Raw genomic sequence first — 115811 nt, forward strand, 5'->3', positions numbered from 1 at the left:
TGGGACGGAGGGAATAATATTGAACTTTGTCGCAAATTAAACTCAAGCATTTGCACTCGTACTATTGTAGTGGGCAAAATTCGTCAACATGACCCGTATCCAATCAGCACTCCAGGCTGGCTCAGCAAGCCAAGCAACCTGGTCAATCCAACCCAATTAATCTTTCAAGTTGGACCAATGAGCTAAACAGCCCGGTCAATCCAGCCCGACAAACTTCAAGTCCAACTTGTCTCAATAGTCCGGTTGGATAAATCGCACTTGGCCCAAACCCATCAAGTTAGCTCGCCAATCTGGCACGACCCTAAGAGGCCCAGTCAGTCAAGCATATTGGTCCATCTAGCCCAAGAAGCTATAGATCAACTTGAATCGATAACCAGGCTGGAGGTATCACATCCGGCCCAAGGGTTACCGCCCACCTTGTTGACGAAGTCACATGAAATTTGAACTGTTTTACTGAAAAAATATTATAATTAATTCACAATAATAAAATTGATATTATAAATATCAATTTTACTGAAAAAATAAATAATTCACAATAATAAAATTGATATTATAAAAAGACAAAAAAAAATTATAAATAATTCACAATAATTACTCTCTCCGTCTCACTCCAATAGGCTCACTTCTTTTGGGCACGGAGATTAAGAAAACTTACTTTTTAGTAGGAAAGTAATAGTAAAGTGGTGTGATCCACACCAATTAAGTACAATTTTTTTACTCAAAAAGAAAAATGAGCCTATTGGAGTGAGACAGAGGGAGTATGATAATACTTAAAAAAAAATACTTATAGGTAATAAGTTCCTTCCATATTTTTTTTTTTTTTGCACGAGTTTTAAACTAATATCTAGACTTTTATCTAATATTGAAACTCAAAATTAATTTGGGACTTTTTACACTCATTCTCAATCATCGAATGTCCAATTATTTAGTAGTTGAGCCAGAAGAACAATCGGTATTAAGTAATTGAGCCAGAAAATAAGCCAAGTTAGAAGTTCTTGGTCGTTTCAGTTGCAAACTTACAATTCCAAACTCTCGATAATAAACTGCTCCCCCTCTCCAATTCCCTCAAGTAAAAAAAAAAACTCTCGATAATAAATTGAAATTAGAGGACAATCCAATATAATAAGTTTTGAAAGCCTCAATTAATTTTGATTTTTACTTTCAGCATCGGATAAATATCTAACTTTTAGCTCCTACCTCGTGCAAAAAAGATTATAAAAGAGAAAGAGTAAAATTTTGAAGTAGCCAAAATGAAGCATAAAACACAATTTATGGCCACACATTGAAAAAACACAAATTTTGGCCATTTTTATTGATTTGGACGTTTTTACCCTTAATGAGGCGAACCGGATAGGATCAGGCACGCGAGTCGCGTGCCGGGTCGGGTTAGGCACTTATGACACTATTAGTGCCATAAGTGCCAAGATTTTACTTTGGTTTTATTTTGGATTTTCGTTGACACTTATGGCATTATTAGTGCCATAAGTGCCAACGGAAATCCAACATCATTTAAACCTTAAATGGAACATCTAAACCCTAAATGGAACATCTAAATCTCAAATGGATAATCTAAACCCTAAATAGAATATCTAAACCCCAGGGGGAAGTGTGCACTTATGGCACTAATAGTGCCATAAATGCTATACGTGCAGCACACAGATCAGATCAGATCTGCCATGGCTGAAATCGAAGGAGGCGGAGATCAGATTTGCTGATGGAGGAGGCGGCGCAACGATCAGATCAGATTCACTGCCGCCGCCTCATCAGACCATCTGCCGTCGCCGCCTCATCCTCTACTCCGACGAATTCTGCCCAGGCGGCGCGCTGGAGAGATAGAGAGGGAGATGAGAAAGAGAGAGGAGAGAGCGGCAGCCGCTCGATAGAGAGAGAGGGAGGATCTCCTACACCACCGCCGCGAGAGCTCCGACGAATTCTCCAAGCTCGGCGCCGCTGCCGCGCAGCCGCTGGAGAGAGAGAGAGGGGGAGATGAGAAAGAGAGAGGAGCCGCTGGAGAGAGAGGGAGATGAGAAAGAGAGAGGAGATAGAGAAGGGTAGAATGGTCATGACATACAAAAAATGGCCAAAATTTATGCTTTTTCAAATGGTGGACAAAATTTGATGTTGTATGTTGAATAGGGCCATTCGGCCCTATTGTTTCAAAGGGAAATATACTGTTGTGGTGGGTTATAATCACAATAAAATTAACTTAAATATGATCCTAGAAAATATAATACTCCCTCCATCCCATAAGCTTAGGCTGATTGAGATTTTCACAAAGATTAAGAAAAATCATTGGAAATGAAAATATATAATTAAATTTCCTAATATGCCCATATTTATTATTTAATGATGTATTAAAGTGGGAGTAAATTAAAGAATTAAATAGGGATATAATAGTAAATGAGTAAAAAATATTATTTTTTATGAAAACAAGTCTATATAAATGGGACATTCAAAAAAGAAAAACAAGCCTAAGCTTATGAGACAGAGGGAGTAAAACCTTGTGAAATAAAGAAAAAACCGAGGAATAATTAAAATCTAACATGAATACCGAACGCCCAAGCTTTGTGGGAAGAATTCCGACGAAGTTCTTAAATCACGAGCAGGAAAGGGATTTGAATTAATTGAGTAGCGAAATTGCTAGAATTTTGACATGTATTTGAATCATGTGTGTTTGTACAGTGAAGCTATCAACTTTGGGGGGGAGGGCAAATTCATCATTTCATAATTTATGTTAAAGGGTAACTTCGTCATTATGGGCCTAACGTGTTTTGCATTGGATAGTAACAATTGATATTGATTTTTTTTTTTTTGTAATGGAATTCGATTAGAAGATTTTCTTGATAGCCAATATCTTTGGTGTTTCGATTGGTAGTGTTTTTTTTTTTTTTTTTTTTTTTTTTAATTTTATGATTGAGGTCTATTAATAATTTAATACTGATTTGGAACGTGACTATTATGTTATCCTTTTAAATGATACATCTCAGATCATTGAGTTGCATTTCCTTTTTCTTCATCCACAAACTCCCGTGTTTCTTTTGTGGTTTAGCTATACCGTTTGCCGCTTGAATTGAACATATAACATATTCTCTCATATTGTCCATATCTGACAACATCATTTGTTCCTATTAAAAAATATTTTCAATAATAATAATAATAATAATAATAATATCTTTTTAGGTCCATCTAAACTTAATCCTTTATCACGAGCCCTTCCTTTAAAGCGGAAACACAGTATCATCATCAAACATTTTAAAAATTCAGTCCAATTTACAACATAAATCTATATGTTGAGATTTGAATTGCCATTATCTCTTTCCAATTTGGTTTTCATATTTTAACACGACAAGGAGGTTCCAAGTCAAACCAAAAAGAATACATTATAACGAGGTTCTAAATTCAAATAAAATAGAATTAGAGAATGAATATTAAAGTCCACTAACCTCTTTAACTTATTGACATGATTCATTATGTCTATAGAGATATTGATATAAAAATATAAGATATTTGTAAGGGACAATTTCGTTGGGGCCCATAAGTAAGTATAATATACCTCGCTTTATTAACTTATATAGCAGGGAGAATAAAGCTAGGGCATTGCCTTTTCTCTCTCTTTGAAATCTACAGAGAATAATATTGATATCTTATTGTTTGAAGAATTCTTTTTCTTTGTTAAATAAAATGTTCGTGGAATAATATAAAGCTCATACTCCACAACGAGGTAAGTAATGAGGCACTGAACCAAGAGAGTAGATGACAAAACCCGTTTAGAGAGAGTAGATGGCAAACACCAGGAAAAAAACAAAGATGCAGTTTCGGACCTTTTTGGGATTCTTTATTTATTTTATTTGGATAGTAATTGACATGATTGAATATTGTTCAATTACTCCTTTGAGCCTCAATATCCTATACTAATAGAATAATATTTCTTCAGTCCATTAAAATTATGATATTTTGCTATTTATGGTGTTTATTAGAAGTACAATTCTTTTTTTTTTCAATACATGACTCTATATTTTATTTTTATTTTCTCTTATAAATACCTCTCATTTATTAAAAAATCACATTTAATTAAACTTCAATCACTCGTTTCATATAATGGTGAGATTATTTTCGCACTATATATAATTCATAAAGTATTACATCTTGTGTCAAACTAAAATGTCATAATTTTTATGGACGAATAAAGTATCAATATAGACTTCTGGTAGTTTTGATGACTAAGACATAGTTCACAGTTATGTAAAAATGAAAAGGAAAAAAAGTCATACATTTTTTGTACATCAAGTGTGTATATGTGTGTTGTGTGTTATATTCAATGAAGAGAGGAGATAATTGGTATGCATAAAATTGAATACGGATGGAACTAATTCAATTTAGTACGAAGAAAATTGGATATGGATCGAACTAATTTCAAAATTGAACAATGCGCATAAAATGATGCTATTAATTTGTGCTATTAATAAATGTCGACATTTATTAATAGGACAAACTAAGACGTCTTAATTTTTTTTAACTGTCCTATTTATAATATTTCAATCCAAATAAGTACTAAATAAATTAGGGACATCATTCGGGCTTAACCCTAATTAGGATATCACCGACTCCTTTTATTTTCACGCCACCTCATTTTCAATTCTTTTTTTTTTCTCTCTCTCTCCTTCTACAACCCAATTTTTTCCCTTCTCCCTCACCGCATCCTGTCGTTGACATGGAATCTCTCCGATTTTCACCACCCACCATTTTCCTCAAAAAATTGAGATCTATGATAAACTTTTAACCCCAAAATTCGAGATCTATAATGAATTATCACACCCATAAGAGGAGATATATGATGAATATGTATCTACAATAATTTAAAAGGTTAAAATCGCCGACGAACATATGCATTGTTAGGTATAATTTTGGAGGGAAATATTTGCTTGGCCTAGATGGTAAAACACTTAGGGTTTCTCCAAACAACCCTATATATATATGTTATTGAAGAATGAAGACTAAAGTGAACATTGCGCTTTTTTAGTCTTGTTTTTGTAGTTTTTCTCATAAGTGTCTTGTGTTTGTGAAAGTTAGATTGTGCTATTTTGTGTTCATATAATTGAGTTGTAGTAATATGTTTTGTTCAAAACTATGAGGTTTAATTACTCTGTTTAGTCATAATTAAGGTTTGGATATTTAGTGAGTATCAATACTCACGTCTAAATAATATGTGGTACATACAAATTATTTAGAGAATAATCTGGTGATTGGATTATCCATTCGGGATCGGATTATCCTTCAAAAGATATTGAATATAGTTTGCATGATATAATCACTGAAAACTCGATTAATTTGTTAGGATAATCCAATCGTTAATTTGATGATCAGATTATTTATATAAATTAAAGTACTTTTTCAGCTTCGTATAAGAGAGCGTGCGAGTTGATTATGATAATTAGGGGATAGTTTGGGTAATTTGAGTAAGTTTAACATATGATAAAGTTGGGTAGTTTTGACATCTATGTCATTCAATGTGGGTAGAATAATTTTTCCCCAATTTGAAATTATACATGTTCACTTGAAAAAGTGGGAAGTGAACTTGCAGCTCGATCGGAAAACAACGTGACAGCCTACAACTTGAGTTTAATTGGTAATTGGAGATGATGTATCATGTAGCATTATTGAATAGATACGGCCCGGGACTCTACCAAATATATAAGTGATATAAAAAATAAAAAAATATAAAAAAAATCCCGACTCTGATATCTATCTTAGAATTAAAATTCAAGTTAAAATTCCCATTAAAAAAAAAGTTTAAATCATAATATAAAGAAAAAACTTTAATTAATTCATTTGTGTCACGTACTATGATCCATAATTAATGCACATACATTAATCATGATAGGTTTCCCTAAAACAAATCATGATAGGTAAGAAAACAATTCGAAATGTGTTTGTGCGATAACTCCGAATACACACGATAGTGAAGATAATTTATGCTTTAAAACTAATGCGCCAACAAGATCAGGAAGAAATTTGTGCGAGTTAAAAAAAAAAGTTTCACAAGATAAGGCAGCTGACAAGCGTTGTTTATTTGATTTTTTTTTTTTTTAATAATATCATCCTTCTAACTCGTCTAAAACATATCACTTAATCTTATGGAGTATTAAACTTTACAACAAGAGCTTTCATAACTCCGATTTTAAACGAGCAAATGATGAGTTTTAAAGATCAAAATATATAATTTATAGATTATGTATAAATATTTTTATTTATATATTATATAAATATTTAAATAATATTTTTAATGTTAATATCAATAAATTTCCGACGGCCATTTTTTCAATGACTATTTTTCCAAAATCCTCTATATATATATCTGTACTAGTCCAATCTTACATTTTTCACGCATCCATTAAGTTTTCAATTTTAGTAATGAGAATTTTCATTTTAGTTTTGTAATTTTAATTATTAAATATAAAATTTTAAATTAAATATATAATCAAAACAGGTAAATAATAATATAAGTAAAATTATATAAAGGTAGTGTGTATTATAGTGAGACCTGACCCTCTAAAGTTTAAAAATTGATTTCATTATTGGAGAGATGTTATAGAGAAAAATAAATGAGTTCTAAAAGTTGATGTGGCATTTGGAAGCTAAAACTAGTTCCTACTTCCTACCATTAGAGGCAACCTAACAAATACTCCTTCCGTCCACGAAAATAAGTAATAAGGGAAGACGACACTGATTTTTTTAAAAAATTAATTGTTTATTTAGTGAATGGAAAATGGTCCCACAAAAAAAAAAGAGTTAGTGAAAGAAAGAGCCTCACAAATTAAAAAGTAATGGGTCGATGAATGATAAAAAATGGTTAAAATATATTTTCGTGGACGGACAGAAATAACAAAATTAGGATCTAAGTGAACATAGAGAATTATAAATTAACTTGGTAATCGGTCTATGACCATTTGTTTATCACTGAATGAAGAGAAATCCCATGAAAAGATATTCACGAAAAACATACACCCTTCATCCCTCATATTTATGCATATTTCTAATAGAGCTATAATTATTCATGTTTATACATATCTTCGTGATATCTCCTTATTTATCAGATATGTGATGGTCTTCAAGATAGCTCCAAATCTCAAAAAATCAGAACTGTTAGGCTATCAACAACGTTGTTATCGTTGAATTTCCCTTAATATTCCAATCTTTAAAGAATGCATATTCTTATCCTCGTCACCACTATTACTAATTTAAACAACTACTTATTAATGTGAAAGCATTCCCAATTCTAAGCTCTTTAATTTGGCTATATATACCACAAATGAATAAGACAGTCACAAAACCAATTACTATGGCGACAGAACTACATATAATAAATAAACTTGAGGCCGAAGGGTCCCTAAGTCACATGGTATATATGTCCTATAGTTTAATATCTTATCTCAAGAAATGTAAGTTACTCCCTAAAGATCATAATAAAAAAGGCTATCCTAGTTTTTAGGCTGAGACTGTAAGTCTATAATACAATAGGTACGTGATACTTTACGGACAGGTTACCTAATTCTGTCTATTACTATTACTTAAGTATTGTCTACAAATTACTTGGGCAATAATGTAGAGAGGCAATTATTTTTTTTTTGAATTAAATGTATAGCGGTAATTATTGGCAGGGTTGAGCATGTGCTGCATATACCATTATGAGGTTTTTGAATTATTTCTGTTTGTGCCAAAATTGGTATCGCTAATCTTTATCGATAGTATGTTGAATACTAGTTAAAATGAGTGACTGATTTTATTAATTTAGTTCTTCCTAAGTTGTAATTGGGGGTATTAGTTCAGCCAGAAATTAATTGATAGATATATGCTTACATTGAGAAAAAGTGAGTTAGAGTGTGTGTGATTGATACAGTAGTAGTGTAATTAATGCACAAGGTTAAAGGTTTTAGTTCCAACACATATTTAAGTGATGTTTAGGATTGTTTGTTCACCAATCAAAAAAAGAAGAAATAAAAAGAAGTTTAAAAAACTCTATAACCCAATAGTTTTGAGTTTCTTGGGTTTGACTTATTAAGTCGGCGGGTTTTTCGAATCAGTCCGATCGATTTACAAATTGCCCATCAAATTGAACCATACACGACACACACACCATACAATATTTTGATAATTATATATATATATATATTTTTATAAAACTTAATTCCTCAATTAATAGTCAAAGACATTGGATAATGCAATCAATATTGTAAAATCATAAAAACAACTGAAATTTAAATTTCATTTTGTGGCATGCAAAATCAGTAATTTTCTAATTAAATATTGTACAGGCTATTTCGATATTTCATTTAGCTGGTAGTCCAAAAGTAATTATTGTAAGGGTAATTTTAAACACAGCCCCCAATTTGCTCACCATAGCCCCCTATTTTAAAAAATAATAAAATAATTATGATTGTACCATTTTACCCCTACAACCCCATTTAAAATTTGTAATATAAAGATTAATTGATAAAACGTACAATTTCAAATTTTATATAGCCCCAAGCCAACTCAAATATTTCTTAATTTATTTATGTAGCCCCAACTCCAAATTTAAGAACATCATCAAACATAGAGAAGAGCATAAATATATTTTATAAATATTTACGTACAATTTTTCACAGATAAAATCATATAACCCCATCTTTATCTAATATTAAAAATACTGATAAATTTAACCCTAATAATTTCATTACTATAGCCTCCAACAAAACATAAAGAACTTGAGACCAGAAGAGGCAAGAAGAAGACGCAAGAAGAAGACTGTCAAAATAATTAAGGAAGAACAAATTTCAACATCATCTTCGATTTGTTTATCTTGTGGTTTGAAGATAATTTGCTTTCTAAGATGCAAAATCTAAATGAGAGTAATGAAAATAGGAGGGACCATTAACTACAAGAACGAAGGTCCAAGAGCTCGACGACTGAGAAACGAAGGATTTTCTTTTATGATTTTTTGGTTTGTCATTTGACTTTTATGTTTTTTTTTTACACGATTCCCAAATACTTGATTTTAGTGTTTATTCGACGAATAAAGTAGTTAATGGTCTCCCCTGTTTCTGGTATGGTCCACCTCAAGAACGATGATGAAACTTGAAGCTTTTTTTTTATGTTCATCGCAGTGTACTGTTTTTGCAAGATGAAACTTGAAACTTGAACCGATTTTTCATATTTAAAGTCACGGTCCTGTCTCTTTCCTGATCTGATAGTTTCCTTTCTTTAGACACAAGATATAAACATGCTAAGAAAATTCTCCCTTGGGTTACATCTCATTTAAGGTTCTTGACGAATCTTTTTGAAGTTGTTGTTCTGTTCTGTAGCGAAGTTAAAGGAATCAGACAACTCCATTTCTCTTCTAGTGTCGCTTCTCTTCCACCTCCTTCAACTCAGAGTCCAGTTCAGATAGTTTCTCAAATAACTCTCTCAACTTCTGTGGTCATAAATAATCTGGATGAACAATATTGTGGATTTTCAGAGTTTCAAAAATATGGAAATTTAATCTTTACGATATATGATGAGAAAATATGATGATTTAGAAAAAAGTTTCAGATCTACTAGACAGAGAGAAAGCAGAGAAAGAGAATTTGGAGTTGGGGCTACATAAATAAATTAAGAAATATTTGAGTTGGCTTGGGGCTATATAAAATTTGAAATTTGTACGTTTTATCAATTAATCTTTATATTACAAATTTTAAATGGGGTTGTAGGGGTAAAATGGTACAATCATAATTATTATTATTTTTTTTTTAAATATGGGGCTATGATAAGAAAATTGGGGGCTGCATTTAAAATTACCCTTATTGTAAAGATTATTCTCATCCCAAATTACATTTGAGCCCAAATAGCACATCTAAGCCCAAGTCTGACCCCATAAAGAAAGTTGATCAAGTTGAGAACTCTGAAGAAAATAATCAAGAAGATAACTCTAAGAAACACCAGTTTTTAAGTTGTTATAAATTGAAGTTGGGCCAGGATGATGCCTAGAACTAAGAAATAAAAGTAAAGGAAAGTTGGCGGAATTTTAAATGAGATTTGAAAAAAATTGAAAATGTTGGGCTTTTCACTTTAGGAATAGAACACTGCATAAGGTACAGTGTATCTAAACTATATTCGGATGTATCATGTATGGTATGAAGTATTTATTCTAATTAAATTAATTTTATAAAAAAATATTTGAAATTTAATCAAATTGTGTGTTTGCTTTGAGGTATAAAAAATAAATAAACTCTATTTAATTTTATAGTGTGTTTGCTTTGAGGTATAAAAAATAAATGGAAAATGTTGGGCTTTTCACTTTAGGAGTAGTATTTTTATTTGTATAGATGGTATAAAATTTGGGACAATACATTTTCTCTTGCATAATGTTATACAAGAGAGAATGTTATGATTTACACATAATTTTTTAAAAAGGAAAAATATAATATCATTCAAATAAATAATAGTATATGACAAATACGGTCCCTATTTTAAATAATAAATTTGTACCTTATTATAGTATCTACTTATTTAGAGGGATAGAAAAGAAGCTTTGTAATAGTATGAATTAGTTATTGCAGCACTGGCATTTCAAACTGGGAAAATATAAAAGAATAAACCATAAATCAAAGGAAACGATCCACCGGAATTTCCTTAAAACGCACCCTAACAAATTCACTTTCCTTCAACTTCACACAACAGATTTTCCGCAATGAATTGCACTGGATCTCGCCTTCTTCAAACACTCCTTTTCTGTTTCCGGCAGAAATCCCAACACTGCAAACTACAATCGGATTCTGCGGTAATGTATTGGTTTTATTGGAGCTTCCTACTAATCTGTTACAGTGCTCTGCTTAAATTCGAGTGAATTTGAATCAAGAAAAAAAAAAAAAAAAAAAACAATGCTAGCGCTAGTTGTTTCCCTTCGAACGGGTGCTGTTTATCATTGATTGATTCAGATTACATAAATCATTAACCTGCAGCATACACTGAAATGAACAATATAGCTTCTTATTGTTATTCTGTTAGCCACTATCTGATATTCTCCTGATTGAATACTGAACCAATTTGAAACAAGATTAGAATGGCCTGGTAGTATTTTTGGAAAAATGTTCTGTTATGATATGCTAGAATGTTGTCTGCGTATATTACTGAAATTTCTTGGACAGTTCCTTTTGTATTCTGCAGTTTTACTTTTAGGGCGCACACTTGATTGTTTGAAGCTGGGACCTTTTACCACCTCCATCTATGTTTGGAGGTCTTGAGTATACCCCTAACAAGAGTCCTCATCTACGCAAATCCGGTAGCCGACCTGTTGTGTTTGATATTGGTAAGAGAATTTTATATCCTTAATCATTCCTTTTTCTATCTGCATGGCTATCCATTTTCATTTTCCACTAAAGATTTTAGCATGTTTATGATCATTTTGATATTATCTCGTAGATTCGAGTGAGCTGGGAAACAGCTCTGAGGAAGATCTTTTACTTTCTAAAGAGTCAAATGAAATGAAGGGTGGGACAACAGCATTAAGCAGTATGGCAAATGTGCCTTCCCCTCTTCTGCTGTGGAGATTTAAGGTAATACTTCTAGTTGATCCTAGAGTGGCAGAGTAGAAATTGTTCCTTCTTCTATTTTGATGTGGAAAAGGTTATTACGAGGAATATATTTGAACTTTTAGTTTGGTCCGTCTTCGTTTTATTTTTTATTTTTGCATTTTGCAGATGATAAATGATTATTCTCGAACTGATCTGGCTTTGCTTCACTGTAATGCTGTCATAAAATCTGGCTATGGGTTGGGAATTTTTTGTATTACAAAACTTATTCCTTAATGTAAGTGTATGATGCATCTATTTGACATTTCTTGACAATGAAATACCAAATACGTATAAGGATCAATTCTGTATTATGTCATGGTACTGCTTTTTACGTGGGGACCCCCTACCAAAATGGACTGGAATCTGAAGCGACAGAAAGTTAAAGTAGTATTTTCTGTTTCACTGGTTAGTGACAAGCAATCCATCTTAAGTGAGTTTGGCTAAACTTTTTAAGTTATGTTGTAAGCTTCCTTTCTCTAAGTAGTTTTTTGGGGCTTATAAGTAGTAGATCTTATTCCTAAGTAAGTTCATAAATTTGTAGTCATAAAATGACAATGGAGCTTGTAACATGTTCACAGAGACAGTTTTGTAATTGATCTGGTCACAGTTATGTGAACTTGCTATGACTGGGAAAGTAGGTTTGACCCTCCTTTCTAGAGATAGCATTGCAAGTTTTTTAATTTTCTTGCCTCAAAGTCCTAACTTATTCTGAACTACTGTAAGAAATTTTCTTATATTTCAAACATAAAATTATGATGTTTTCGCGGAGTTCCCTAAAACCTTCGGAGCTCAATCTGTAATCTAGATTAGGTAATATATTCTTCATACCCTATATTCTTCTTATCTACTAGCATATCAAAACATGCATTGATAGGTTTACTGTATTACTAACTTGATAATATAACGGTGGCCTATTCAGATGGCTTGCACTTCCTTATGTCTCTGACTCTCTGGGATATTATTTTGGTGTCTTTGGATTATGCTTTATGGCACAGTCATTCAGCTCAATAAGACACTGATGTTTGGACTAAAACAATTCTCTTTTGTATTCTTCCTAATTAGCTTGCCATCTCTATCTACCTTTGTTTATAGGTACTACTGTTTTTCGTGTGGGGACTCTGTTGTTTCAAGGTTAGTTCAGTATCATCCTTTACTGCAAACCTGCTTATAGGTTTGCGTGTCAAAAGCTTGATTGTTGTTCGCAGATGACTAGTGTTTGTCTCTACTATGCACAGATTGAATGGGATTCAGTAATGAGAATGAGTGCAGACCTGCGAGATTTATTTTTATATGAGGCTTTCTTGTATTATAATCCTCTCCTTCTTGTGGTCAGTGATTTACATTGCTGAGTTTTTGTCAATATAGATTTAGTGATTATAGTAACCCTCTCTTAAACAATGTTTGGTTGTGCTGCAGACTATGATGGTTTGGCTTTGGGGAATCAATTTATGGGTTTTTGCCCAGTCTAATATTGGATATGGGAAAATTTTTGACCTAGATCAGAGCCATCTAACTCATAGAGAGATATGGAAGGTATCATAAGCTTTGAGCTAAATAGTATATTCCAGGTCACCTTATCACTGTTTGTTTCACTGCTGTAAATCAGTGTTCTAATTCATCCAGGATTTTCTTGTACACTTGCATTGCTCTATTGGTAACTTTTGAACCTTATTGAATCATACAGTACTGTCCATGTTGGGCTTGAATTTCTTTCTGAATCTTCTCCTTTTGTTTATTTTTAGATGTTATGTAAATTAGTTTGTTATTGTCTCTTCTCAGAACCTGATGATTGATTGTCTTTCACAGATTTACTGACAATACCTTTCATGTGTCAGTGCGCTACATGGATGACAATCATTGTCCCAACTAGCATGACAGCATATCTATATCTGTATTCTCATGGAGAAGTTCCGTTGGCTGCATCTCAACCAGTGTAATAGATGCTTCTTCTCCTAGAAATTATGTTGGTGCTTTATCATATTCAGTTTCTATGAAATGATTTCTTCACTATGCAGGATGAACAATAGTGTGCTCTCTTCTTTTAGTTTATGAATACATGCAATAATATTACAATCCCATAAATTGTTTCAACCTACATTATGCTTGTTTCCTTTATATTTAATCTGGTGAAGTGATTAACAACATCTGTTGAAAATCATATTCAGTGTTTGAGATATCTCCATTTCTTTAGATAATCTGTGGGAAAGTAATGGGATGCTGTAGATAAAAATAAGCCTCGGGTGCTACTTTAAGGGGGAAAAGCTAGATGTTACAAAGACATTAATTATGCCTTCCAGTGGTGGTGAATATCAGAGGGGCTGTATTTATCTGCTGACAAGATCTATGTGTTAATATCATCATATATCTGAGTGTAATCAGTGTCATCATTCTAGATGGTTCTTGGTTTGTTTATTATCTTTGTCTTTGGCAAGAATTCCTAATCATAAAACATCACCAGCAGCCAGCCTGCCTTAGGATACACCCTATCTGTTCTATGTGATGAAGCTACAGTAACATTGTCTTGCCAACTGCAGGTGCTCTTGTATGCTGCTGTCGTAATGACCCTCATATTTCCCTTTGATATCTTCTGTCTTTCATCTCGTTTCTTTTTCCTGAGGACAGTTTGGCGAATAGTGTTCCCATTACAGGCAAGTTTTACTGCTTTAATAACTAAGGGCTTGTATTACTAGCCACCCAAATGAAAGGTGATGAGAGTCCTTTTATATGTCTTTTCTTAAGACATGACATCAACAAATGATTTGTAACATGTGTTGAGAATGGGGAGCTAGTGTGAAAAGGCATGACATTAAAATTCAAGGTGCATGTTTATTGGTACTGGAGTTTTGGCTTTACCTCTTTGTTATGTCCTAATATTTGCAACAGTTTGTGCCAATCTCTCAAAGCCAAAAATTCTTATCAGTCCTGCTATCTTTTTCTATGCTGCTATCCTTTGCTTAAAAGATTGGTAGTATTTGAGAGCTTCAATTTGAAAACTCTGCCATTGATGTTTTCATTATTATCTCTCTTCTTTCTAAGTCAAATAAACAAACCCAGAGCTTCCAAGTGAAACCAATGTTATTCATTTTCCAGCCTTGCTTTCTTTGTATATGTGAAGTTCTCAACCCTGAACAAAATTCTCAGAAAAAATTACCTAGAAAACAGATATATAAATCTTAACCTTGAGAATAACTGTATATATTACTGATAAGATTGTACTTTCTGATACAGGCAATTACATTTGCTGATTTCTTTTTGGCTGATATATTTACCTCTATGTCAAAGGTATGCATCTCATTGTTGTAATTCTTCTGATTGTTGTTGTAGTTCTTCTGATTAGGGGTGGTAAAACGGTTCCGGTTATTCGGTTATAACCGTAACCGAACCGAAAAAACCGGTTATCGGCAGTTTTTACCGGTTCGGTTCGGTTATCGGTTATTAGATTTTAGGAAAACCGGTTATTCGGTACCGGTTAAAACCGAATTAACCGGTTTGCACTAATTAAATACTCCTATACTAATTTTATTACTTATTATTGGTAATTAATTTGTACTATTAAACGATTTCTACATCTCTGTAGACTTGTTTGTGGATTTTAATGATTGATCACTACATCTCTGTAGACTGTAGCCATGAGTATTTGATAAGCATCTATTATTCAATATTATATATATTCCATTTTCCATTAACATGCAACTGCTATTAGCCTTGCCCTGTAAAATCCGAATAACAAAAGGATAAATATTTTTCAAGAAACCTTTTTTTCAACTGCTACCTCCTTATAATCTTATTTTTTCTTTGCTAAGATCATCACAGCGTGCCTTAACAATACTAGACCATGATTTCAGTTGTGAACGCGTAAGCAACGTGCTATTGCAACCATCATCATCATCATCATCATCATCATCATCATTATTATTATTATTATTATTATTATTATTATTATTATTATTATTATTATTAATTACACTTTCTTTCAAAGGGCAAGGGTTCAAATCATACTTCTAACATTTAATTGTAATTTTTAGCATTAAATTCGAAATTGAAAATTTAGACCGGTTAATTCGGTTAACCGATTAACCGGTCCGGTTAACCGGCCCGGTTAATCGGTTAACCAAATCAAAAATCGGTTCGGTTTCGGTTATTACTTTAGCTCTTAATCGGTTTCGGTTAACCGGTAAATCGGTTCGGTTATAAACGAACCGGACCGATTACCAGCCCTACTTCTGATTGTTATTGTAACTTGGCAACCGCGATAAATTCTTCACCTTGTTTATATATTCTTCTCTCAAAATCTTTTCTCATCCAAAGTTGTTTCATTTCCCCTCGAGCAATTGTAGCTTTGATATGCAAGAGACTATACCATTAATAAGTCTGTCTATACTCTATACTTAAAGATAAGTTGAAAAAGGCTATTTTCAGAATGCACTAATTTATTTCATTTCTTATCTGTTAGTGCATTTGGTTGTAAGTTTAGATGTCCTCTTTTTTCCTTATCCTTCTCCTACAGTAGGTGAGTATGTGATGCGGGTGATGGTTGTACATAAACGACACGATGGAAAAGGAAATGTTGTATATCTCTAGGTTGACATGCCTGATGAGATACTACTGAAGATGGACAATCGATTTATGATACTTGAACTCATATTGAATAAACTTTTCCTGGTTGGATAAAATCGTTTTTTTTTTCTAAATTTGTCTTTGCAAGCTTTAGCCCAATCCATGACACAGGAAATTGATGAATCCCCAGTCAAGGGCTTCAATTTCTTGGAAGAATACCATAGTATGTGTTCCTGAGCAATAATCTAAAGTGTATCAATAGTCAAGCTGTATGCTTCGATTGACTTAATGATGGTTCTTGGTTCTTCTCGAAGTTAATATCCTTCTTTTGAAAAAAAAATCATGTTCGTAGGAAACTACTTTGAGAATGTCCATTTTCATTGTGGCTCACTCTTGCCCTAAGTTAACTGGTTGTAATCATAACTAAGCTAATTTGTTTCTTAAACTTTGTCTTCCCATGCAGGTTTTCTCTGATCTGGAGCGTTCAGTTTGTAGAATGGTCCATCGCCAGGTTAATATTTTCATAATTGTCCCAATTTCCTGTTTATGCGAGGTCGCGCTATGTCTTCAATTTCTACTTGCCTCTGGCTTACAAGAAGTTAAATTAATGTATTGCAGCCACAGTTACACACTTGATGCTACCAGAAATTAGTTGTATTTTTTTCTTCTAACTTTTTCAGCCATGTTGAGCTCTTGGTTTATAGGAATTTCACTTTAATATCTTGGACCAGAGTTTTTGTTGAAACCCTATGATCATTTTTCTTGCATATATGCAGGTAGCTACCATCGCATGGTTTGAGGCAGACTCTGTTTGTGGGAGTCACTCTGTTGCAATACCAATAGTTCTTGTTTTGCCTTATATTTTTCGTTTCTTCCAATGTCTTCGGCAGTACAAGGACACAAGAGAAAAGACATCTCTTCTAAATGGTAAGTTTTTATCATGACATTTGTTTATATGCATTTGATGTTATGGTAGAAAAGTATCTTGACTTTAGAATGTTCTTTTTGAGAGGGTTTTAAGAATGTTTTTGTTTCCGCTCCCTTATGCTCCTATTATAATGTGAGGCATTGAAGTGCATAGTGTTGGGATATGAAAGGTACTTTGATTAGATCCCAAAACCTTAATCAGGAAGCTGATCAATGTCTCAGAACCCCAATAGAGATGATGAACCAAAGGTCTTTGACTCTTTATAAATGAGTAGGTTAGTAAGCTCAGCCGGTAAGGATATATCAGAAAGAGACTGTATCTAAAGATGTTCAGTTCTTAAAGAAGGGAGAGAACTGGATAAGTGATATTGAGAACCCGAAGTCAGTATGACGACTATGACATTGTGTATCAATGTCTGATTTACTAAGCTATTCAGTATGCATTTACAAGTGAAGAATCCTAGTATCCTACATAACAAGGTTGAGACTGAATCTATGCGAACCTGACAAGGTGCATAAAGATTCATTGAGTCAGCAACTCAGGATGTACACTAAATCCTTGCAGCTGCTTTTATCTCAAAGTATTCAGTGAAATGCCAAACGAGTAAAACAACCTAACTACCACATTCCACAATCTGTCTAAGTCACTCTGATAAGCCTGAGAGTGAGACACTGACTTCATCAGAACAGTCGTTCAGCCAAAAGCCAAACTCCTAACTGACTCTCACGAAATCACGATAGGTTGAAGAAAACATCCTTGTTTCAGACGCAATTGGTTGCTAACAGTCAGGCCAAGAAGTTTTATACAGGTGTGTTCTTTGTTTCGGGACCAACAAGTAGAATCAAGTTAATATCTCTACAGATACTCAGACTTACCTGTCTCTTGATATTGCATACTTTTAGCTTAGCAGTGCAGACCATGTCAGGTACACTTCCTTTTACTAGAAGCAAAATCAAAGGTCATGTCTTCAGTATTGGAAGACAATACAATATCCAAAATGTTAGGCAAAAAAACAGGTGGGTTTCTAAAAAACAAATACTCCCTCCGTCACACTGTTGTTGTCCTAAAACTTTTGGGCACGGGAATTAAGAAGCAGGTGAAAATTGGTTAAAAACTTAAAATTGGTAGGACTCACACCTTTTGAAGGGTTAATTATTACCTTTTATGGAAATGGGACAACCCAAAATGGTAAATGGGATAACAATAGTGGGACAGAGGGAGTAGGTTTTTGTGTAGGCACAATTAGAGTTATAATTCAAGTCCAACTCAGATTTGTCTTAGTCATTATGTAGTTTGCTCAGTTATTCCCAAGGCTGTGTTATGCTTTAAGTCTTTAACCAAGGGTATTAGTAATTTGCACCAGTTTATTTTCCACACTAATCAGTATTATAGTATGCTTGAAGAAGTTACAATGATTAGAACCATTTCATATTTTGGTTTATATAATAGAACATAACTACCTATAAGAATTTGATTTTAAAGCAATAACATTTTGCAGTGCAAAATGGTTCCTAGTTCCTACCTATTGGTTAATCAATTGGGAATGTTATCAGAACTCTTAATTTAGGTACTCTTTTTTTATTAGAAAAAGGGTGATTACTATTCAAAGTGCCTTAGTAAATGTAGCTTGTGCATTATTTTCTGTCCGTGATGTTCTCAAGCAGTCATTTTAATTTGTGCTATTCTTGTTGTTCGTTGTAACTCTTCCATTATAGTGAAAGCCTATAAATACTCGGTTTACTAGCGCTAGTCAAATTTAGGCTTCGTCTGGCTGTGAAATCACGAATTGTTTGATTATGTTGTGTTATTAACTTAATCTTCCTTTTGTTTCAGCCTTAAAGTATTCAACTGCAGTACCAGTTATTTTTCTTTCAGCACTAAAGTATCATGTTTCCCCTGAAAAATGGACGAATATTTATCGCCCTCTGTGGCTATTATCGAGTGTATTGAACTCTTTGTACTCATTCTACTGGGATATTACACGGGATTGGGACTTGAGGTGTGTAATGAAAAGAAAATCCTGTATATTTTCCCAGAAACGAAATCTGATAAACACACTGTATTACTTTCAGCTGTTTTACACGGATTTTCAAGTTCAGCAAACCACATATGGTGTCGGACATGTTGCATGGGCAGAAGTGGGTAAGGGAACAGTCTGTTTAGAGCAGTTACTGTTTCTTATTTTATTTCTGCACAAGAGGTGATACAATTCGTGAGTTGCAGGTGACCATTTGGGTAATCGGGAGCAATCTTATACTGCGTTGCACATGGACATACAAGCTATCAGCCCATCTTCGCCACAACTACCTCACCGTGTTTGCAATATCAGCCCTCGAGATGCTGCGCCGTTTCCAGTGGGTCTTCTTTCGTGTCGAGAACGAGTTCAATAAAATGAACAACTCCAAATCAGCTACTCACTTATCCATGACTGATCTGCCTACTGAGGAACACAATTTGCTTGATTCCGATGCTCGCACTGTATAGATTGAGTTGAACACCAAATTTATACCAACAGCATTTTTTTTAATTATTCTTGATAGTGAGAAAGAATTATCCCGTTTTGGTACTAACGGAGTAAAAATATGACATTCTGCTTTTAGATTCTTCCTTTATTACAGCTCTATCTGTGATTGGAATCAGACAATATCATTAATGTTTCTAAGGCGCATTCAACAAAGTAGCCCTACGGAACAAACTTGGCTGAAATGATTTGATGCTTAGTCATGGAACATTTAGGAAATGTAGATTAAAGAAGTGTGACAGATTGTCTTATATAGAATCATCCAATATACTAGACTACTAGTAGGTACTACCTCTTTAAATTGAACTGACTAAATATAATTTGACTTGCCTGAATTAAACTACTAAAGTTACACCAAAGTGTTGTGCATCTCCTATTTAGATTTTAACAAGTTCATTAGATGTGCAACACGTGTCACTTAAGTTTATATATGATGGATTCAATAATGAGACTGTAAAACAAGCTTAGAGATGTTTTAATTCAATAGCTTTTGAGAGAGGTTCTGAAAGAGGAGAATCAGAGAAAGGTAAGTATGTGTGTGCATGGGAATGAGGATGATATGTATACGAAGGAATAAGGATAGATATGTGCGAGGGCATTTTGGTCTTTGCAAGAGGACACCTTACTAAGATTGAATGTGCAGTGAAATCCAATTCCCTGTGTAACTTGGCGACAAAACGATAGTTATCGCAAAGGATATCACAACATCTCACTTTCAATTTAAATAAAGTCAAATTTTGAGAAAAGAGACAATCCTGATCTGTAAAATGTCGAATCAGAGTTGTTATTTCACCTTTGTCACCCACTGCCACTGGTCCTCATCCTTCAACCAATTAAAAAACATCACAAATCCCCCTAGTAATTTTGTGTCACACAATATTATAAATCAACAAGCGCCAGGAGAAATTATTCCAAGCATGAGTCTTGAAATTATTAATTTTCTGGCATTTTGCCAAAACAAATTTGTCGTCTGCCATTCTCTTCTTATCTTCATTTTCCATTCAAAGCAAGCCGTCTTCATACCCAAATCTGTGGCCTCAGTTTCTCAACAAACATTCTCTCCATCGTCACTCTAAAACCTCATTGCATCTTCCTCTCTTTCTCTCTCCATGCACAAGGTTAATTGAATGTGTTTGACTGAAATCTGTTATCTTCTTCGCATGCTGATTCAACCTAATCCAGAAACTTGTTCATGTACATAAGAAATCCTGCAAAAAAAATAAAAAATCTGTTAATCTATTGAAGATTTTCCCGCCAAAGTTTGAAACTATTTTTAGTAAGCTCACAAATGGAGAAGTTGACGCGGAGAGAGAATGGCGGCTCCCCGAAGACGCCAGAGTCAGACGACATGGACTTCAAGGACGTGTTCGGGGGTCCCCCTCGGCGGTTCTCGATGCAGGATGTGAGAGAGAGGCACAGTTTCGGGGAGTCGTCTTCGGCCTCGTCGCCGTGGGAGAAGCCCGTCTTCGGAGAGGAGAAGAGGCGGCAGAGGGGCCCCGATTTCTTCGACGACATATTCAAAGGCTCGCCGAGGAGGAGCGATCGCGATGGCTCGAATCCGGGTTCGAGGATCATGAGCCCTTTCTCGCCTAAACCTGACGCCTTGGGCTCTTCTCTCCCTGCCCATTTCAGGTTTTTCATATTCTTTTGTTGTTTTGTAAGTGCTTTTCAATTCTGTGATTAGATATCTCTCCACGTAATCCAACATTTCTATTCCGTGTCTGCTTCTTAAGCATTCATTGCTACCAAAGACAACTTTACACCCACTTATATAAACACTTACAAAAAATACCTACACATTATCCTTCGTTACAAGAATGCACCAATGTTTGCGGCAGCAAGGGACAAGAGGGTAGTTTTTATTAGAGGTAAATTTGTCTATTCATGTGTTTTTAAGGGTTATTATTATTTGTCTTTGCTATACAAAATGTTTATTAAACTCTCAGTTATAAGAACTGATCGGGAATTTTGATTGTCATATTGTTGCGTTTTTGGTCATGAGAATGTTTCTTGTTTGTTTTAAGCTGTAGGTAGGTCACGTGATGATTCTTGAAGCATTGATAATGGAATATAATATATTAAATTCCCATTTATTTTTTCTGCTCTTTTGGGTGCTATGTTTTGATACACATTCTTGATTAGAATGATGGTCTCTGCTTGACCGAGTATGTGACCATATGCCAGTTTACCTGCAAAGTGGACGAAAAGCATGGATTTGCCGACGTTTGGATCCCAGAATCATGGGCAGCAGCACAAGGTGGATGGATTGAGTATCCCACAGTCTTGGAGTCCTTTCTCTAGATTTTCAAATGAGGCAAGTGGGAGGCTTGATGAAGTTGAGCCCGTGAGTCACCAAAGGCCGTTGTCCGATGAAGCTGAAGATTCACCAATCTCTGATCAGAAAGACAAGGATGTGAGCATTGGCAATGATCAGTTTCATTTCTCAATCTACAAATGGGAAGGAGGCAGAGGAGTTCCAATGCTGATGCCTCTCGTCATTGGGAATAACTTGAAATCAAAAGATGGTATCAAATATGATGAAATGTCTGCTAAGCCCGAGTCCTTAAGATCAGAGCTTGCAGAAGGAGATGTGAGGAGCAGACGAGACAAAAAACAAGAGCTGGATTATGTTTTTGAAGCATTTCATGAATCATCCGAGTCGAAATCTAAGATCAGCCTTAATGATAGTGTGGTTCTTGACACAAGTGTAAAGGAAGAACAAGTGAAATCAGTTGATGGAAGCAGTGTAAGAGACAAGGTTGAAAAGAAAGTCCATGTGAAGATAAGTGAAGGTCTTGATGCATTTCTTGATCGAAGTGATCAGCCTGGTGAGTTTTTATATGAATGTTTTTTTATCAACATGGATTGATCATCTATTTCAAGTTGATCATGTACTCAACTCTCATTGCAGAAATGAAAGATAAGAAAGCTAGAGCTCAACCAGTTGATGGTGACAGCAAGAAAATGAAGGAAAGGGGGAGGAAGGTAATGGAGTCGAACAATGCAAAAGTCGAGAAATCTACAAAATTGGAAGCAGCATCTGAGGTGAAAAGTGGTGCAGCCAAGGGAAAGGTGAAGGAGTTCGTTCAGATTTTCAACCAGGATGCTGCTGATTCAAGGCCCGAAGCTGATGCTCGAGGGAGCCGGAGATGGGGAAATGTGGTGATTGATCCGAAAGGGAATTCAAATCAAGCAAAGGTTGAAGAACAAGTAAATTTGCATGATGTGGTGGATAAGAAACCAGATGTTTCATACAAGGTACTTGCTTCAATCCAGTTTTTAGCATGATTCCAGTTATTTTCATGGATGCTGATTTTGTTGTCATTTTTAGGAGGTTGAAAATCTAAAGAGTAATGAAGCACAACGATTCTCTCCAAAGAGAGTGTCAACTAGTACTCGTTCTTCAAGTACACTGCGCAGATCATTTTCAACAGGTGAGTTACTGCTGAATTATTCTGAGACTACTACTAAAGAAAGATGAGAATCACAAATTAATATTTTACTTTGTTTCCTCTATTGCTAAAGTAAAATGGCATACATCAAAATAGATTTTTTTTCAAGTTTTGTGGAATATTATGAGCTAAAGCTTGGTATCTTGATATAGATGATTGAATACAAATAGCATGATCTTTCAGCTGCAAAAATGGACTTTCACATAAATGAGCTCAATTTCATCATTGGATTTAGCTAACATAACTTATTCTTATCCTTCAAGGAAGCATTTACTCTTCATGATTGATAATAATATATATACATGTGATTGAGTTTTTATTACTAAAATTTCTCAAATCCTACTCCTTCAATGAGATACGACTCAAGCAAGTTTGCTCAAATTATAGAAATTATCCCAGAGTTCCAACCCATCTTTAGTAAATAATGGATTAGCCTATACTATTTGTATCTATCTAGGCTAATCCTCAATAGTTAATAATCCCCAAGTGTTTTGTCTATTGTGAAGGCTTCTCTTTTAAACGACTAACAATATATACCTATTATAAAAGAGCCTTATTTTACAACTTCATATTTCTCTAGGGGCGCTTCCCGAGGATTTCAAGATATCAGGGGAGAAAGTAGACGATCCTTTGGAAGACACCTTCGAGGTATATGATATCTTTGTCACTTTGAGATGTTCACTTAGTAGATAACATGAAAAATCTGTTCTATAATCATTCGCCATTGGATGGTTCAACAGGTACACGAATTATCCGATGGTAATGAAAATGCTGCACACGTCGAAAGCTCTGAGGAAACCAAAGTAAGCACTGAATCATGATAAATGTTTGGAACAACATTGGAATATTAACAGCCTCCAAACTTGTATGCAGGCTATAGATGCCAAGATTCGGCAGTGGTCAGTTGGAAAGAAAGGAAACATCCGCTCTCTGCTCTCAACTTTGCAATACGTAAAGCTCTCTTCCATCCTTTAATCCTTATTCCATTATCTCTAGGACTGAGGCTGTTTAGTATAGCTCATGAACAAGCTTGTTGGTTCTTGTAGGTTCTGTGGGCTGAAAGTGGATGGAAGCCGGTGCCCCTCGTTGATCTGGTTGAAACGAATTCTGTAAAGAGAGCATATCAGAAAGCTCTACTCCGACTGCATCCAGATAAGCTGCAGCAGAAAGGAGCTGCTTTTCATCACAAGTATATTGCAGCAAAGGTTTTTGACATTCTTCAGGTACTTAAAAAAGATTTCTCATGTATTAGAATTCAGAAAGCTTTTTGTGCTAACATTGTAATTTTATTTTTTATTTGTTTATGCAGGAGGCATGGGACCATTTCAACACTTGCTCCTCCTTAGGTATATGATGAGTCGAAAACATCAGAGAATTGAGCAGAGCAGTTTCAAGAGAAGTGAGGATGTAAATATCTTTTTGACAGTGTAAAGAGGTATACATAATACCCATTGGATTTCACCCAGAGCAGTCATACTTGCCATTTTTTAGTCCTCTTATTTTTTACCCCAGACTTTCTGTCGAATACTTTTGCTTCATACAGATGGTTGTAGTCAGAGAAAAGATTAAGAAGATTTCTTGAAAATGAGCCTATTTGGAAATGCTGAATTTATTTGTCATATTTTTTATTATCATTTGAAAATGGTAACTAATTTATATTTTATCCAATATATAAATTCAAATTTAGCATGCATACAGTATTTCTCGTATATCGTTAGGAAGGAATGCTAGTATGCACAAATAAAGAATCCAATATACTTGATCAAACCACAACACACATGACACGATATACTAGTTCAGAACACAAGAGATATGATGAAACAAAATCCCTAAAGTGTGAATGAAAATATATATTGAATATCCTTTTGGCTATCTCACATCACTAAGGCGAAGAAGAGTGATGAGACCTTGAGCTATTCTGCTGGCTTCGGTTGAGCGTGTGGAAATGTTGTTTAATGAGTCAATGGCTTTGCCACGGACTACGTATATGTTGTTCAGTTCCTGAACAGATTCATAAATTTATTTTCAATCATTTTTATATCACGCTGTTAAAGATCTTGTCACAAACTTAGATTTAAATTATAAATTAAATTGCTTTTTTATAAATTAAATTTGACGATATTTAGAAAAAAATCAAAATAAAAAGAAGAAAAGAAGAGAAAGAAAAATGACAAAAAAAAGGTAGAGCAAAATGGAAGGAAAAATCCACTTTTCATAAATTATTATATAGATAGTACTCCCTCTATCTCATTACAAATGTCCTATTACTTTTTGGCACGCAGATTAAGACATGTGTACAAAATGGATAAAGTAGATTGATGAAAATTATTTAAATACTCCATTCGTCAACCAAAAGTGGAGCACGAGATTTAATAAAATTAGTGATGATTTTGATGTAGTAGAGAAAGGGTCCCACCACTTTATGACATATGTGGTTAAGATTGAATTTGGAGTGAGTTTTTTTTGTAAATAAAAAGTGTTTGTAAGGTTAAAAGATTAAAATGGATGGTGGACCATTTCCTTAAAAGAAAAGTGGCACACTCTTTGCGGACGCTCGATATAGTAATTGTGCCCCACTTTTGGCGGACGGGGGAGTATTAGGTATAGAAAGAGAATACGTTGTCAAAAAGAAAATGGGACATCCCATTATGAAAAATGAGACATTTGTAATGAGATGGATGTAGTATTTTACAATCAAATATAACCCGATAAATCTTTTTTTTTTTTTGAACGAATCCACCCGATAAATGTTGAACGGTCATGCAACTTGTACACAATTTTTTGTATTTGAAAAAAAAAAAGAATTTCTTTTATCAAAGAAAAAAAAGGAATTTCTTTTTGGCTATAATCTAGTTTTGTCTTAAATAATTAGCATTTGCACCATGGGCTTTGCCCATGAGAATTTAATACTAATTCATTTATCATATTTATAAATATAATAAAATATTAATTTTAATTGAGTATATTTGAATTGAATATTAAAAAAAAATTATGATTATAAAATTTGATATTAAGAAAAGTTAAAAAAAAGTTAAAAAAAATACAAAAATAATAAAAAAGAATTAAAAATAGATTTATTCAAAAAAGATGAGAGAGGAGATATAAATTTTTTAAATTTTAATTTTTATACTTTAAATCAAATATTTACATAAAATATATCAAATTAAAGCTCTTTAATTTGATATGCATATTAAATATTTTATAATTAACTGAATTTCACAATTTTGAAAAGAAATAAAACAAAAAATAAGAAGTTAAAGAAAAAGAAAATAAATAGAAAAAAAATAGTTTACAAATAAATCTTCAATTTTATTATAACTATAAAGTTATCATTTAATTTTCAAATTAATTTAAAGTTAATTTTAGATTGAAAATTACCTTTTTAATATTATGGATAGATTATAGATTATAAAACGCATTCCAGTACTATTCAACTAATATTATACTATTAAAAAGATTATTTTACTAATTGGACCCATTGTTTACCAATTAGTTAGAGGGGAAAGTATACAATGCTAGAGCCCCTTAGGAGCTTTATAATGAGCCACCTCTTTATAAAGTCACACCCTTTGTAATGGGAACTTTATAAGGGTCTCTATAAAATTTTTCATTCTATTTTTTACAAATTCAATTTTAAATAAAATAAGCATTAAATCTTTAAAATAAATATTTCATTAAATTTAAATTTGAAAATGCAATAATTAAATAGAAAAAAACTAGAAACTAAAATTTACATTTTTTTTAATAAAAGAAACTAAAAATTACATTAATTGCATGTACGGCCGGATAGAACCGAATCGTGCTCAAATATGCTCGATCAAATCTTATTGGAGGCGGTGGTGGACTCATTTATCACAGATGCTTCTATCTCAAGCCAAATACGCTTGGAATTTTGGTCGAGCTTATTGAGTAGCTTCATGAGTGTTGGTCGAAACCCCTTTGTTCCCTCTTCTCCTCTTCCCATTCCGTACCATTTTTCCCTTATGTTGCGTAAACAATGCACGCAAACATGACATCGTTGAGTTGCTTCTTATTTCAGAATCGAGCGGAACCTTTGATAATAGTCCAACGTGATTGAAGAACGCCAAAAGCTCGTTCTATGTCCTTCCTTGCTGCTTCTTGCATAACTTTAAACCTATTATACTTTTCGTCAATCTGAAATGTAGGACTCTTTACAAACGTTGGTCAATTTGAATAGATGTCATCGGTTAAGTAGTACCCCGTACTGTAATGAGAGCCGTTGGCCTCGAAATACACCGATGGAGTCCTTCCCGCAAGAACACCGTTAAACAATGTCAACCCATTGAACACATTGATGTTGTTGTTTGAGCTGGGGACCCCAAAATAAATATGCCAGATACACAGATCTTGGGATGCAATCACCTCGAGGATAACCATGGCTCATCGTGATCACCCGGGTGTAAACTCCTTGCCACGCCGTCGGACAATTCGTTCACCAACAACCTTACGATCGCGATGAATATATATCTTCTTGTTTTTTTTTCTTTTTGGGCTCTTCGACATTATATGACTCCGTCGGAATCAAGCTCTAGAGCCTCGCGAGTAGAAGAGTCGAAAGAAGATGACATATTTTTAAGAACTATAGAGTATGAGAAGAGAATAGAATGCATTTGGTGTGAAAAATGAATGAAATGAGTTGATACTTATAGAGAAATTTGAAGTTTAAAAAAATGAAAAAAAAGCCATTCAACAACACGAAGAATTAAAAAAAAAAATCAACCAATGATCGAAAAAAAAAAACAAATTAATATAGGCGTGTGCAAGCATGCACCTAACATTTCTTCCTTCGCGTTGCCCCTTCGAGCTCTTGATCGAGCCACGAGGCTCGACACCAAGATAGGGCTCGAGCCCATTGTAAATGCTCTAAATTAGTATTAACATAACCTTTTCTATAGGAAAGAAAGTAGTACTCCCTTTGAAACATCTTTTTCGATAGAATAGATATAAATTTTAAGAAAAATTAATTATATATTAAGTGAGTGAAGAATGATACACAAATTAGAAAAATAGTGATAGTTAGTGAGTTTATATATAATCATTAATAATAATAGTATATAAATATATGAGAATTTCAAGGATGATAATTAATGAGATTATACTTTTTCTTTTGAAGCAGTTAATGAGATTATGTTAAAAAAAATAAAAAGATATTTTACAGAGAAATGAAAATTAATAAAGTGTTTGGTGCACCGATGGAGTAATATAGTTTAGGAGCGGAATTAGCAAGAAGTGGTGCGCCCAGTAATATCTGACTCACACTGCCGCCGGTTAATGCCACGCACCTCCCGTGTTTCATTTCTCTTCATTATATCATAATTATATAAATAATAATAATAATTTCAATCTTAAATTCCTTGATAATTCCTGCAATTTGCATTTACACTTTCGTCTACACGACAATCGCCCAACTCAAAAAAACAATAATTTAATTTTGAGATTTTCATAGTTTTGTGGTTATTTTAATCGGAACTGCAGCAATGGACAGCTCCGGTAAGCGTCATTCTGCGTATATGTTTGTATTTTATTAATGTTTAATCTGTGTTTGGGTTTATTAAGTTCGTGTTATTTGGTGATTAGTTCAGTTAATTATGTGCCTGAGGATAATTGAGTTATATTCCGTCGTTTAATTTTGCGTATTCTGTTATTTGTAGAGGTTACAACACGATGAATTTGAAATTTGTTACCATTTGTGAGTTTAATTATTACGAACTATTGTACTCGGAACTCGGAAGGTTGATGAGTTGAGGTGGAAAAGGAGTTTAAAGTACTGCTTTAGGGGACAAGGACATGGATGGATTTTCCTTTTCGTTGAGATGCTTAACTGAGGTTGACTGATAAGATTCACTATGCTCCTGATATGAAACATTTATGAAGGAGAAGTAAAAAAAAAAAGGAAAAACTAGTGGCTTGATGGTTCTTACTTCTTGTAGTGACCATTGATCTGTTGTTGTTGAAGAAATGTGCTGAACTGATATGGAGAGGTGCTTGTTGTGGTGAATGCAGGGAGCCATCCGGAGGCAATGGTACCACCAGTTGAGGGTGTAGCAGGAGGTGGAACAGCATATGGATGGAGCGAAAGTGGCATACAAGATCCAAATTTGTTGAGGGGCACCATTGATCCCCTGAAAGTTCATTCATCAGATTTAGTTCATGCCTGGTGCATGCCAAGCACAGCAAATGTTGGCCCACAAGACATGCCTCGTACATTGGAGCCCGTAAGTTTGGGCATGCTTTCCCTTTTAGTGCTAAGGGTTAACTATTGTTCTCCTTTTGTAGTTTTTGCTGTTATGTCCTTTAGATTGGTTGTATCTAGTGTGAGTTTGTAGATTAAGACCATCTAATGTATGTGGGTGAATAGATTTAAAGACCATAAGATGTGCATGAAAATACTGTATTGCATCAACTATGAAGGGCAACTCTACCACTTGTCTTTTCTTGCCTGCATTTCAAATATGCATGTTCAACAAATTTATGCGTCCACTTTGTAGCTGCTACTTCTATCAAAATTGGTGCTGCTTTCATTTAGTTCCATATAAAATGCATAATTAGGTGACATTCTTACATGCAAGACTTATTCTGCACCAATCAGTATCTCCTTCTCTCTGACACTGGTTTTGTTGAAGATATCTCTTTTAGCAGCAAGAAATGAGAGGGAGAATTTCCAGATAGCTATACGTCCAAAAGTTTCTTGGGCCGGATCCAGTGTAGCTGGAATTGTGCAGATGCAGTGTACTGATCTGTGCTCCACTTCTGGTGATAGGTTTGTCTTTAACTATACAAATTTTGTTCTCTTATATTGTATATTGGCTAATGTTTTTGGGCACATGCAGATTGGTAGTTGGTGAATCATTGAAAGTGAGGCGTGTTGTACCAATCTTGGGTGTTCCAGATGCTCTCGTGCCGCTTGAAGTACCTGTGTCTCAGTTGACCCTTCTTCCTGGGTACTGAATATTACTCAATTCATTCAATCTAAAGTCTGAACTAAGTGTATGACCCTAAAAACATTATGACATCCTTGCAGAGAAACAACGGCAGTCTATGTTTTAATTGATGTCCCAGAAATCCAGCCCCCTGGTCAATATGAAGGGGAATTCATAATTACCGCTACCCGAGCTGAAACACCGTAATAATCTGATTGTTTTTCTTATTAGGGTGTAAAATTTTTACATATTAACTTTTGTTATCTTTTCTTCACGATTCTGAGTTATTACAGATCTACTGCACAGTGCCTGAATAAAGCTGAGAGGAATCAACTGTACCAAGAATTAAAATGTTGTCTTGATTTTGTGGAGCCCATTGATGGAAAACCATTGGATGAAGTGGTGAGTTCCTTGGTCATTTTGTCAGCTGAGAGGATTAATCTTGAAATTGTACAGATGTTCCTGCAGGCTGCTAATAGATCAATTTCTTATTAAATTATAGGTAGAAAGAGTGAAATGTGCATCTTCTTCTTTGAGAAAAGTGCTTGAAATGCCATCATTTTCAGATCTTTATCTAGATAATGGTTCAGGTGATATGATGGAGGAGGATGCCATTTCAAACTTTTCAATCCGTGTAAAACTAAGTTTAACAGTCTGGGATTTCATTCTTCCAGTCACGCCTTCTCTTCCAGCTGTTATTGGTGTATCCTTATAGTATGCTTCCTGCAAAGCTAAATCTTGTGTAGTTGATCTTCTGTTCCAAGTTTAGTTGAGTTCTCTATTTGACTGTTTGTCAATCTCTATAATCTCATTCCCTTGGTTTTAGTATCTGTTGAATAGATCTGATTTGTACGGTGCAAAATTTGAACTCATGTTCTGTTTTTTCTATTCCATCCTGAATTCCTAATATTATGCAATTCTCTACTTTGAGAATCTCCACCCTTTTGACCCTTTATTTCTCTGTTCTGTTGAGCAGCTTGATAGACTATATGATGCTACTAGTATTCCAGATTGCCTTGGTCAATTGCTTTAAATTAGGAGATACCAGTCTGGCAGTCATCATGACATGAGATTTCAGAAAACTGATGCAAGTTGGCTATTTTTTGTTCTTAAATATTTATTTTATAGATTCCCCCTACTATTGTTTAATAGTTTCTATATAGTTATCTCATATAAGTTGGCCACTGTTTGTACATATTGCAAAGTTAAGTGAAAATTTAGACAACAGTAAACTTCCTTAATGATGATTAGATATCCGATACAGTGATTGAGGACCGGTTTGGTATTGAGCATGGAAGTAGCCAGTGGTATGAGGCACTGGATGAGCATTTTAAGTGGCTGCTTCAATATAAAATCAGCCCATACTTTTGCAGGTGGCGTGAAGGAATGCGAGTTCTGACTTACACCTGTCCATGGCCAGGTAATACACAAGAAGATGTTTTAGGTCACCGTAATAATCTTGATAATGTAACTCTACTAGAATGAAGTTATTTATTGAGTATAATATATAGCATCTGCATTCACCGTGTATACATATTTTTTGAGGATACCAAAGTATGCATACCTCTATTGGACCCTTTATTTGGCTCAAAAGTACGACTAATCCATTACTGCATTCAAGATCTGTTTTCCGAATATCAAATTTCTCTGACTTCGGCATGCTGCATTCATGTCCTTGTTGGTGCAGCTGATCATCCGAAATCAGATGAGTATCTTTCGAACCCCAGGCTTGCAGCATATGCTGTACCAGATAGTCCAGTAGTTTCCTGGTATATATTTACTTGCTCCTTGGCTAAGTCTATCCTGCTCTTTTTGTTACTTAATTTGATTATTTCATATTTGCCTCTTAATGTGCGTTAGTGGCGATACAGCAAAGAACTTTCTGCAAAGAGAAGTGGAGATATTACGAACAAAGAATCATTGGAGGAAGGCCTACTTCTATTTGTGGGATGAGGTGAGGACATGGGATGGAAGTTTCTTCGACTAAGTATTTGCAGCTTCACTAGTGGCCTTTGATTTTCAAGCTGGTATATGGGAGTGATGTCTGAACATGCATATTTGTTGAAAATAAGGAGATTTTTGAATGATGTGCTTTGGTAGCAATAACTGAAGGAAATATAGGATAACTGACTTCTACTTATCTCTTTCTTGTAGACAAAATAGATACTTGGCAAGCTGTAAAATCTGCTGCAGTTCAATCTTTTAGACATACAAGAGCAATACATGTATATATTCAAGGAATTTTGAATCTGATGACTTCCCTACCTTTTAGAAACTATTCTTCCTTCGTAATAAATATGTCCAAGTCTCTAAAATCTCCACTATTGTAACCACTTTATCTTTTACTTATTACATGATCTTCTTCATGGAATGTTTGATGTCATCTCCAGCCACTGAACCTTGAGCATTATGAAGCTATTCGTAACATGGCAAGTGAGATCCAAGCTTACGCACCTGATGCCCGTATTATGACAACTTATTATTGTGGTGAGCATTTTCCTTATAACTTGAAAAAACTGATATTTTACCTTCATATGTCTATATCTGAACATGACGTTGAAACTTTCTGGAAAAATGAAAAGATATTTGAGCAAACTGGCATCTACTTTGATCTTGTGGTGCCTGTAAATTGCAACAGTTAATTCAACAATAATCAGTTTAAAACACTTGATTGTTCACGTATCCACCTACAAATATTTCTTGATGGGTCATAGGTAACAGAAGAAATCTCACATGTGCTGATCCAGAGATTGAATAGCTTCTTCTTGACATCCTATCATGCACCTCTATTACAACTACTTGGGCTACAATTCGAAGTTAAGTAGCTTAGGAGATGCTTGGTATGATGGAAAAGGAGGGGGGGGGGAATGAAATGGAGGTAGGAAAGGATTGACAAACCTTGGGTGATTCCTATGCTTGGTATGCACAAGGAAAGACATTCTGATTGTCCTATTATCATAGGATTAATATGTTATATTTGAAATTGATTGACAGCTTCCTATAACAATATAATTTAGTGGAATTGCACGGCAGCCTATCCACATGCCTGAGACTAGCTGCCTGGAACTGGAGAACATCTATGGCATAATATGAGAGAGAGAGAGCATAAAAACTGAACTTGAAGAACAAATTAGCCTCAATATTTATGTGTAATTATGAAAGACGTATATACAACAAATTAAGCAGAGAGAGAGAGAGAGAGAGCATAAAAACTGAACTTGATGAACGAATTAGCCTCAATATTTGTGTGTAATTATGAAAGTGGTATATGCAAATTGAGCAGAGAGAAAGAGAGCATAAAAAACTGAGCTTGAAGAACAAATTAACCTTAACTTTTGTGTGTAATTAAAAAATGTCATATATACAAATTGAGCAGAGAGAGAGAGAGGAGAAAGAGAGTGTTTGCAGAGGTATTATTCGATTTAGGAGAGACCTAAATTTTCTAAGGCTAAAATTGTCAATCTCAAATTATGTATGTGTAATTTTGTCAAAACATAATTTAGAAGGGTTAGGAATGACTAATACCATTGGTTGAGCCGTTGAGGAAGGAATGACTATTCTCAGTCTAGTAGTAATTGAATGGAGGTAGGAATATGACTGTTCTATTCCCATCCTCCATTCCATCATACCAAGCACTTCCTTTGTGATTAAGGCAGCAGAACTTCATATCATGTAACATATTGCTTATTTTACTGCATGAGAGAAACTGTTTAATTCTAGCTAGAATGTTGCAGAACAAATGTCCTCATTTGTGTTTCTTGTTAACTCAGGTCCAAGTGATGCACCCTTAGCCTCAAATAACTTTGAATCTTTTCTTAAAGTTCCTGAGTTTCTTCGTCCTCACAATCAAATATATTGCACAAGGTACTAAGTCTTTCAACTTCTGTCTTCTAGGTCTAGTTTTAATCATTTCAGCTTAAGTGTATGTATGGCTGCTACTGAATCTGAACCATTCATCAGAAGTTTCTAAATCTTCTTGTTCTTGAAATATGCATAACGTCTTCACTCAGGTTTTTTTTATCTGCTCTTTACGACTTTATGTTTACTTTTGGATTTGAAAAAATGTCATTGGGAAATATGGTAGAGTTGACTTGAGGTTACTGATTTGCCTTTTTCAAAAATAGTATAGACTAGAGATTCAGAGAACCATCAGTTTCTCTTTTCCCCTTGCAGCGAATGGGTGATCGGGAATCGCGAAGACTTGGCAAAGGATATCATAGCTGAAATACAACCTGAGAATGGCGAGGTAATGTATTTTAAACATCTATAGTCGTCTATACATAAAGTCCATTCTTATTGAAATAAATTGCTATTACAGTTTTGACTCTGTCCAGAAGCATGTTATTAGGAATATTGAGTTTCAAACCTTTTTAGATCCAAATAGAAAAAACTTCATGTTAGAAAACAGAAGCATTTTAGAGTAGAATGTGCAAAGCTAATAAATCATCCTTTGCTTTATCAAGACAGACAATTGGGTTCTAGAGTGTGTAACAGATTAGTTTAGACAGGTTTCATATGCTGAAAACACCTATATTGTATTTGCTCATGCAAAAAGAGCAAGAGTTAGAAAAGGATTATGATCTAATCAACCACGGATACTAGCGTTGTATATGAGCCAAGTTGTTCGAATCGACTTGATAAAAGCGTGGAGCACAATTTGGTGAAGCTCATCAACTAAATGAGTCAAGCTGAGCTTGGCACTTACTCGATTCATTAGGCTGTTAGTAAGCTTGAAGTAAACTGTCTTGAAAATATAACTTGGTATAAGTTTTTTTCTTAGGGGAGCATTTGCTATTGATGATTAGCCTAGGGTAGTGTTCAGTTTAGTGGATTAGTTAGGATTTAATCTCATGTTCGGTTGGGTGGACAAGACCTGATACTTAGTCTCGACTCTCGAGACAATGTCACATAGGATTAGTCTTGCCTTATGATTCTTGGCCTCTCTCTATGACAAAATTAATCTCGAGTAATCATGGTCCAATTCAATATCGGGTTAATTTATCCTCGAGTAACCGAACACCCCCTAGATAGATAAAACTAGTACAAACCAGGGGGCTTAGCCCACTGGCCACCGGGTCCTCACTTAAGTGAAGTGACCCGGGTTCGATCCCTCTTGAGAGCGAATTGGAGATTGGAGATATAAGGTGGATTTGGTGAATGGAGAGATAAGGTGGTTCTTGGAGTGGATGGGGAACTAATTACTAACATCTAACATGACTTTGCCTGATCAAAAAAAAAAAAGAAGATAAAACTAGTACAAGCTAATCCATTGTTTACTAAGATGGATTGGAACTTTGGAATTTTTAAGACCTTTGATAATTTTTACAATTTGAGCTAATATGCTTGATTCATATCCAATTGAAAGGGATAGGATTGGAGAAATCCTAATTATGGGGATTAAAATACTCATTCATGTAAATTATCAATCTTGAATAGTAAATGCCCCCTTATACTTTACTCTCCCCGTCTCATTCAGTAGGTCATCTTACGTTATTTTGACGGCCCATTTCAATAGGCCAATATCTAAAATAGAAATTCAATACATAACAAACACCCAACATAACTCATTATTTACATCATATGTTGGACCCACAAATAATTATTCCATCTCACCCACAATTAGTTCTCTCTCCTACTTGTTTGACAAATATACCTTAAAAAAAGTTACATTCTATCTGTTGCTTTATTATAAACTAATTGTATCTTAACATTCGTGCCTAGACCCAGATCTTGAGGTATATTGAATGGGTTTTATTTATTTATTAAAACGATTACATTTAATTTTAAATTTAGAAAGATCATTTAGGGTCGATTAGGCTTGAATAAGCTCACAATCCTTGAAGTGTTTGATAAATAAACTTCGAGCCCTACTTGATTACATCCCTATTGGATGCAATGTTGCGTGTGACAAAATAGAGTAATTGCTAAGACAATGAACTTCAACATTTTTGCAAAATTGGAACAACTTTTTAATTTTTAAACGCATTAACTTTTAGTATAACACCCAACGCTTAACCTTATTCCGATGAGGAGAGTGCCACCATACGACATAATGACTATGTGGCCTTAATTTCCCTTAATTATTTAGCAATAGTATTTTAGGAGATAATTAAAATTTGAAACATCCTTATTAGATTAGAAACTACTTAAAACATTCATAACAATTGACAAATATTTACGAATTCTATGAAGTCACAGTCCTAATTAGCTAATGACAGAAAGAATTAGAGAATATTTTCAAATGTACAAACACTTTTTTTGTGATTCTAATTAAGTGATATTGACATAAAAATATTGTTATCAGTCTTTTCAATTCTCTGTATCCCTAAAATGATGTCTTCTATTAAAGAAAAGGTTAATCATAGTTTGTGTTCCCAACTTTTAATATTTTCTAATGTTCCCTACTCACGTTTTCACTTCAAAACCCTCAACTTTGGAAAAAGCTTCATTTATGTTCCTTCTTACAAAATCCGACAACGGAATAATGAGTCATTAGCCAATTTACATTATTGAATATAAAATCACAGAAAAGACCCTAAACCCTAAGAATCCACCTAAAAATCCTCCGAGGTCACACACCATTCCATCTCCGGATTCTATAATGCATGACACAAATCAAACTTTTTCCAAAATTGGAAGGGCATCCCGACAATTACATACCTGCTAATCTGATGTCCACCCCGCCTTAAGTGAAAACGTAAGTTTGAGGACATTTTTTGGGAAACACTAAAAGTTGGGGACAGTGGGACACAAACTACAATTAACCCTTAAAAAAATATTGCCATGTAGTCAAAGTGTTGGACATGCTTGCACTCTTCATTGCATCAGATTGAAAGTTCATGATGCTGTTGCAAAATTGAAGAAAGGGTAAATTACCAATAATATCTTAAAATCCTTTTTGGCACCCCTACATAATGTCCCATGAGATATAGAGGGTGTTTGGCTGAGCTTATAAGCTTTTTAAAACAACTTATAAGTTGTTTAGCAGCTTATAAGTTCCTTCAAAGTGTTTGGCAATATAACTCCTAAACAGCAGTAAAAATTGAACAGCTTATAAACAATAAACAGTAAAAATAAGCTCCAGCAATTATAAGCTCCCAAAAAAATAGTTCTTCTACCTCAACTTATGTTTTAATAATTTATATGCAACAATTACAAATATTATTCAACTATGGTTTGTTGTTTTCATCATATATCTTTTCAAGTTTATCTCTTTTTAATTTTCTCTTTCTAACAGAGATTTTATCTTTATCACAAAATTCTCTTTTAGCTTATAAGCTCATTTATCCTAACACTTTGACAATTTATAACTCTTGAGAAACTACATCTTAAGTTGTATAAGCTCTTTAAAATAAGCTAAGCCAAACACCCTCATATTATAGCTTAAATGTCTTGGTGTATGTGTAATGTTTTCCAGGCATATACTCCCGAAGTATATTAGTAATGAATATGTTTTCTTTTAACTTCTGTATATTTCTTCCTACATTGGAAAATATGAATTAAAATTTATTTCACAATTTTCTTCTTCCTTTTTGGATTCACGAATAAAAGGCATAACAAGATAAAACACACATAATAGATTTGAACCAAACAAATTTTAATTTTAATACTATTAACTATGAATACAAAATAATTTATATGTTGTGATAATCTTATAGCATGTTTGGGTGCGTTCTCTTTGGTTGTAAATTTATCATGGGAAAATGAGGGATAAAGAAAATTTTACCCTATCCTTCCTTTCTTTTCCCTTATTTCCTACAAAATAGAATTTGACCCTCCTTTTCACTACAAAGGAGGGATAATATTATCATACCAAAAATGGAGGGATAATATTATCTCTCATTCGTAGTGAAAATGAGGAATGAGTAAGGATAAAATTCTACTTTGTAAGAAATGAGGGAAAAGAAAGGAATGATTTAAAAGGTGAAATTTGTTTATCCATCTTTTTCTCACGATAAATTTACAACCAAAGAGAATGCACACTTTAAGTATTAGTGTTTTAGTATATTCATGTATTAATAAATTTGTATGTATAAATTAAAATATGATTTACTCAATTGAATTAAATGAAAATAAGTTCAATAAAATTTTGAAGACATATTGTAAATGTTTAAATAGATTTAGACTAAACAAGAAACTGAAAGAGAGAATATCTATTCATATTATTCCTCAACCTTTTCATTAGCCTAGGAAAACCCCTGCTACCTGTCCTGCTCTTTGAACGCCCCAAATCGAGTGAAGCCCTGCTCCTCCGGCCCCAAATCATATTCTATGCAGTCATATTCCTCAGTATACTTATATCTACATATAAGTAAAACTAATTCCAGAAGCACATAATTATCTGATATATGGATTTACGCCTTTATACAGGAGTGGTGGACTTATGTATGCATGGGGCCATCAGATCCTCATCCTAATTGGCATTTGGGGATGCGAGGCACCCAGCATCGTGCTGTAATGTGGCGCGTATGGAAAGAAGGTGGAACTGGTTTCCTCTACTGGGGTGCTAATTGCTATGAGAAGGCGACAGTTCCTAGTGCTGAGGTAACTTGATATACTACTGGATATTAAGTTTATGTTCTTCCATGAGTTTTAATCATCTGTCACATCTTTGACACTCTTCTTCATCTTTCTTGCAGATTAAGTTTAGGCGTGGCCTCCCTCCAGGTGACGGAGTCTTGTATTACCCTGGACAAGTCTTCTCGTCTTCAGCAGAACCTGTTGCCTCTTTACGACTTGAGCGACTTTTAAGTGGTTTGCAGGTAACTTCAGTTTATTTGGTTATTTGCAGTAATGTTTTAGCAGTTCCATTGAACAAGAATTCCATATTTGTTCCTATTCAGTATTTTTTTTATTATGAGTTTTGTGGAGTTCAAAATTAATAAAATGTAAAGATTTTGTGAACCTTATGATTTCCTTTTCTTCTATGTTTTCTTCAAGTAATGCTTTGATTTTATGAAGGCAGTAATCTGTATTCAAAATCTATTTGCATCATAGTAGATGTCGAAACTCTTTGACAGCAATATGACTTGACATGCTCAATGAGACATTAAGGTGGAGTGCCCATTCTAGATTGTGCTCCTAGTGCAACCTTTTGCCAGATTGTGCACTCTATCACAAGTCTCCTAATATCTTTTGGTTTTATGACCATGCAATTTAGATGCTTCTGTTCCATCAATTCTGTCGTAGTTCACTTTCATTTATGGTTTTCGATGACACATTCCCAATAAAATCATTGTATTCTGTAATTGAATCTGTTTGGGATGGTGTGGCGTCCAGGACATTGAGTACCTGAAACTATACTCTTCAAGATTTGGCAGAGAAGAAGGGCTTCATCTGTTGGAAAAAACAGGCATGTATTTAGGTCCTGAGAGGTATACCCATGAGCACATGCCGATAGATGTTATGCGGGGTGAAGTTTTCAGGACATGCCGCTCTGAAAGTAACTTCTGATTTCTTGCTTATATGTAGCATCTTTCGGTCATAGGAGAATACTTTTTTCTTCCAGCTTATGTTTATTCAGATTCTGAATCTTACACATACTTAAGTATGGAGAGAGTATAATTTCTCTGATAGCGAATGACCTTAGTTTAGTTTTTGGACAAAGCGCTTGCATTATCTCGCCTCTCTCTCTCTCTCGCGCGTGCACACACACATCTATACTGCTCGTCTCTTGTTTCACTTTTTGCGTTTGTAGACTCTTTCCGCTCATGGTTTCTCTGTGTAAGGTGTAATGCATGCTCAAATTTTCTGAAGGTGGAGAAATGGTTCACTTCTTCTCCTGCACAATGCAAAGTAGCTTTTTATTTATGGACTTTTGAATATGCAAAAAGGATTAGTTCTGTGTATTTGTTTGTCAACCGGAACATTACGTGTTTACTTTGAGTGATTAGATAGATTGATAAAATACATGATTGAGTATTTGAAGGATAAGAGGCGTTTACTTTGAATAATAAGATAAATTGATAATATATAAGATTGAGTATTTGAAGGATAATGATGCGTTTAATGGAAATGAGAGAAAATATATATTTTTCACCATTTTCATATGTTTACTATGATAGAAATTGTTTTTCGGGCATGATGGAATATTTTCTCGGACAACTTATTTTCTCTCCAACATTGGATAATATTATCTTTAGGTAGTTTCAACATTTTCTTATCTTTTCATCTCTAGTAAATATATGATAAAAAAAAGAAGAAAATAATATTTTCTCATCTTTTCTTATCCATTATTTTCTAATAAAAATTTTACAATCAAAATAAACACATCCTCAAAGGTTAAATATGTTCAAAACTAATCAATCCATTAAAGTAAATTGTAGATTAGTTTCGATTACTTTTATTTATCTATTAGATTAAATTAAAAGTTTAGTAATTGTAAGGCATATTTAAAGTTGGCGTGTGAAATTAGAATTTGATCAAAGAGTAATTTACTGGCTATTATCCTTTAGTTATTAAAGCTGTTAGAAGTTAATGGATGTGTGATATCTCTAATATGTGGATTCAATAAGTCGCCCCAATTCAATTTTGGGATATGACGATGGAGCGCAGTTTGTTGGTAAGACGTTTCTCTTCCAACCAATGGGTCGGGGGTTCAAGTCACACTTCTAGGATTATTTCTTTTCTTTGTCTGTAACAATTTTTTCTAAACAAAAAATAAAAAAAATATTGGGATATGACAGTAGTGCAACACTTATTTCTAATGGAATAAATCTGTGTTTTAAATTGGACACGGCCTTGTTTGGTGTTCTGAGAAGACTGCTGTCCATCTAGAAGGCCCAAAAGATCTAATAGTGGAACTGGAATCAATTGTATATTGTTTCTAAGGTATTATTTCTAAACATTATATGGCTACTACATATTAGAGCATCTCCACCGCGGAGAAGAAGCCCCGGGTCGATCCGCATCGAAGGAAGAGGCTGTCGCTGGAGCAACGGGCGAGGTCCAGGCCGCTACTCCACGGCGACGCGGGGCGACGAGCGAAAGTTGCGCGTCCGCTGGACGCGCCATTTATATATAAAAAAAAATCAAAAATTAATTTTATTTCAAATTTTTTGACCATTTTCAATTTATTTATTTTTTAAAAAAATTCTAACTGTTGCATCTCAACGGTAGTTTAGATAGGTTTTTCATTTTTTTTTTTTTAAACTTTTCACATTATCTATATATACCTCATTTCTATTCCATTCAATTCACTTTCAAAAAATCATCTCCACATCAAAAAAATCTCTACAAAAATGTCTTTCTCTTCATCAAGCGGTGACGAGTGACGTGCTCAAGAATTCTCCAATCTCGTGCAACAATTTTATCAAATTGTTGCAGATATTGGTGATCCGAAGACGGAAACCCGTCGTCTTCGAAGAAGGGTGGCAAAGAAGGTGTACATTTATTGAGACCGTGAAGCCAGAGCATTACGTTTGCACGCAGATTATTTTCAAGAAAATCCTGTCTACCCCGACAACGTTTTCAGATGTCGATTTTGTATGCGTCGTGCATTTTGCGCATCGTCGACGCCGTGCAGTCCGATCCATACTTCCAAGAACGCACAGATGCACTTGGCAGACTCGGCTTCACACCGTTGCAAAACTGCACGGTTGCTATTTGTATGCTAGCAAATGGTAGGGCAGCTGACCATTATGACGAGTATCTACGGATTGCCGAGTCTACCTCGTTGGAGTGCTGGCGCAGATTCTGTCGAGTCATTAACCAACTCTTCGGCGCAGAATACTTGAGGAGGCCGACTGCCAAAGGCTTCTAGCACTACACGAGGCAAAGCATGGCTTCCCGGGAATGCTAGGGAGCCTCGATTGCATGCATTGAGTGTGGAAGAATTGTCTAACGGCATGGCAAGGCGCATACACTCGAGGCGATCAAGGGGAACCGACCATCATCCTCGAAGCTGTCGCATCTCAAGATCTATGGATCTGGCATGCCTTTTTTGGGACTCCTGGATCGAACAACTACATCAACGTGCTCAACTCTTCGACGTTGTTCAATGATCGCCTACAAGGAAGGGCTGTGCCAATCACATATCAAGTCAACAACTCCTACTACACGAGTGAGTACTACTTGACTGACGATATTTACCCTAATTGACTTATTTTCGTGAAAAGTCCTACACATCCGATTGACGCGAAGAGTAAGAGGTTCAAAGTGATGCAGGAAGCGCCTCGCAAGGATATCGAACGAGCCTTCGGCGTGCTTCAAGTTCATTGGGCAATCATCAAAGGACCAACGCGTCTTTGGAGCAAGGAGGAGATGGGCAACATCATGTTCACGTGCATCATTGTGCACAACATGTATGATCATCGAAGACGAAGGCGAGCACGCAACGCAATGGAAAGAAGAGGTCGTCGACGAAGCTTCGAGTAGTGCCGCCGCATCTCGTCCTCGCGCCGATGTTCTGCCGGAATTTCGCGCATTTGTGGCACGACAAGCATCTTTGCGAGACACGAAGATGCATGATCGCCTCACTTTGGACTTGAAGGGGCACATTTGGTCTCGTTTTGATCCGATTGAGCCCTAGAAAATTATTGTATTTTTTTTATTATCGTATTTTAATTAAGTCTTTAATTTTATTTTAATTATTATAAGGTTTAATTTAAATTTGGGTTAAGGTGCAGATCCACCCCTAAAGTAGAGGCCCCTATAGCGTTTAGCCCCCCATTCTCGACCTTGGCGCAAAGACCCCCCATAGTCCAAGAAAATGGTGCAATTAAACCCAAACCTCTAACACCGTTAATGTCCGTTAAACGTTTGGATTTAATTGCACCATCTACTTCAGGGGGGGATCTGCACTTTAACTTTTTTTTTTAAATTTCGGCAATCCACATCCGGCATCAGCTTAGCCACCCTTGTACTCATCGGCTCCGATTGTCAGCTCACACGCTCCCAATCTCTTGGTTGTCGACTGTCCACCGCCCACATGCAGCAGCGCCACCAGCTTCTTCATCGCCCCGCACAACAACATCTCCTCCAATACCTTAACTTATTTAGTGCTTGATTATTATATGTTTACTTATTTTGAATTTTTATAATATTTTTTTATAGATTATGGTTTAATTATTTATTTTTGAATAATTGGTAAAACTCTAAATGATAATTATGATTTTATTTTTGGTTAATTTAATATTTATAAATTTATTTTAAAAGAGAAAAAATAATGGATCTGGGTCAGGACTCGAAACCCTGTGGATCTTATGGATCTGGACTTGGATCTCCTTTTTTTTAATCTAATAAATCTGGATCGAATCCGGACCTAAGTAAAAATACGAATTTGGATATGAACCAACTAGGATTCGGTCCATATTCGATCCTGGACCTTCTTGCGTTGCCGCATGTCAACGACCAAGAGATTGGCCACGTGCGAGCCGACAAGGTGCAAGTCGGAGTCGATAAGTATGGGGGCGGCTAAGCTGATACCGGAGGTGGGTTGCCGAAATTGAAAAAAAAAAGAGTTAAGGTACAGATCCACCCCTGAAGTAGAGGGTGCAATTAAACCCAAACGTTTAACGGACGTTAACGGCGTAGAGGTCTGGGTTTAATTGCATCATTTTCTCGAACTATGGGGGGTGTTTGCGCCAAGATCAAGAATGAGGGGGTAAACGCTATAGGGGCCTCTACTTCAGGGGTGGATCTGCACCTTAACCCTTTAAATTTTAATGAAAATTTGGAATTTTAAAATTAAAGTGTAGAATTGAGAATTTTGTGGAAATGAAGATCTAAGACACAAGGGCTGTGGAGGACTGTGTCTTAGGTGGGGACCACCACCTAAGAGAAAGCCTAAGACACAAGCATTGAAGATGCTCTTAGAAGCATGTAAAGGCATTGATGATTATATGTAGAAGTTAGATATTAGAATAAATCCGGAGGGAAAATCGAGTAGCCTTGACAGGTATATATACAAGCACTTAATGAAAGAAGGTGTAGAAAATGTGAAGGTGAAAAAAGATTGGTTCAACATTGGTGCCAATTGGACAAGGGGAGAGAGATTATCAAAGCAACAATGATTTCTTTGCTCCAAACACTTTTTACTCATTGTCTCTTTGGGTGCGTTCTCTTTGGTTGTAAATTTATTATGAGAAAAAGAGGGATAAACAAAATTTCACCCTTTAAATTCTTCATTTCTTTTTCCACATTTCCTACTTGACCCTTACTCATTGTTCATTTACACTACAAAGGAGGGATAATATTATCCCTCCAAAAATGGTGTGATAATATTATCCTTCCTTTGTAATGTAAATGAGGAATGAGTAGGGGTCAAGTAGGAAATGTGGAAAAAGAAAGGAAGGATTTAAAGGGTTAAATTTTATTTATCCTTCCTTTCAGGGACGGATCCAAAAATTTTTTGTCACGGGGGCACAAAATAACTATATATATAAAATTTGTTAAAAAAAACTACATTCTTTGAAAAACAAAATACTACATAATAATTCAAGTCTATTATAATTGAAACCTAGCTACAACAATAAAAATTTATTATATAAAATATAATATAATTTATAATTACAGAATTCATAATTAATATATTAAAATTTATAAAATATAATTAATAAAAATTTATACAAAAATAATAAAGACATTAAAATTTTTATAACCACAGAATTCTAAGATTACAGAGTTTTATAAAAATTTATATTATAATTAATGAAAATATGTATTATAATTACAGAATTTTGAGATTGGCAATAATAAGATATAATAAAATTTATATAAATATACATATATAATTAATATATATAGAAAATGTTGTGGGGGCACATGCCGCCGTACTAGGAGCCGTGAATCCGTCTCTGCTTCCTTTTTCCATAATAAATTTAGAGACCCTAGTATTATTTATTGACATTGTCCCATGATGCTATTGCTTGGTGTTAAAGCTGTCTGTGCTTTGCAACTAGTCATCCTCTTTTTATTCTAGGATTGGTTTTCAGGGTGTTGCATGTGTGCATTGCTATCAATGATTATAAGCACTTTTGCTTTCAATTCCTAAATGATGATTTTATTTAAAAAGATTAAAAAGCACATACGTTTCCCAATTGAGACTACGTAGCTTATCTAGAAAATAATCAAATCGAGCATGTTGGTTGTAGCATGAAAATGTTTTTGACCTAAATATATTGGCATGCAGTTTTACTGAAATTTAATTATGTGAAACTAATAATTTCCACCAGGAAAGTAGTCGTATCATACAATTAATCTATATATGTATATACTAATATAAAAAAGATACAAAATATGTCTATGACAATTTTCAATCATATGGAGTTTAACCTTCTGCATCATGATTAAGAACTAATCTATTTTATAAAATAGTCATGTTTTACAAAACTTGATTGACTTATTATATTACTATTTTTTTTAAAAGTAATATCACACATATAACAATTTATTATTAGGTGCAACGTAGTACTCCCTCTGCCCCCGAATAACTTCTTAGGATGGAGACGTACGAGTTTTAAGATAAAGTTATTAGTGTATTGAAAGTGATAAAAAAAATATTATAATTAGTATTGAAAATGGTGAAAATATGTTATAATTAGTGTTGAATAAATGAAAAATAAGAATAAATTAATTAAGTATTATTAGTGGTGAGATAGTGTCCCAAAATGAATAGAAAATTATTTGGGAATGGTCTAAAAGGAAAGATAAGAAGTTAATTATTTGGAGATAGAGTGAGTAGAACCTTCCATCTACAATAGTGTTTATGATCATATTTTTATGCTAAAAAGACCCCAAATAAACATAAGATTACAAGCAAAACATTACGACCGCATACTCTTACTCTAACAAAAATCAGTATCGTATATATATGATGTTGTATTCGATTTTTCTTGTAGTGCCAGAACTATTTTAAATTTAGAGCAACAGCTATTGAGAGGATTGGGACATCTTTACAATCAACAAGTCTTAAATCATTGGCAACTTTTTAGGTCATGCCATTTTGGATTGCTTATGAAATCCTTAAAAACAATTTTCTACGCATAGGACCTCTTTTTAGTTAATCTTTTTCTATATATTAGCAGAAAAAGAGTACGTCATACGCATATTATTTTATTTGATAAAATAAAAAATATAAATATAATATTTATTATATTTAATTTTTTAAATTAACAATTTGATCTACTTAATTCTATTTTTAAAAATTTATTAATTCATTACTTCTACTAATATAATTTATTGAATAGATATATTTATTTATTTATAAGTGTTATCAATAGCTATAGATATATATCACATAGATTTAATGTAATATTTAATGAATTAATATATTTTTATAAATATATAATATATAAAATAATTTTAAAATAAAACATGTAATGAGGATAAAATAAACAATTCACATATTGTGCTCAAGGCTTTTTACTATAGTAGTAGTATAGATAAAGATTATATATATAGAAGTCACAAAACACATCTTTGGTTATTCGCTTGTAAATGAGATTGCCACATCACGCGCAATTTATCTCTTGATATTGACTCCTTCATCAGGCACTTAAATCGACAGATTGTTGCACAGGCTGCAACTTCTATTGATTAATCTTTGAAATTTCATTTTACCTAGTGTGCGTTCTTTTTTATTATAAATTTATCATAGAAAAAGAAAGAATAAATAAAATTTATTATTTAAATCATTTCTTTCCTTTTCATATTTTCTACTTTACCCTTAATCATTTTCTATTTACATTACAAAGGATAGATAATATTATCACATTATTTTTGAATGGATAATATTATCCCTTCTTTGTAGTGTAAATGAGAAATGAGTAAGGGTCAAATAGGGAATATAGAAAAAGAAATGAAAGATTTAAATTGTAAAATTTTATTTATTTTTTATTTTTTTATGATAAATTTACAATAAAAGAAAACGCACACTCGACCCAGGGGTATAACCGTCTTAACATGGTCGGTCTTACGAAAACTGATTTAAAACTCGGAAACCCAAAGTCCAAAGAGCAATAGTTATAGTAAACGACAAAACCATGCTAGAGTCAGTAGAGTGGTAGTGAATTCGTCCGACAAGTGTCCCAGGAATTCTGATCTCGCCACGTGGATGGCCACAACGAGGGCACTGGTATCTTCGCGCCGCAGAACACAAGCCTCTAACCATGGTTAGCTTCCCGCCAACCACGATTCTTAGCCGCCGCTTCACCCACCTAATCACTCATGTTTAATCACAGACCGCCTTTTCTTTTTCTTCCTTTCCCGTTTTTTTTTGTTACAGCCGCATTATTATCATAATCCACTTCAGAATCTCTCTTTTTGTTTTCTTCTCTCTGTAGATGCAAATGGAAATGAATTAGTGAAAGCGCCGCCGTGTGTGAACATGGGGGTTGGTGGGCAACCGAGTTGAACCGGCGTTTCCCAATTTTTGTTTGAGATTTCAAGGCTAGCTTTTGAGTTTTATTGCTAGGTTTATAGCAACGCAAATCATTTAATTCTTTGTTGTGGATGATGGCTCAAACTTCGTTGCTTCTTAATTACGTCTTTTGTTGTAGCTTGAGTTTCATACGTACGTGATAACTATTTCCCATCATTTTAATTGGAAGTTTTTGTGGATATAATGTCAAAAGTTTCGGCTTCAATGAAGATTAGTTGAGTGGAAAATAGATTTAATTTGGAGCATGCAAGAAAACAATATGGTAGAATCCGAGATTTTGTCAACTGAATCCAATATTCTGAATCAAACAAAATTGGATGAGCAGCCAGTAAAGAAAAAACGCAATCTTCCGGGAATGCCTGGTAAAAAATTCTCAAGTTTTTTTGGTGATTGATTTTTGGGATGTAATAATGAAGTGATGATTGGTATGTAGATCCGGATGCGGATGTGATAGCTCTATCGCCGAAAACGTTGCTGGCGACCAACAGATTCGTGTGCGAGATCTGCAACAAAGGGTTTCAAAGGGAGCAGAATCTGCAGCTCCACCGGCGCGGCCACAACCTGCCGTGGAAGCTCCGGCAGCGGAGCGGGAAGGAGCTGCGGAAGCGCGTGTACGTGTGCCCGGAGGCCAGCTGCGTCCACCACAACCCATCGAGGGCGCTGGGCGATCTCACCGGAATCAAGAAGCATTTCTGCCGGAAACACTTGGACAAGAAGTATAAATGCCACCGCTGCCCCAAGAAATATGCGCTTCAGTCCGACTGCAAAGCACACATCAAGGCTTGCGGCACTCGTGAGTATTCTTGTCGTTGTGGAACTTTGTTTTCTCGGTAATTAACTTTTTTTTTCTCTCTCTCTCACATTAAACTTCATGTTATTTTTTTACTTCTTTCAAAATTCATACGTCTATCCCCAAAGTTGGTGTATTTAGACGGTAAATAACCCTCATTGATTGCTCATGGAGTTGAGTTATGGTGTTAATTTAATAGGAGGGACAGCTTTGTTACGCATAGGGCGTTTTGCGATGCATTATCGAGGGAGAATGCGCGGTCGCAGCCGCCACCCATGGTTGCTCCACTGCCAGCTTCGAGTCCTCCACCACCGCCGCTTAGTCCGTCTGCGACGGTCTTGTCGATTCAAAGTTCGGGTAACTTTTTGATCCATCTTCTTATGCTACGTTTGTTGACGGAGCGAGGATATATATATCCCTATCATTATAGAAATAATTAAAACATATATGGATTTTGTTTACAGCACGTGAAATAAGTTGGTCTAAATTCTTTTCACGTTTTTGTTGCCGTGGAAAATTTGTTTTCTTGAATAACATTTGCATTTGTCAATTACGTGTGGTTGAGAAACAATTAATATTCTCACTGTGTGTGAGAGAGAGAGAGAGTTGATCATCAAAACAATGTAAATGGCATATGTGCATGCAAATTTTCTACATCTAGCTACTTTAGTTTGGTTAGTTCCATTATTCGCATAGCTCACTCTATAAAAAACAATAATTAACTATTAAAAATGTACGAGTCTTAATTATTTTTATTTAATTTACACGTTCTTCTTTATCTATTTGCCAAAAAGAAATAAGCTCTATTTTAAGTGGATGTATGGAGTATCATAAAAATACTCATGCGAGTGTATTGCGCATAGCATCTTTAATTTGAAGAAGAAGCATTGCACTTTTCATCACCATTATGCATGACTCTTTCTTTTCCTAGCAACACTAGAACTCGCAGAAAACTCAAACGCCGAGCTCCAACCACCGCCACCTCCGGCGCCGACCGCAGCTGCTACCACTAGTAATAACACCCGAAGCAGCAGCGGAGGCTTTTTGGGTAGTATGCTGAGTTCATCATCGACATACCCGAGCCTGCTATGCAGCATAGCCGGGCCCCATCAGCGCTCCGTGTCGCTGTCGCTGTTCGAAAAGCAGCAACTACACTACGTCCCAAGGCAGCCAGCGGCGCTATCCGCAACCGCTCTGCTCCAGAAGGCCGCCCAAATGGGAGCAACATCCTCCTTCCTCCGTGGCCTGGGCTTGGCGCTGCCGTCTTCCTCGTCTATCATGAAGCTCGACAACACCTCGCTCGGGCTCCCATCATCGTCGAGTTTGAACGAATTGATGATGAGCTCTTCCACGCTGTTTCGTAGCAAGCCCGCGACTCTGGATTTGCTGGGGCTGGGAGTGCCAGCTGCTGAGGCTTCGTCGTCGGGCGGTTTTTCGGCCTTTCGGGATGATTCGGAGAGGAAATATAACCAAAGCAGATTCTGCAAGCATGATTGATATTGAAATCTGCAAGAAATTTTGTGCTATATACATTTTGCATATTCACATATAGATATTTCAGAACACAAAGCTGCTGAACAAAGTAAAATACTGTACTATATATCTCTTATCATCTATCTACATGACTTGGGGCATATATTCACAATCAGAGTTGTTCTTTAATCGAGCGAAGAATTGCAAGCTCAATAATTTAATTTAAATATGTGCTACTTGTTCTTGTGAAGGAACATGTCCATGTTCAATATGTTTATCTGTTACTGTAAAGTAGATTTTTTTTTTAAGGAGCTTATATTCTGTTTGTATTTTAAGCAAGGGCGGATCTAGGATTTGCGGATTGGGGGAGGGAGAAGGCTGAACAAGAAACTTGGAGGTATTAATTGCACGGGTGTTTGGGGGTGGACCGGGTGGTGCACTACCCGATTTTTTTCGGGTAGAGTACGTGAACCCGGCCCCATTCCCACCCCTAATTGAAGTATACTAAAGGTTCAGCTGATAATTGTGGAATTATGTTTGAGAAGAATAAGAATTATGGAGGAAATCCATTAATGGGGTTTGTTGATGGTCTCAAACAGGCATCTTCACCTTATATGGGACTGTTGGTGGAATGTTTCATGGAGATCATTAATTATTGCAGTTTTTTGTTGCTCTGTCTGACACTGAGGCTGAGTACATGACAATGATAGAAACAATGAAAGGAGTTTGGTTTAGAGGAATACTTGGGTGTTTCAAAAATATGTTGAGATTTTCTACGACACTTAGCTAACCACCAGGTGTTTCATGAGCATTCTAAGCACATTAATGTGCGGTATCATTTCATTCATGATTTGGTGAATAAATGAGTTATTCAAGTATCAGTACCAACAGAGTGGATTGTTAAGTTCGAGCATTATCTGGAATGGGTGAAGATTGTATGATCTGGGATGTTATGCAGTTAGATATATGGATCATGCATGATTAGTGCAAGCAAGGCACTACCATTAGTTGGGGGATTTGGTTGCAACTAACTCTTTAGTTTGCTATGAAGATTAGTTAGTTATGACTCAGGCTCTCATCTCAGCCGTTGATCATGCATAGCTGGAATCATCTTGTAGAGTATATAAACATTTGATATTCATTCCATGAAAGAGAGTGATATTAATTACTTGAAAGTGGGGTGTATAGATTTAGAGAGATGTTCCTTGTTCTTGGAGCTCGAAGTCTATTCTTTGTATCTGTGAATTGTCATCATCAATATAGAATCATACCATCTACCGTGAACGTAGGCACATTGTCAAATCATGTAAATCTTGCGTCTGGTTTGTGCTTTGCATTGTATTGATTGTGTTAGGTTTGGTGTGGTTGTGTTGTATTCCCAATTGGTTTACAAATAGCAAGAACTAGCAACCAATTATCATAGATGAAGTGGAAATACACCAACTTAATTTGGAGACTTAATTATGTTTATCAACTTACACTAAAAGTTGAATCAAAGTTACAAAAGTATGGATGTAGATATTCAAAGTTTTGTATATTCTCCTAAAGAGATGAATGTATATGAACGAGTGGAGTGACCCAATCGAAGAAATGATGCTCGTGTGATTGAAGAGGATAAACCGTAGGATGAAGAATATGAACAAGAATGCAAGGAGATGGAAGCTGAGCAGGGAGAATGTTTGGTGATGGAGCGAGTCCTTACTAGCCCAATGCAACAAAATGACGAGTCTTAGCTAAGGCACAATAATCTCATGGAAAGTTATGCTCGCTAGCTTGTTATTGATAGATGCATCTTTAACAACTTTGTTTCTCAATAAATGGTGGATAAACAGAAATGATAAGAAATGCCTAGTTTCTTTCTCAATAGAAAAATAATTTGATCAAGTTTGGTGGACTTTTGGACTAACCATGACAGTATGATTAAAATGTTCGCAATTTGAAATAGAGGTTCATGTTTTCAAGGAAGATAAGCTTGTTTGGGTTTATTTAAGAATGTTGGGATGTACAACAAATTCAAAAGAGAAAGAGAATGGTCCTTATCAAGTATTAGAAAAGATAAATGATAGTAACATAACACCTACCAACACATGAACTTATCTCTACTTTGTAGCATATAAACAATATATCTTATACAGTGAAAGTCAAATTTTAATATTTTGATCATTTAATATATAGATATTACGAATTGAATTCTCATTTTTTGTTTTCCCAACTTGGAAGTCGAATTTGAGATTTCCTCTTATGCCCTTTTTCAACTCTCATTAAAGTGACACTTTTGTAAAAAAAAAAACTAGAAAACACCATAAAATCCAATTACCAAAATAGGAACTTTGTCTATAAATTTAAGGGGTTATTGCCAGAAAATACGTATACTTTGTCAATTTTCTGGTTTATATCATGACCTTATAATTTGGCCAGAAAATACATCAATTTTCAATTTAATTGCAATTATAACATGACTTTATAGTTTGGCCAAAAAATACACCAAGTTTCAATTTATTCTCAATTATAACATGACCTTGTAATTAATTTAGTATAATAATATCAAGTTTAATACATTAAATATTTTTAATTTTCTTTTCATCTCACAACATACTATATATAAATACATACTATATATTTGATAAATATACATCTATATGTAAGTAATATATAATATTTTTTACTTTTTAACATAGTTTCTATTATATGTACGTAATTTTTTTAATTGGTCCTAATATTTTATAATTTCACAATTTAAATATATATATATATATATATATATATATATATAGGGGGCCGCTCCAATGAGACCCCCTAATTTTAGTGAAATCTAGGGCACGATCTAGTGCGTTTATTTTATCAATCCTATGACTGATATTGTATCTGGAGGGTGATTTTTTTTCACAGGGTTCGAATCCTGAGGGAGCAGAATATTTTAAATTTTGTTAGTATTCATCAGCATATACTGCATTGTTCATCAGTATATACGGCCCTCTTCATCAGTATATATGTCTTATTCATTACGAATTTTTTAAATTTTATTTTTCATCAGTATATATATCTTGTTCATTAGATATACGTTTTGTTCATTAGTATTATATGTCTTATTCATTGTCCTAGTGTTTCACGAAAATTATGGGGTCTCACTGGAGCGCGCCCCTATATATATATATATATATATATATATATATATATAACAAGATATTATATTGATGGCTTAAAAATACATGCATATACATATATATATATATATATTATGAAATAATTAATCATCTAACTTAATATTTATAAAAATTAATCAATCAATTAAAAATATTTTATACATAAAAATTTAATATAAATACAATAAATATTAATACATCTATGATGAAAAATAATCTAAATAAGGTCATGTTATAATTGAGAATAAATTGAAATTTGGTGTATTTTCTGGCCAGACGATAAAGTCATGTTATAATTGCAATTAAATTGAAAATTGATGTATTTTCTGGCCAAATTATAAAGTCATGATATAAACCAGAAAATTGACAAAGTATATGTATTTTCTGGCAATAACCCCTAAATTTAAATACCTATAAATTCTAAGTATGATACCATCATTCATATATAAATTAAATGATTACCGAAAAAGTAAAAAATACTAGTAAGCTCTAATTATTAAAAAAATCAACCTTATAAATTATAACTGACTAACTAATAATGTAAAAATGAAAAATGAAATGAAACAAAAAAAATGATTTTATATTGTTTTTTAGCATATTAGGAAAAAAAGTAAGGAAAAGAACAAATAAATTGTGCCAAATATTTGAATTGTGTGGATAAATTGTTGAGTTTTGTGCAGGGCATGCTGTGATTTTGGGTACTGCATCCGATCCCAGAAATCTGTTAGCTTGACTCAAGTGTATCCAATCCAATTCTTTTGAGAGTCCATATTGTTTGTCTTCCTATAACTTAATTTAGGTGTCTGCGTCAGATTCAGATAAATTAAACCTTGAGTAGCTGACTTGCCTTATCAGTTTAGTTGGCCGAATCCTCTTTCACACTTTGCAATTTGAAGATTATGCAGTTTGATGTGAGTAGTTCACGTGAGCAATAAAGAAGACAAAAATTTTATAAAATGCCCCTACGTTTGCTTAATTCAATTCCTCACTTTGAGAGATTCTGATTTTAAAGTGCCAAGTTTAGTGATCAGAATTTCAACAACTTAAAAGTCTGATCCTAGGATTTACACCAAATCTAAGACCTTTTTTTCTTTTCACGACCGTTGTACGATGGGTGATGTATGAAATTTTAGGAAGAGAAGGAGGTAGGGATTTAAGAGTAAAAGAGGTTGCAGATTGGGGAAGAAGGGTTCCTGTGTATAGGGATGGCAGTGGATCTTGGACCCGGTCCAGATCCGTTACGGATCTGGATCTCAATTTTTTGAACCCGACGGATTTGGATCTGGATCTGGATCTCAGTTTTGAAAACGGATCTGGATCTGGATCTTGAAATTGTAGATCCGGATCCGGCCCAGATCCGACCCGTGGATCCGTTTTATTTTATATATATTTTTTATATTTTATATTTAGTTTACAAATAATATTAACTAAATTAAAAATAATAAATAAATTATATTCAAAAGAATAAAAACTAAAAGTAATTAGATAAAAGTATTTTGTGTTATATTTTTCATGATGGAAATTAGATATTGTTGATTTTGTGAAATTTTTTAAATTTAATTTAAAAATAGTAGATCCATGGATCTGGACCCGTGGACCCGCGGATCTGACGGATCTGGATCTGAATCCAAAATTTTCAGATCCACAGATCTGGATCTAGTATATGAAAACGGATCTGGATCTGGTATTGACCAGACCCGGTCCAGATCCAGCCCGTTGCCATCCCTACCTGTGTAGAGAGAGAGATAATATTTTCAGTTTTTATATTTTTTCGTCCAAGCATCAAAACAACTACGGATAAAAAAAAATCTCATCGTTAAATTTTATAAAAGAAATATGACTTTAATTTTTTCAAAGTTAAAGAATTCTTTAAATGAAAATATAAATTGAGGATAGGGGTGGTAAAACGGTTTCAATTATTAACAACCCCAAATTGAAACCCTGGCGTCGCTTCCCCCCCCCTCCCCCTCCTCACGCTAAAGGAGATGGCCATAGGTTTGTGGAGTTAGCAGAAGAGTTGACGAGGTGGAGCTCGCCAGAACGGGATGGGAGAATGGGTGACGTTCCAGATGACGGCATTGAGAGAGATGTTATTGCCGAATCAGACAGAGAAGGTGTAAAGGCCCGAAGAGTTGGGGATGGGGATGAATTCGACGGTGAAGGCAGCATCGGGGGAGAGGAGAGTCCAGTTCTGGGCGGGCCGCCATGCGGAGTTGGAGGAACAAAAGACAAAGATGTTACAGAGAGAAGATGGAAATCTAGGCCAATTAATTAGTAAACAGTTAGGGTGCGTTCTTTTTTGTTGTAAATTTATCATGGAAAAATGAGGGATAATCAAAATTTCACCATTTAAATCATTTCTTTATTTTTCCTCATTTCCTACTTGACCCTTAGTCATTCCTCATTTTCACTATAAAAGAGGGATAATATTATCTCTCATTTGTAGTGAAAATAACGAATGAATAAAGGTCAAATGGAAAATGAGATAAAAGAAAGAAAAAATTTAGATGATGAAATTTTGTTTATCCTTCATTTTTCCATGATAAATTTACAACTAAAGAGAACGCACCCTTAGGTGTAATTTATATTTAATTAAGCTTTAAGTTTTCCTTATTATTTCTATAAAAGGAAATGTAGCACTTTTGTTGGGATGATCCAAAAAGGAATACGCATCACTTTCGATGAGACGGAGGGAGTATATTATACTCCCTCCTTCCCGTTAATCATGGCTCAAAATTTTTCGACACGGGTATTTATGAGAGTTAAAATAGTTGTAAAAGTAGTAGGGACCATAAGATTAAAGTATTTATTTCAATTATTTTATTCCTTAACCCTCTTTCTTAATAAAGCGGTTTATAGAATAAATAAAAAAAACTAAATCTGCAATGTAAAGTAAAAGTGGCGGCAGACTTAAAAAAATGGCTACAACACATTGCAAAAAAAAGGCACCAAAACTTAAAATAAAGTTGTCAATCCAAATTTTCATTTCAAGTCAAATGTTTCGAATTACACCAAATTGCTTTCCCTCTACAAAACGCACAACACATATTCTCTATAAAAAGAGAGTCATTCCACATTCTAAAATCATTCTACCATTACATCCAAAAAAATAGAAAATGAGGAGAAAAGATTTGACAAGTGAGGAGAGAGCTATATTAATTCAATTCTTGATTATTGACAGAAAGAATGGCAAGCTACCACGAGGCAATATGAAGGCTGCCGAGCTCAAGTTCGGCGTCTCTCGGCGAACCGTTTGTCGTCTTTGGGCTGAGGCAAAGCAAAAGCAGCAGTAAGGTCAGTTTATAAGTTCACAAAGTAGGAAAATATGTAGACCAAGGAGAAAAAAAAATTGAAATTGATCTAGAGTTAATTGCAAGCCTTGAGTTATCTAAAAGATCAACCATAAGAAGATTGGCTAGTGGCATAAACTGTAGCAAGAGTACCATAGGGAGGTGGATAGATCAGGGGCTGATCAAGGCTCATACAAGTGCTATAAAACCTGACCTTACAGTCCCAAATAAGCTGTTAAGAATGAGGTTTTATTTAGAGCATATTGAGTATAATAGGCTGCTAGAGAAATTGTAGTTCAAAAGCATGCAAAATACTATCCATGTCGATGAGAAGTGGTTCTACATCACCAAATCTTCTCACATATTCTATTTAACTCCAGCAGAGGCTGAGCCACATAGAACTTGCATGAGTAAAAAGTTTATAATAAAGGTAATGTTCTTGTGTGCTGTGTGCCGACCAATATTTGGTGATGATGGGAGTGTTCTATTTGATGGGAAGATAGGCATCTTCCCATCAAATTTTTATGCATTTGTGTTTCCTGCTACATGGATGTTAGAATTATTAGTAATATGAGATTACTTGTTTTGATGGTTGAATTTGCATTTGTTTATATTATCAAGTGCATATGATGTTAATGAAAAATTTATAATTTGGTGATTGCTAATTAGCCTTATTTGAGAATCTATAATTTAATGAATATTTACTGTGAATTTATAATGCACTAAGAAGGAAGTGGCGGGTATTTCCATTTTGATGCGGACATAATTATGTGCACATGCTCAGATCAAGTACGATGGGCAAAAAATACGAATAAAGAACAAAGATTCAGCTTTGACAACTTAGCCTTGACATTCCACTCATAGAATCTTAGACTTTGACAGCTCAACTGTGATATCCACCTGTGGCAGCTGTGACACTCCACCCATGGAATCTTAGACTTGACAACTCATCTGTGATATCCACCCTTGGCAGCTATGTCGACGCCAACCTTGACGCCTCCAACTATGTCAACGCCAACTTTGGCACATTCAACTATGTCAGCTATGTCAACGCCACCATTGGTACCTCCAACTGTGTCAACACCAACCTTGACACCTTCTGCTATGTCAGCGCCACCCTTGACGATTCAGCTCCAAGAGCTAAGATCATTGTAACAAAAATTGGGCCCCATTGCACTGCTTAATGGGCCTTAGGACTAGGTTTATTTTGTAACTTATAAATAGGATTCTCATGTGTAGAATTATGGGGGCTATTCTCATTCATTATTCATCTCTCAAGCTTGTAATTATAACTCTCTTCATATAGTGAAATTTCTCGTGTGACCTTTGTGAATGTAGATCGTTACGGTCGAACCACGTAAAATTCTTATGTCATTTAATATTTTTATATTTTGCCGTTGGAATCAATTCTATGCTCAACACATTCGGTACTGTAAAGAGCAAAAATGACTTGAATTCAACTTAATAAACCGCAATAAAAAATACCTTAACAATGAACATAAATCTTTACAACACCTAGGTTAAGCATTCAACTACTTCAACTCGCATAATTTCTTGGACGGAATCAAGAAGCAGTTTGCTTTTGTTGGAGAAAGTTGGTAACGCATTATTAAAGATGTTATTTTTTTATATATATAAAATTACACCCTTCTATAAAGTAATTTTTTGTTTTATGTAAGCATAAATAATAAGTTGGTGGAATGGATAAAAGTCCTATATTTCTCTTTAAGGGTACAAGTTCGGAATCCCTTTGCCCAAAAATTTGATTTGGTTAATCCATACCACCCCTAATTTGGAGATATTTTTTAAAAAATGTTGATTTTTTTTTAATAATTTGAAATTTAAATGCAGTTTACACAAAACTAAAAGTGTTAATGGGCAAAAATGCCCACTTCTTTAAGTTTTTTTGTAAAAATGCCCTAAGTTATCATACAAAGCATTCTATGCTCTAATTATGTGAAGTACCTATTTTACCCTTTGATGTTGATGGGTGTGCTTGGTTTTTTGTGAAAGTCTTACACATTTGACCGATTTGACAACTATCAGTCATAAAAGTCAACGATTTGACAGTTATCAGTCAAGAGTACATATGACCGGTGGGTGGCTAGATCATGTGTCCGCCCGGCCGAACACATAATTTTATCGGCCGAACACTTGATCTGCCACCCAAATCATGTGTCCGACCGATAAAATCATGTGTCCGCCCGGTGAAATTATGTGTCCGTCCGGCCGGACACATGATTTTACCGGACAGACACATGATTTTATCGGCCGAACACATGTGTCCGGCCGATAAAATCATGTGTTCGCCCGGTGAAATTATATGTCCGCCCGGGCGGACACATGATCTAACCACCCATCGTTCATATGTATTTTTGACTGATAGCTGTCAAATCGTTGACTTTTATGATTGATAACTGTCAAATCGGTCAAATGTGTAAGACTTTTACAAAAAATCAAGCAAACTCATTAAATCAAATGATATTTAAATAATAGGGCATAAAATATTTTGTATAATAAAAAAGGACATTTTTATAAAAAAATAAATAAGAAAGTGGACATTTTAAATTTTTACTCAAACTAAAATGAGTGTTAATTTTACTCATGTTGAATGTGCTAGTAGTGTGCAACTATGTCGGTAGGTGGGGCAGGTGGCCTCTAGGGATTCAGAATAGTCTCATATGTGAGTGTGTTCATTGTGTGAGTTTGACTGTTTGGTGTGTCATAATATTAATTAATTAATTTATTACTATTATCAAAAATAGCGGTCCGACATTAACCATCTTTACTCTATCATATAACTACGTGACATTAAATAAAGAATGACACGTCAAGAGAGTTACTATGTTATTAGAATAATATACTTGATAAATAATACTCCATTCTACGTACAATATCTATAGCTTGTTTTATTTTTTATACCGTTTTAAGTATTTTTACATATTTTCTAAAAAATCATTAAATATTTTAGAAAATATGAGTTAACGTACTTTTATATTACTATAATTTTATTTTTTTTAAAATATTTGTCTCTAAAAAAATAAACCATGAATGATAAAACGCACAAAGTAACAAATTGTATCCATTCAAAACAATCAAATGACGAAGACATTTTCTATAAATATAGAGGTTTAGGACTCAAATCCATCCCTCCTAAAATTAACAAATTGTATGTTACCTTTTACGATTATCACTAGTATTTTCCCTCGTGCAATGCACGAAAATAATTTTGTATATATATATAATAAGATATATATACTATATATATATATATTAAATAGTAAATCAATTATAATAGTTATAAATATTATAATTGATTTACTATACTCAATTGATTTACTATACTCAATTGATCGTATATTATAATCATAATATTATCTATGCATTGTTTATATAATTGATCGTTAGTTTTTATAATATATTAGTGGATTTATTTGAATTTTTTGAATGGGTTAATGTGTAAGTGAGATAGTGGGGTGAGTGGGATATAATTTATTTGTAACCTTCATGTTGAATATATTTTCAAAATTGCCATTCAAATCAATTTCAAATTGATTTGAAATCAATTTCTAATTGAAAACTGCTGTTTTAATATAGTATAGATTTTCTATTGTTAATTTAATAATTCAATCGTCCTTTAAAATAGTTTATTTTTGTTATTTTGATAGGTGTACAAAAAATAGTTCATTTCTATTTATACACACTACATCGCAAGTCATATTTTATTACCTCAATATATCAACTTATAGACCTAATATATCACATGATGGACTTCATTATTCATTCAAAATATAATTAATTAGCTTTATTTTTTTTTGAACTGGAAGTTGAATTTAGCACTTTTTTCTGTTTTATTCATTTGACTTATTTCCAACCCTGATAAACTATTAATTTAATTTCAATATTTTTTAAAATGCTTAATCTTGGAGTTTTTTTTAGGAAATGAACCTCCAAAAAAAAGATGCATTTTTTTGAATGAGCATCACCGATCGAATCTTTTAAGCTCTTCAGAATTTCCATATATTTTTAAATTTGTATTTTATTTTTGTTGTACTTTCTTATTTAAAAGCCTTAACGTGAGCCGTTTTTATGTCCATGCATCAACGATAACTTTTTACTTTTATATGAGCATCACATAGATGATAATTAGAAAATATTTGATCATTCTATTATATTAAAGAAAATATTTAACCGAAAAATTATGGTCATATACTCACAAGAATTGATACGAATAAGTCAAAATATATACTGTTGAATAAGTTGTTGTTAATTCATGAATAACTATTTAAATTTAGATTCGAATTTTAAAGAGTGCAAAATTTTTATCAATTACTGAATTGAGATTATTTATGCATTAATTACAATCAGTCTATTCAATATTATATACTGGTTTATTCGTTATCCTAATTTCTTATGAAATTAATCATTCTCACTATTACCTAATCGTGTGTATATGATACTCCATTCGTCTCATCTTCATAGTCCCTTATTCTTTATTGAGATGTCTCAATATCCTCTTTTATAATTATATTAGCATTAAGTGTTTTTTTACTAAAATAATCTTATTTAAATATAGTGAAACATAGAATAATTATGGATAAAATTGAATAATTACATATTGTTTGTATTAATCAAGTAATATTAATTGTATTTTTTTAATATATAAAAAAAAAAAAGTAAAGTGGATTGTGAAGGTGGGACGAAGGCAGCAGTATGATTATATTGAGAACTTCATTTTTTGTATGAAGTTCATAAATCCTTAAAAATCGAAGAATGATATTTGGTTGTTATTTTATTTAGGGTGAACCTCTCCGTGTATTATACTAATCAGTAATCCAAATGAAAAGATTAATATGAAGATTGACGTTGAATATAGTATTGACGCGGTTGTCTTAACTCCTAAGTCTTGCTCCCATAAATACCTGACAACAAGTCTTCTCCGATATTCATTGAAACTTTGTTCATCAAAAATATCCCACCAAACCAAACACGCTGATGGATCGTCGCCACCACCGCCCCGCCGGCGGGCACCACCACCACCCAGCCCCTCCAGTCCACCACCACCACCCACCACCCCCACCTGTAGTACACCACCACCCACCACACCACCACCACCCGACTCCCGTAGTTGTGTTTCCGTCGCCACCTGCTCCCGTGGTGGTGGTAGACCACCACCACCACTCTCCGCCGCCAGTCGACATCTTCAGCAGACCCTCCGTCAAGATGTACTGCAAGGCCGATCCTACCTACTCTCTCTCCATAAGCCACGGCACGGTCATTCTTGTACGCTCAAATCCCACCGACCCCCTCCAGGTACTAATCTTTCTCTCTCTCTCTCTTGAAATTGGGGATTTTTTGAAATGATGATAAATTGATTTGTTTCAGCACTGGATAAAAGATGACAAGTACAGCATGACAGTGAGGGATCAAGAAGGATTGCCAAGTTTTGCTTTGGTCAACAAAGCTACCGGCCAGGCCTTGAAGCATTCTATTGGTGCTAACCACCCTGTAAATTCTCTTATCCCTTTCTCTTTTATCTTTTTATTTTATTTTCTTTTTTTCAGAGCCCTAGAAATTCTGTACGGTAACAAAGAGGATTATTTTTGGAGAAAAATAACTACGTTGATTCAGTTATTGCTAGCTTTCGTCTCTTTGTTTTTTCTTCATCTCAAGAGCCCGAGCTAGCAAGGCTCCCCTCACCAATCCTTTTTTTTTTTTTTTTCTTTCAAATTTTCGATATTTTGTACGAATTATTAAACTGAATAATTGGAAAACTATCTATCTTATTGAAATCTCGAACTCGAAATTTATAGAACCCAACACAATAAATTTTTCTGGCTTCGATAACACTATTTCCTATATGTACGATTTTTTAGTAGTGCGATATAAATTTTGCAGTAATCTTATGGTGGAATGAGAAATACATATATAGATTAGAGCATGATTTTGTTAATTTTTTTAGCTTGAGTTAGCTGTAATTAATATACTGGACCTTTTCAAAAGCCTTAAATTTTTAATCTTGAGATGGAATTAGAAGTTCTTGTTTAGTGTCATAGTTTACCGGTTTCTGTCGACTGCGTGACTCAAGCAAGACTAAAAGTGTAAAAATGGATAGATAGATACCTAGAAAAATTTATGATTGAATATTTGAACAATAGACGATCAAATATTGAAATAAGTTCAAATTAATCCATCCATCAAAGTAAATGGTAGATTAGCCTATATTAACTTTTAACTATCTATTCTATTGCACTTCGTAAACACCCCATAAGTAGAAAACAAATCTTCACATATCAGTGATACCCCACCAAGAAAAACACTTTGGCCTCGTGATCTAACTCGTATATATATCCAATTACTTAGAGAAGTGTGTTTGAATGTGGCAGGTGCAACTGGTTCAATACAATCCTAATACTCTTGATGAATCCATCTTGTGGACGGAGAAGGACTTGGGTGATGGCTACAAGGCAGTGCGAATGGTGAACAACATTCGCCTAAATGTCGATGCTCTGCACGGCGAGAGGCATCACGGTGGGGTCCACGATGGCTCCACAGTCGTGCTCGGAGAATGGAAGAAAGGAGAGAACCAGCGTTGGAGGATCGATTACCACTGTAAGTGATACGATAATAAAAGACCAACAGATCTCATTCCATATATGTTACGAATAGCATTTAAATACACAAACTTTCACCAAATTTTGATTTTTAAGTGAACTAAAAATTTTGCCCTCATATACACAAACTTATTTTTCACACGGTTGTCAATTGAACTCAACATTTCAAAATTAATGTTGAGTTGGACATCTGAAAATGTCTACATGGCTTAAATGTCTGATGTACTAAATGGGGTAGTTGGATGTCTACGTTGGCTTAAATGGCTGATGTACTAAATGGGGTAGTTGGATGTCTACGTTATTTTAGGTAGCCATGATGACACTAATTTGCCAAAAATTAATTATTATGTGAAGAATTAAAACAATTGAAAGTTTGTGTATTTTGAGGCAATTTTTTTTTGTTCATATGCAAAAAAAGTTTATGAAAGTTTGTATGCTTCGACGCGATTTACCCCATCTTCTTATTAGGGAAAGTTAGCTTGTTATGTTCTTGAAAATGTTTCACAACTCTTATTTATTCTCTAGGATATATACGCCTGCCGCTGTTGCTGTGGAACTGTTCGTTTTTGCTGGCGTTTATGATTATAATGTACGCACCATCATCACTTCACCGGCACGATCATACTTTGATTTGCTGCTGCCATGAGAAGTTATGTACGTATCTAATATCAATAAACATAGTAAGCTTTGAGCTTCATGTAGTTTACGTATATGTAGTTGCTGCCATCCTTGGACTTGTACTCTACATTTGTATGTATAGTATGTAATCTTATTGAGACAATATGGTGATATCTTTGACAATAAGTTTTTATTGGGACATCTTTTATTGTGATTGAAGCTTTTATTTGTTTTGGAATTAATTCCAAGTGTTGAATAGTCGTGCGAAATATTCATTTAGTATAGTAAAAATCAATAGTTATTCGAGAATATAATATTATTAATTGTAGTTAATTTTAATTTAGGCGGACGAAATTACCCTCGCATTATAATAAAAAAGTATCTTTTCGTCACTTTGGCTATTCTTCTTTATCTGAAATCTTACTTTTTTCGTCGAGTCGTTCACCAATTATTTATCTCTGCCCGTCTTCGATGTTACAAGTACATTGGTGTCGAACATCAGCAATAAAGTGATTGGAACATTGCCTTTAGTCCTGGACTTCGCACCGCTGGAATAAATATATAGGAACGAAGTCCCCTTGGGATGACCTAGTGGTTAGGGTGGTTGCTTGTTGTCCAAGAGGTCACAGATTCGAGTACTCTCGGTCACAATAACCACTAAGTGGGGTGTGTGTGTGGTTTGTATTATTTATAATGTAATTTCATCAAAAAAAATATATATAGGAACGCGTGGATATATGGAGCTCCAGATAAAATTATTAGTTAGATAAACTGATATATAAGAACGCGTGGATATGTGTGGATATATGGAGCTCCAAATAAAATTGTTAGTTAAATAAAATGATACTATAGGAACGCGTGGATATATGGAGCTCCAGATAAAATTGTTAGTTAGATAAACGAATTCACTTAAATTGATAGTGATGGCATAAAATTCATGTGTTGTAGGTGAGCTATAAGCATTTTACTTCTTTATCCTTGTAATTTTCTCTATAAATAGCCTCTCCACACAAGATGTAAAGTTACGATATATTGAATCTATAAAAAAAACTAATGCGTAATCCGTCGAAATTCAACGGAAAATTATTTTAAATTATATGATACTCCCTTTCCCGTCATTCTCCAAAATTATGCATACCTTTCCTTTTTGGTACGGCCCCCAAAATTATGCATATCCTATTTTTAGACATTATCCTACATATAATTCTAACAATTTTACCATTTTAACTTACACTATTTACTCATAATATATTTAATAATTCTTTCATTGTGAGACCATTTCTCCACTATCATTACTACAAACTTTTATGCATAATTTTTGGGGACGGGGGAGTATTATTTTTGTATAAATAATTATTTATATAAATTATTTTTAAATTTATTTAATTTAAGGTAATATAGTTGAAATTATATTAATTTGAATAATATTCCTCAATTAAATTTTAACCTTTTGTTAGAATAATAAATATTCTTTTTATATAAATTTTTATTTAATAATATTTTAGAAAAATATCAATATTGAATATTTTATTTCATCTGAGCATCATCTCGTCTAAATCACCCTATAGGATCATATTATCATCTACAGCCCGAAAGACGACATCTAATATTTGAACACCAGACTTTCGAGCATAATCTCGTCTAGATCTTAAAATACAAAAAAATGAAGTTTTATGTGTCAATTTTTTTAACATCACTATCTGGAGGTTTAAAAATCAAATTTGACTTGTGAGATTGTATGATTTGGAGCTTCTAATATCATAACTAGCTTGTAAACATCATTTTGTATGGAACTTGAAAAAATCTTGACAAACTTTTATGCATTATTAGCTTCAAATATTATAATTGGGTTGCAAGAATCATCTCGTTTGGAGTTTGAAAGAACGAATTTAACTTGTGAGTATCATCATTTAATTGGGTTTCGAGAATCATCTCGCTTGAAGCAATTCAAATTATATTAGTCTCAATCATTCCGCCAATTAAATATAGATTTTTAATTTGGAGAGCAAGAGCTTCTTCTTGTATAAGTTTTATTTTAGTGAAACCTTATTAAAAAAAATCAATGTGAAATGAGGTGATTTATATAAATTCTTCATTCGGTTGAAGTTATTATAAATTTAATACATAATTAAAGGTTTCTAATGTATTTTAACATCATATCCTCTATTGTTCTTTATCTAAATTCTTCATTTATGCATTACTAATTTCATAATTTATTTATTTATTATTATTATTGACGAAACTGAAACAAATAAAGTTTTTAGATATGAAAAATATATTTTTCTTCTCTATACAAATAAAATGTACGGATATGTTTTATAAAAAACAAAAATAATTTTTAATTATCTTGATAGACATAAAATAAGATTTTATTTTAAAGTAACCGGGTTATAGAATTTGTGCCTTATTATTCAAACATGTAAATCAATTACCGAACCCGTTTATAATTTACATACACGTGCATGTCTCATGTAAATTAAGAAGATAAATTTTATATATATATATATATATATATATAAATTCATACAGTATAATATATTGCAACATATACATATAATATATACGCTTTTGAGAAATATAAAATTAATAAACAAATATACATCTAATGACTAACATTCAATTAAAATCATTTATTGTATATAAATTATAATTTTTTTTTCTTGTCAGACATGTAAATCTAATTTTTATCGAGATAAAATAAATAATAAAATTTATTAATTTAAATTATATGTAAGTTATTATTATTATTATTATTATTATTATTATTATATACATTTATTATTAATTATATTTATTAAGATTAATGAATCTTTATATAGAATGTAATAGTTAAGTAATTAATTAATAATGAAGATTATATATGATAATTATTGAAATGAAACAATTCTAAGCATACCACATAGGTTAAGGCTTAATCCTATTATAAAGAAGATACTCAGTTTACAGCCGAAAAGGAGTTCTTCGTTTAGTATGTAGTTTACTAATACAGGTAATTATTCTCCTGTTGATCTACGTGTATGGTAATTGATTCACCAAGTTTTTTGTTTTTTACTATTGAATCATTATTATTCATATTATTGAACTATTTTTAGTTTGGATTAATTGCTTCTAAACTCAAAACGTTTTTAGGAATTTGAAAACTGTATAAGGGCTTTTTTTTTCTTTTTTCTTTTTTGGATACATAATCTTTTATTTTTTCTAATTTTGGTCCAATCGTCATTTTTTTTTCCAATTTTAATCTAATGCAGGCATCGAAAAATGACACGTTGGACACACCAGACGACCAAGTGAAAGGATTATTTGCCTATAAATAAATCCAAAACATTTTCAGGAATTTGAGGATTGCACTTGAGCTTTTTTCTATCATAATACACCATCTTTTATTTTTGTTCTAATTTTGATCCGATCGCCGATTTCTCCAAATTTTAATTTGACATGGTCATCAGGGATGACACGATGTACACACTGGACGGCCAAATAAAACGATGTTATCTCACTTAAAGGAAAACAACATCATTTTATGTGAAATTAACTTTATAAATTACTAATAACATTAGAAAGAAACAAGATGATAATGAAAAAATCGTTATTTTCGATATTATTATATGTGTAAAGCTTCTGAAATAGGCTTGTGAATTTTAACAAGGAGAATAAAAAACAAAATGGTGTGATAATATTATCCTTCATTTGTAGTGTAAATGAGGAATGAGTAAGTGCCAAGTAGGAAATGTGAAAAAAGAAATGAAGAATTTAAAGGGTTAAATTTTGTTTATCCTTCATTTTCTCATGACAAATTTGCAGCCAAAGAGAATGCACCCTTAAATGAGATGAAGTACTGGGCATACAAAATCAAAATTTAGCCTCAAATCTTAAAACATCAAATTTTAGCCATTAATTAGGCGGTATGCCTAATTTGCCCCTTTTCCATCGCACTCCAATGGCTGCCTCTTCCGCTGCGCTGAACTCAAATGGCCTCCGAAGTGAAACCGCCGAGCTGCTCCACTATCCTCCGTCCTTCAATTGTCGTCGCAGAGTTCTGAGCCTGTCGTCGAATGCTCTCACGAACCGGAGTTTAATCTGCCAGCGCCGCTTTCGCCGCGTCGGAGTGGTGAGATCGTCCGCCACCACGGCGGAGTCGGAGGCTGACTACGCCGCCGGCGAAGGAGCACCAGGTGTCGGCAGATCTGATCTGATCAGTAGGCGGCGGCGACAAATCTGATCTGATGAGGCGGTGGCGGATCTGATCTGATGAGGCGGCGGCGGTGGATCTGATCTGATCGTTGCGCCGCCTCCTCCATCGGCAGATCTGATCTCCGCCTCCTTCGATTTCAGCCATCGACAGATCTGATCTGATCTGTGATGCACGTATGGCACTTATGACACTAATAGTGCCATAAGTGCACACTTCCCCATAGGGTTTAGATATTCCATTTAGGGTTTAGATTATTCATTTGGAGTTTAGATGTTCCATTTAGGGTTTAGACTATCCATTTAGGTTTAGATGTTCCATTTAGGGTTTAAATGATGTTGTTGTTTCTGTATTTGTGCTGATGACTATTTTACTTAGTTTTATTTTGAATTTCGTTGGCACTTATGGCACTATTATGGCACTAATAGTGCCATAAGTGCCAAAATGACTGTTTTACTTGGTTTTATTTTGGATTTCCGATGACACTTATGACACTAATAGTGCCATAAGTGCCTAACCCGACCCGGCACGCGACCCGCGTGCCTGATCCTACCCAATCCGCCTCATTAAGGGCAAAAACGTCCAAATCAATAAAAATGGCCAAAATTTGTGTTTTTTCAATGTGTGGCCATAAATTGTGTTTTATGCTTCATTTTGGCTATTTCAAAATTTTACTCTTATTTGATCGTCCGATGTAGTATTTTGAATTTATAAGCAATTACCTATTTCATTTGGTTGCTTGATGTTTGGTGTGTTGAACGTACTAATTTTTTACGATCACATTAAATTGAAATTAGAAAAAAAAAATTCACAATTAAATGAAAATTATATAAAAAACTTACATATTATGAAAAAAGGAAAAATACATACTTTCCCGTCTCATTATAAGTGATAGGGTTTACATCTTTTTAAGAATTAAATTTTTATTTATAAAAACAGATTACCTATAATAGATCTGCATAAAATGAAATATGTGTCACTTTTAGTGGAAGGGTAGAAGTTCAATCTTCTCATTTCTGAAAACAGTTTAAATTTACTGACAATAAACTTTTTATTTTTAGTTTTGTTTCTTTTACTTAAAAAGGGTTAGACTTGGGTGCGGGTGCCCGCATGCTATGCGGCCCCGACCCAGATCAAATAGTTATATAAATGATTTTAGTAAATAAAAACAAAAGTATAGTTTCTGGTGCACTGGTAAAGCCAGCGCCTTTTACTTCTAAGGGTCAGGGTTCGAAACCCCTCTGTCCATTTTTCGCTTTTTTATTATTCTTTTTTTCAGTTTTTTGTCTTTTTCGTTTTTTCTTTTGTTTTTTTTTGTTCCTTTTTTAGCTTTATCGTTTTTTCTCTTTTTTTGGTTCCTTTTTGCTTCTTTTTTTTAGTTTTTTGTCTTTCATTTTTTTTCAATTTTTTTTATGGCTTTTTTGTTTAATTTTTTATTTTCAACACTTTTTTTCTATTTTTTCCCATTTATATGTGCTTTTTTAATATTACCTTTATTCACATCAATGATTATTTTTTCTTACAACTATAATTACTTAACCAAATAATTAAAATTACAAATTTTCGTAAGTAAAAATAAAATTTTTCATAAAAATAAGTAATAATTTTAAAATATTACATTTCTTCATATGCATAATTACTTTTTATTAAGATAATAGTTACTTTTAATAAATATAAAATATACATTTGTTAACACAAATATATACTTATGATATAAGTATTTACTTTCATTCAATATAAAGTATTATATATACTAAAATCGTAAACCCTAAACTCTGAACAGTAAATCATGAGCCGTAATAGGAATATTTACTTTTAATAAGTATAAAATATACATTTGTGCTTTTTACTTTTTTAAATTTGTATATTTATGTCTAAGTTATTTCAAAGTAAATATTGTTATGATGAAATGTAATTATCTCAATGAAGAAAAGTAATTTTAAAACATACATACATTTCTTTATATCAACAATTTTCGTGTAAAAAGTAATAATTTTAAAATATTACATTTCTTCATATAAATAATTACTTTTTATTAAGACAATATTTACTTTTAATAAGTATAAAATATACATTTGTTAGCACAAATATATTAATGAGTGAAAATAACATTACTTTTCTTCACATCAATAACTACTTTTTCTTACAAAAATATTTATTTGAGCAAATAACTAAAAGTACAAATTCCCATAAATAAAAGTAACATTTATCGTGAACAAATGTAATAATTTTGAAACATTACTTTTCATCACGTTTACATTTTTTTTCAATAATGTATACATTTGTTAGGTATAACTATTACATTTGAAAATAAGTATGACTCTACATATTAAGAAGTTAATATAAATATTTCCTATCATTCTATATTTTGTAATTACCTGAACACTGAATACTAAACCCTAAATAGTGAATACTAAACCATAAACCTTGAATACTAATCCCTAATCCTTGAATGCTAAACCCTAATGAAAATATTTACTTTTATGTAGTCTAACATATACATTTCTTTGTACAAATGTATATTTATGTTTCTACAAGTATTTCTTGTCATTCTATATTTTGTAATTACCTGAACACTGAATACTAAACCCTAAATTGTGAATACTAAACCCTAAACCTTGAATATTAAACCCTAAATAATGAATACTAAACCCTAATCCTTGAATACTAAATCCTAAATAATGAATACTAAACCCTAATCCTTGAATGTTAAACTCTAATGGAAATATTTACTTTTATGCAGTCTAACATATACATTTCTTTGTACAATTTCTTTGTACAAATGCATACTTATGTTTCTATAAGTATTTCCTGTCATTCTATATTTTGTAATTACTTGAACACTGAATACTAAACTCTAAACCTTGAATACTAAACCCTAAATAATGAATACTAAACCCTAACCCTTGAATGCTAAACCCAAACGGAAATATTTACTTTTATGTAGTCTAACATATACATTTCTTTGTACAAATGTATACTTTTATGTTTCTTTGATTATTTTCTTCGTTATTCTAGTATTTATTTATTCGTTATTCAAAATAATTATTATTATAATAAAAAATAATTATTGACATGAAGAATGTAATATTTTAAAATATTATACTTTTCACAAAAATATATAAAAAAGACAAGAGAAAAACAATAAATAAAAAATGAAAAAAAAGAAAATACCGAAAAGATAAAAAAATCAAAATATATAAAATAATGCAAAAGAAAAAAAAACAGTAAAAAAATACTGAAAAGGGAAAAAAAAGAAAATAAATAAAAAATAAACTGCAAAAAGTAAAATAAAAATAATAATAAAAAAAAATAAAACAGGAAAAGGAAAAAAAAACAAATAAAAAAAAGAGAAACAAACCCAGAAAAAGAAAATTCAAAAAAGTGTAAAACAAAAGGGGGGGAGAAGAAAAAAAATGCTGAAATAAGGGGTTTCGAACTGGAGACCTATTGAAAAGTGAAGTGATATGCGCCTATTACCACTGAGCCACCATTCAACCATGCATATTTTCCCTTAAAATAAATATATAAACGTTGATTAGGCGGGTGACCGCATACCATGCGGGCGCCCGCATGCAAGTTTTGCGACTTAAAAAAAAGGGTAAGAAGAAGAAGACGACGAAAGCAAAATCCCCAATTCCGAAAAACCAAACCCTAAACTCCTCCCTCCCTCATTCCAATCCGTCAACTTCCTTCAATTCTTTCACAACTCAAGAGACATTAAATTAAACCCCAAAACAGATTCTTTACACCAACCGCCGCGCCGAATTCGCGACTTAACTCGTCGCCGCCAAGGCCTCCCAGCGGCGAGTCATCCTCGCGGCCAACAGCCATCTCCTAGCCGTCGCCGTCGTTGCCGCATTTCGACCACCTGCCGGAAGTTTCCGTCGCCTAGGCTCGCGACAGCAAGCTGCCTCCGACTCAAGACTACGACAGCAAAACTTTCAATCCAACCCCTCTCCTGACTCGTCCTCCACTCGTCCAGCCGCAAGGCTTAACTTTGTCGGGACTCACCACCTCTACAGACTCAATCGACACGGCCACAAGCATCAGTCAGAAACAATTGTATTCCCTATTCCCTTTTTCTATTTCTTATTTATTGTTTCAGAAATTATGTGAACATGTGTTGGGGAATTAAGAGTAGAAAAATGGTTTATGTCGTAGGTGTTTGAGGGTTGAATTTATACAAAACTTGAAGTTTCTATTGTTTAGTGCAATGTGTGCATGTCTGTGAAAATTCTGTATTGTAATACATGTTGTGAAGCATGGAAATTTATTATTGTCCTCCAAAAATTTATGAAAGAGTCTACCGGTGGGTGTGATGAAGATGATTTGAATGTGCACTGACAAGGTAATGATCTTATCAGCTATATAATTGGGTTTTCAGTCTAATCCTTTTCATTAAACCAAATTATGCTTTAGGCAGAGGAAATGAGCCAATAACTAATCTCTACATATTACTTTGTAGGGTTAATATTGGACAATAAGTTCCTTCTTACTCTTTTGCATTGATAAATCTTCTTTGAGAGTTGAAGCCGCTTTAACAAATATGTTTGTTTCTGCAGCGGATTGATTCATTTTTAAGCATTGTGCGATAATGGAGGAGTCTCAGAAAAGAAGGGAAAGGCTGAAGGCAATGCGAATTGAAGCTGCTAATACAGCAGTTAATGCCGACACTGATAGTTTATTGGCATCTGGTGGCCTTTCAAACCCTCTTGTTGAAGGAGAAAGCACTTCCATTCCAACTAAATGTTTTTCTCCAAGATTTGATTATTATACTGACCCTATGGCAGCATTCTCTGGAAGTAGGAGAGATAACATCACTCCTCAGGTCTCACACGGACACTTCAACATGCTCCCGAGTAATTTTTTCTTATATTCCCTGTCTCTTATTTTTATTTTCTTATGGTATTGATATTGATGTTGTCTTTTTAAATGAGCTTATGTTTGCTTTTGATATTAATCATTAATACTGGTGATGTGCTCTTTTGCCATTAGTAGAGTTGATAACTTCACTATAATGCAGAAATTAATTAGTAGTTGATTTATACTTTTGCATACTTGCAAAATGGGCAATTGCCTTGTAGTTGTGTATAGCCATTATGAAAACCCTTGCCAAGAGAATGTTCTGTTGTTTGAATGCTTCAGTTGATTTTTGTATGTGGATGCTTCTTTTCATTGATTGTCTGTTTCTATTCTTAACAGGACCTACACATCAAAATATGTCTCCAGGACCTACATATCAAGGTATGACTCCGAACCAATCATATCAACCTCCCGGTGTTAACCATCCTGATCAAAGGATATTCCAAGCACCGGGAGCAAATTTCAATCAGAGTCCTCTTGGGCGACCAATGGAATTGGCAGGCAGACCACAAGGTAATCCTCCACATCAAAATATGACTCCGGGACCTACATATCAAAGTATGACTCCAAACCAGTCATATCAACCTCCAGGTGTTAACCGTCCTGATCAAAGGATATTCCAAGTGCCGGGAGCTCATTTCAATCAGAGTCCTCTTGGGCAGCCGATGGAATTGGCAGGCAGACCACAAGGTAATCCTCCAAATGCCTGGGGTGGACCAGGCGCCCTTAACTATACAAGCCCATCAAACATGTCAAGAGGTAGGCATTTTGGTAATCGTAGCTTTGGACAAGAGGATCATCCTTATTATGGTAGAGGCAGAGGTCAGAACTACTACAGTAGTAACCATGCATCAGGGCATGGAGGAAGCAGGCATCCTGAGCCTGGTAGAGGCAGGGGTCTGTCACTTGGTAATAGCACAACTCCAGGTTCAAGAATGAGTGGCAGGAGAGGAGGGTCACATGAGTATGTTTCAGCAGAAGAGCGACCAGATTTGTATTATAAAAAGGAAATGGTAGAAGATCCATGGAAGATGTTGACTCCTATTATTGCGAAGGATACTCACGCACAAGACACTGATAAGTCCTGGCTTCCGAAATCCATTACTATGAAAAAAGCTAAAGTTTCTACTGAAGATCCACAGACATCAATTTCTCAGCAAAGCCTTGCTCAATACCTGGCTTCTTCATTCAGCGACTCAACTGATGAGCCCGTTCACAACGAGCCGAGTACATGAAGGATTTTTTTCTGATAATCCCCTAATGTTGCTATTCAGTTTCCAACGTCTAGGAAACTAGAAAGTTTTGTAACTATCAGGCCAGATGTATACCGGATTCTATTGCTGATTCTTAGATGTCAGATTTTCAGTTTGGCTTATAAAGTGATATTATAATTGAGTTCATATGCCCCGTTTGATGCGTCTATCCACATTTAGAATGTGACATATTCATTGAGTTCATATGCTCAAGGTTGTATCAAGTATAATCCGTTGCAATTAACTGCGTAATTTAGTGCTAGTGGTCTTAGTTTCATCTGTTCTATTCTTTCTTTGGTTTTTCTAATTGTGTCGAATCTCTGCAGTCATTTTGAGTGTCATATTTCTAATTCCTTTTCGATGGCTGGAAGAGATACTCGCTCGATGCTGGCAAGGGAGAATTTTTAGGTTGTTTGGATGGTGGGCTGTTTAAGGGAGAGCTCCGGTGGGAAGGGTGGAGGTTACTACGGTGGCAGATGCTTTCTCATCTCATGGCTCTACATGTGGACGATTATTGATAGTTATCGTCGCTAATTTGTGTTGGTTTTGTCAAACGTAACTTCATGATCATTGTGGTTGCTCATAGATTAGTTAAAAGTGCTTGTGACTTTATAATTGTGTATGTCTAGGATGAACCTCTAACTATTGTGAAAGTCTTTTTCATATTTCATATGTTTGAGCTTTAATAATATCACTACTTACCCCTTAAATAAAGAAAAAAAGAAAAGAAAAACATAAACTAATTGTTTCAAGTCATTTCTACATGCATCAAATTCTCAGAATATTATTCTCCTAATAGGGATGTTACGAATTGTACTAAAAATATTGTGCGCCTGCGATCGGACTCGCGCTTCTCATTATCAAAATCTTGAAAATAAATATTGCAATTATCGTAAAAATACATAAACTTCGAGACAATTTTGATTTTTCCTTAACCACTACGACTTGACTGCCGCCGGTTGATTTTTTAAGATAACGTGAAAACGTTCAAAATTGGTAGAATGTGAAAAAGTAGTCCACTCATGCCTTATCCGATCGATAAATAAACATATTAGTCCTAAATATTCTTATAAGATTCTAAGGTTTGATGAAAACTATTTTTGACAGAATGCGGAAAAGTAGAGTTGTCTGATCTTCTTGCATCAGATGATTGATTTCTAAAGGAAATTGGATATACGACACGATGTTGTCTCGTTCATATGTGGACGTATAAAGTATTTACTATCTTTTTTATATAAAAAAAAGCGACACGATATTGTCTCGTTCAGTATTCTTCTTTATTACTCGACCTAATAATTAACAAGGAAACAAAGGTGGAGCAAACAGAACGTAATAAACTGAAAACAATAATCTTGTCAAAAAAATATTGAAACGTAAAATTTCTGTTTCATACAAGAGATGGGCGGACGCAGAAATAAAAAGATGGGAAATGGATTGACTATATACAACTAAAATACCTACTTCACCCTACCCCCCCCCCCCCCATAAAATCCCTTTTCTCTACTAAAACTAACAACAATTGTTCTCTCTCTCTCTCTTTTTTTGAGTTAACAAGAATTGTTCTTATCTACACATTTCTGCTACTCGTAAGTGAACTCAAATCATATTGAAAAATCAAGAGGGAGGCGGCGGTTTTGAACCTTTGCATGGAGACGAACACTTTGATGACTCCTTCCCACTCTGTAAGAGTACATCCTGATTTATCGAAGCCAGCTGCGACAAATTCTGCAATAAAATTGTAAAGTCTCGTATAATGTAAGTATTCAGTCAGAATATAATTAAATGAATGTTCGTGCTAAACAGATTGCAACAGAAACTTGAGCATTGGAATACATTCTAATTTAATATACTAAATCCAGAAGAGGAAACAAATTAAGCAAGATAAAAAGTGACATACCTTGAAAGAGAAATTTATCAATGAAAGATCTAGAGGTGAAGAATCAAACTCTGCAAGATCGCCGCATTCATCCATCTTCTGATGCAAAAGAAACCAAGATCATTCATGTCAACATTGACAGCTGGATAATATAATCTTCCAAGAAAAACTCTCATCTTTGACTCACTTGGACTTTTGGATCTTAAAATACCAGCCTCAATTTCTCATAAAGCGAGCAAGAAAGTAGAACTATTCTTGTAATAGTGAAGTGCTATTTCTAGAATCTTCAATCAAGGGACTTTATGGTTTAACAGTCACGTTTATTCTACTAGAATAATGATATGCCCTACCTCATATGAGATGTATTTATGTTGCGAAAATTAGTAGAGTAAACAAAGAAGCCACCAACATGCAATAAGAATGTTGATGCCTATTATCTTTATGCTCCACCTCCATCCAGAGTCAGTCAAAATACATTCAATATATATCATCCAGCAGTTCGTGATAAGGTGATTACAATGCCAGAAGACCACAATATTTCTCAACTTGGAACTAATGATCAGCATGGAATTTCCAGTAACCACCATGATCAGACATCTGAATAAGAAGAAGATACTAAAAACCCAGCAAGGACAAAGTAACCACCACCCACAATATAGCAACCACCAGATGAAGGTAACAAACAAACTCAGGAAGGACAAAGTAAACATAGAAAAAGAAGAGCTCATAAGCTATAAAGACTTGTCACTTTCTCTCAAGGTCAAAGCAGATGAATTTTCTGCTATCTGAATAAAATATTAAAAGCAATTATGAGTAATATAGTTCACCTCTAATCCGGAATTTGCGTTCACTTCAGAGCAATCGGAATCAGAATCCACAGAAGTTTCATCAATATCCATTCCAGTAGAATTATATCGTGACACAAAGTAACTTGTATCATCCATACGCTCTGGTTGTGGTACAAATGCAGCCTTGAGAAACATCAACCACCAAATTCACCATCAGAAACATATTCACTGTGTTTATCTGCATACAATACACACTCATGCAGAGAGCTAGCACACTAACTAAAGAAATCTCTCTAATTTCACATGCAGTTTTCGTGGAATTTCTACAAAAAGTCCCGGTAATAAGCTACCTGCAAACTGATTAACCTTCAAACTAACATCTGCAAATAGACATTTGATATTGAGTCTCTTCTATTAAATTTGTTAGAGTTTATTTATATTTTATATTATGTTTATTAGTATATGTCTTAGGGATATTTGGGTAGCAAGTATATGTAGGTGATTTTACATATAGTGACTTTGTATTCTCAAGTATGAAGAAATAACACAAAACATATTTTCCCAATACATGTCACTATTCTGCTCAAATAATAATAATAATAATAATAATAATAGCCTAATTCTGCTCTGCTGCTGACAGCTGCCACTCTGCCACAGTCACCTGCCGCGCTGCTGCTCTGCTTGCTGCCGACTTTGCTCAGTTTCTGCTACTACTTCTCTTTAAGTTTTTTTCTGAATTCCTTCTATAGTGTTGGTCAAATTCAGATTCTAAACCTACTTTAGGGACCACTATCAAATTGAATGGTTCAAACTATCTCTTGTGGTCTCGTGCCTTCCTACTATTTTTGGGATCTCATGACCACTATCAACTTCTCTTATTACTACTGATGATAAATATGAAACTTGGGGTCGGGCAGATTGTTTTTATGACTTGGCTCCTGAATAGCATGGAAGAATCAGTGAGTAAGTATATCATGTTCTTGGCAATTGCTAAAGCCATTCACGATGCTTTACGAGAGATGTATTCTAATGACAAGAATGTCTCTCATTTAAAAATCTATGTTGACAATATGTCTTCCACATGCTGAGTATGTAAATCTGCTCCATTCTTCCGTTGGCAATTCTTCTACCATTACCACTGCGGGTGTGTTTGCCTGTCTCATGGTAAGTCTTGAGTTTATTCGGATGTTTATTTCTACATTTTCTGCTTCTATGGGATAATTCATCAAACGTCTTGCTCATACACTCCCCACCAAACAGAGTTGTTGAATGCACAAATCGCCACATTTTAAATGTCGCCTGAATGTCCTAAAACATTTATGGTTTGATGCCATTCTTACTGCTTGCCTTTCCATAAATAGGATGCCTTCTATTGTTTTGCATGAGGATATCCCATTTTCTTGTCTTCATACTGATAAACCCCTTTTCCCCCGTTCTACCTCACATATTTCTCTGGCGGTCCCATCTATCTAGGCTGATATCTGCTTGATGTGAGGAACACCTTTCTCTATGGTGAATTGCTCACTCCATTTTCATAGAGCAACCACCCGAGTATGTTTCTCAAGGAGAGAATGCTACTAAGGTCTGTCGACAGCAGAAGGCTTTTATGGTCTCAAACAAAGCCTCGGAGCTTGGTTTGACAAACTCAGTAATATCCTCAAAGCTATTGATTTCAAGCAATGAAATTTTGATCACTGTGTTTGTAAGACATCGCACGAATGGGATTGTTGTTCTCATTGTGTATGTTGATGACATAGTTACTGAGGATATCGTATGTCCTAAGTATTTCTTAGGTATTGAAATTGCTCTCAGTAAATCTAGTATTTTATTATGCTTGCGGAAGTATGCCTGCAGAATTATTCAAAGAAACCTAAATGTTACGAACAAGCCAGTTGATACTCCTATGGATATCAATCCGAGTGTTTGGGATGACAATGAAGAATTCTTTAAGAATAAAACCAAATATAGACAGCTTTTGGAGAACTCATCTACTTAGCCACAATGAGGCCTGACATCTCATTAGGCTGGAGTTGCCAGTCTTTTAAGCAAGTTCACTGTGATATTGCTATCAGAATTCCTAGGTATATCAAGAAATTTCTACTAAAGATTGAAGGTTATATCGTATACGGGATCAAAGACTCACTCACGATCCACTTCTGGAAACTACACTCATGCAGGAGGAAATTTAGTAATATAGTAACTTTAGTAAGAAACAAAATGTCATTGTTAGACCTTCTGTCAAGGCTGAGACGCTGAGTATAGAGTTGCAGCTCACAATGTGACTGAGATGATTTGGGTAAAGAATCTGCTTGAGAAATTGGGGTTTACTTATAATGAACCTTTGCTTATGTATTGTTATAACCGAGCGTTTTTCATAAGAGAACTGAACATATTGAGGTCGACTGTCACTATACTCTAGAGTGTGCCATAAGCCAATAACATTGCCACTACATTCACTTCATCTTCCAATCATGTTGCTCATGTCCTGACCAAACTGTTAGGAGGGAAACAATCCTCAGAACTTTGTGACAAGCTGGTTATGATTGATATTTATGCTCCACTTCGAGGAGGGGAGGGGGTGTTAGAGAGTTTATATATATTTATGTTTATTAGGTATATGTCTTAGGGTTATTTAGGTAACAAGTATTACTTGGCTAGCAAGTAAGTACAAGTAGTTTCAATATTTAAGCAGTTCTATAAATAGTGACTATGTATTCTCTTTACAAGTATGAAGAATATAACACAGTACATCTTCCCAATACAGATCTCTGTTTTATTCTATTATGCAAAATCGTATTGAGTTTTTGGATGATTCAGACCTGTACTAAAGTGGGACAGTGGATTCAAATCTCATTTCCACCTACACATGGCGAAGGATTCCATGTGGTAGGCCATGCACATCTAACAGCCACCTACCCTAAACCCAAGGTCTTGCACATAATATGTTTCTTCTATTTAAACATCCTATTTCTATATGTGGCTTTATATGATCAATAAAGTAGATATGTTTGAATATAAAATTATATTTTTCATAGTGGAATTGGATAGCAGAACAAATATTATATCATTTGTTGACAAACAAAGTTTTGCTTGTCTAGTGACAATTATAGAGTTTCACCTGAAACCAATTATACATCATACATGCATGTACTACACACAACAAGAATCTGCATAAACAGTTTTACTGATTTTTTTTCAAAAAATGTCATAGTAATCTTGCATACTCACCGTTTGTAAGGTAAGATTATCCCAGTCCACTCCAGCGAAAAAGGAATGTGCTTTCACCTGATTTGAAATAGAAAAAATGACGACAGTTCAGTGAGAAATTGCACATCTTTTTATTATTAGTACTATACTTAACTAGAAATATGCAACCTCTGATGCTCCCCTTGCCCCAAGTCGCTCATTTGGGTCATGAACAAGAAGCCTGTGAAGGTTCATTTACAAATATAGGATTCAGCTATGCAAGCCAAAAGGGAAAAAGATCAGAAAACAAAAGCGCAGCCTATTACTTTGAGGGAGTATATTAATAAGAATGAAATTAACACATGAAAAGCTAATTTCATATGGTCTCATAAAGCAGTGATTAGTAAAACAAGAATTTCAGGTAATGTTAGAAACTTTTGTATTTTGCCATAAAAGCTTTTAGTAGTAGAATTATCACACTATGTAATGATAACATATATAGTATCACTTATATGTGTCAGAAGTGTGCCAAGTAGCTCTCTGAACACTAGATAGTCAACGTCACAATCTAAAAAGTCCGAAAAGGCACCCGAAAAGGCACTAATATTTTGTTTTTCTTTTTATGTGTGTTTGCCCACCTGTCAATCAGATCTTGGGCCTCATAAGACATATCACCTGGAATTGATGGCCAGGGGATGTTTCTGCTAAGAATGTTGTCAAAAATATTCTGTCAAGCCAAAAAAAAAGAAAAAATATTAGAGGGGAAACTCTTTGATTTATAAATAAAACATTTAGATAATTTTATCAACAAAAAGATTACCAAAACAATCCTTTAGCAGTAGCACAAAATAATGCATATAAATATTAGAGGGAAACTCTTTGATTTACAAATAAACATTTAGATAATTTTATCAACAAAAAGATGACCAAAACAATCCTTTAGCAATAGCACAAATTAATGCATAAAAAATAACAAGCGCTCAGCAATAGGAACAAAGAAGAACACAGATTGATAGTTGACGCAGAACCAAATCAATATCTATATAGTAATTCTCAATGTTTTGATGTAACTTCCACCAAAAGAGCTTAGGATCATGTTTTATTATCTCAAACATAGTTATATCCTTCGGATAGGGATGCAAAAAACACTTTAATATATAGAAAACAAAAATGGGTCAAAGTTTTGATCAATCAATTTGACGATGTCATACCCCGTACGGATAGTTGAGTTTTACTTGCTTACAAGTGAATTCAATCCGGTATAAGCTCCATATATTGGCCAAAGGTAAGTTGTAATACTTAAATTATAAAATTTACTCTCAGCAAAAAAGCATATGAAATTTATTTCTAATAGGATGATAAATCTAGAACTCTAGATATCTCTTACACTTATGGAGACCTGCTCTATTTCCTTACTAGCATGATAACAAATTTCTTGAATTTTAAAATACATAAGATGTTGCAATATATTAGAGCACCTAATCCGATACAACTGGGCCGTCACTGATGTACATCAGTGATGGTAAGCTACAGTTACATGCTTACATTAAAGCAAGTCTTGTCAAGGGAAATTCTATAAAGTTGGAGCCTTCTGAATTTGGGTTTACCCAAGATGGAGTAAACTCAACCCTGCAACAAAGCCTTCACATTGGGGATGTTTCTAAACCGAATCCAGCAGAAGTCAAAGTGATTCTGAGAGGGGTAAGGTGCAGGTCATGGTTTTCATTGGACCCACCCCATACCAAAGTTAATGTCTAATTCTTTCTAATTCTACATGTATCTCAGATATCTCTGGTAAATATAATACCAGAAGACAAAAATAATAACTACAAATTATAGGAGTTATCATGTTCAAGTGGGTAGAACTAGAGTTCCATTGATATGGAAGTGCAGCACCGTGTCTTGAATAACCCAGGCACGTAAATCCTGGGTCAAAATTTCATCAAGGAGATGGTGTCTAGTGACATCTCTCTTTCACTGTTGTACCCCATGACAGAACAGGTGATTGAATTTTGGTATGCCATTTATTTGTAAATAGTTCATTGCTACATGAAATGTATAGACCGTCGATATAATACAAGACCATAGCAAATGATCTTTGTGAATAAAACTTTAACAAATACCTCTGGGTGATCAGCATTAAAGGGTGGAACTCCAGTTATTAATTCAAAAAAGATAATTCCCACTGACCACCAATCTGCAGCATAACCTGTGGTACATCCAGAAGAAACTATAAGTAACCCGAAACATCTTTTTCCTCCCATAATTTTGTTGTTGTTTAGGATGTAGACAAATGACAGAAAAGTGAAAAATATCAACCATAATGCTCAACAAAATTAAGAATAGGATAGCTGCCTAACCATGTTCGGTTCCAAGAAGAATTTCAGGAGCCAAGTAGTCCGGGGTGCCAACAGCTGACTGGTGACTGTCCACTATGTCAGCATTGAGCTGACCATTTGCATCTAGAGCAACATTTTTCTCTGTATCTTCCGTGGATAGGTCAGTGGTGCAATTCATGAGACCGATTTTTGACAATCCAAAGTCGGTAAGCTGATCAAATTTTGTAAGATCATCATGAGAAAAAATGGTCACTGTCTTAACTCATAAGTGCCAAATCTACAGCATTCCAATTAATTTCTTTCTAAGGACGATGCTGTAAGTGTCTTCCTTCCAGTGTAATCTCTATTGTTGGTAGATGGTGATGCGAATGCATAAAAATAAGGTCATTTCTCAAACTCCGTGAATTGAGAACACAATATTTTACTTTTGTTATCCAATGTTTTCAATATAGGAGCAAAATTTTGTACTACAGATCAAACAAGGCTTGATGCTTTAAGTATAAATGTGTGTTAGGTACAAAGACTATCAACTCGTCCTTCTAGGCCCTAAAGCCAGAAAACAGTTTGTGATGCTTAAACATTGTAATTGTATGCTACTTGTACACAACTGATTTCTTGATAACAGAACATATTCTATATTGTATGCAATACCTTGATATGCCCATCATGGGCTATAAGTATGTTGTCTGGTTTCAGATCACGATGTACTATCCCAAGAGAATGAAGGTATTCCAAGGCAAGCACCTGAAAAACACTGAAGCATATTTACAAACTGATAAAATCATAAAGAGCTTATATATGTAAATGATTTCATAGTTTACCAATTCCGCAAGGTAGGTACGAGCAACAGCTTCTTCAAGGCAACCAAGCTTTTTAAGCAAAGAATACATATCTCCACCATTGAGATACTCCATGACCAAATAAAGGTTATCTCTACTGGTAAATGAGTAAAAAAATCTAACCTGTAAAGGAAATATCACATATCTGCTCTGTTACACAGCATCAAGCATCAAAACTTCATATATTTTCTAGCTTGGTGTGAGAAAATGTTTTTAAATGAACCAGTATGTGATGACATTTTATTCAGAGGTACCCTCCTAATATCTCATGTTGTGGATCAACAGTACCATCATCTGCAAATTTTCGAATTGAAGCAGATTTAGGTGGATTAAATTATTATCAGAAATTACCACAAAAGGGTTTCGCACTGTGATTAATATGTTACGCTCAGCCAATATGCGATCAATGTCATTCTTCCGCAACATGTCTATTTTCTTCAGCACCTGTATCAGCAACAAATCATGTCAACCACAAAACAGAATATCTAGTAGGAAGGCAAAAGATAAAAGCCAGAGAATATCAGGCAATATGAATAACCATATAATTGTCAACAGGCAAATATTTCTAATCTTCTGTGCAATTTAAATGTATAATTTCACTTATGATTGAAAAACTTGCTTGGCAGTAAACATATAAGGACCAAAAGACTATGGTCTACAACTTCACATTGATTTAGAATTATTTTAGTAATTTTCCAGAAGACATCACCACATAAACGGAGACATTGAGCATCTTTTCATATACACATGCATACTCAGAACAGTTCAGCTCATCTAATTTGACCAGTTTCAATAATTTCAAACTATCTTCGTGATGTGTGGCATTATCAATATGAATAGGTCATGAGACAGAGTCAAGGGAAATGGAATTCATTTCCTTTTTATTAGTGAACTAAAGAGAACAGACAAATATAATAACCCTGGGATATCACGTCTCCCAGTGTAAAATCGAATTATTCAACAACTTCCTTGATGATCCTACCATTACAATTGATTTTACTTATAGCAAAACAAGAACAATCTCCCCAATCGTATTGTGTTTGATCTTCTTTCACTTCTTTGGTACACATCCAAATCTTATTCCTATCAATGTCACTGTTCGAGAACAACATCGTACTAAAGGATGTAATATGGAAATGACATTCCAAAGTCAACCATGATTTGCAAGATCCACTTCGTCTTCATATCCTTGGACAACCAGTTTTCTTTTTTGCCTACTGCCAGTGGCGGACACAGAAAAGAAGGGGAGAGGAGGGGGGGATTTAGGGAGAAAAAAAATTGATCAAGTATCAAAGAAAAAAAAATGCTAGTGCGGCAGTGCCTACTGCGAGGTATCAAAGATATCAACATCTAGAACAGATTCAAGCAAGAATGTCGCCACACAAGCCGTTGACAAGTAACCAAATAGGCCACAAAGGCATCAATATACTTATCAAACATCCAGATTTTCTTGACTGCGGTCAAGGACGAGTTGTCTCCCTGAAACACAGGGAAGTTAACATGTTTAGCCGAGATCAAAATGTCATCACTAGAGACGACTATTGTACCCTAGCAGCCGGTGGGAGGTGACCCCGTGAAGAAGCCATTTTGTGACTTCATCCACTCAACAAAACCTTGTCCCGAAGAAAGTAGCTAACAAATCCTGGACTTGTTCAATTGTGCAAATTGAGCTGCAGTTTAGCCAACTCTGCCCGTAAAAACACAATGTCCTTCTCTATTGCATCCATTGCTGTTTCCATTCGCATCACTGACATAGACTGAAGGAGCACCAGGCAAACCACATTGATAGAGTCAAGGGTTAATGGACTTGCTCCATTTTTGGAGAATAATAGAAAATCTTATTGGTATACTAAAGAGAACAAGGATCTCTCCGTACAGTAGGATTTCTCCTGTCAGACCAAACTGCCTGCCCAGCATAAGACATAATATTTTCCTCAATGATACCTCTACATTATAGTATATTATGATAGAACAAGAATATAATGTCCCTGAATACACTGATCGAATCATAAATATGAATAAATTAATCAATCAACCAGTTGATGGTCTTCTTTCCCTTTGATTTTGAGTCACAATGTGTTGAGTCAATATTATTACATAAAGTCCTCAAGTATAATAGTGTAATTTCATCATTGAAACGCATACCTTAATTGCAAATAGGTCACCTGTTGTTCGCTTCCTAGCCAGAAAGACTTTCCCATAGGCTCCTCTGCTGATTGGTTTAATAATGTCAAAGTCATCAATGCTTGTACGATCTTTATGTGCAGGATGTGAAGGAGTTGATGTTGTACTACTCTGAGATGCACTATCAAGCAAAGATCTGGCACTTTCTGGATGTCCTATATCTTCAGTTCTGTCCACTTGATTGCAAGCAAGTATACATTTCTCTCTGCATATCAGAGATTAGATAGCTTCAGTAAAGCTTCATATGCACACTTTGTTATTGTTTCTTGTCCTTATACCTCAAAAGGCTTTCTATCCGGCCACCAAATGTATCCACTAGAAGAGCAGCATACTTGCTATGTTGCAAAAGCTCTTGCAGGTCATGCATACAAGCAATTAAAAACTCATGGGATCCTACTTCTGAAATATCAATCTCTGCCACGCAGCGCGCAATGTCAGCAAGGTCATTTATCTGCAAACGAAACTTGGAGTATAAACAACACATGCTAAGTAGTCAATAGAAAGTTTAAAAGGAAATGCACATGTGGATCTATTTTGTATACTGGGAGGGATTTTGCTAAAGCAAGGGAGCAAATTGGCCAATAATGTCAGGGAATGATTATTATCACATGCTAATTGTTCCCAAAGTAGCATTAAGGCCAAAGAAGAAACACTAAGAAATCATATGATGCACAGTGAAAAACAATTTCCTGGAAATAAACACTGTATATGTATAACAAAGCAGGAATTCACCTTATAAGACTGAAAAAATACAGCTTGCCATACCAGCATAACATCAGAAACAATATTATAAAAGTTTCAGGGGGGTCAACCAAATCCAGTCCAAGTCAATTTCCAGATAATTGTGATACTTTAAGTTGGAACGGCTCAGTCCCATATCCGGAGATCATTTTTTCCAGGTAAATGTTGGACATTTTTATTCTAAGATGAGGACCCCATCAATGTTATGAATTGTTTACCCAGTTTATTGATAATAATAAAGTACTTTAACATGAAGAAGATGATGAATTTTTACAAATTTGCTCGTGGTAGTCTATCATCTAAGAATGTTATTTCCCATCATCTAAGTCTCGACAAACTATATATAATAAATTATTCCCAATATAAGGTGTAACAATTTAACGGAAATATCACAGTTCTATATGATGTATCAAAAAAATGGGCCTAGTATATAACAATAAATGTTTAATCTTTCAATGTATATTGGGCCTATAACGACAAACCTGTTGCATGTCCTCTTGCTCTGACAGATTATTTTGATCTAACCACAAGACGTCGAGATTTCCAGCCCGAGGACTATTTGCAGATGATGTCGACGTCATGCTTCCATTAGAGGATGGTGATCCATATTGGTTTACCTTATTTAGCAAGTGGCTTTTCAAGTTTACCAAGCTTGCAATATGAGAATCTTCAATGCAGGCAGTGTCCATCTCATGGAGATCCTCTAACAGTCCATCCATTCCTTTACTTCGACACTCACCTCCCTTTGGCGAGTAGCCTTCTGTAGTTGCTGTGGAATTAATAGTCCTCACCCTCAAGATTTCAGGGTTTATACATGTTTCATGATTGCTTGAATTGCGTAACTCTAACAGGTGTTCCAGTAACTCAGCGATTTTCAGGAGATGTTCGTTCACATCTGAATGTTTTGATACACATTTATCTGCAAAAGCACATATATAAGAATGTGGCTCCAAATGAGTAGCAGGCACCAGTTCTTCACATATCCGGCAAATCACTAAATTTGAATCATCCGAACAATTTCCTTTCTCCAAGTTTATGGATTCTATCTGAAACATGTCATCCGTATGCTCGCCATCAAAGAAATCAGCAAAAGCATTTTGAGATCTCTTTTGCTGAACTAACATGCTACCTTTTATCACTTCTGAATCATGCTTGTCAGCTCGGTCCTTCGATGTGCTCTCGATCTCAGAAGTAGTATCACACGTATGGTCTTTTCCTGGCAACTTTTGGTTGGCATCATCTTTGGGTCGCAAATCATCACCCATTTCAGACTCTGCAAATCCCTTATTTACAACCCAGTTCATGTCAACAGACGGGACCCTTTCTAAACATTCTCTGAACTTACCAATTGATTGCTCATTCACAGGCCAACTATCCTTCTCAAAATGTAGCAATCTTGTGCACCTTGTCATTATGAACAAGATGCGAGTGAATAGCAATTTAAGCAACTCAATTTGACATGTCTGTCTTTTTGCAGTCAAATCTTGGACGATTTTTTCACATTTTGTACGGAAGTCTAAGGATGTCATGTCAATGCATTGTTGCGCAAGAACAAAAAGTTCTTCTGCCATTTTATATTCATCTGGTGTCAAGATCTCCACTTTCTGCAAAATTTCCAGAACCTCCCGTGAAAAAGAACCAAGCTCAATATCCATGACTTTTTTCGCAGCATCGAATCTAGAACGAAGTGATCCCAGGAGCTCCTAAATGCCATGGTATAGGGAAGTTAACAAAACAACAAAAAGAAGCTCATGCTGGTCAAAAGAAAATTGGTTTTCTGAAGATTCTTCAGTGAACAATACTTAAAAACAAGTAATAATTAATTTAAGAAAATTGTAACTTTATACATTGTCTTTATATAACCACCAAAACCAAATAATCATGCAATAGATGTCAGTAATACCTTCAAATCATTAAAGCTGTGAGCCCTAGGATTAGGAGACTGAACTCCACCTGTCAGTCCCAATTCATGAGAAAAACTCTTTATACATTTTGGCACTTTAGTACTTGTGGCATTTGGTACTACATCCCCAGATTGGTTTATCCATGTCTTACGCAGTTTTCTTCTAGGGTCCTCCTTACTAGGCTTGTTGAACTCCAACTTACTATTCTGTCATGTTAGTTAGATGATTATATGCTAGATAAAGTAAAGGAACAAGTGAACACTGAAAAGTAAGATGCAATACAAAAGAGTGTGACCTTGGTCCTTGGGAAATCACCCACAGGTTGATCAGAATCCTTAACGAGGGATGAAGTAAACCACCGAGCTATCTTCCTTCCTTTGCGGAATCCTGCCTCGTAAACAATTTAGTAAATTGAATTGCATTATTTTCCAAGTAATGAAGAACCCAGTAACAAGATGTTCTAACAAAACATAACAATTAGATGAAAACGCATAGGTACAGACCTACATGCATCTGTCAATGGAGATACTCTTACAAGTCTTTAAATATGTATAAATCTTATACATGCATTACATAAGTATATAGAAACAAATATACGTAGGGAGTGAAAGACACATTAGCGAGAGTTTTTATTCCGATTTATTGATGTACTATCTTCAATTCTGAATGATTCCAGAAGTGATAATTTAATAAAACTTCAACATTCAAATCAACTATGCAAAGGGAAGATCTCACTACATTTGAAGCTGAAAATAAGATATTTTCCATTATACGACATGGATTTTGCTAGAAATGTTTAGAAAACTTTGGGACAGGCGGCGAGGTTCATCGCAAGAGAAAAACTATTACCATTTGTTTCTCTCCATTTTGTCTTTAAGCTATTCCCTTTTTTTTATCTTTCTCCATATATTCTTACTTTCCCTTTTAGAAAGACGCTCGCAAAGTGCTTTAGTCTTGAATAAAGCTGGAGTACGGGAGGGTAAGACATGAATGCCAAATAACGTTCACAAATTATTCGTTTACTGCGCTTACTTTGCATACTTACAGGTCACCCCCCTAAGCATAGCTTTGACACATCAACTACCCACTCCAAAAGCTCATACCTTGGAATCAGTTGAACCTCTATTAGAACCCAAGAGAGTTCACAAAGAGAGTAAAAGAAGAGTACAAACGCTTCATTGCCAAGTTTCAGAATATTAATCAAAAAATAAATAAAAGAAATAAATAAACAACGTTTACTTTTTCTTTTTCCAGCATATCTGCACTCTCATGCATAGCCATAAACCCTCCAGGCCTCCACAAACACACAGCACAGTTTGCTGAGTGCTCCGAGTTTTAACAAATACAACATTTAACATGACCATCCAACTAACGGAGGTTAGTTGCAGACTTGCAGTCATGAATCCAACGACAAAGCCCTCATCACACTCGGGATTTTTTATTTCAGAAGAAATGGTCTTTAGCTGATTTGATCAAATTTAAGCTCCTCGGGAATCAATAATCAATCAAAAAATTTAACAGGTAGAGAAAAAAAACAACTTCCATCTTAATATTTGAGATACCATAAAAAGCCCTATAATTCCATTCCATCCCAAACAAAAAATTAAACAGGTAGAGAAATCTAAATAAAGTTAAGCATAATTTCCAAATTCCAATATCTGTAACAGCATCAAAATACCTTCTCTAGAACGACCAAATTTCACGTGTCCTTTACTCAAAGCCTTGAGCTTCTGCTTCATATGAGCTGCCGCAATCGAAAATCCACTACTCGGCGACTCGTTAAACTGATCGGACTCATCATCGCCTGAATTCGGGTTCACTCTTCGAGTCTTAATCCGGTTCAATCCGGTCGGAATCCCCACATCAGATAGCGAAGACGACGCGCCGTCGTTTCGCCTCGGTTCCGCCATATCTAACTGAGGCGCAAGGGCAAGCGCGCGAGGAGAGAGAGTATTGATGAAGAAGAAGAAGAAGAAGAAGAAGAAATATGAATTGGAGTGCGCCAAAGGGCCAACTGATTTGAACTTTCAAATAGTTGATACAACGATAAGACTACAGTAGTTGGTAATTTGGTATGCCCATTAAACTATAACCAAATCGGTTAACAAAAGTTAATCACAACAATATTCTTATTATTTATTATTATTAAATATAATTATTAATTTCCTGATTTCAATTTGATTTTCTTTATTAAATAGATACGCAGTTTTAGTAGGAAACCTAGACTGCTTCAAGCTGATACCAGCCACTTATTTTGATCTTTAATTTAATGGGGAGGAGATCTTTAGGCTTGATCAGTTAATTATGAAAATATCAATAGCATTTACTCGTATTGATTTTCAATAAATATATGATGATAATGGGTAAGTGTTGTTGCTTTGATAAATTCATTAAGAAGTTTTTTTATTTATTTACAATTGACAAACACCCATATTTATGTATATTAAACGATTTATTGATCGAAAATCACATATTTTTAGCTGATATTCATTATATATATAAAAAGGATTAAATTCTTTGGCCACCCTGCCCAGTGTGATCGGAATCCAGCCCCAATCTTGTGGTCTCTTTTATCTAAGCAGACATATTTTTTATGTTTTGATTGGTTCATCAAATTTAATTTAAATACTAAAATATAGATTGAATATCTTAATAAGAATATAGGCAGGATCTATGGTGTGTATTAATCTGCCAACAAAAAAAATATATGGTGTGCATTCTGTAAAAATGCATTAGTTAATCTGTATCCCAAAAAATGAAGGAAAAATATCATTTCGTGATATATATGTGGCAAATGAGATTTTGGATCATATGTACATCATTGCACACGCGTTGAATCTTAACCAGAATTAATATATCGAATTGACTGCATTTAAGCTAACCATTAATATTGGATCTTTCTTGTTTTCTTTTTCGCAATTGAGTTTTACTTGGCGGACTAGTTCTGCACCATTAATGGTGAGATTTGACTTGGAAAGTAAAAATTGTTTAATGAGTAATTTAATGAGGAAACAGGCAAGAAAAATAATTAGTGGGAACATCATGAAAGTTTTGACTACCAGAAAAATAGGTGGTCTTTTTTTTTTGAGATAAAATAGGTGGTCTCTTTATTGCAACATTTGACACGATTATTACATAGTATAGCGGTATACCTGTGGTGGAGGGTGACCAGAATTGTATGTTGAAATGCAAGTTGTAAGAAAGAGAATGCGGCGTGTTGCGTTGCGCGTCTCGTTGCCACGTTTAACTATGTTATTAACACCGTTGGCCTCGCTTTAACGCGCCACTCCATTTTGAGATATGAAAATATTTTTTTACCTATTTTTTTATAGAAAAATGTTTTTCTAACTATTTTTATATACAAAGACACGAATGCCTTTAATTTATAGAAAAAATGTTTGTCTAACTATTTTATAAATCAAATATCACGATTTTTAAAAAATAAATGATAAATTAATACTATTATTTCGAGAGACAATCTTTTGATATGTAAAATATTTACATTGCATGTATTTTTCATTTAAGGAATATGAATTTAAAACTCATTTATGTTTATATAAATATGATGAAGTAGTTTTAAAATATTTTTTTCAAGTTAAAAAATTACTACTCAATCCGTCCACGAAAGAATTTCCTATTTTTTCCTTTTGCTACGTCTACAAAAAAACTTACTAGTTACTACCTATTTTTGAACTATACTACATCACTTATAAATATCTCATTTACCCTTACTTTTTCATCTTTTCACCACTCTCAATATTAATTAAAACATTTTTCACCATTCTCAATACACTCAACAACTTTTTTCTTAAAACATGTGTCACTCCCTCATAATAAGTTCTTTCGTGGACAAAAGAAGTATAACATATACTGGTTCAATACAAAAGTACAATTAAAGTAGTATTCTAAAAATTAAATCAATGACACATTAGTAGTTTTTTACTAATAAAAATCATAAATTCTAAAACTATTGACATTTATATACTCCATTCATCCCTGAAAAATAATTTATTTCTGTCATTTTGGTACGTTTATAAAAAATAGTCTCTTATTATTTAGAGAAAAATAGTAATTTAGCCTCTACCATAGGCACTTAGGGATGTCAATCGGACCAACCCATCGGATTTCGGTCTAGCCTTATCGAGTTACGGGTTATTCGAGTGTGGGCTAATCGAGTTGAAGATTTTTTCGGGTTAGAAATTTTCAACCCTAACTCTAAATGTTCGGATTTCGGGCTAGCTCGTCAAATTAATCAGGTTCAAAAATTTATTTTAAACATATTAACTAACATATTTCTCTTGATAATGTTATATTTGTAATAAATAAATACACGCATAAATAAGTAAAATTTCAACATCGGCTTACATAATACTAACTAATATGCAAGTCTTAGAGATATAAAGATGCAATATTTTTGTTAAATACGTATCATTTTTAATTTTTACAACTAAATATTTTATATTAGGAATTGGATTAAAAATACATAGAAGTGAAATGATGAGTATAACTTTCTAATATTGAATTTCTAATGATGAGTAAAAAAAAGAATTTCTAACATTGACTCAAAATACATTTCACAAACTTTTGGATAAAAAATATAGTTTATTATACTAATTTTCATAAGCAAAGTAATGAAGTTGAAAATCAAATAACGAGAAAATTTTCATATAATCAAGCGAACACATTATTTTTGGGTCAGCCCTATAGGATTTCGGGCTAACCCTATTGGGTGTCAGGCTATTCGGTTACGGACTAATTGGGTTATAATTTTTATCGGGTTGAAAATTTTTAGCCGCCTCTCGAATTGGCGAGTTAATCGGGTCAACCCACGGATTTCAGACTGGATTGACATCCCTATAGACACTCATATGGTCTCTAACACCCTATGCTCAAGAATTGATCAATCAAGTCCCTCATATTCTAAATTGAGTGCAATCAAGCCTCTCCTGCTGGCGGCCAACAGACATAAGGGTGGTAAAGCGGGTTCAATTTTTGTTTATAATCGTAACGATTGAACATAAATTTTGATTAACCAGTTAATTGATAATCGTAATTCATGGGTTCGGTTCGATTTGGTTATTAGTTATAACTTTGGTTGGAATTCGATTTAACTGATAACCGATCGGTTAAAATCGATTAACCAATTAATATAAAAATAAAAAGAATTGTTTAAAATTAAAACATACCTAATTCTCATTCACTATTTAGTGTGTACCCAGTGTTTAGTATTCAAAAGGTTTCATTTTGATTGAAGTAAAGATTTACTCTTTTTTATTTCCTTTTTTTATGAATTTTGTTATTTACATAATATTATCTTTAATTGTCGTTTTCTATTTTCATACTGTAGAAATCTAAGCTTAAGCCAAAATGATTGATTTTGCTCAAAAGCTCAACTGAAATAACTTGAATGTTTTATTATATGCTCAAAAGCTCAAAAGTGCAACTGAAACTTCCCCTCATCAAAACAGTGGACCTTGTTTTGGTAGAGGATGAATCATTTACATTTGATATAGTTATTTATCTTGTATCTTTTTTTTTTGTGAAATTCGATTAATATCGATTAATCGAAACTATAGTCAGTTTCGATTACGGTCAGTGAATTTAAAGATTTATGATTATGGTTAACCGAAAATTCGATTCGGTTAACCCGTAACTAAACCATTTACCACCCCTAAACAAACGCCATTTGTCATTTTCTTTTTATTACTTTGTTGCATTGAAATGAAAGCTCGAGCTTTTGGAAGGAATTCCCTACACCAATAGCTCGCTTCACTTGAATTGAGCAATGTGAGCGAGTTCACATCAATTTTGATGTGGTTATCGTTGATGTTGTCGAATTCTTGGTTCCAATAAACATCGAATTCAACTCCAAATACGTTATTGTTGGGGTCTTCGTTGTTGGAGAAATTCAAGAAACCTAAGTTTTGTGACGAGACAGACTCGATTTCTTCAGCAATTCAAGCATATATAGGGCACGAACAGGACCATGCCGTGGTTGGCGAGGCGGCCGGCGAAGGCGCCATGGCTAAGATGAAGAAGGTGAAGAAGGGGAGGACGAGCGATGTGTTGGGATCTTTGGTAGGGATTTTCGAGGGGTAGAGAGCACGACTGATCTCGAAGCCAGCGTCGCCGGTGAAGGTGAGGATGAGGAAGTCGAGGGTAGCATCCCACATCTTGATTTTGAGGCTAACCCCAATGCCACGACATTTTTTGAATGCCGCCTCCAAGTTCTATCACCCCTGCCCCAATGAAAGAAATGTAATTTAAGTATGCGTGTGTTAGCTAAATGGTAAAAGGTTAATGCCTAAGGTCAAATATCTTGGATTTGAGTCCCATGTGGCGCAGAATTTATATAATTCAACAATTAATAATGAAATATAATAAGTCAATAAACAACTGTCAAAATAATCAGGCAAAAGATATAATCAAATTTAATTGAAAACATCTATGTCAGGGACTCGGGGGTGAGCAATATTCAGCAGTAATAGAAAATTTGAGCCGATCCAAACTAAAATAGAAATTTGATTCGATTATTCTTATGTTCACTTCAGTTTCAATTTTAAAATTTATAATTTTTTGTATTTTAGTTCGATTTCAATTTTAGAGAAACAACTAATTAATTGAATCGAAACGAAATATTTTATGGTTTGAAATCATGTAATTAGGGCTGGAAAAATATACCGAAAACTCGGTATACCTGCCATACCGTACCGTAAAATACCGCAAAATACCAAATTTAAGGTATACCGGTTTTTTGGTAAGGTATGATACCGTACCGAAGATTTACGGTAAGGTAAAGGTATGGATTTTTCAAATACCGGGGTATACCGGTGTATACCGATACCGCGGTATATACCGAAAAAATTAATAAATATCGTATTAAAGGTATATACCGGAATACGGTATGATACCGTATTACTGGTATACCGAATATTACTGCATATAACGGTGATGCGGTATCATACCTTATTCTGGTATACCTTAATATTCGGTATATACCGGTAATAAGGTACAATACCTTATTCTGATATACCGCATTTGTCCGTATATATTAGTATACGGAAAATCGCGGTATATATCGTATCAAAATCTATAGTTTTAAAATATATAATATTTATTTTTATGTTTATATTTTTAAAAATATTTATAAATTTTATAAAATGATGTATATAATCTATATTATGTGAATATATACAATTGTATATGAATTTATAAATATCATCAAATGTTGCAAAAATAAATAAAATATAGTATATAGTATATGTCATACAATAAAATAAAATTGTTTATTTTGATATTATAGTATAGTTATAATATATAACTAAAATTATTGTTTTACAATAGATTATACATCTAACTTATAATAGTTACATATATAATAGCATAGTTATAATATTAGTATTATATTATAAATAATATTATGTCTAACATATAAATTATAAGTAACTTATAACATCTATATAATTTACTTTATATTACATGAATGCATACAAGTATGCGAACATAAATATCATCAAATGATATAAAAATTAATAAAATATAATATAGTATGTAAGTTATATAATTTAATATAACTGAATTATTTATATTGATATCATAACACAGTTATAATATAATATTCTATATTATATAACTAAGATTATTGTTCTACAATAAATTATACATCTGACGTGTAACATTTATGTATATAATAGCATAGCTATAATTAATATTGATATTATATTATAAGTTAGATTACATCTAACTTACAAATCTCATATAACTTATAACATCTATATAGTATATAGTATATACTATATAACTTATAAATTTATAAATATCATCAAATGATACAAAAACAAATAAAATATAGTATATAGTATAAGTTATACAATAAAATAAAATTATTTATTTTGATATTATAGTATAGTTATAATATATAACTAAAATTATTGTTTTACAATAAATTATACATCTAACTTATAATAGTTACATATATAATAGCATAGTTATAATATTAGTATTATATTATAAATAATATTACTTCTAACATATAAATTATATGTAACTTATAACATTTATATAATTTACTATATATTACATGAATGCATACAAGTATGCGAATATAAAGTACGGTATACCAATTGAATTTTTTCGATTTTGATAATACCGATTATTTTGGTATACCGTTAAAGTGCGGTATACCGAAATTCGGTAAGGTATACCGAAATAAAGGTACGGTAAAGGTTTTGTATATTCTCCATACCGTACTTAAGGTATACCGAACTAAGGTATACCGTAGGTAAAGGTAAGGTATAAGGTATGGTCGATTTAATAAGGTATACCGTACCGTGCCACCCCTACATGTAATACGTATTTATGTTTTATACTTTATTTATATTTCTCTATTTAAATTAGAGTATACATTATGTGAACTCATATTTTAGAGAATCATGTAATATGTAATTATGTTTTATAGTTTATTTATATTTTATGGTTTGAACTCATTCACTTTTAATATTATCTGTTTGGTAGAGATGTATATTTAGGAAGTAAGATTGATAAAAGTTTCATGTATTAATTTTAGAGGCACTCTCCGTGCAACCAGTTGCACTATGAATTCGGGTCAGATCTGACCTGATTCAAAACCATATAATATATGCTAAGTTTGCGCCTTGTTTAACAAATGAATAGCCAGTGCAAGTGGTTGGGCAATGCCCAAACTCAACGACGGGGGTTTGAATCCTCTCACCAGTGCTTCTCATTTGTTTTCTACCTTTTTTGCGTTTTTTTTTTTTTTTTTCATTTTCTTCCTTTTTTCCACTTTGTTCATCTTCTTTTTCTTTTTTATTCCACTTTCGTTTTTTCCTTTTTTTCTGTACATTTTCTTCTTCTCCTCCTTCAATTTTTCGTTATTTTTCTTTGTAAATGACACTATTTTTCTTCATAATTAAATGACATCATTTGTATTAATAAATGATCCTACATTTATATTACAAATGACACTTTTAATACTCCCTCCGTCCCTGAAATAAGTTCTTCTTTTTTCTTTTTGGGACGTCCCCCAAATAAGTTCCTCTTTCTTTCTTTCCATTTTTGGACAACTACTCCACCACTAATAATACTTTATTTATTTTTACTTTTCACTTTTTCATCACTCTCAATACTAATTATAACACTTTTTCACCTTTTCACCACTCTCAATACTAATTACTATAACATATTTTTCTTCACTATCAATACATTTTACCACTTTTTCTTAAAACTCGTGCCGGCCCCAAAGAGGAACTTATTTTGGGGACGGAGGGAGTATATCTAAATGATACTACTTTTTTTCTTAATAAACGACATTTTTATTTTTAATATATCTAAAAATGACACTATTTTTCTTAGTAAATAACACTATATGCATTAATAAATGACACTTTTAATATATCTATAACATTTCTTAGTAAATGATACTATACTTATATTACAAATGACACAATAAGATTTCAAATGACACTTTAACATGATACTACAAGATTTGAAATGACACTGCAAGACTTAAAATGACACTTTAACATTTCGAATAACAATATGTCGCCACCCCCAAACACAAAGGGTTTCGAGGTCCGTTGGCTCGCCGGCAGCGGGGCAAGCCTCACTAAGCCGTGGAGATACGATAATTTGAGGAACCCTCGCCTCCCTACACCTTCTATCCTGCCGCCTTCTCGCCTCCCTAAACCTTTCCCTGCTATGACGGAAATGAGCGGTGGAAGGGTAGAAGGGTAGACGCGAACCCTTCCCACAGAGCACATACCACAGTGGCTTCTTTGGATAGTGAGGAAGAGGATCTGGAGGTCTGTAGGCTCACCGGCGGCGAGGGTGATGGCGGAGCAGCGGGTACGGAATTAGAATGGGTGTCTCCTCCTGATTTCGTCCCTGTTTACTTCCCGTGGAAGCCATCGACGAAATCGTGGGCAGAGTGTGTTGCTATTGCTGAAAAACATGATGAAGAGGTCCTAAAATTCATCGATAAAAATCAATGATGAGATGATATTCACTAAACTCTGAGATTTTTTCAATAATCCTTACAAAATGCTTACACCAATGATCTATGATTTACAAAAGAGGGTTCTATGTGCATAACCCTACTGTGATTTGTGCATAATCTCTACTGTGGTTCGTGCATAATGTCTACTGTGATTTGTGCATAACCAAAAAAAAGAAAAAAAAGGTTTGTAACCCTACTGTGATTGGTGCATAATCTCTGTTACTCCTCCTTTGTGGCTTAATTAAAATAATGCAATTATAAGTATTCAGATTTTCAATTAATATCAAATAGAAAAATAAAGAAAGAATAAAACAAATTCAATAACACACTAATCACTTTTCACTTTATCATCTACTATACTTAAACCATAGCAGATCTCTCAAAAGTAATCCTAACTTTAAATTTGAGCTAAAAATGAGATAAAATGATCATCCAACAGATCACCTATATTAAGTTGGCCCACAAAAAAATTTACACCCCCTCAAATTTAATCCTAAATTTACACCCTCCCCTCTCCCCTTAAATCTAATCCTAAATTTATAAAATAGATAATGAAAAATAGGAGAGCTGCTGTGTGCAATTGTAAAATAAGGGTTAAAAATAATTTAGGGAAGACTTTAGGAGTATTTTTAGGAATAAAATTTTGAGAGATCTGTTGTGGATGCAAACACACATTTCTTAATTTCGTGCCCAAAAAAAGGGGTCTCAACGGAGGGAGTACATCTTAGAGCACTCCCAGCAAAAATCCCAAATTTATGCTTCTATATTTTTCCCTAAAGCTTCCCTATTTAATTTTAGGATCTCGATTTTATAAATGCATACACCAGATCTCCTATTTTCTACATAAAAACAATAATTATGTGTGGGCCCTACTAATTATAAGCTTACAATAAATTTAGGGTGGGTGTAAATTTAAGATTGAATTTAGGTAGGTGTAAAATTTTTTGTGGGCCCCATCCAATTTAGGGATCTGCTGGATGCATTTTTTATCTCATTTTTAATTGTTTTAGCCTAAATTTAGAGTTAGTGATGTATTTATGTGATCTGCTGGGAGTGCTCTTATACTCCCAAGTGAGTGAATTTTTTTTTCCTTTTTGCAATTAATTCTCTATCATACTTGTCTTGACAAATATACTTTCAAAATAATTAAATAGTTTTTCTTATTTTATTATAACTTATTCATTTCCCAGATCATGAGGGCTATTTAAATGGAACGAAATGAGAAACATTTTTTCTATTTTTCTTCAACTTTTATTTTGAGATAACTTTCTTCAACTTGAAAGGTTTGAACCGTAACCACGACTATGATGGGGTAGGTGCATAATGATACCTAAGTTGAGGATATGTCTCAAATACCACAAATCTTGTAATTTAATCCTCTCATCTTCTAATTTTATTTTTTTAAGAAGCATATGGAGCAGATATTTTTTTCTTACAAGAAAGGCAAATCAAGTTTTGAAGATTATTTGACAAATAAACTGAAAGTTTGGAGGCAGACATTTACCACTACTTCAAGAAAAAACCGAAAACTTGTATACATGGCAAAGCGTCAAAGACAATCGAATGAAGTTTGAACTCCAAGAAAAGAAGTGGTCATACTCTGGTATTATAACCATTTCGTAATCAATAAATAAATATAATAACGTAGAAAGAAAAGCAATCTCACGCTGTCAAAAATGAGCAGACTGGAGTTAGCCTCTTCCTTCTATCTTTGTTGTCTTTTTAGGAACCCTAAATGTAAAGATACTCTTTGTTAGGTCGACTGCAGTCTCTTCATTACAGACTTTAGACTTTGATGAAGATCGCTTCAAAATCTCGAGCAGCGAAGTACTTGATATTGCTTCTACAGCACCATCTGTGGTTTGATTTCTAACTTTGGTCTGTGAGTTGCTATATTTGGCAGTTAGGTTCCTCGTTGCACGAATTTCTTGAGGGACCTGAGGGTTAAGACAAAGTGAACAAAATCAAATTTACTGCTGTGAAACCAATTAGCAGAAGCCAACAGCGGAAGATACATAGTATCATGATAGATATTTTAGCCAAAAATAAAAAGCAGTAGCTTAAGCATGCTAATGTACCTCTAAATTATTATGGCATATTACCCCTACTAACTATTAGTTTTGATGCAAAGGAGACTTACTGAATTCAAGGAGTCCTCTGATACTGATATGGAACTCCGGCTATTGCTGTCCTCCCTTCCAAAAATGAAAGGTCGAATTGTTGCTGACCCTTGCTTATGAGATGATGGAATATGATGGTTTGATACTCGTCCAACAAAAGACGACTGCAATAAACAATCAACAGATAATTTATTTTCTCATGCCCCACATGAAAGTGGCATTTTCTGGTAATACCTCACAATAAAGACAGAAGATAAATGACAGAAACAAAGATGCTGGGCAAACTCAGACAACCATGTAATTGTAAGAATGACCTGCATCTTAAACTAAACAAGTAACTTTCTTATATGACCTGGGCAATTGTGTACCTTTTGCACTCAAGAACACAACAATATGCAGAAAACAATATTAGAGCAATCAAGTTTTGCAGCTAAAATATATTTTCATAGGAACTGCCCCACCAGGTGGTTGACCATTCATTATTGGCTCAACAAAGGCGATATATACAGTATGAGCAAATAAATTTATAAAGAAGATGCAATCACAAGGATGATGATGGTTGCAGATAAGAACAGAACTTCTATCATTGCACTAACATAAATGATAACATGAAGCCATCTGGCTAATTTTGTATGCTAAAAAAAGTGTAGGTTACCTTAGCAGACCGACCACTACTTCCCCCTTTAAGGACCGAGTCAAAGATTGCTGCAAGTTATCACCAACAATAAGGAACAAGATGCAAAAGAAATATATACTATCAATACACTACATGAAGAGAATGTCTTACACAATGCTTTTGGTTTCCTCTTGTTGTCAGAAGAAATATTCAGTTTCTTGATAAGACCAAATACTTCCCTGGAACTTGCATCAGCCGCTGGTGATGCTATTGTACCTCTCTCTTCCTGCTCAAGTTTAATATAAGCTTAGCAACGAACTCAAAAAATTAGAGCAAAACCAACACAGGCAATAGAACTTATTATATACGGAGTAATACAAAGTAGCATATCATCATGAACCTAAAGATGGATTGAGAAGAATATAAATACTGATAACTAGACAAAAATAACTTGCCCTTCTGATGAGGCACTGTGCACGCCTCCTCTGCATGTCATCATCATCATCATCATCATCACCATCAGATAGATAAGTATCTTCTTTATCAGGATACAACTTTAGAATTATCTGCTTGGCCTTTCTAATATTTATTCTGCCAGATTCCTTTGGCAAAGAGTCATCTTCTTCAGCTTCATCATCAATTTCTTCATCTTTCTCGTCATCCTCATCAGTTTCAGGCTCGTTGTCTGACAATAACGTATCTCTTACTACCGAACCACATTTCAATCTCTGTATGAGATTATCAGTTCCTGTTGCATCTTGTTGGTCAAGCCACTTCTGATGGAGCTCATTGCGCCTTTCTTTATCAGTGAGTCTTTCTTCATAATCAGTGGCTATCATAGCATTAAGTTCCTCCAAATCATCAATCTCCTCATCTTCATTTTCTTGGAAGCGGTTAAGATCATTGTCACTATCATCTTCTTCCTCAGCTTCCTCATCGATGAAATCTTTTAAAGGATCTCCATTTGGAGAAGAGTTATCAGCATCTCCACGAGGACGAGGGTCAAAATTTTCTTTTTCGTTGTCCTCTTCTTCTGAAGAACTGAAAAATGAAATAACAGATCATTTTACATTTAAGATAATGTCAGGAATAGTAAATAGTAGGGCATTATAATCATTGAATTGAACAAGAGACGATGCTAATAGAATATGACTGGGACCAGCAGAGCCGAGTATATCAGCTTTTCTTGTTGTGGATAAGGTTCCACTTACAGCAACCAAATATTTCACTATACCCAGAAGTAACCGTGCAAACAAAACGATGTCTCACATTCTACTGACCTATCATCCACAGGGACAGAATCCAACTTCAAGTTCATAGCATGTAAAGATGGAGCAAAATCTTCATCCAGAGGGCTATTTGGCTTCTGATCATTATGTACATCTGTAGTACCAATTGGTTCTGAATCATCAAAAAGATCCTGTAGACATCTCAATTTGGTAAATTTTGGACCTTTGAGACTAACACCACCAAATTCAGCAATTTCTTTGAGAAAAAAAATTGAAGATAACCTGGGTATCATCCACTGGTGCTCGGGGTGCAGGAGTAGGCTCTTCATTTGCAGGCTGGTAAATGGTAAGAAGCATCAATTACTCAGCAAATAACTAAATCAAACTGCAGGTCAATTCTTGGAAGTGTAAAATGATTCTCAGCACACCTTTCACATGATAAATTAATAGTTCCCTCACTTGCACCAAAGATAAAATGGCACAACATAAGCATTTTTACACTGCAAGTGTGAAAATTCTCAAAGAAAGAAATATAAAGTCCATCGTGCATCAGACTGACCTCTTGGTTTTGAGCCTTTTCATGAATTGTCGGTTTAGCATCATCTTCATCCACATTGGAAGTGGCCAAACTCCTCTGTTCTTCAAGTGGAGCAATGATCTTCTTTTCTACTGGAATGGTTGCATTTTCTTCCAATCTGTCTTCGTTAGGTATATCAAGGTCCGCCAGTCTGTCTCTCGGCCTGATGTTTCGCTCGACACCATGACTGTTGTCATTTGAAATCATAGATCTGCCACCAACCAATATATGTAAATATATAAAACCTGATCAATACCATCACATATTAGAGGATGCAGATACAAACAAAATAGATAAAATAGGGGTGGTCTACACACTTTTTTGAAATTTCAAGCTTTCGCTTCCGAATTTTCTCCAGAATTGATGATATAGGCTTGTGCACCACTGGTATAGGTTTAAACGACGCATCTCCCGTTTCTAGCCAGCAAAACCATGACCAGAAACACTATCAGTCGAGCACAAGGGGTAGTTATAAACTAAAATAGCAACCACCTCAAAAATACTAAAGTTAAACAAAAACCTCGTAACAATCTCTGAGATTCAGCATGAAGTTCCTTCAGATACTCTTTCCTTTCCTGCAAAACAATATATCAACATCCAACTATAGGTCAACAAGCATAACCACAGCAAAATAGGATGATTCGTGAATACTAATCGAAACAAACCTTCTCCTCTCTCCTTTTGGTTTTTGGAGGTAACTCCTCTCTTCTTTTGTTAGAACCCCGCGATTTGCTCTGTAGCTCATCACCGCCGTCACTCTTCTCTATCCTCTTCTTCTTTTTCTTCTTTTTTTCTTCTTTCTCCTCTAACAGATCCTCTGCTCCAATTATTTCCTTCTTCTTTTCCGGATCAACATTCTCACTGTCTTCTCTCATCGGACTTCCACCAACCACATCATCATCAAACTCCAAAACCCTCTTAGTTCTCTTCACCTCTACATCAATCCCTAACTCCATCTTGTTGCCGTTCTGGATTTCATTTCCAACGCCTTGAGACAGCGACTCCTGAGATAAATTTGCCTCTCCAGTTGAGTCTGATTCGTTGAAAACTTGTTCGCTCCCAACTTGATTTCCATCACCTTGAGGCAGTGACTCCGGAGATAAATTTGCATCTTCAGTTGAAATTGATTCGTCGACAAATTGTGGCTCCGAATCATTCTCTAATGCTTCCAGCTTGGCGAAATCGACGTGGGAAAACAAAATAGGATCATCAGTCAAGTCAAACAACGGATCCTTTAGGGGTTGGTCGGATTTCTTCAAGCGCTTCAGCCGCCGAAATTGGACTTGCGGCGAGAGCTCCTTTGGGGGTGATAACGACTGATAATCGTCGTCGCTGTCCATTTTCCGTTTGTGGTTGAAATTCGAAAGGAAATTGAGATGTGAATTGAATGGGGATCTGGAAAGATTAGATAATTTGGAGGAGGTAGGGTTTTAAGCGCCAAATGGTTGGAATTTTTAGCCGGGAAAAATTCAAGTTGTTTAGTAGTATTGATTTATGTAATTGTCGTTTGCCCCTTCTATTTTAGTGTAATTGAATGGCGCCCCTAAAGGTGGAAATAATCAGCAATCCACACACACTTGCGCTGAAGATTTCGAAAAGGAGTAAAACGTCATTTTAAGCAAGTTTCTAAATTTATAAGCACGAAAATGTTGCCAATACAATGCAATAATATGGAGGTAAATGCTGGATATGAATTTTTTAGAGTCTTGATCTGATTTCAAAATCTTGAAAAAATTATCTATCTATCTATCTATCAATTATGTAAAGGAATACATTTTTGAGAACCCACAGTCACTCTCTATCCTACATGGCGCTCTCAATGATCTCTATTTTCCTCTCTTTGAATTCCCACAAGTATTTTTTATGTATCTATCTCTTTGAAATATCTTTTCTCCATTATGTAACCGACCCACGAGTCTAATTATGCGTAGAATCACATTATCAATTAATATTTCCTTTCACTGAATGCACAATTACCTCCCTAAATTATCTGTCCCACCGTTAATTAGACTCTCTCTCTCTCTCTATTATATTAAGTTCCTAGAAATCTGATTTTATATTAAATGCAGTTAATATCCATAAATAAATTTACTTAACAATCCAACAATATATATATATGTGTTGTATACGTTTGCTCCATATGCTATGTCGTCGTTGATGAGCTACTTCGGCATCACCTCGCTCTCTAGCATCATGGTCGTGGCGGATCAGAGAAGCTTTATCTAATGGAGATAATATTATAAATAGCTCAACATCAAGAGTTTTGCATAATATATATTCCCATCAATCCCATCTTTCTTCAAAATTACTTAAATACGAAAAAAAAAATGTTACATGTATCATGTTTTGGAGGTATTGTATTATACTGTTGTGTAATATTTGTATTCTACACCCACGAAGTTCAAATTCTTTTGTATTAGTATAGTTTGAGTGATTTTTCCTCTGTTTGTTGCTTTATTTTTATTCTATTTTATAATTTTATGTCACAAGCAAAGCACTGATTATAAGAACAACAAAAATCATATTGCCTCCTCCTCAAAAAAACAATAAAAAAAATCATATTGTCTTGAATGGGTGTGTCTAAAGCTCTAGAGCACCAGTCTGATATGCTTACATATATACATGTATACATTCGGTATATATGTATACAGTACACATGATTTATAGTTTATTTGTTCTGATGAACTTGACATGCTTTATTTTTCCTACTTTATTGTTAGACAAATATTTTTAGCAGTGTGCGACGTTAAAAAGTGAAATCTATACCTTGAACAATTAATATACGAGAAATAACACATTTTGAAGTGTTTTTACATATTTTTTTTTAATGTGTATAACTTCTAGCGATTAATAATAACTTCTAGCGATTAAGTTGAAAAAAGGTTATATTCTCATCATGTGGTCTGTTGTTAATGGTAATGAATATGTATGGAAAACAAGAAGCTTCTAAATTATATAATAAGCACGTTCATTCATAATAATATTATTTTGTGAAATAAAGACAATTATTTATATATTTAATTTGTATATAAAAAACAAACTATCAAATTTAGTTATCGACTTTTTTTTAGTTGTTGGACCTTGGTTATTGACTTTTTGTTATCTCATTTAAATATTACCTTAATAAGAATTTTTATGAGGATGTTGTCTAAGAAAATCTCACAATTTTGTTTCAAAAATTTATTATATTAAATTTCAAAAGTATTAAATAGTGTTGATGTGGTTATTAATTGAATAAATGTTTACAATTGCAAACTTAAAATATGCAAGGAGTAAAATTGGTGATAACATTTTTCTTTTATCATGCTGATCAATGTAAATATTGTACTATAAAAAAGGTTTTAACGAAATGGAGAATCTATCAATTCTATAAAGCAATACATTTTTGAGAGCCCACAGCAATTCTCTATCCTACGTGGCGCTCTCAAAAGTCTCTATTTTGATTTATCTAATCCTGTATTATTCATTTTACATCTCAATTCTCAAGGTCTGCTAGAAAATCAATTCTGATATTCAATCATCCGTTACAAATTAGAGGCGCAATAGATCTGCAATACTTCTCAAATTTCTCTCCATCCCTCTGCAAATTTCATGCTCAATCACCGTTACAAAACTTAGATTAGCAATTGATCTGCAAATATTCTCAAATCCCTCTCCATCCGTCTGCAATCACCGTTCTCAAATCTCATCTTCCGATCATTCTTGAATCTCTCCATCCATCTGCAAATCGTTCTCAAATCCCATCTCCTGCCGTCTACAAATCCTTATCACAACAATTGATATGCTAATCTCTATATACCGGGTCTCCCACCGCTGATACATCAAAATTGGCAGGATTTGGTGCTCCATCTCCCCGCCTGATTCCGAACTATTTTTTTGAGGTAAACCCTAATCAGGTGGATCTACTCCGATTGAGGATTTTTAAGGTAAATTGCCTCATCGAGTGAAGTTCTTTAATTGATATTTGTGTTGTTTGCGCGTGTCTTTTAATTTCTATTTTTTGTTTAGCTGAAGCGACGACGATGGCAACTTCTAGAAGCGCATTAGCAGCAGTTCGGCTGAGTAGATCGGCAGCATCAGCCTTTCGGGCATCCGGCGCTGGTCACACTCCATCCGCCGCCCTCCAATCGACCCGCCCCCGATCTCGCTGCTCCTATCGCGCTCCCGTGCCCTAATGTCCCCCGGTGGCAGCAACATATCTTTTGTCACTCTTTTCTCTGCGTCATGCCTCAATCGCGTAGCATCCTGCCCTACTCTAACTCTTCTTCGCAGGTGCGTCGATTTTGCTGGTTATTGATTTCATTTTTTCCTATGACGTAGAAACTGAAAAAAAAAATAACAGAAGTCTGCTATCAATTTCTTTCAAGGCCCTTACTTATGCATATCGACTCTTTGGATTTCATCAGGTTAAAGTTGCCTTGATTGACATGATGCTGGAAGCACTTGTCTTAACTTAACGTCAGCAGAATTGAAAGTCAAAGTGTGTCTTAATCTTCATGGTATTGTGTCTGTTGAATTAGCAACGGTAAGCTCTCAGCTCTATTGATGAATTTTATTTCTTATGCTTACTGCTGCGTAGTGGGGTTTTTTAGCAAATTACTCGAAGACCAAGCTTATTAAAAGTCTTCTCATTTTTGGTGCTTTTATTACCAATTTATTCGCTATTTTTAAAAGTGAGATGTATCATGTATATAACTGCAGTATAACAGTCAGCTGAGGCAACAAACATATTAGTCGCTATCCATAATCAAGCTCAGACACAGAAAACTAAGACATTCCATAACCAGAGTTAGAGATAATGCATTCATCCTTGAAATAATTTAATGAGGCTGAGAAATTTTCGGGACCTTTCTGCAATTTGAGTTTCGTCAAAAACTAACATATATAAGATAGTAGAAAAGATTAATAACAGGTATATCAGATTTTTCATCCAATGGAGATGGTTTGGCCAATAAACTGTAGGTTGTATAAGAAATAACTAAATCTTAATTATCACCATAAAAGATAGATATTAAGAAAATGCCAAATTGCTAAAATGTTAGTTCTATTGGTAAAAAAGAAAGTTGTCTCTGGGTGCTAGAACTTATTTATGTGTTTATGGAATTGCACTATCGTAGCGTAATTTGATGATTGTATCAGAGTTTTATGCATGTATCTATTCTTAAGGAAAATTCTTATTGGTATATATTTTCTCGAGCAAGACTGTAAACATACATGTTATATTTGAATTTTAATTTTTTATCTACGTATTTGTGCTTCTGCTGCTGTGTGGTGGCACTGGCTTTCTTCGTGTGGATTATTTCAATTTTTTTTCTGTTTTGAATTTTGGAATTGCTTTGAGGATTTTATAATATTGCTTTCAGATGATGGTGAAAGGCTATTTGTTATTGCTAAGTATGATGGTGATCCATATTCTGATTGATGATGAGATCCCACACACGGGAATCGGCCTAATATTACTTTCTGAAGCATTTTGGTGCATCAATGTTCATTTAGATATACTATATGATGTTTTCTATGATCATGGATGGGTGTTTCAGTGTATTATTTGACACAGGTTACACATTTTGCTATTAATATTGCTTCTAATCCACTATTATATGATATAAATACTTGTCTAAATAGTTTACATGTCTTTTGCTTGGATAGTTATTCATCTTATATTTGTTTTTGTTACTTTTAAGTTATATGAAAATAAAAAGAATATGTGATTTTCGGATGTGGACAAGAAATGGGAACATCTGAACACATGCTTATCTTTTTTTATGTTTCAAATAATTGGAATATATTTTCTTACTTAAATTGGGCAGCTTCTACACTACAGGCAGAAGGTTACAGGAAGTAAACGTTTTGGGTGGCCTTATTCTTTTATTAGCATTATAATAGATTGTATTATAACTTAGGAATGATAATGTGGTGTTCTAATAATTTGTTGGGTTATTTATGAAAATGATATATTGATTATTATAAAAACATTCGATAAGTTCCAATTCTGTGATCCAAATGGTGCCATTGCAGGGACATATGATGCACCTTTTGCTTCACAACCAGAATAGTAATGAAGTGGCTCATAGAATCTTGCTCAGATGCACAATCTTACTCAATTTTCTAATTTTATGGTCAGATCTTTGTTCCCTTGCTTTAGTATTAAGAGATGATTTGATTTCTAAGGTTTTGCCGGGAATAGAAACAATTGATGTTATGATTTGTTCAAAAATAAAAATTTTCATAATCGCTTCTTTCGTAAAATTATTTGATTTCTTTTGTGGTGCTTTATTTCTAACTTTTATTTGATCCCATATTTAATTAATTTAGTGATTTGGTCCCAGAACTGATGGCAGGGGAAGTAATGGAAGATTTATTTCTTTTAGTGATTTGATCTCATATTTAATTAATTTAGTGATTTAATTAATTTATTTCGTTAATTCATGTTAGGGTGGATGAAAGTCCTATTTAAAATATTTTTTCATTTTAGTTTGACATGTAACGTAAACTTATTTAATTATAAAGTTTTCCTTCACAATCAGTTGTTTTCCTTCATAAATTTGACACTCTGATATCGGATATTAAGTTTTAGAAGTCCAAATGTCATTAATATAACAACCAAGATCACTATCTGAATGCAGTTACTACATTTGTTTAAGTAAAGAAATTATGGGGTTTAGTGCTGGCGTTTGTTTCTATCTTCCACTTTGTCATGATCTATTCCAGGACTGATCACTTCATATGTGAAAGTTTTTCAATTTCTCAGTGTTGCGTTTTGTTAATCATTTCTTTTTCTTTTTTAATTTTCTTAACTTATGGTTTTGTGGGTTCAAAACTATAATCTACAATACATGATGTATAATCTACAATACATGATGTATAACCACATATTCTTACCTTATGTTTTAGACTTGGTTTGCTTCATAGTGCATCACTTTATCAAAACAACAGGAACTACGACAACACCCTAATTCGCATATTCAGGGCCCGTTTGATAGCTAGTTGAGATAAAGAGTGATAAATAAAACCTAGTTAAAATAATATAGATTGGGTGAGATTAGTAATGTATTTTAGTGTTTGATAGATCAAGATTAAAATCTAGATAACATGAATTAGTTGTTTGATAGACAATATATAACTTAAGATTAAATTAACAAATTGTCAAAAAAATAAAAGTTAATTACCAAATTACTTTTTTAGCCTTAATTTAAGAAATAATAATTAAAAAAAAAACAAAAAAACAACCAACCCAACCCCCCACCACTTTATTGAATGAACACGTACCCCCCTCCCCCACCCCCCCCCCCCCCACCCCTTTCTTCTTCTCAAGCATACAAACGCTCCCCCACCACTACCCATCCCCAACACCCCCTGATCACTTCACCGCCATTCTCTGCTGCTTCCAAAGCCAAAAAATAGGGGCTCGTCTCTCCGCCGAAAATAGAGCAGAATAACCCCCTCAATTCATGCCCCCTAGCGCAGAATAAACAAATGGTATATTGCGCATATTATATTGATGAAACACAAATTGCATTTATCAAAGTTGAAGCAGTAGCAAAGACCATTTCCCCTGATCTCCCTCTATCTCTTTATCCCTCGCTCGTCTCTCCGCCGAAAATAGAGCACGCCAGCCAAGCCAATGTCAGGCCGTCGTTGTCGGTCCTCCCGCACATACGGAGACAGCCACGGCGGAGTCAATCTACGCCCCCATAAAAAAAAATCACCAACGAAAACCTTCGTAATCATTGGGTATTTGCAAAAGAGAGTTGAGGGTACTTTCGTAAACTAGAAATCTAATCACCATTACTGTAGCATTCAGTTTACCTATAGGGGGGTGGGCAGCGGATATGGTATCAAAGTAGAACAGTGAAATTGGCACGGGCCCTCACCTAAACTCGGGCCAGGCATATTAGATATTTAGGCTATCAAACGGAAGAATAAGCCATGATACCAATCTAATATGCCCATAACTACCGTATCAAACACACCCTCAAGGTTTAATTTACATGTAAAGGGAGTAATTGTTCTGGAAATTAGATTAAATTGTATTTATTATTGTAGTTCTTTTTGATGAATTAATTATTTAGAAAATATAAAAATAAATGTTGTTTTAAATTTTGTGAGCAGATTGGAGACACAAATGATAACCATGATGTACTCACCATCATGCTAGATAGACACAAGTCTTTTAAAGTCAAGGTGGGAACGAGATCTGACAATCGGGCACAATTTTCTAACATTTCTCCTGATGAGGTAAGTGTTTTTAAAATAAATAAATGTGTAGATTATATATTGGTTATTTAATAAACATCAAAAAAATTATTTGATTTTCTTTATGAAATTTCGAAAAATCGCCTCCAAATATAAGAGTTCTACTAATTCCACCGAGAAAAATGCAATGGGCGAGGTAAATACAAATATACTTTTATTATTTTTATTTTTAGACTTTATTAAAGTCATATTTAAATACAAATTGAATGATTTGACTGCTAAAAAAATTCTGGCAGATTGCTCCACCATTGATGAGGCAAGTTGTTAAACAAACTTTTACATGAATCATAGTTGATTTTTTTATCTGCAGCACGAATTAGATGACATGAGATCTATTTTGATTATATGCAGGTTATGGAAACATTGCTGCAAAAGTTTGTTGAACTAGAGCAAACAGCTAAAGACCAAGTTGCAGACAATGCAATTCCTGGTAAAGATCTGCTGGACACGATGTGTAGCTAAGACACCATGATAAAAGAGTGGTTGTGTGTGGGTAGATTTGCAAGAGCGTTGGAAGCTCTTTGGTGATATGGAGGCTCACGGAGTTCATCCTTATTCGATCATATATAAAAAAAGTTCCTTACAATTTGTATTATACTATGTAATATGGAAGTTTTTTTTGTCATTGTTTTTCTTATATTAGAACATAATCTTTTACCTAAAAAAAAATGAGTAAATGACATAATGTTTCTCATGGATAAAATTCTATCGAATGTAAATATTAGATTCCGCATATCAACATTTAATCATATTGGATAAATTTATCAGCATATCAACACAAGTAACTCATGCACTCTTTATCGATGGATTTGCAACTTTTAAAAATATTTCTAGGTGCAGCAAGTTACTTGAAAAGTATTTTGTGGAGTATATATATTTGTGATAATGATGAATGGACAACTTCATTTTCAGCAATTGTAAGCTTTTTATCTAATAAGTCTTCTTGAAATTGATAAATGTGTTATAATTTGTCTGTAGTTGTCACGTGTTACATACGGATTCGAGTAATTATTTAAATTTGAGACGGATACGAGTATATACATTTTAGACGGGTACAAACATTTAATTATCGACATGTCTACATGGAACTTTCTTCAATTTAAAGTGTTTTGTTATTTAAACTACTCCCTCAATCCCGACTATGTCGAGACCTTTTTTTTTGGCACGAGAATTAAGAAAATAGTGTTTTGTGTGTAAGTGAAAATGTGAATAAATGGTAAATTTTTTGCCAAATAAAGAAATGTCTCAAGATAGGTGTGACGTCCAAAAAAAGAAAGTGTCTCAAGATAGGTGGTACGGGGGGAGTATTTGGATATGAGTTGTATACATTCTTGACGGGTATAGACATTTATCAACATGTCTAAATAATTATTTTTATTTTTTAATCTTTTATTTTTGTATATTAATATTTATTATGTAATTGTTCGAGTTTCTATTAAAACATGTAAATTATGTGTGGATAGTGAACACGTATCTCTATACATTTTTATGAAAAAAACAAATAGTAAAATTATTTTTATATATATCAAATTTAAATATGTGACTCCGATATGATATGATATGACTTCATTTACAATAGCTATAAACACAATTAAAGTGATTACCCGTCGAATTTCGACGGGTTACACACTAGTCTTCTTTATAACAAGCAAAACCATTTATCCTATGTGGCATGCCTAGAATTGCTTGATTTCAAAATTCTTCAATTCTCATGCATTTACAATAATTTATCATATATATTCTTCATTATATGGGTTAAGTACCATTTTCCTCCAACGTTGACACCCCTATCGCCTTTAACACCCTAACGTCAGGGTTGACGCTGTTTACTACCTCAACGTGTCAAAACTGAAGCAAATCGCCCCCTGTGTTTTAACGGTGCTTAACCCCATTAGGGTTGTGCTTGGGCGGCTATTTTAACGCTGGGACGGGGGGAGGGGGGGATTTGCTTCAGTTTTGACACGCTGAGGTAGTAAACAGCGCCAAGCGATATGGGTATCAACGTTGCGGGGGATTGGTACTTAACCCTATATTAATTAATTAACTATTACATTCGATATAAAGATTCATTAATCTTAATAAATATAATTAATAGTAAATGTATATATATGTATAATATTAACTTTACATATAATCTAAATTAATAAATTTTATTATTTATTTTATCTCGATAAAAATTAGATTCACATGGCTGACAAGAAAAAAAATTATAATTTATATATGATAAATGATTTTAATTGAGTGTTAGTAATTAGATGTGTATTTGTTATTAATTTTATATTTCTAAAAAATGTATATATTATATGTATATATATATATATATATTGTTTATCTTCTTAATTTTCAATAAAATCAATTTTAAATTAGGTTTGAATTAGACATGCACATGTATGTAACGGGTTCGATCATTGATTTGCATGTTTGCATAATAATGCACAAATTCTATAAATTGATTATTTTAAAACAAAATCTTATTTTACGTCTAAAAACTTTATTTGTTTCAATTTCGTCCATTACAACAACAACAACAACAACAACAACAACAACAACAACAACAACAACAATAATAATAATAATAATAATAATAATAATAATCACTCCGTCCCATAAGAGTGTGCATTTTTTCTATTTTGGGACGTTCACAAGAGTGCGTATTTGCTATTTTTGGACACTACCTCATGGTCCTCATCACTTTCTCCACTCCTAATACACTCATCTAAGATTTTATTAAAGATGTGCCACCAAAAGTGATGCACACTCTTGTGGGACGGATGAAGTAATAGATAAATTATAAAATTAGTAATGCATGAATGAAGAATTTAGATAAATAACAATAGAGGATATGATGTTAAACTATTAGCTCTTGCTTTTCAAATTAAAAATATATATTTAATTGGCGGAATGACTGAGATTAATACAATTTGAGTCGATTTGTCAATTCAATTTGATCAAATTTATTTAATTAAATGGAGTACATAATTTAATTAATTTAATTTTGAAAAATAAATTGTCGTGATTAAGTAAATTATTTCTTCAATTTAATTTGGCTATAAAATAATATATTTTGTGTATATATATTTAAAAATAAAATTTGGATTCAACATTGATTTTTTATGAAAATTTATCAATTAAATTACTAAATAAATTAATACAATTTGAATCTCGCATCAACTTTCTTAAGCTTCACACGAGATGATTTTCAGAATTTAGTTATAGTCTTTCAAACTTTAAATGAGATAATGTTCACGAGTCAATTTTGTTCTTTCAAATTTCCAACAAGATGCTCGAAACTCAATTATGATATTTCAAGCTCCACGTGAAATAATGCACAAAAATTTGTCAAGATTTTTCAAACTGCATACAAGATGATGTTTAAAAGTTAGTTATGATCTTACAAACTCAAGATGATAATGATCTTTAAAGCTGCACATGAGATAATTTCTTGTAACTTAGTTATGGTCATTCAAAGTTCAAATGAGATGATACTCACAAGTTAAATTTGTTCTTTCAAAGCTCCAGATAGTGTTAAAAAAATGATGCATAAAACATCATTTTTTGTATTTTATGATTTAGACGAGATGATGCTCAAAAGTCTGGTGGGCTTTAGATGCTGATATGATCCTACAGGGTTCAGACGAGATGATGCTCAGAGGAAAGAAAATTTTCAATCTTATATCGACTTTTTTCAAAACATCATGAAATAAAAATGTATATAATTTTTTTTATTATTCTAACAAAAAATTAACATTTAATTGAGGAATATGGTGGTTTAGATTAATATAATTTCAACTATATTAGTTCAAATTAAATAAATTTAAAAATAATTTAATATAAATAATTGTTTATACAAAAATAATATCATATAATTTAAATAATGATAGTAAAATAATTTCCCGTCGAATTTCGACGGGTTACACACTAGTTGCTTCAAATTTAGAATAGTTTAAGTTACAAAATTAAATGCTAGGGAGTATTGACTATATCAATTATTAAAAGCATTCAATTTTTCCATTTTTTTTAGCCCAAAGCATTCAACTTGAAAGCACGATGGGCCTTAGAACATCCACATTCTTTGAATCAGTTGGAGGCTCATCTAAGTTATAAGTCAATAGTCTACATTGGGAGACTCATCCAAAATTGACTCATATTCATTAGTTTTGATTTTTGTATTTTTCATTTAATTTAAATTACATCAACTTAAATAACACAATTACTTGAAATTAAAATTGCATTGATTTAAAAATCCTAAAAATTACATAAACTAAAAAAAATGACATAATTAAAATTACATAAATTTAAAACTAGCTAATTTCCACCCCTTTGTCTTGCTAGAATCGCAGCTACCCGTGCTGCATGGATTTCTCGGCGTTCGGGTGTCATGTTGGAGGTATCCAAGAATAAGATACGAACGTCATGGATCTCCATCTTGAGGCGATTCTTCATCTCGTACTCCTCGATCATTATGTCGAGCTTGGTGTTTGTATATTGCATGTACTCTTTACATTCGGGTGGAGCCTCCGAGCCTTGCGATGCCGAGCTCTTCGCCTTTCCCTTTTCCTTTGCCACTCTCGCCGCCGCCTTCGCCGCTTTGTTTTCCATTGGCCGGGAAGACGAGATTTCCTCGTCCGAGGCCGAGGTGGTGAAGTCGCCGCTCTCACTCGTCTTTGTCATCTTGGAGGAATGCACGTATCCCTCGAGGTACAAGCTCTTGAACTTCCGGTTCGTTTGGAAGATCCTCCACGCATTCCACCATTTGAATGCAACGCTTTTGCTATGCAAGGCGTAGATCGTTTGGGCCTTCTCCTGAATCATGTCGTTGGAGTGTCCGGATGGCCACTTTGCGTTGGTCTTGACTCAAATCGTCTTTCCCAAAGCTTGACCTCCGAACTCACATAGACCCAGTGAGATTTGATTTGGCGGGGGTTGAGGTCGGTACCCAAGATGACGTTCACCCGCTCGATGATGCGGCCCTAATAGTGCTCACCTTTTGATCGACACCACGGATGGCGTCATTCGTCTCCTCTACCCAAATCCGAGCGATGAGGTCCGTCTCCTCGAGGGTGTAAGAATGATGATCCTTTTGGTCGCCTTTCGCCGACGCCGCCTCCTTGAAGGCCATCGCCTTCCGCCGCCGCCTCGCTTTGGACCGTCGGTGGCGCATCCGCCGCCGCCTCCTCGGCCATTTTGGGCTCGTTCCCTAAGTTGAACGCCAATAAGTCGGGATGGTAGTCGCCGGAAAGATGATCGGTCCAATTTGGTGAAAAATAGTTGGGGGCATTTGGGTCGTTGGGATCCATTTCGATAAGTGGAAGAATTTGAAAGATGGAAAATAAGATGAAGGATGAAGAGAATTGAAATTGTGGGGGGATAGTTATGGAAGAGGATTGATGGGGTTTATATAGATGAAATTTAAATTTAAAAAAAAAAGTTAAGGCAATTGGAGGGAAAAAAATAATTTATAAAACGGTTAAATAGCCGTTTAAAGTGAAAGCAAATAAAAAAAATGAAAAATCGGTAAAAGAGCTGTTAAACATT

At 34.0% G+C, this 115811-nt stretch overlaps 8 protein-coding genes and 1 long non-coding RNA gene across 22 annotated transcripts; 7 read left to right on the forward strand and 2 right to left on the reverse strand.

Moving 5' to 3' along the window:
- The first annotated feature begins 10571 nt into the window (after positions 1-10571).
- On the forward strand, positions 10572-19675 carry LOC131010438 (uncharacterized). 4 transcript variants are annotated; one of them, XM_057937955.1, is made up of 14 exons: positions 10573-10798; positions 11166-11326; positions 11440-11573; positions 12684-12722; positions 12827-12919; positions 13008-13124; positions 13427-13522; positions 14126-14239; positions 14820-14873; positions 16612-16659; positions 16925-17075; positions 18910-19075; positions 19149-19218; positions 19300-19675. In XM_057937955.1, exons 2-14 carry the CDS (start codon positions 11245-11247, stop codon positions 19558-19560), a joined length of 1425 nt encoding a protein of 474 aa, XP_057793938.1. In that variant the 5' UTR covers positions 10573-10798; positions 11166-11244; the 3' UTR covers positions 19561-19675. The 4 variants fall into 4 exon arrangements, with proteins under 4 accessions (XP_057793941.1, XP_057793938.1, XP_057793940.1 ...); XM_057937957.1 differs by having other exon boundaries at positions 11185-11326; XM_057937958.1 differs by lacking the exon at positions 12684-12722 and having other exon boundaries at positions 10572-10798.
- A 704-nt stretch (positions 19676-20379) lies between these two features.
- Positions 20380-24634, forward strand: LOC131010439 (J domain-containing protein required for chloroplast accumulation response 1). Of its 2 annotated transcripts, none has more exons than XM_057937960.1 (9): positions 20380-21229; positions 21782-22425; positions 22509-22855; positions 22929-23031; positions 23630-23697; positions 23790-23852; positions 23923-24000; positions 24096-24272; positions 24359-24634. In XM_057937960.1, the coding sequence occupies exons 1-9, from the start codon at positions 20886-20888 to the stop codon at positions 24401-24403; spliced, it is 1869 nt and encodes a 622-aa protein (XP_057793943.1). In that variant the 5' UTR covers positions 20380-20885; the 3' UTR covers positions 24404-24634. The 2 variants fall into 2 exon arrangements, with proteins under 2 accessions (XP_057793943.1, XP_057793944.1); XM_057937961.1 differs by having other exon boundaries at positions 20513-21465; positions 21740-22425.
- A 3651-nt stretch (positions 24635-28285) lies between these two features.
- On the forward strand, positions 28286-39838 carry LOC131010440 (uncharacterized). The gene is made up of 16 exons (XM_057937962.1): positions 28286-28560; positions 29074-29285; positions 29694-29830; positions 29901-30011; positions 30092-30193; positions 30284-30392; positions 30493-30693; positions 31242-31410; positions 31678-31759; positions 31851-31944; positions 32381-32477; positions 33761-33854; positions 34164-34236; positions 38361-38534; positions 38630-38752; positions 39270-39838. Exons 1-16 carry the CDS (start codon positions 28548-28550, stop codon positions 39441-39443), a joined length of 1965 nt encoding a protein of 654 aa, XP_057793945.1. The 5' UTR covers positions 28286-28547; the 3' UTR covers positions 39444-39838.
- A 7265-nt stretch (positions 39839-47103) lies between these two features.
- LOC131010441 (zinc finger protein GAI-ASSOCIATED FACTOR 1-like) lies at positions 47104-49883 on the forward strand. Of its 2 annotated transcripts, none has more exons than XM_057937964.1 (4): positions 47104-47732; positions 47804-48200; positions 48360-48517; positions 49092-49883. In XM_057937964.1, the coding sequence occupies exons 1-4, from the start codon at positions 47615-47617 to the stop codon at positions 49655-49657; spliced, it is 1239 nt and encodes a 412-aa protein (XP_057793947.1). In that variant the 5' UTR covers positions 47104-47614; the 3' UTR covers positions 49658-49883. The 2 variants fall into 2 exon arrangements, with proteins under 2 accessions (XP_057793947.1, XP_057793946.1); XM_057937963.1 differs by having other exon boundaries at positions 47118-47732; positions 49101-49883.
- A 10884-nt stretch (positions 49884-60767) lies between these two features.
- On the forward strand, positions 60768-63499 carry LOC131010443 (ricin B-like lectin R40G3). 2 transcript variants are annotated; one of them, XM_057937966.1, is made up of 4 exons: positions 60768-61379; positions 61452-61574; positions 62453-62678; positions 63206-63499. In XM_057937966.1, coding segments are annotated over exons 1-4 (669 nt in total). In that variant the 5' UTR covers positions 60768-61061; the 3' UTR covers positions 63208-63499. The 2 variants fall into 2 exon arrangements, with proteins under 2 accessions (XP_057793949.1, XP_057793948.1); XM_057937965.1 differs by having other exon boundaries at positions 60854-61379; positions 62453-63499.
- Positions 63500-71069: 7570 nt separating this feature from the next.
- On the forward strand, positions 71070-73753 carry LOC131010444 (protein SICKLE). 4 transcript variants are annotated; one of them, XM_057937971.1, is made up of 4 exons: positions 71070-71838; positions 72053-72349; positions 72693-72866; positions 72945-73753. In XM_057937971.1, exons 2-4 carry the CDS (start codon positions 72085-72087, stop codon positions 73586-73588), a joined length of 1083 nt encoding a protein of 360 aa, XP_057793954.1. In that variant the 5' UTR covers positions 71070-71838; positions 72053-72084; the 3' UTR covers positions 73589-73753. The 4 variants fall into 4 exon arrangements, with proteins under 4 accessions (XP_057793954.1, XP_057793953.1, XP_057793951.1 ...); XM_057937970.1 differs by having other exon boundaries at positions 71071-71552; XM_057937968.1 differs by having other exon boundaries at positions 71071-71838; positions 72693-73753.
- A 1183-nt stretch (positions 73754-74936) lies between these two features.
- On the reverse strand, positions 74937-89525 carry LOC131010445 (probable serine/threonine protein kinase IRE4). 5 transcript variants are annotated; one of them, XM_057937974.1, is made up of 18 exons: positions 89142-89237; positions 88496-88566; positions 87759-87850; positions 87463-87669; positions 86042-87262; positions 85097-85269; positions 84780-85023; positions 82986-83078; positions 82617-82757; positions 82447-82539; positions 81817-82006; positions 81580-81665; positions 80095-80183; positions 79646-79697; positions 79499-79555; positions 76310-76453; positions 75504-75581; positions 74937-75331 (listed from the first exon to the last, which is right to left on the reverse strand). In XM_057937974.1, exons 2-18 carry the CDS (start codon positions 88500-88502, stop codon positions 75221-75223), a joined length of 3078 nt encoding a protein of 1025 aa, XP_057793957.1. In that variant the 5' UTR covers positions 88503-88566; positions 89142-89237; the 3' UTR covers positions 74937-75220. The 5 variants fall into 5 exon arrangements, 4 of the variants coding, with proteins under 4 accessions (XP_057793957.1, XP_057793956.1, XP_057793955.1 ...); XM_057937973.1 differs by lacking the exon at positions 88496-88566 and having other exon boundaries at positions 75504-75578; positions 89142-89523; XM_057937972.1 differs by lacking the exon at positions 88496-88566 and having other exon boundaries at positions 89142-89522.
- A 9463-nt stretch (positions 89526-98988) lies between these two features.
- LOC131009766 (uncharacterized) lies at positions 98989-103598 on the reverse strand. Its single transcript, XM_057937175.1, has 11 exons — positions 102686-103598; positions 102541-102595; positions 102338-102437; positions 102003-102231; positions 101726-101779; positions 101495-101634; positions 100609-101255; positions 100386-100520; positions 100254-100303; positions 99619-99762; positions 98989-99415 (listed from the first exon to the last, which is right to left on the reverse strand). Exons 1-11 carry the CDS (start codon positions 103358-103360, stop codon positions 99170-99172), a joined length of 2475 nt encoding a protein of 824 aa, XP_057793158.1. The 5' UTR covers positions 103361-103598; the 3' UTR covers positions 98989-99169.
- A 1791-nt stretch (positions 103599-105389) lies between these two features.
- LOC131010446 (uncharacterized) lies at positions 105390-111046 on the forward strand. Its single transcript, XR_009096556.1, has 5 exons — positions 105390-105946; positions 106035-106292; positions 106427-106545; positions 108039-108139; positions 110133-111046. It is a non-coding gene; the product is annotated as an uncharacterized LOC131010446 (long non-coding RNA).
- Positions 111047-115811: the final 4765 nt, after the last annotated feature.

Source organism: Salvia miltiorrhiza, chromosome 2 (genome assembly GCF_028751815.1).
Source record: "Salvia miltiorrhiza cultivar Shanhuang (shh) chromosome 2, IMPLAD_Smil_shh, whole genome shotgun sequence".
Taxonomy (NCBI): domain Eukaryota; kingdom Viridiplantae; phylum Streptophyta; class Magnoliopsida; order Lamiales; family Lamiaceae; genus Salvia; species Salvia miltiorrhiza.

Excerpts from the sequence above, each read along its gene's own strand:
- LOC131010438 (XM_057937955.1), top strand. The coding sequence starts at position 11,245 with ATGTTTGGAGGTCTTGAGTATACCCCTAACAAGAGTCCTCATCTACGC. Across the intron at positions 13,523-14,125 it reads CGTTGGCTGCATCTCAACCA|GTGCTCTTGTATGCTGCTGT; the intron begins GTGTAATAGATG and ends TGCCAACTGCAG. Across the intron at positions 14,240-14,819 it reads GAATAGTGTTCCCATTACAG|GCAATTACATTTGCTGATTT; the intron begins GCAAGTTTTACT and ends TTTCTGATACAG.
- LOC131010439 (XM_057937960.1), top strand. The coding sequence starts at position 20,886 with ATGGAGAAGTTGACGCGGAGAGAGAATGGCGGCTCCCCGAAGACGCCA. Across the intron at positions 22,856-22,928 it reads AACCAGATGTTTCATACAAG|GAGGTTGAAAATCTAAAGAG; the intron begins GTACTTGCTTCA and ends TGTCATTTTTAG. Across the intron at positions 23,853-23,922 it reads AAAGCTCTGAGGAAACCAAA|GCTATAGATGCCAAGATTCG; the intron begins GTAAGCACTGAA and ends ACTTGTATGCAG.
- LOC131010440 (XM_057937962.1), top strand. Across the intron at positions 30,393-30,492 it reads GAAAACCATTGGATGAAGTG|GTAGAAAGAGTGAAATGTGC; the intron begins GTGAGTTCCTTG and ends ATTAAATTATAG. Across the intron at positions 31,945-32,380 it reads ACTTCTATTTGTGGGATGAG|CCACTGAACCTTGAGCATTA; the intron begins GTGAGGACATGG and ends TGTCATCTCCAG.
- LOC131010441 (XM_057937964.1), top strand. The coding sequence starts at position 47,615 with ATGCAAGAAAACAATATGGTAGAATCCGAGATTTTGTCAACTGAATCC. Across the intron at positions 48,201-48,359 it reads TGTGGAACTTTGTTTTCTCG|GAGGGACAGCTTTGTTACGC; the intron begins GTAATTAACTTT and ends TTAATTTAATAG. Across the intron at positions 48,518-49,091 it reads CTTGTCGATTCAAAGTTCGG|CAACACTAGAACTCGCAGAA; the intron begins GTAACTTTTTGA and ends TTCTTTTCCTAG.
- LOC131010443 (XM_057937965.1), top strand. The coding sequence starts at position 61,062 with ATGGATCGTCGCCACCACCGCCCCGCCGGCGGGCACCACCACCACCCA. Across the intron at positions 61,380-61,451 it reads ATCCCACCGACCCCCTCCAG|CACTGGATAAAAGATGACAA; the intron begins GTACTAATCTTT and ends GATTTGTTTCAG. Across the intron at positions 61,575-62,452 it reads CTATTGGTGCTAACCACCCT|GTGCAACTGGTTCAATACAA; the intron begins GTAAATTCTCTT and ends TGAATGTGGCAG.
- LOC131010444 (XM_057937968.1), top strand. The coding sequence starts at position 72,085 with ATGGAGGAGTCTCAGAAAAGAAGGGAAAGGCTGAAGGCAATGCGAATT. Across the intron at positions 72,350-72,692 it reads ACACTTCAACATGCTCCCGA|GACCTACACATCAAAATATG; the intron begins GTAATTTTTTCT and ends TATTCTTAACAG.
- LOC131010445 (XM_057937972.1), bottom strand. The coding sequence starts at position 89,373 with ATGGCGGAACCGAGGCGAAACGACGGCGCGTCGTCTTCGCTATCTGAT. Across the intron at positions 87,263-87,462 it reads ACAGCTTTAATGATTTGAAG|GAGCTCCTGGGATCACTTCG; the intron begins GTATTACTGACA and ends CATGGCATTTAG. Across the intron at positions 82,758-82,985 it reads CAGTGCGAAACCCTTTTGTG|GTTAGATTTTTTTACTCATT; the intron begins GTAATTTCTGAT and ends TTTCCTTTACAG.
- LOC131009766 (XM_057937175.1), bottom strand. The coding sequence starts at position 103,360 with ATGGACAGCGACGACGATTATCAGTCGTTATCACCCCCAAAGGAGCTC. Across the intron at positions 102,596-102,685 it reads CCAAAAGGAGAGAGGAGAAG|GAAAGGAAAGAGTATCTGAA; the intron begins GTTTGTTTCGAT and ends ATTGTTTTGCAG. Across the intron at positions 99,416-99,618 it reads CAGAGGACTCCTTGAATTCA|GTCCCTCAAGAAATTCGTGC; the intron begins GTAAGTCTCCTT and ends CTTAACCCTCAG.